At 43.0% G+C, this 121,896-nt stretch overlaps 2 protein-coding genes across 3 annotated transcripts; both read right to left on the bottom strand.

Moving 5' to 3' along the window:
* Positions 1-349: 349 nt before the first annotated feature.
* LOC147881833 (uncharacterized) lies at positions 350-60,640 on the bottom strand. 2 transcript variants are annotated; one of them, XM_087401401.1, is made up of 19 exons: positions 59,957-60,640; positions 59,538-59,760; positions 58,857-59,179; positions 54,544-54,621; positions 50,668-50,888; positions 50,404-50,439; positions 26,708-26,800; positions 12,767-12,850; positions 11,855-11,971; positions 10,663-10,768; positions 10,451-10,522; positions 10,270-10,323; positions 7,224-7,281; positions 6,381-6,457; positions 5,987-6,057; positions 4,140-4,197; positions 3,569-3,628; positions 1,252-1,314; positions 350-934 (listed from the first exon to the last, which is right to left on the bottom strand). In XM_087401401.1, the coding sequence occupies exons 3-19, from the start codon at positions 59,169-59,171 to the stop codon at positions 812-814; spliced, it is 1,686 nt and encodes a 561-aa protein (XP_087257527.1). In that variant the 5' UTR covers positions 59,172-59,179; positions 59,538-59,760; positions 59,957-60,640; the 3' UTR covers positions 350-811. The 2 variants fall into 2 exon arrangements, with proteins under 2 accessions (XP_087257527.1, XP_087257528.1); XM_087401402.1 differs by having other exon boundaries at positions 59,566-59,760.
* A 38,867-nt stretch (positions 60,641-99,507) lies between these two features.
* On the bottom strand, positions 99,508-100,656 carry LOC147881832 (uncharacterized). Its single transcript, XM_087401931.1, has one exon. It carries the CDS (start codon positions 100,569-100,571, stop codon positions 99,531-99,533), a length of 1,041 nt encoding a protein of 346 aa, XP_087258057.1. The 5' UTR covers positions 100,572-100,656; the 3' UTR covers positions 99,508-99,530.
* Positions 100,657-121,896: the final 21,240 nt, after the last annotated feature.

Raw genomic sequence — 121,896 nt, 5'->3', positions numbered from 1 at the left:
AGTTAGGGCTAGATGTTGTCACTTCTTATTAGTACTATATCCCAAACTGTTGATCCTTTTGACATACTCCATTACCATTTCGTACTACAGTTTTCCTCTGTTTAATAAAAAGTAATATGTATTGTACTGAGCTTACTTGATGCATTATGATTCCCTAAATTGGATGAAGTTTGATTTTTCAAACATTTTTTCTTCCTTTTGTTCTCCTTCTTAATATTTCAAATCACTCCGCCCTAGGGCAACCCAGGCATTGCTCGGGGGAAATTCTTGGATTCGATATGAGTTTTTAAGAAGGCTTTCCAGCAATTGAAAAGAAACCATAACAGTTTTCCATGTCAGAAGTAGTCTTGTAATGAGTTCCCTCTTTGATTTTGAGACAGAAGCATAGATGTGCGTGCATGCATATAGACATTCAATGTCCGTGTCAATCGAAGGCTTTCCCTGGCATAATAAGATTTACTGCGAAACACATGGTTATTAGATCTGCACATCGCAATCTTCCATTTTTGGCATTTATTAGAACACTATTAATATGCCAAAAATAAATGTCTAGAGATGTCTTATGCTCTGTGCATCATTTGTGATGCTGAAGAAAGGTATTGTATGACTTTACATGATATATCAGTACACACTGAGGCAACTAGGAATATTTCTGGAAGCATTTAGCATTGTAAAGGACAGAGACATACTTCAATTCGGCCGATACCTGCTATTTTATCCCATGAGAAAGTTATTCATGCCCTAGAATCACTTGCCCCAATATTTTGCTGTAGGCTAGTGCATCATTTACTACCTTCAACACTACCTAGAATTAGATGCCCAAGCTGTCCATCTCATGCGGCAAGAAATCTTCACTAGTTCGGTAACTTTTGTCAGGGGAATAATAGCATAAGTTTGTTACTTGACTAGTGTATAAGCAAGCAAAACGCTCCACCTGAAAGTTTAAAACAGATGTGAGTAAAGAATATATAGAGCACGCAAAGTCATGCAGTGGATCCAAAAAAATTTACGGCGCACCTGAAAAACCAAACAGATATGCATGAAGGGTAGTACTACTATATGCATCAATCATGCACTGGATCATTAAAAAAAGGCTAACACTCTTCCCAAATGCATTTCCTTTGTTCAAACCATGTTCTACAAGTCGGGTATATGCTATAGTGATCTTCTAATTCAAACAGAAGTTTGCTTCATATGCACAAAACCATTTTGACATCATTCGTATTTTGGTTCTTTTATATCAGGTCAAACCTGGTGTGCAAAACGAGAGTTTTGATAGCCTGTCTTCATAAGCTGCCCCCATGTCTTATGAAACTGCAGAATGTCCAAAATCCACTTCAGTTGTTACCGTATAACTACAGATAAAATAAAACAAAAGCAATTTCTCCATATTGAATGAGCCCCGATGAAAAGAAAGCATACAATCAAACATGCATGATTAGCTGTCAGCTCATCCCAAGAAGTGGAGAACATTCGCAATACGAGTGGCTGCTGCATACTATGTTCACTTAACATGGTATTGGTGAACTATTTCAGTTACGCTCCTGTGAGATCTAAGCAAACTAAACCTGAGAGAAAAATTTGACTAAGCTGGAAGAATGACTTCCAAGTCTCAAAAGGCCACCCACTCAAAAACTCCCCAAAAAAAGAAAATAATGCTCGTAGAGTCTACAGTTCCCTTTAATCTTCTTGACACCATCAGACTGGATTTGGGGGTGAGCCTTGATGTGTTGGGCACATGATGCTTGGCTTAATGAGGACAGACCAAGGTCACCTAGTCTTATTTAAATATGATGCAGATATGATCTTCAGAACCTGAAGTTCATGAGCATAATGATTTGCACCTTGATCACTTGCATACACATTAGATAGAGCACATCAAGTTCTAACAAATCGTTTCAGTGTGGGTCAATTCTGAGTTGTCTAAGTCAAGATACAAACCTAACAAGTTCAATGACGGTCAATCCTGAGTTGTCTAAGTCAAGATACGAACCTAGCAAGCCCTTGTTCTCGGCAGTGTGTAATTAATTGTGTGCATGCTAGAGGAGTTACGGGTCAATATCATTAGAAAGATAACTACAAATGATTAAAAAGATTCTAGGTTAAATAAATATTAACGCTAGGGTTTAATGTAATAATCAAAAGCCATCTTTTTACTTACATTTTCTTCTTTTAAAGATAGGGTTTAATGTAATAATAAAAGGCCATATTTTTACTTAGATTTTCTTTTTTTAGCTTTCCACCTTTCTTGCTTTATTTGGCTTTCCGCTGTTATATACATACACCTTCATAAGACGAGAATATATCCAATGCATTCGAGATCATAGAAAGTCTATACTCGCTTCATAGACTTTTTTGCCTTGAATAGAGCCAAATAGAAAATCCCATTGTGTAGGCTGCTGATGCCCAAAAGCAGAAGTATCAATATGCAACAAAAAAGAGCAGATCATGAAAGCCCAAGGCTGATCCCCTTGCATAAACTGCAACATCATTTTCCCCCTGTGAGCAAGTATATGCATTTGAATATTGAGTATGTTCAGACCCCCGTGCATCTTTGGAGAGCAGAGACGATTCATAGAGAGTAATCTGAGACTTTTCTTGCAATTTTTTGAGCACTCGAAAATCTCCATGATAGCAGACATAAAGGAAACTAGATCTGCCTTAGTGAACACGATGAGAGACACATAGAATTGTATGTATGCTATCAAAATGGATTGCGTTATTCGCAATAGAACATGTAATGGCCAAGTTGCAAGCTTCCAATATTCAAGTTTTACCCTAAACTTTGTGAGCACCCAATCAGTTTGTTGAGAACGAGTGAGCCTCCAACCTAGAGGATAGCCAAGATGTCGAATCAATTGAGAAGTTGAAACAATTTCCCCAGGCCACAAAAGACTATGCCAGTCTTTAGCATGCAACGACAGTAGCTTTGATTTTTGAAAATTGACATGAAGACCAGCAGCCAAACCATATGTAGAAAGAGCCCGCATAATCATGGAGAGATCGCTTTGAGTATTTTTTTGGGTAAAGAAAGAATTATCAGCATATGCTTGAGCGATCATGCTATGGTTGCTAGGAATTTCCAATCCGTGCAACATGCCAGTGTCCAAAAGGTGGTCCATATATTGAAGCATTGGATGAGTGGCTATGGCAAATAGTAAAGCCTCTCTCTCTCTCTCTCTCTCACATACATACACACACAACGCGCTCGCACTTCCAAAAAACTCAGTAACATAGAACTATATGCACGGCCATAATCTCTTTGATCTTAAATGCATCAACCTATGCATGGCCACCACCTCGACCAATGTTTGCCTACTCTCTAGATGGCATAAATGCTAGCTCACATAGCTCTTTCACCACTCTGAGGGCTAAGCCAAAAATGAAGAAGTATCCAAGTTATAATCAACGTTAATATTATCTCATCTTTCCATTCATCCTAAGCAATAGAAACCATGTCCATGCCATGGAGAAAACATCCACTAGATTCCAAAAAGCCGTATTTTCTTTGGAAAGGATGGCTTCCACCATTACATTTCTTCTCTAATTCATTATGAGAATAGCTTACCATCTCATGACACTCTTTTTGGGTGTGTCGATGCATCTCCCGAATCTTGTCTCTTTGCACCTAGACAAGCAAAAGGCTCCTTAATTATGTATTGAAACTCCTATTGAAATGCCTTAACAAAGCCTCATTACACACATACACAAAGCGATGGGAAACACTCGCAGAACTTGTAAATCCTTGAAACACAGCAAACATTGTACGAAAATATGCACAAACTTTCAAGACTCACAAACAGAAGAGACAGAACAAGTGTGCTGGGTGCAATCACCCCCCATAGGATTGGTGCTCTCCTTCCACCTCCTATGTATTTGAATTATGATTGAATAGCATCCGAGCAAAAATCATAGAAGCCTCATGTACATCTAGAATTGGAAAAAAGCCCCACAATTCACTTCCAAAATAGCTTGCTTTTTCTAAAAATAAAGCTGTCTTTTCCTACTATAGTTAATAAGCTTAGGCTAAGCCTCTAATGTTCAAAAATTGAAATATATACATGAGCATTTGATATAATCTCACTTCATAATACATTTGTTTCATGTACAACCTTCAGGATTTAAGTAGAGAACATTACTTGTAGACTCTCTCTCTCTAAATTTTCTTTTTCGTGCCCATTTGAATTCTTATCAAACCTGAAAAGCAACCAAAAAAACATGATATATGTTTTCCAAATTTTAGAATGTCTTGTACATTCATGGTATGTCAACAATAATGCAATCTAATGCTCTTATTTGAATAAAGGCCACAATCAACAAGAAAGGACTTGGATTAAATGAATCATAAACAATGAGGCAATATGCTATGAATACAAAGGACAAAAGCATTGGACCAGTGAAAGATATTATTTAGTTAACACAACTGTGAATCTAAAAATGTATAAAACACAAATACTTTATTGTTTAGTTAACACGATCATGGGTGTACTTATATGCTCCCAAAACAATACACATAAGCATTTATCTTGGTTGTAGTTGCGAGCTTCTTCTACTCCCCTGGTACTTCCTTGTTTGCTTGGATCAATACAAAGTCCCCTTCATGAATCGTTTAGAGAAGAAAGGACCCAAAAGGATGTAAGAAATCTTTTGTTCCTCTCAGCCTCATTGCTTTGTATTCTTATAATGGCATTCCAACAAAAACCTTCATAAGGTCCTTAATCTGAGCCTTCACAAGGGGAATAACACCCACAAGTATTGACAAAGAGCGGAAGAGGAGAATGCCACATGAATGCACCGTAATGAGAATCCCCACACAAGAGAAGAAGGTAAGGGTCAAAGAGCCTATTTGACATGCAGATGAGTTAATTCTCAAGATATCTAACTCCTCAACCATTGAACGTCTCTCAACTCTAGACGCTAACCTATTTGAGAGGGAAAGGGGAACGTGCAAACCAATGGAGAAGAGGATGATGTCATTTGGAGCAATTGAGAAAGTTTGCCTAGAAATGCAGTGATAATAAAACCCAATTAGGGGAAGGAGGAGACACCAATGTTGGGACAACATTGCAGTATAGCAGGGAGAGGAAAGCGCCTTGAGATTGAGTGTGACAAAGTGTGGAGAGAGTAGCATAGTGTAGCTTGTCTTGTTGTAACCTTACATTTTCAAAGTGTGCTCTTTCATGTGGAGCGATTCTCTTGTATGCTTTATAGATAAGTCTAAGTCATGAATTCCCCTTTCCAGTTTGCATATGTTGTAGTTTTGCATAACAACCCATCCTCAACGTGCTTTGTACAGATCCAGTTTCTAGTTCATCTTTGAGCAGACAGGTATTAGTCTTTGGGCATGTGAAGCACCTATTTGTGCAAGCAACCATAGGCCGCCAATAAAGCCTACCCTCTTAACATATTTTCAGAATCACAGTGGGACACCTCTTGTGCGAAAGACGAGAACCTGAATCCCATGTTCTTTGTTTCGATTTTCACTTTCATGTGTTTCTATTGTGGAATGCTTATGTGAGATTTCTAAATTATTTATTTGAGTTTAAGGTGATTTCATGGGATATGTGGGTACATCTGCGATGTGAGACATTCTGAAGTACTACAAGAGATTTAATTAATTAATCTCAAGTGGAATTTTTGTGAATTGATTCATTTACTGCACAACTCTTACACCACACATTGGGTTGTCATTTTATGCCAAATACATTCATTCTAAGTCCCCCTTTCATTTGAGAAAAAAACAAAACTAACTGATAAAGAAAGAGATGGTAATGGAAGGAGAGGAAGAATGAAAGAAGAGGGAAAGGGTTTGATGGCAATTTAGAAGTAGCATACCCCTAGGAATTGTGGAAGAAAAAAAACACAGAAAACAAAGTAGACACACGGGAAAGAAGAGGGAGGCCAATAGGGTATATGAAGTGCTATAACACGTTGAGTAACGTTGAGTGCGTAAAACATCTACATCCCCATACATAGTTAGAGATACCTGAGAGCCCAGTCAAGCTGTTGTATTGTGTCTTCAATCGTATCACGCTTTTGCCTCAGTAACCTCAATTCCTGTTCAAATTTTCCAATAGGCTTCTATTATCAAGTCATGTACTTAAGGGATATCCCAAAGCGGAATTATGTCATTGCCACATTATAATTTATTGATAAAATTAAATACAAAGCAAAAATGTTCTTGCACCTACAACCTCACAAAAAGCAACAGGAATGACCCGGCATGCCATGCCCATATTATAGTAAGAGTCAAAGTATATGAAACCAGGAATGCCTTTGCAGCCATTGTGTCAACTGCTCAAAATGAACATGTGAACGATTGTGCAATCAAATTCCAAGCATTCTATACCCATTTGCAAAGTTTCAAGCTGGCACAGTACCTTTCTAATATTGACTGTCTGCTGGAATAATTCCAGTTCATTTTCTAGTTCCGGCACCACCAGCATTGTCCTCCAACCTGCTCATACATTTGTCACATAGCGACACATAATTCTCTGCAGGTCACATTAGCAGATTGTGTGTACATTGGCAACAAATAAAAGCTTTGATTTTGTGACCTATTTATCTACTATAATGGTTACTCCAGAGTCCCAATTTCTGGGTTGCAACAGCGGGAAAACTACAGTGCTGGCCAACTCACATCCAAACACTAAACAGATCCAAACATTTAGAGCTTGCAAAGATAATGTGGCTCAGACTAACCAAAAGAGGTCCCAACAAGCGCCCCCCCCCCAACAAAAAGAATATTAAGTCTTTGCAAAACATAAGATCTGGGGCTCAGACTAAACCAAACGAGGTCCCAAAAAGGAACTCACTCCCCGCCTTCCCCAAAAAAAAAAGAAGTATGACACTGGAGTTAATTGACACTGTGCAATCAAGCAATGTGCAACGTACATTCATACATTGTGGCATGTGCATAGAACATTGACAATGTCAATGTCATTCATCATTCCAGAACACTATGTAGATTTAAAGGTCAATGTAGCATGCAAACGTTGGTCCAGCTGATTACAGCACCAAGCTCCTGGGAAAAATTGTGTTCCACATGTTTGCAAACCGCTGGATAGCTGGCCAAATGTGCTTTACTACAACTGTGTTGCTGACTGTACACATGAAAGGTGGGCCTCATTCTTTCATAAGAAGGATGGACAACATAGTATTTAAACCTTGCTATTGTATCGTAGATTAAATGGTACATTTGAGATACAAAGTGAGGATGATACCAGGCTGCTTCTTGCTGCGGAGTATATCTCCGTAAATATGATCTCCGACATAAAGAACCTGCAAACATACCAGAGAAATGTTGAGAATTTTGTATCAGATTGGAATAGCACAATTAAAGGGACAAGAAAGAAGAGAAATGCACAAGATGGCAAATGTCAATGAGTGTCACATGTATAGTGATGTAGTTAGTGCCATATAAAATCATGCCTACAACTATCTTTTACAGACTATCGAACTTTAATGGACAATTTTCTGTTTTGTGGGGGCCTTAAGCCAGCTCATTTGGTCAAGCTAGCTTCAGTGAGATGCTTCTTTAAGCATTTACAGATGTACGCTTGGTAGACTCATTTGTTCTTCCATTGTCTAAAGTGCTACAGTCACCTTCCATGTTTTGTAAGATATCTTGGCCCTGCTATCAGCATGGTCTGCTTCCTTAAATTTAGCAGACCCAGCACAAGAGGATTCACCTAATCCATTACAATTTACTTTTCTCACATTTCAAAGTATTTCATGTTAAACCTCACAGATTTTAATAAGCGCCATCCTGGATCCTGTCCTTGTCCCATGACTTAAAAACAGCCCGTTGGTTTACTTTGATTATTGGTAAATGCATATTCTCATGCACGGTATGTCATTTAGGGACAGTTTTCTATACACTATTTATTTACTGAACTTATGGGCTGTTGGAATACGAAGCCAAAGTGAGTCTAAAATGAGTGTTCTAGGTGTGTTTTATAGTCTAGTGAGTCCTAGACATGCCACGTGTCATATTGGGAGTTATCCCATATACACTATGGCTTTCTAGAGTCTAGTGTCACACTATATAGTTTTGTACTTGTCTATTCTCTATTATATCAGTCAACATCAAGCTTTATATCATGTGAGTATTTTGGTTATCATTGCCTAGCACTTGTTCTTTCATTTTTCTTTCCATTTTGCTTTTCATTATGCTTTCCACATTTCCATTCCGTTCCTAGCTAGCTACTAGATCTCTTCATGTGGTATCAGAGCCATGTTCCTAGCCCTGCTCTCTCTTTCCCTTTCCTTTCCAAGAGGTTGAGGTGAGGGAGGCCAATGAAGCTACTCTACCTCCTCTTCCTTGGAAGGCTGCCCTCTTCTCTCCTTCCTTGAGCTCTCTTCTCCACGCCATGATCTGCCACCTCTCTTCTCCTTCCTTCAGCTACATCTTTCTGTGACCTGCGGACAATGTGACGCTTCTATCCGGATCTAGAAGCAAAATCGCGGCTTTGTGTCTTCAGCAAAGTTGTAGAGGACCTTGAGTACTACAAATTTCGTTTTTACATCATTGCAATCTGAGTTTTCTCTAAAAAGTTACAGCCCTTGCAAAAAGTGACGAAATTTGTTTCTGCGCGCAAATTTTATTCTGGAGCTCAATGATTTGACAGCCCAAGCATGATGCGGCTAGCTCAACGTGGAGCTGTCCATTCTCTCCATTGTTGACCTCTGCTCCAGCCCGCCATTTGCTCCTTCTGTCCGACATTCTCTTGGAGCCACTGGCTCCAAGTAGGTGCCCGTATTCTGCCAGCCATTCTGCTCCACGTAGCTCTGCTGCCCACGTAGCTCTGCTGCCCACGCAGCTGTGAGCTCGACATTACATTGCAGTGACTCCTTCACGTGACTACTCTAAACTTTGGTGAAGGCTTCCCGAGCTAAATGTGAGTTCTCTGATACTACTCCGACACACTCCACTACAGTGATCTCTCTAATTAGTGCATTACATCGAGCTTGATGTAGACCACTCTACATCAACAAGTGACTTCTTCAACATTGCTTATTTGATCGGTGCCTGAGGTACTTCGCATTGATTGACTTTCCCATTGGTCGTGGTACCTGAGGCTTCTACTTCGACATTGGTGACTCTCCTTCCTACATTTTGAGAGTCATCATGTAATTGCTCCATGTAGCTACCCATGGACTTCACCGACACATATTTTGGGGCATTCCTGCCTAGTGCTTCATCGACTCGCAGAAATGTGCACACATGTGCATTAGCTACTTGGAGGACATCTCTTTCACAAAGAGATATTTTTATTTATTACTACACGCTTGATGTATTTTGGGGTCCTCTGCCCTGGGTAGTCCCCCTAAAATGATATGTATTGAATGTTTGGTTTTCATTGAGTCTAAAGGTCCTCTGCCTTAGATAGTCCTCCTAAAAAGATGTATTGGTTTTCCTATTTTGGTGTGTGGCTTTCTAACATGTCCTGTTATGAAGCCCAGAGGGGATGTACTGTGGGAGCCATGTATTGGCTTTGAGAGGTTTAAAGGGGGATGTATTGTGGGAGCCATGTATTGGCTTTGATAGTTCTCGTTATCAAGCATGGCCGAGTTCCAGGATGGTGGTGTATTTCTAGACCTATGAGCTGGTCATGTAGCCATGCTATAACGTGAGCCTCTGAGCATGTTGAGTCTCAAGCCATGAGAGTGCTTGGATCGACCTCTGAACATGCTCAGACTTTAGCCTCTGAGTTACATAGGGTGCACAATTTGATGACCGTCATTGTCATGTTCTATTCTCGGTTCCATTCCAATAGTCCCTCACCTTAGACCATCATTGTCATGTTTCTGTTCTTGGTTCCATTCCAGTAGTCTCTCACCTTGCCTTCATGGGGGGGTGTTGAAATATGAAGCCAAAGTGAGTCTAAAATGAGTGTTCTAGGTGTGTTTTATAGTCTAGTGAGTCCTAGACATGCCACGTGTCATATTGGGAGTTATCCCATATACACTATGGCTTTCTAGAGTCTAGTGTCACACTATATAGTGTTGTACTTGTCTATTGTCTATTATATCAGTCAACATCAAAGCTTTATATCATGTGAGTATTTTGGTTATCATTGCCTAGCACTTTGTTCTTTCATTTTCCTTTCCATTTTCCTTTTCATTATGCTTTCCACATTTCCATTCCGTTCCTAGCTAGCTACTAGATCTCTTCATGGGCATTCCTATAAAAGAACAGGTGCACATCAACCTGCTTTTTGAAATCATAATACCGCAAGTCACTGAAATTTGAAATTCAAAATCTACCTGTGAGCCAGAATTGATTCCTAACAACCGATGGAGGTGTGTTACATTTCCACCCTGCAAAAAAAGTTTGCTCAAACAAGTATTGCACAGAGCTTCAATTGAGAGCCTCAAGAATCTCTAGATCGATAAATTGCATATTACTTTCTATCAAGTCATAGACAAGTGTTCAGAACCTACGCACCTGAAATACTCGACAAGGCTGATTAATTCCGCTCTGTGAAACTGAAAGCTGACCGAAACCAATATCTCCCACCTAAACAGTCAAAGATGGTCCTATCAGAATTTCAAGCTCATTGAAGCTATGTAACAGTCCAGCACAAAGAAACCATGGATGTAGGACTTTAAAGGTCAAGTAACAAAAAGTTTGCAGTGATCAGTTTTGGCTCATTGCACCTGTGCTAAAGGTGTCCCGTTATCTGTATTCAGAAGCATTCCAGACTTTATGTCTACTTCAAATAGCCCAGCTCGATTCCCATCAGTGAAGAAGCTTGGCTTTGCACTGCACGACTGTCATAGCCAATGAGCTCATTTTGAAAAAAAGATGATTAAACACCATATGTTACAGTAAGAAGTGAAAGAATTAAGAGTGTGAAGGTTATGCTTGTAAGTTGTCTTTGTGCACACCAACTGCATATCATGAAATAAATGACAAACTCGTAAAAATCGAAGAGCTGTACAAAATGTACTAAATCAGAAAAACAAAGGTTTGCACTGTCTGGAGCTGTAAAATAATTGACTGAAATTACAGCTAGAACCTTTTCAGCTCTAATCATCACTCTACATGCAAAACATCTCCACCATACACAGATCTAGTGCCTTCTCTTTCTATCATATCACTTACTCTTCATACTTCAAGATATCTAACCATATATCTCCGCGTAACTCATATTGCACTCTGTCACCAGAAAACGTGTTTCTAGCAGTAGAAACATGAAGAAACGTTTCTGCCCGAAACGTTTCTAAGAGACGTGCAAAACGTGAAAGTTTTTTTGAATTTTTATAAATAAAAAATACACTATTTTTATTATTTATATAAAATAATTTATATAAAATACAATAACTTTACACGTTTCTTGACGAAACGTCTGTCAAAATCTCGAAACATTTCTAGAAATGTTTCTCAAAACGCGTTTCTAGAAACGTTTCTTGTGACTATGATATTGCATGACAAAATTGGTTAAGTCACATTGATAACAAGCAGCTACAAGCGTTTGAAAGTAGAATGCACAAAAAAGAACGAAACAATGGTGAAAAGGACGAAACAATTACTCCCAAGTAAAAGAAAAAGACCATCATTTTGGGACCTCTCGTCTACAGAATATGAACACACAAATAATGGGCTGCCAAAATTGGACAAAGAGTGAGTATCTGCAGACAATAATATATCGTATCTATAATTCATGTAATGCAGCAGCTTTCTGGGCAAGCTTTAATGTTGCTAACACCATAAAAAGTGTCTTCGATAAAAATGCAGGAGGAAATGCAAAGAAAACTATCATTGCATTATAAGAAGAAGCCATCTACGAAAGAACATGAGTAACAAAACAGAAAACCCATCAGTGGGCATTTAAGAAGTACTACGTACCTTCCAGTTATAACAAGGTCGAAATAATTAAGCCATTCATAATCCCTAGGTATACCATCATCAGTCCCCGATTTTCCACAAAGGTAGTTCATTGCCACATGGGTGTAATCCCAAAGACTAACAAGAACAAAATGAAGCCCATCAATGACCAGAAAAATCTCTCTGTATAAAAACTCTACACCCAAGCATGTATTTAATAATAATTAATCAAATAATATAACAATGCATATAATCTCAAGCAAGAACATGTATGATCCTTCCAATTCTCGAGTAATATTGTGAGTTTATATGTTGCAAAGAGAATGAGATGAAAAATCTATCCATGCTGTTATAACACAACCACTATTGTTATCCTAGTGCAAGGCTCTATCTCCAATATCACGCTTGATTGTGCATAAAGGGGAGGAACACTATGGCAGCTCAAACTTAAGCCACAATACGGTTGCTCAACTTGTATGGCTAAGACATTACGTGAAAAAATTTATTTGCATGCCCAAGCATCCTTTTTCTTGAAGTAATCCACTAAACTGACAACTACCATCGCAAGCTCAGTCATGTGAACCTAGCACCTTTTTCCTAGTACAAAGAATTAACCTAGTATTTTTTTCCCATGTTCATTTTAAAAACCACCCCTCAATTTCTTACCCTTTCTTCCCATAACAAACATAAGAATGAGCATGTGCAGATTTACAAAGCTAACATTCAAGGGAAAAAATCTAGCAAGTTTTTACAAACAATTTATGAGTCCGAGTATCATTAAAAAACAGCTACATTTAAGAAAAAACAACATTCTGGCATGAATATCCTTCTCTTTAGATAACTGTGAGATTATAGCAGTCTCCTAACAGGCTAGTAGAAGAAAAACATCCCAAAAACCAAGTAAGAGCCTATGAGAGCCTATGATTTCCTTGCCTATTAGTTACCAAAAATGTTATTCGACCAGAGTCTCTTAGCATCTTAAACATCGGAACGATTTGTGCATCAAAGTTGATGTACCTGCAACAAGACAATGATTCAAGCATATCATTTTTTATGCAAAACTATATGTACATGTTTGAAGACTTACACAAGCTCTTTCATACCTCTAGGCTTCTCAATTGTTAACATAGACATGGAAACACTATTGAGCGTAGCACTTGTATGAATCCAAAATTTCCTACCCACATCTTTTTGTAGCCATTGTAGATTGACATTTGAGAAAAGACACATCCTCACAGCCGGTCAACTGGAGGGGGGATTAGCTAAAGGCGAACCCATTCGCCAATCTTAACGTGGGAGGCCAACTTGAAACCAATGAAGAAAAACCACTGCTGCAAAAACTAAGGGGAGGGAAGACGATGGGGGTTTTAGGAAAGGGCTGAGAGCTGAGAAGGGAGGGAGATAGCAGACTGCAGAAACGGGGGGGCTGGGGGCAGAAACAGGGGGCTGGAGGGCAAAACCAGGGGGATTGAGAGGCAAAATGAGGAGCTGGGAGTAGAAACGAAAATGGGGGACTGGGAGGCAATGACAGGAGGCTGGGAGGTGAAACGGGGATTCGAAAACAAAAACAGGGGGCTGCAGAGCAAAAACAGGAAGCTGAGAGCAGAAACAAGGGTTAGGATGCAGAAACAAAGGCTTGGGAAGCAAAATGGGGGGCTGGGGAACAAAAATGGGGCGCTGGGAGAAAAAACAGGGGCTGGGAGCAGATGGGAGATTAGGGCCAAAATGGAGAATGGTATGAAGGAAAAAACAAGGGCTAGGAAGGCAGAAACAGGAGTGCATGTTGAGCAGCACGGGGAGGAGCAGCCGTTGCAGGTTATTTGAAGTCATACCTACAAACAAATGCTATTCACAAATACTACTGCTGCAGTAACTGAAAGTAACTATACTATAGGTGCAAGCTGTAAAAGGTGAAAACCCCAGATATAGGTTTGCTGAAATCACCAAGAGAGAGCTATTGCACTTTCCAAAACTTTAAATGTCACCTTGTATTGCAAGAGCCCTTTGCGTAGTTGTACATGAAATGTACAAGAGCCTTGTTTCTCACCACAAAATATCTACAAATGTGAAATTACAGCAAGAACCGCAGTCCTGAAGCTCAATTTTTTTTTTCCCCCAAAAAAGAGACTTCTATTAAGTAAGAAAGAAACCCGCTAGAGCAAGCTTTGTGCGGAAATACAATGCTAAGCATGCAATAAAAACACCTCAGAGGAATGAGGTAGAAAGAAACCAAGGCTGAGGCTGAAAATGCCATCTCAACCCTGTAGAAGTCTCAACAAAGAAGGGAGAGTCTCTCCAATCTCTGAGAAAAGTAACTCTCCTGGAGGAGGCTGCTCGAGATGATCCTTGCATGGTCACCCAAATGGCCATCCCTCTAAAGAGCACGACTCCACAAGGTGTCGTCGGATGTGAAGAGCCCAAGAGGAGTCGAGTCTCTCAAAAAATACCTAGGGCCCTGAAAGAGTAAGCCAAGCCATTGATCCCCAGGTCATATAGAAAGGTAGGCGAACAAAAGTGCTGAAAAGTCTTGCAATCCCCTTCCATATGATTCTCGCCTGTCTGCAATCCCATAGGCAGTGCTGTATTGTCTCCAAAGCAGAAAGGCAACGAGGCAAGAAGGGTCAGCTCCGAACTTGGATCTCCAATGGTTCACGGCTATCCCACCATGAATAAAAAGCCAAAAGAAGAGAGTGATTTTTCTATTCCGGTGGGATTTCCAGAGCCTCTGCCAAAAAATTCTCTGCAAGTCGGCAGAAATCTAAAAGTTCTCCCAATGAGGAGCTCTGGTAGGCTTCCAACCCCTAGAGCTGAGCTGGAATTTCCTAGCATTACTGACCGTGTAACGAAAGAAGGGGATGCCCTTCTCTCGGTGCCCTTCATCTATCCATTCCCATTTCCCAGGGTCCCACTGCAAAAACTTAATTGGGACACCTCCATAGAGCCACAGCCTACACAAGCCAAGGGCGAGGAGAAGCGGGTCAGGATCCAAGTACCACTGTGAAAGAGAGCCATGCTCCATGAAGCCCACTATCCTGACTGGCTGAAATGGTACCTCCAACAAGATATCGTCTGTGGATCTGGACAGCCTGCCCCTCGAAGAAACATCAAATACTAAGGCATCCTCATGTGGGTCAAGAAAAGCAATCACATGTAAAGGAACTCCCAATCTGGAAAATGCCCCCATCCAGGTGGAGCAAGTAATAGGCATGTCATCTGTGTCCACCCAATCCAAGGGCAAGGCTGCATCAATCTGTTGGACTCTCCCTGCACTCCCTCTGAGATTAAGAACCATCTGGGCCTGTTGGTCTGCAGGAAGCTTCCTGAAGGCTTTCCATGCTCCCATTATAGATGCAGGGCCCCTCTCCCATCTTGGCCATTGCATGTAAGAAGAAGCTCCAAGTGGTCTGTGAAGCTCATCCAAAATCCTGTCATTCCACATGATAGGCTACCTTTCAATCTCTTCACGGGTGGATTGGGGAATCCTGCGAAGAGTACTCCTGAAGCTGGCCCATGCTTTCAGGATAGCAACCATAAGAGGGGGAGAGGGAGACCTGAGGTGGGCTTGGTGAAAACCCATCTAGTACTGTGTGTCCAATCCTCTCCTGAAGTGGGCGTGCGAGACTGTATGCATCTGATAAAAAAATCCTTCCAAGGCTCTTGTCCTGGCATAAGCCCTCTCACAACGAACTTGCAGAGTAAAGCTCCGCACTGTAGATCTGGGTCGATGATATTCAAACCCCCTTCTCTTGTAGGAAGAATCAAGGTCTCCCAAGCCACCCTGGCTGTAACATTAGTTGTGCCATCTAGACCACTCCATAAAAAGTTTCGTACATGCCTCTTAAGCTGAGTGATACAATCCCTAGAGTGGCACCAACAAGAGCATACAAACCATGCTGTGGCTAGAAGAACCTGGTTAACCACCACCACCCTGGAGGCCAATCTGACGGAGAAGCCCCGTTGCCCAAGTGAAGCCAATATCATTACCCCAATCCGGGGTGTCATCCTCGCAAATCCAAAAACCACTAGATTTATGCCAATTAATGTGTGCACCTGCAGCCGTGCAAAACAAATCCAAGGCTGTCCGGAAGGAAGTGAGTGTCCTGGGGGAGGCATCCAAAAAAACAGCTGTGTCATCTGCCAACTCACTATCCAGGAGCTCTTCTTCCCGGCAGATAGGAAGCCTCAGCCCATAAATATCAGCTTGAGATCTAATGTAGATACTCATAGCTTCCGCCACAAACAGAAAAAGAAACGGGGCAAGAGGACATCCCTAGCGGACGGATCTAGAAATCTGAAACCTGTCCCCTCTTACCCCCCCAATGAGCAACTGGCTATGGGCTGATCTGTAGAGAGAGGATACTCCTCTAATCCATGCATCTGAAAAACCAAAGCGAGATAGAGTACCCTCTAAGAAATCCCACTCTACTCTGTCATAAGCTTTCTCAAAGTCCAAGAGTAGAATGGCCAATCTCTGGCGGCTCTGCATGGCCCATTCTGAGGCCTCCCAAAATGAGAAAATATTATCAAAAATACTTCTTCCATGCACAAACCCTTTCTGCGTGTCATGAATCAAATCTGGAAGAAAAACCTGTAGCCGCAGACTGATGGCTTTCGCCAAAATCTTGTAAAAAGTGCCCAAAAGAGTGATGGGTCTCCATTGAGACACAAGATTCCTATTACCCCCCTTTGGGATGAGATGAATGAGACCATCTGTGAGTGAGTCTGGCATCTCACCAGAGTCCCACACGCCCTGCAGGGCTGATGTAATGTGATCACCAATCTACTCCCAAAAAGGAGGGGGTAAGTCCATCTGAACCTGGGCACTTGCCCTTGTGAAGGGCAAGTAATGCAGTCTTGATTTCTGCATTGGTGAAAGGTGCATCCAGAGAAACATACATCTCATCCTTCACCAATACAGGGATACACTGCCAAATAACCTCTCTGGCATCATCAATGGCCTGTGTGCCTAGATCTGCAGTAAGAAGGGATGCAAAAAAATCTGAAGCTACATGCATGACAGCATTAGGATCTGACTGTAACACCCCGTCTGAGTCAACAAGCTGCGAAACACTATCTCTACTATGTCTGGGCCCATGAGTAGAGAAAAAGTGTTTGTTGATCCTGCCACCCATCTGAATCCAAAAGGATTCCCGTGCATGAAAAGCATACTCTGCTCTCTGGTCCAACAATGTCTGCAAATGAGCCCTTGCTGCAGCAAGGCGCTCCTGAATCCAAGCATCTATGGGCCTCTTCTGCTCTTCCCTCTGAAGGGACGCTAACTGCTGGCGTATACCAATCTCACATCTGAGAATCTCACGTCTCCTAGAATCAGCGACTAAATGATGATAGTCACTAATTCCGGATAAGGCTGCAGCTACCTGAGATGGATGGACAGCTCCACCCTGTATGTGAGAAACCCAAATCTGTAAAATATCCTCCGTGAGGCTCTCCTCTGCATAAAATGCATCCGGAATCCTGACACTGGCAGAGTGTCCTCTCCGATGAGGCTCAAGAATCTGCAACACCACTGGAAAATGATCTAAGGTGGAAACCCCAGTAGAAATGTATACAGATCCTCCTCTGTCAAGTGTCCAATCGTCTACATAAAATCTGTCAATCCATGCATGAATGGGCATGTGTATTCTCCTGTTTGACCAAGAGTATAGGAGTGACTGTGGCATAATATGAAAGGCATCATCCAACCAAGTGTCTCTACCACTGAATTGAAAGAGAAAGGCATCCCAGGCTACCCTCTCCAAAGAATGAATTCCACCCTCTCTGCCTCCCTTTTTGTCTGAAGGCAACTCAACCATGTTGAAGTCGCCACCAATGATCCAAGAATCTGCAATGGGGGCCCAAGAGAGTAACTCCTTCCAAAAGGAGATCCGCTCCCCTCTGTTGTTGGGAGCATAAAGATTGAGAAGACCAATCTTACGCCCTCCAATCAAAATAACGATCCATTGAGCTCTAGAAGGGGAGATAATACCATGACTAGCAACCAAGGGGAGAATAGAAAGAGAGACCGAAATGCAAGTACCTCCCCTTGTGCCCATAGCAGGCGACCAGAAGGTATGTCCTGAAAGCAGAAGGTATGTCCCTTTTTGTCTGAAGGCAACTCAACCATGTTGAAGTCGCCACCAATGATCCAAGAATCTGCAATGGGGGCCCAAGAGAGTAACTCCTTCCAAAAGGAGATCCGCTCCCCTCTGTTGTTGGAAGCATAAAGATTGAGAAGACCAATCTTACGCCCTCCAATCAAAATAACGATCCATTGAGCTCTAGAAGGGGAGATAATACCATGACCAACAACCAAGGGGAGAATAGAAAGAGAGACCGAAATGCAAGTACCTCCCCTTGTGCCCATAGCAGGCGACCAGAAGGTATGTCCTGAAAGCAGTTTGTCAAACTTAGAGCAATCATTGGCATCCAGCTTGTGTTCCTAGATAAAAAGGATATCAATAGCACCTCCAGTGACGCCTGGATGAAGCTGGTTCCAGATCAGCTGCCTACAGCGGCGGTGTGGAGCTCCGCCTAGGCCCTGTATGTTCCAGCTAACTATCCTCATCGACAGGAGGATGCTGGATGGAAAGGCTTACCCGACCTAGTAGAGGAGACCAGCTTCCCCTGGGCCAAAACACTCCTGCTGAGGGCAGGAAACTCAACAGGTCAAAGGATCCCCACACCTGCTGAAAGGGAGGCCCTATCAGAAGGAATCCCATGACCGGGACCCCTAAGGTGGAGGGCACAAACTCCTCATCATCCATGAAAGTCGCCGAATCTGCCAATGCCGAAAAAGAATTCCTGATAAGCAAGTCTGCTGAGGAGTGCGAAGAAGACCTGCACTCGTGGAAGATGGAGGAGAAGGACCTGCCAGGCCTCTATCAGCAAAACTGGAGCTGGGGGTTGAGGAGGCTTGTGGTTGGGGTGAAGAGGAATGAGGAGCCCTCATCTGCGCCTGCACTTTCTCAGTTGTCCTGACTGTGGCAGGAACAGTCTGCAGGGAAGAAGTACCTGTAGTCCCCTCGTGGTCAGAAACCAAGGGGTCGGAGACCAAAGTGACTGGGGCTGGTGGATCTAAAGGCCCCTCCTGATGTGGAACTATAGTGTCTGGGGCTGCAGCAACATCCACCTCTGGAGTCTGGAAGGCGTCTGTTTGAACAGGATCAAAAGTCTCCTCCTCAAGTAAGGGAGCCGCTCTGATAGCTCTCCATCGTGGTACTGGGTGTGCTGCGGGCATTGGGCGCCCTGTTGCCCCTGGTGGTCCTGGGGTGCGCGAAGCAGGGCGCCCTGTTGCTCTTGGTGGTCCTGGAGTGCGTGGTACAGAGTGCTGGGGAGGTGCAGTCGTGGTAGTACGTGAAGGAGCCGCACCAGAAGACCTCTTGGGTCTTTTTCTCTTCCTTGGGCAATCTCTAGCAAAGTGCCCAAGGGTCCTGCAAATCCTGCACTGGTCCTGTCTACCTGAAATCTCGACTCTCTGTCGAAAGAGAGAGCCGTCTCGACACTGAAGCATAATGTGGTCATCTGAGATGTTAGGGTTAGAGACAATGACCCTAACACGAGGCACCCCATCTGCACTGACTGCCTCTGCCAAGGAAGAAGGCATGCCAGGAAGGGAGGGGATCTCCGTGCCCACTCCGAATGTGGCTCCGATAGTGGCAAGCAGTCGATGGTAGACCTGAGAAAGACCAGGAAACCTAATGAACAGTGATGTGACCTGCCTATCCTCCTCGATCGGATCGAAGCCCAAGGTGTAGGGCAAAAGAAAGATCCTCCTCGAACCCAAAGCCAGGGGATTAGCTTTGAGAACAAGGGCTGTGGACTCATGGGAGTCGAAAACCACTTGGAAGAATCCACGTCCCAAAAGTCGAATATCCCTGAGGTGAGGGGCGAGGTCTCCTGGTAATGCCGCCAGCATCCAGTCTCTAGCCTGTGATTTGGAAGGGTGTGACCCAAAGATGCGGGCAAAAAGTGATGTGGAGCCCTCTAATTCCACATCTTTCTTGAGCTGCTGCAGCTCGTCTTCTGAAAAAATGACGGTTCTCGCAGCCGGTGGAGGTGGACGGAGATTGGCTGAATGGGGATCCATTCGCCAATCGATGTGAAAAGGCCAATTCCAACACTGAAAAAGCTCCGTCCGTGAAACTACTGCCCAGGACGCCCTGAACACGAGCGCAGGAAGAAGGAGAAAGAGAGGGTAGGAGAGAGGGGAAGGGAAGGGAAAGAGAGGGGCAGGAAGAAGGAGAAAGAGAGGGGCAGGAGAGAGGGGAGACCGAGGTAGGCTGAGGGGGAGGCGTGGGGAGCTGAGATAGGAAGAAAGGGGGCGGGGAGGGAGGGAGGAGGGTTTTTTTTTTTAAAACTCTCTTCCCCCCCCCCCTGGGGGGGGGGAGAGCGTGGGGGGCGGAGGGGGGCGGGGGAGGAGAAGGGGCGGGGGAGAGGGAGGGCAGAGGAGAAGGGGGCTGCGGGGAGGGGGAGAGCAGCGGGGGGGGAGAGGGAGGGCGAGGGAGGGGGGCGGGGGGGCTGGTGGGGGAGAGGGAGGGCGGAGGAGAAGGGGGCAGCGGGGAGGGGGGCAGCCAGGGAGGGGAGAGGAAAAAGGGGCAGCGGGGAGGGGGGCAGGGGGGGGGGGGGGGGCTGGCGAGGGAGAGGGATGACGGGGGAGGGGACGGGGGAGGAGAAGGGGGGCGGGGGTGCTGACAGGTGGGGGAGAGGTTGGGCGGGGAGGGAGAGGTAGGGGGTAGCGCGGGGGGGAGAGGGAGGGCGGGGAGGAGGAAGGGGAGAGGGAGGGTGAGGGAGGAGGGAGAGGGGGCTGGCGAGAGGGGAGGGAGAGGAGGAGCAGCGAGGGGGGGCAGCGAGGGAGAGGGAGAGGGAGAGGGGGCTGGCTGAGAGAGGGAGAGGGGGGGGCAGTAGCTCACGGGGAGGAGCAGCAGCTCATCACAAAACCAAACGCTGATTGTCCTGAAGCTCAATTAGATGTCAAAACTGTAACAAATGCATAGAACGACCTCAATGTGTGTCCTGAATTGCATCTAGTGTCACAAGAAAAGTTTCTAGAAACATTTCTAGATTTTGACAAGCCTTTCGCCTAGAAACGCGGTAGAAATTGCAGTTTTTCATAAATTATATATACTTCATAAATATTTACCTCCAGATTCTCTCTCTCTCTCTCTCTCTCTCTCTCTCTCTCTCTCTCTCGCTCTCAAATACACTGTTACAGCCTACAAGTGACAGGTGGCAGCCTTCAGTCTGCTCAGTGCTGCCTACAGCCTACAGGGCTCAGTGCTGCCTACAGCCTACAGGGCCATATTACAAAGGCAAAGAGAGTTTAAACTTTAAACAGCCTATGCATAATTTATATAATTTAAACTTTAAACTTTATAATTCAAGAATCAAAATCAAGATTCATCATTCAAGAATCTTCAATCAACTTGCCCATGAATGAGATGCAATGGCTCAAGACTCAAGGGTCAATCATCGATTCAAAAGAGAACAAAAAGAAATATATGTCATAATATCATAGTCACAATAAAACGCGTTTCATTGAATTTGAAACGTTTCGAAACGTGCACCACGTTTCGAAACATTTCATGTTCAATGAAACGTGGCTAGGGTAGTGTAGGTTTAGATAAAAATTTGTACTTTTTGACTTAGACTGTAGAGGCAGATCTCCCGTATGGCGGCGTGCATGTGCAGGTGACAGCCCTGCTCTTTGATTGCCTGCAAATCCAAGCCCACTAGCCTCGACTAGGCCATCCCTTGCGCACGACAACTAGCCATGCAGGGTCTTCATGCTTTTTGACGACACCTGTGCCGCTAGCTATCTCCAAGCGTCAGCAGATTGCAAGGCTCAAGCGCCCTAGCCCCTACGCAATACGTGCAAGCTAGCAAGCAAGTACCACGAGCAGCAATCGATTGCATGCATAGCTACTCCAACGCCAATTGAACGACGAACAGGAGCGCAAGTGCATCGTGGACGCAGGTTTGTTAGCGCATCATGCATGACGATAGTAGCCCCTTTTGTTCATGGATTCACTAGCCCCTTTGGTTCCTATACAGCTCGCTGGCCTCTTGTTCGTTGGCAGAATTTCTACGTGCTCCTTCTTGCCATGTGTCATTGCATTGGAGCCTAGCAAGTAGATTGCTGCATGCATGATGCTGCTAATTGCCAGCTAGCTAGCTATTAGCTAGCTGTTGTGGGCATTGGAAGCAGTTGGCTGGTCATGTTCATTAGTATACGTATTACTTACTACTACATTCACGATTCACAATAAAAAATTTATTGTGATTTGTCTTGCAAGCTTGAAGCAACAGATAATCAAAGGGATTATTGGTTGTCTCGCACGTCAAAGACTCGAAGTGTCAGAGGGCTACAGAGTAACCTGTAACCAGTTCCAACTTCCAAGGACTTAGGATAGTATAGCTTAGAGATGGGGCGAGCAAAGGACACTGTTTGGGAGCAAGTGCATGTGGAGCAACAGTATGGTGCTTCGGGTTCGAAACAATGGAAGTGTAAGCATTGTGGTGGCTCATTTTGTGGTAGTGCACCTCGTGTAAGGGCACATCTTCTTGGTATCACTGGAAAGGGTGTCAATCCATGTGTAGGAGAAGTTCCAGATGATGTAATTCTTTCCTTGGGAGGCACACCAAGTGGCCCGTCAAAGAGAGGCACGAGTTGAGGCCTCATCAACACTAGTAGGTCCTGGATCTCCTTCCAAGAGTCCCATTATATATGTGACATCTGGACCCCCTCCTCCACTTTCACCACCTACACAAGGGGCTTCTTTTTCTATTGGTAGTGCTTCCACTAGACGGGCATCAGTGCGAGTTGTGAAGCCTCCAAGGTTTCCAAATTCAACCAGGTTACCACCCAAGCCAAGGACTTTACGAGCCAGTTGGGTCACAACTTTGCTTGCATCTGCTTGTCGGGCAACTCGCAAGCTCTTTTATGAGTGTGACCTTTCCTTTAACCTTGCTCGTACTCCAGCTTTTCAGGAGTTTGTTCAGGCAGTGGCCGAGGCTGGCCCTTCATTTAGGGCTCCATCTTTAGAGACTTTACGCACTCGGGAGCTGAAAGCAGAGGTCTTGCAAGTTGAGAAGGAGCTGCAGCCTATTAAGGCATCATGGGATAGATACGGGTGCTCCATTTTGTGTGATGGGTGGTCAGATACCAAGAGGTGCCCGCTCATTAACATTCTTGTATCATCTTGTGTGGGTACTATGTTTTTGAGATCCATAGATGCATCAAATGAATCTCATACAGGTGAGTACATTTACAGCCACATTAAGAAGGCAGACTATCCGCATATCTTTTGGACTCCCTGTGCTGCACACAGTTTGGATCTTCTTATAAAGGACATAGGGAAGCTTCTTTGGATTTCCTCGGTGGTTGACAAGGCACGGAGCATGGTGACTTTCTTGACAAGGAAGCATAGAGCCCTTGCAATTTTTCGGCAACATAGCTCCCATGAGATTCTGAAGCCCTCAAAGACCCGCTTTGCCTATCTCTTTATAGTCCTGTCATGCTTGGTAAAGGTGAAGCCTAACTTAAGGCGCATGGTAGTCAGTGAGGAATGGTTGAGCTGGGATACGTCTAGCAAACCAAAGGCACGTGCCTTTGAGGACATTGTGTTTGATGGTGATTTTTGGCATGCAGCTGAGGAGATTGTGGGGATTGTGCAGCCCCTTTTCAGTACCCTTCGACTTGTTGATAGAGAAGGATGCACAATTGGACTCGTGTATGAGTTCATGGAGAAGGTTGGAGAGGCATTGAAAGGGTGCACATGGCTTGATGCAACAAGGTAAATGCAAATCAGGAATCTTGACTTTTCAATTCACTGTTGGCTGCAATTAATTTTCTTATTTGCAGCTTTAAGGCTTTGCATGTATGATGTATCATTTGTATTAGGTGTGCAACAACAAGGTAAATGCAAATCAGGAATCTTGACTTTTCAATTCACTGTTGGCTGCAATTAATTTTCTTATTTGCGGCTTTAAGGCTTTGCATGTATGATGTTTCATTTGTATTAGGTTTGCAGCAACCTAAATATATTTCATTTGCACCCTACAGAGAGCAAGAGATTATGGCCTTGTGGGAAAAAAGATGGACATGGTTCCATAGGCCTATTCATGCAGTAGCACACATTTTGCATCCTCTATGGAGGAGGGAGGACCACTCGGATGATGCTGAGTTGACTGCAGGGTGGACAGGTTTCCTTGAACGTGCATATCAAGATGCAATATTGCAAGATGCTTTGGAGGACCAACTCCTCTCATTTAGGAACTCCTTTGGGGAGTTTGGATCAGCTCGTGCATGTCTCCGTGATGCTCAGTTGAGGCCTATTACCTGGTGGGAGAAGTATGGTCGGGGCACGCCGGAGTTGAAGCGCATTGCCCTCCGAGTCCTTTCACAAGATTGCTCATCTAGCCCCTGTGAAAGGAATGGGAGTGTGTTCTCACTTATACACACTAAAAAAAGGAATAGACTAGGCACTGGACAACTTTACAGGTAATTCATATTCGCATTGATAATTTTGTGTGTGAGCACTCGGCATATCTATTTTCTTTTATATGCACTCAGCACACAGTTCATTATTACCATTTGAATTATAGTTATGCTACAACCTACATGTATTTACTGTTAATTCATTTGGTGTATGGTAGGCTTGTATATGTCCATGCCAATCTACGACTTATTCGACGAATGAAGACCATTGAAGGTCCACAGGAGGTGGATCCTGATAAGATACGTGTGCAAGTCCCTGAGGATGAAATGCTTCATCCTATGCATGAGGATGATGATGCATATGCATTCATTGCTGAGGAGCGGGCATCGTTGGCACGTGCCACACGATCTCAGGCACGCAAACGAGCAGGGAGAACAAAACCAACTTTAATAGCAGCTGCTCCAGAAGAACAGGAGACCTCCTCCTCATCAAAAGAGGATTCATCCACTTCTGCAGATTCTGATAGTGATGATGGGGAGGAGGAGGAGGAGGGGGCTGAGGGCCAGGGAGAAGATGCCCAAGCACCTACAGATCTTGATTCTTGCTGATTAACTTGCTACTTTCTTTCAGATTTCAGTAGAGTTTGAACTTTAGTTTTGTTTGAAATTTAAAGTCGATGCCTTCACTCTTGACTCTTGAGTTATGTAATCTAGGTTCTAGTCTATAGACTAGCAGACTATTTACAAGAGTGAAACTGAGAACTTGATTTATGTCCAGACTCCATGGTTGTGATTCCTGAACTTGTGAAAACTGAAATATGATAAAGTTTAAGGCTTGAGCTTGTAAATTGTAATCTGCGACCTATCTAGTATCTACTCAACTGAGATCTAATTTCTAAAATTTAAAGGCTTAATTGAGCTTTGTAATCTAGACTCTATTCTAATTTCTAGCATTGGCCATTATAGGCTTGTTGATAAAGTTGAAGGCTTGATTGAGCTTTCTAATCTGGAGTCTATAATCTATTCTACCATTGGCCATTACAGGCTTTCTGTCAAGTCTTTTTCTATGTTTTTAGCTAGTTTTGCACAGTTTTGGCATACCAAATGTATGCATGCATAAAATTTATATTTTTTAGACCAAAAAAATACAATCTGGTTTTTTGAAACTTCACCCATTTTTTTGAAACGTTTTGAAGCGTTTCACGTTTCAACGTTCTGAAACGTTTCATTGAACTATGCATAATATTGCACTGGTCAGTGACTCATTGCCAAGTCACAAGTGGTAACTGCATACATAATCCATCATCCATGAAACACTCTAGTCTCTAATGACTAGTCTCTAGAGCTAGGAGCCTAGGGCCCTGGCCCCTCTCCTAGACCTACTGCCTCGGTTTTGTACCAAGGCGGTTTTCCCAAGACACCCACGTTTGGGCATTTCGCCAGACAGTTCTGGGTGAAACGTTTCATCGCATTTTGGTGCCCTGAAACGTGTTTTTTTACTACACTAATTGCATCCAAAGGTAAATTTCACTGTTAAAGTGAAATAGACTAGCAAAACTCAAAAATTACAACCCGTAGTGCCAGATGCTATTTTTGCATATTTGAGCCCCTTTTGAATAATTTTTGCCCTTTTATGCTGTTGTCACCTGCCTAGATGGCAAGAATGCAATCTCAAAAATTACAACCCGCAGTGCCAGATGCTACTTTTGCAGACTTGAGCCCCTTTTGGAGTCATTTTTGCCCTTTTATGCTGTTGCCAATCAAAAAAGTTGCCGTGTGGAATCTCATGACACTTTTTGCTCCGTGATTATGCACACCTATCCTTGTAGACCCCCAACATATTGAAAAAAATGAGGCGCCTTGCTGCAAATCATATTGGAGTGTGTGCCAGGCTGTTCGGACTGCATGCTTGTTGCCCCAAGCTACGTGGAGTGCTCCCACATCATTGCAAGCTGTATGCCTCTAGTGCGGAGTAACTTCCGTGATGGAACTTTTCATAGTTGTTGTTCATGCCTCCGCATCACCTCTAGGGATACACACGTGTGTGTGCAAGACTACCCTGGGAAAGAGGGCCTAATACTGCTTGTAAAGTTCATGAGAGTGGGGAGAGAACACACAACGTTAAAGAAAGCTTGTGAGGCTGAAATAAATTGCACACAACTTTGAAATACAAAGAAACATTGGGTTTTGTCATGGCCACATTTACAATGCAAAACATTAGGATTGCACCATCCTCTCCGGGATTGATCATAGAGGGACAAGTTACACAAATGAAGAAAGAAATGAAAAAAACTTTACAAATGGCAACTCAATAAGCTAGAAGAAAATAATGGAGTTACTACAGTTGCTTACATTTGTACATTTTATCTCAGCTTCAATTTGTACGCCCAGAGCAAAAGGGGAAAACCCAAATGGTGACACGAATTTAGTGATCTTACTTGCTGGGATTTTTGGCAACAGCTTGTTTTAATGTTCCATCTCGATGACACAAATCAACTGCAGCTCGTATATCTCTATAGATTTGAGAATAGCTGTACAGACACAAATTAAGAAGAAGTTAATTTACATCCTGAATCATGTAAACACTCTCATAAAGCAGATCTAAAAACAAATGAGCTTTTACAAATTGCTGTTTAGCAACACAAAACTTGGCCATCCCCTTAACAAAAAGAGGATCTGATCAGATTGATAGGATCGCATATTAAAGAGGAAAGATAATGGGAACTGCGTAAGGCTTCAGATAGGCTCACTTTCCCATCCATAAAAACTCTTACATACTGAAAAAGGTTTCTTTCTGCCCCTGTCTACAGGCATTACAGCTCACAGCCGTTCCTTGCCACCATATGGCATCCCCTTCCTTTCAATATGTGATGTCTTGTCCTAGCCATAGTCAAGTCCCTATCCAAGGTGATAAGTTCCATGGCAGCCACTGCAATTTGGAACATATTTTGTATCATCAAACATGGGCTAGACGTCCTACTGGTCAAAGGCAAAAGCTGGGAGAGTACTCCTATTTAGGATCAGGCTACGATTTTCATTGGGATTGGGCTTCCTTGTAGGATAAACGGAACCTAAGAGTACTTCTATGAGGGGCTAGTCTACCTTGTTTAAAGGCCATTCTTAGAAGGCCAGCCTGATTGACCATTAATAAAGCCTCTCTTTTATCAAACCCCCCCCCCCCCTCCCCCCCTTCTCCCCCCATTTAAAAACACCACTTATGGTGGCCCCCCTCTCTCATGTATCACATTTATCTCTTTTTTCAACAACCAGACCCCCCCCCCCCCTCTCCTTATCTTCAAAAAAGCCCACTTATGATGGCCTCCCTCTCTAGTATGTAATCGGAATAGCCCCCACTCATTCAACAACTTCACAATGATAGAATCGTTGGAGAAGGTGGGAAGGAAAGGAGCAGCAGGCAGCCATCACAAGTGTTGAGAGATGTGGAGAAGGTGGCCAGAGAAGATGTCACCACAATACAATCACTGGAGAAGGTGGGAAGGAGAGGAGCAGGCAGCCACCACAAATGTTGAGAAAAGTGGAGAAGTGGCAATGCTTTAATTAAAAGACAGATTCTGCCATGACCTCGTTGGCAAAGCCTTAGCTAGTCACATAAAAATTTTATTTAGTCTTCAACTGTGGCAAGGCCACAATCTTTAAAATGGAGAGGAGCAAGCAAGAGGGGAGTTCCACATCAACACAAGGGTACCATAAGAACTTAGTCTTCAACTGCACGGCAAGGCCACAATCTTTAAAAATGGAGAGGAGCAAGCAAGAGGGGAGTTCCACATCAACACAAGGGTACCATAAGAACTTAGTATCCTGATTCATCATGACACTCAATGCAAGGTCCTAGAGAATCATGACACCATCTACTTTCCTTCTAGAAAAGGCCGGGGGATACAAATTTCTCCTCTAAATTCCTCCCAGCTATTTAAACCTCAGAACCTACTTATCTTTGGTTTATAGCACCAATCTAAAAGCTGAAAGCCTGCTTAGCTTTGGTCTCTAGCACCATTTTAAGCCTTGGATGCTTAGAAATGTGCATGCAACACTCGAAGCTCTTACCCCCACAAGCTGCCCGTCACACTTGGCAGCCCTCCTACTCTTTCCCATGCAGTCCCACACCATTTGGCCTCATTTTCTTCAACCCAACAGTATGTGGGCACTTGGGAAGCCTGTGCTGGGCCACACCACACCTGCCAGATTCTGGGGACAGTGGGCCCATTCCTTACCTAACAGGGAGCAACTTCATAGGGGACAATGGGCCCATTCTTACCTAATAGATTTCTGTAAAAGGGCAGGTATGCCATTTCATTTGTCTTTCTGCTCCAACCCTTGCTTCAGCTCAGCCTATCTTGCTCCCAAGGCGTCACACTTAGCTACTTTGCTCTCACATACTCTCTCATACTCAATTTGCTAAGCTGCCTATGCAATCTCAGCCTTGTTGCAGAAGTATCCAGCTCACAATCATCTCCTTTGAGAACGTGGTGTGTTGCTAATACAAAGCCTTCAAGCAAGGGTCCCCACCTTGATCCTTCGACCTTATATCGTGTAATTCATTTGCATTAAAGTGCAAACTAGTTAGAGTAGCCCTAGGGGTGGAAAACGAGTTGAGAGGGCTAAAAAGGAGGTAGTTGGGGCGGGCGGACTAGATAGGTCCTTTTTCCCTCTTAATGTGGGTAGGTTTTGATGTTGACCTCTCTTATCTATTCTCTTAGCTAGTCTACAACTCCAGTCTCCTTCCTACCTCCGTCCCATTCACATCTCTCAGAAGATGTTCATACAACTTCCTTTCTTTCTTTCTCTCTCTCTCCCTCTTCTCTTCCCCCTCTCTTTCTCCCCCTCTCTCCCCTCCCCCCTATCTATACTGCATCAGAGGTTACGGCGACTTCACGTCAAGGCAACGTAGACTGCCGTGGCTAGCACTATCCTCTTCTATGACCCTAGCAGCTAAGGGTTATCAAGGATGCTGGTATGCATACACATGCAGGTGGTTTGAGAGATTGGGGCTCCACATGGACAGATTACCCCCCCTTCCAGTATAGCATCGATGTGCCATTTCTCCCACTCAAGTATCATGAGGTCAACCACGCCATACGCAAGGACCTTCTACAACTACACACATTCAGGACCTAGTTGGCACCAAGTGAGCTCCCAATGAAGCTCAGCTTCTATAGAGATCATTGTTTGTGCATCTCCAATGAGGGCTTTATTGATCCTCCAACGTATACTCAGATTCACCTCCCCCATTCATTGAGGATCTCTATTGGGCAGTTTCAGGTTTCCTCACATTGACTCCGCATTGAGAGCGGGTGAGCTAAGGGAGTACCCACGGAGAAGAGGATATGTGCCTTGTGTGATATATAGGAGATCGAGTCAAAGCAGCATTTCATCTTCAGGTGCTGGGCGTACTATGAGATTTGAGGCCGCAATTATTGTCTCTTCAGAGATACCTTCCCAATTCTTCTCATTTCCAGATCAAGGATGCCTAGCCGCCTTCATCCTTGAGGCAGTTAGGCATCAAGAGCGCTTACTCAGATCACAAAAACAGGGATGGGACACACAAACAAACTCGTCTCAGAGCATGATTATAGAATTCTTCCAACCAGACCAACACAGACCACCATTCCACGAGTAGTTGACGAGGTAGAGATTCAAAGCCAGTGATAGAACACACTTGACAGAGCGTGGACACACAGATCATGCTTGGAGACATCCTTTCCATGTTCAGACCAAGGCACGATCGACAGGAGTTGTCGCGGCCCTTGTCAGACGCAGAGCCACTGCTAGGAGGCCACACCAGACCGTATCCCCAGATAGCCGCCAATATTTTATCTCTAACCTTATACCACCACAGCCCCACTAGCCAATGGGCCCATCATGACCTCCTTTCTCGAGGCCTCTAGCATATGTTGCTAGACCGGACCAGACTTGGCATTGGATTTGATGTGATATGATGACAATGATGTCGACGAGGATGTTGTTGCTATGGCGATGATGTCAACGAGGATGTTGTTGCTACTCAAGTCCTTCATCAAGACATTGGGAGGAGCAGATCCACCCTTAGTTGATTCACCATTAGTTGGTTCCCTGATCCCAATTCTACTATATGCAGATGATGTGGTCCTATTGTCCTCATCAGCTGAGGGTCTCCAGCGGCATTTGGACGCACTCCAATCTTTTTGTGAGACACATGATTTGAAGGCCAACTTGGGTAAAACCAAGGTTATGATCTTCAACACATTCCAAGAAGCCCCACCTCGAGAGCAATTTACCTAGGCACCAATGGAGATTGTTGCATCCTATACATACCTTGGGGTTCTCTCCTCGAGCCCGATGTTCACGATGCATCTAACCATGCAAGCTCATTTCAGAAAAGGGTATGCTGCACTAGCCAGACTCGAGCATCAGCGCTTTCAATCACATTTCCAAGACCATAGTAACAAGTCTCTTATCTTTGATTCACTTGTTCATCTAGCTGGGATGTACTATGGCAATTCCTTTTCGGAGACAGATTGGTCCCACATAAACAGACAACAAGTTCTACTTCTTGGTCGGATGATCCGCAACAAGGCATCGTTCCCACATCAACTCGTGTTTGGGCTATCCCTCCACAACTTGATGCAGTCTTCCACACGGTCACTTTGTCCATAGAGTCTAGGACTTTGGTACCACGACGTCTGAATGATGCAAGTTGCCATAGCTAGCCTTGACTTCATCTATGGCCCTAGAGGCAAAGGGGGGTCAAGGAGCTGGTATGCTCAGATACGCAGATGGTTTGCAGGCTTGGGACTACAAATGGACAAAGTACCACCGTCTCAATATTCCCTTGAGGCTCCATCCACTCAGCTCACCTACCATCAGATGATCCAAGTCATCATAGAGCATCTATTGCAGCTCCACACATACAGGACTTGTCTAGCCCCTACAGAGCTTTACGTTAAATCCAGCTTCTACAAAAATCATTCCTACGAATCTCAAACGAGGGGTTTACCGAACCACCAGGCTACACCAAGATTCATCTCCCACATGCACTCCCAGTACAGCATACCATCCTGAAAAAGTGGCCAGTCTAAGAGGTGGAAGAATAGCTTGGGCACGCTTGCCATGACACTTATAGGTCTTGGGATAAATGCCTTGAAGTTGGCGAATTTTGCTGCAATATTACCAAGCATTTACCATTGGGATAGCCCATTTAAAGCAATCTATGGATGCGAAGTAAGGATGCCTTCCACAATTTTGAACATGGCTATGGAAAATAAGCAAGCACAAGATGACCTAGTAAGGATGAAGGCTCTTTTGCAATTGGCTAAAAAGATCATGCAAAATGCCCAAGCCAAGAAAAAGAAGTATCTGGATGAGCATAGAAGGGAACTTGGTTTTCAAAGAAGGGGATTTCATGCCTCTATGTCTCCACAACAATCAAAATGCCTCTTTGAAGGATAGCACCAACACTAAGCTAGCTCACCGATATTATGGCCCTTACAAGATCATCTGCAAGGATGGGGAAGTAGTTTATCGAATGGAGGTACCATTCCCCTTTAGGACTCACAATGTAATTCCATGGATGAGGAAGGTCATATCCTCTACTCCCTAGAGCGCCTTGTGGGATTTAGACATAGAGTATTGCGTAGCAAGGTACGCATTGAGTATCTCATTAAATGGAAGGGATTACCAGAGGATGAGCAATCATGGTAGACAAAAAGCATGCCTGGGGGATCTTCGGCTAGGCTGATCAAGAATACTTTATTGTTTTGGCATCCCTTGAATGACAACCACAGCATGAAATTCCTAGGCCAAAATTCTCTAGGAGGGATGGTTATAATAAAGGGGGGGAAAGGTCTAGTTAGGGCAGCCCTACAGACCAAAAGGGAGTTCAAAGGGCTCAAAAGAGGTAATGGGGACACTATAAAAGTCATGTTTTCCTCTTCTGTGGGTACGTTTTAATGTTGACCTCTTTATCTAATCTACAGCTCCCTCTTGCTTCCTACCTCTCTCTCTCTCTCTCTTTGTGCCCCCACTCCAGCTCCGCCCCCTCCTCTCCTGCTCTGCCCCTCCTACCCTGCCTCCTCCCCGCCTGCTGCAGCTCCCTCTGCTGCGCAGCCTCCTCCCCTCCTGCTCCGCCTCTGCTACTCCACCTCCTCCCTTCCTGCTTCACCTCCTCCCCGCCTGCTGCAGCTCCCTCCTGCCTACTGCAGCTCCCTCTGCTGCGCCGCCTCCTCCCCTTCTACTCCGCCTCCTCCACTCCAGCCACCCGCCACCCCTCAGCTCCCTGCCATCCCTCATCCACCCCCTCGAGACTCCTCAGCTACTCCCTCTACCCCTCAGCCACCCCCGCCTGCTCTCCAACCACCCCCCCTTCCCTACTAGCCCCCCCGCCTGCTCTCAGCCTACCTACAGCCCCCCCGCCACCCCTCAGCCACTCCCTCGCCACACCTCTACTACTCCTGCTACCCCCTCAGCCACTCCCCCCCCCCTGTCACGACACCTCTCCTAGGCCCCCCCGCCTGCTCTCAGCCTATCTACAGCCCCTTACACTGTCACGCCTACCTACAAACCCTTACAACCCCTCTACAGCCCCGACTCGCTCAAACAGCAGCCTATTGGCTGCTCTCTCCTATGGCAACATCAACAGCAGCTGATTGGCTGCCTCTCTTGGCCAACAGCCCCCCCCACTGCATCTCGACATCTGTCCCACTCCCCACCTCTTTTCAGCCCCCCTGGGGGTACCTCCCATCATGGGGAGGGAGCTCATGCTCATGTTCATGCTCCCGCTCCTGCACTAAGACCTGAACCGAACACGGGTCAACCAAATGAAATGGGAAAAGGTGGCAAGGATACAAATAAAGCCGCCAAGAAAGATGACAACAAAGCCAAAAAACAGACACAGCTGAAACTCAAAGATGTGAACACACGCTACAACCGCAGTGGACTTGGAGTGAACAACAAAGCAAAGGCGGGGCCCACTTCTGCCTCAGCTTCAGCCTCAGCTTCGGTCTCAGCTACATCAGCTACATCCTCATACTCAGCCTCAGTGCCAGCCTCAGCGTCAACTCTAGTTCCAGTTCCAGCTCCACTTCCGCCCACAACCTCTACAATTACAGCTACTTGCTTTGATATACCCCTACCCATGACATCGATTGCCCCATCCTCCCCTAAGATAGAGGGGTTGTCACTGACACCATCTCTCCCTTCTTCTCCCGCTACACTTCTCTCTCTGATTATGACACCTACTTTGGAGAGGTCATACATGGTTCCGCACTACTCGACCTTTCTCTCCCCTCTACCTCTCAGTCAGCCCACACTGCCTCACCCTGCTGGGATCACCTCATCATCCCCCTACTGCACCCATCTTATCCAGTCATCACCCAGCCTCCAATCTCTTCCTCACACTTTCAAGCCACAGTCCTATCAGTTTCCGTTAGAGCACGGACGAGCTGACCCATCAGAGGCTTGGGAGTATTTGCTGATGGAGGTCCAGAGCATCCAAGAGCACGAGAGGGAGGTGTCACGCTTCGCACAGGAGCAGACACGCTTCACCCAAGAGCAGGCACAACTCATACAGGAGCAGTCTCAGGCTATCCAAGTCCAGGCTGATCTTATTCAGGGGCTCTGACAGGAGATCTCATAGCTCCGACAGGAGGTCACTACTGTACGTATAGTCCTAGGGAGCACCCCACATGTGGAGGCACATATTGCGAGCATGCAATCTGCCATCGAGGAGACGTCCAGATGGGTCGACGTAGCCAAACGAAAACCTGCAAGGGTAACCATTTCGGCTACCCTCCTGGAGCAGCAGCACAGAGCCAACAAGGCTCTCAACATTAGAGTACGTGGGATTCCCCGCTCTGAGGCTACCCCGATGGCAGATGCACAAGCCTTCGTGACCACTACCCTAGGGGCGATTGAGCACAAGATTGAGAGAGCATGGCGGGTTGGGAGGGACCCCAATCGAGAGCAGCCCCTTATCATCCGATTCCATGACATGACGCTCAGGCACGACTTTCGGCTTTACGTCGTAGGTCAACCTTACGAGACTAGCCAACGATCTCCATGGACAAGGACCTCACTCCACTACAGGCTGAGAGGCGTTTCTTGTTGCGGCAGCGGGATCAGGCCCGCAAAGAGGGAAAGTGGGCAGTAGTACGAGATGGACGACTCCTTACAGGCCCCCGTCGGGCACCCACCTCTCCTCCTGCATAGGGAGGCGGGGTCTATGAGACCCAGACATCCGAGATCCTATCCTGTACTAGCCAGATCTCATAGACCCCGACGAGGCGTGACCCGAAGCCTGTGACCCGACAGCTCAAACAGAGGGTTGACTCACAGATTATACTTGGGGACATCCCCTCCTTGTTTAGGGTCGGAGCCCGACCGACAGGGGTCAAAGTGGCCTTGGTTAGACGCAAAGCTATGACCAGGAGACGTACCAAGACTGCACCCTTGAGGGTGCAATAGTATTCTATTGCTGACCTCATGCCTCCACTTCCACAGCCTCATCCATCCTGATGTCTTACTGTTGACGACGATGATGATGATGGTTATGATGATGCCGACGATGTTGCGTAGATTGATATATATAGTCGAGGATACGACTATGTTGTACTTAGGACTTAGTACTGCCATTTTGCATTTTTTTGCATTTTGCATTGGTGTGGATGCTCGTTTAGTAGCTCCACTACCACAGCTCATTGTATCAGGTTTTTCACAGTCTCATAGACCCATCAGTCTTCCGAAGACTTAAATAAACTTTCTTTCTTTCTTTCTTTCTTTCTCTCTCTTTCTTTCTTTCTCTCTCTTTCTCTCCACCCCTTGCCTCCCTCGCCACCCCTCAGCCCCCCTCACCACCGCTCAACCCACCCCTACCATCCCTCAGCCCACCGCACCATCTCTCAGCTCCTCCATCCCTTCATCCATGCATCTCCAAGCCCGCGGGCTGGACCTGCGGGTCATTGGACCTGTCGTGATACCCACCATGTCCACAGGCTGGACCTACGGGTCATTGGACCTGTCGTGATACCCACCAGGGCACACAGGCCAGGGATTAAAGTTATGCTTTTTAATAAAATGCACACAAATTTTTTCAATCATAAGATTTTGTCATTTTAAAAGGAAATATTTTAGAATCTACACATGAAAACCCATCAAACATCCTCATTTCAAATGTAATTGTGTTTGTAGTAGTGAGGCTGCCCACCCACAGCTCTATATTTGCTTTGGTGCTAGAGTGCAAGAAATTTCTAAAAATGGTAATAAAACAAAAAATTACCTCAAATTCTCTTACCATCCAGGGAAGCCCAGCATCATGATATCGCAAGGAGAATACATTGGTTGGGGTGTTTATTTGCTAATCCTATATCCATCATCATGCCATTCTACGAGTGGAGGTAAGTGTGAAGTGTGAAAGCTCAAGTTTGTTGCATTTCCATGCTAGACTTGTCCTCCTCAACAATTTGCTCTGTACTTATGCATTGAAACTTGCTTAAAAGAAAATCCATGCAATTCTTATGAAAACTTGCTTGAAAGAAAATCCATGCAATTTTTATGAAAGCAAAATGTAACTCAACCTACACTTAACCCGGGGTTAACCATGGTTAAGAATAATGGTTTGGCCGTGAGGGACTAGCTGGAGGAAGTGAACACTTCCTAGAAGTTCCTAGGAACAAAGTCTAGGTACACCACTAGGTCCTAGAGGCAAGGCAAAGGCTTTAAGTAGGTGTCTGAAAGTTGGGCCCAAGGACAACCGACATTGTCCTTGATATGGTGGTTAGGACTTTAATAAAGGGCCAAGTGGCATGCATGCAAATGCATGTGCTCCCCTCCACCTACCATCTCTCCCCCTCACTCTCCTGAAAGCATCTTCCATGCTTGGGAAAGGAGGAGAGAACTGCGCTAGACGTTTTCAATTATTCTTGTGCAGTTTTTGAGCTGTTTCAAGTTTTTCAAGCTTGTTTTCAGCTATTTTAAGCCTGTTTCAGCTTTTCCAAGGCTGGTACGAACTTCTAGAAAGTGCCAGAAGTCATTTTTTGACTTCTTAACAAAAACCATACGGACTGTAAGAACATATATACTATTGTACGGAACCCGTATGGACGTGTATGGTTGCCTCCAACAGGTGCCCGAGGTTGTCTTTTACTATTCTGGATCTTTCTGCACGTGTTTCTGGCTGCGTGGCGGCTTCTGGAGCTGTTCTGAACCAATGCAAGCTGCAGGAGGAGCTTTCTTTGCTATTGTACGGACTGTGGGAGCACGGAGATTGAGGCATCAGATCGCAGGGTCGAGGCTTTGGGGCAGATCTGGTTACCTGTTGACCTCTACATCTCTTTCTTGCATTCTCTCCGCTCTCTTTCTTCATTTTTCTCATCTCCTATTAACTGGAAGCCTCCTGCACCCTGCGGGGAGCCTGGACAGAGGATCGGCACAAGGAAGGAGCTCACCCCTCTGCCATAGATAGCGAGAATTGGTTCTAGGTTCTGTTTTTCGTTGTTCTTTCTTGCTTTGCAGCCTTTTGCAGTGCATGCGTGTTGTGCATGCGTGTTGTTTGCAGTCCTTTCACGACTCCTACAGGTTCTAGCAAGCACCCAGAGGCAAGGGTGTTCCTGTGGTAGGCCTAAGGACATTGTGGATGCATGTGATAGCCTTGAGGCTGCCTTGAGCTCAGTTTGACAGTTGTTTGGATGCCTGAATGCTTTTCAGTTGGGTTGGATCAGAAGTGGATGCTTGAGTATGCCTTGCCAATTGGAATTCTAGTGGTGCCCTTGGATTAGATGCCTTGAAGATAGGTAGAGGATTTGTAGAGAGGAACGTGGATGGTTGAACCCCTGTTGTAAAGCATTTCCATACAGAAGCATTAAATAAATACCGTAAGGGGTGCCAAGGCTTTTGGGGCCAGTGGGTGCACTGTGTACTATTTTCATTAGCAGGGGCATTCTAGGCTCACCTTTTTTGTTGTTGAAGTTTGTTATTAAGTTGTGCTAAGTGGTTGAAGTGACTGAAGCTTGCATTGTGGTTATTTATAAAGTTTATGACTGAGTAGAAGAAGATCACTGCCCTTTTAGTTATTAAAGGCCGGTTTCAGATGATCTCTCCGCTGACCCAAGCCAGGGCCAGCAGGGGACTAGACGTTTAGAGACATAGTGCACGACACAATAGACATGATCTCGGTTGGACTCTGACACAAGGACCGCAAACATCTCCTCTTTGCCATTCGACGTTGGGATGGTAGCACTTGTCAAACGACAAGCTACCTCTCGAAGATTACAAAGGAAGAGGGAGGGACATAGATAGATTGATCAGGCTGAGCACCAAAAGTCTTCCATTACTCATTTTCTTCCTTCACGGTGCCAATCCTCACCAATTTCAGATCCCTTGACAGCCCATCTCATCTCGTCTATCCTCAACTGACCAATGGAGTTGGTCTCACAGCCCGCATACACATCTTCAAATCATCTTACACGTTGTAAGGCAATAGAAGTTATATGCTAGGAAACAAAATGCAGATTCGTTAAGAAAAAAGTTATTTCTACCTTGGACAATGTAATAAAATGTACTTGTGGATACTAAGTTGCTCATAGTCACATTGTACCAGAGTCTCCTCCAAAATTATCTAAAAGCTCTCCTAATGATGAGCTCTCGAAGGTCCCCAACCTTTGGCAACAATCTAAAACTTCCGGTCGTTATTTACTGTGAAGTCAAGAAGGGGAAGACGCTTTGCATGGTTGTCTACAACAATCCACTTTCATTCGCCTAGATCCATTAAAGAAACTCTATGGGGATGCCCCCAAAAATCCAAAGAGTCCAAGTATCAACAAGGGTATCCTCCAAACCAGCTAAAAGCAATATTACACTACCCAACAAAGCCCACAACTCTGACTAGCTCCAAATGTGCATCAATAACCACATCAAGGTACAGGGATCTGACCAACCTGCCTGCAGACTGCACACTATAGACCAAAGTGTCCTCTCCACTATCTGTCACCACAATGTAAATATCCTAAGTCAAAGTACAGTTGACCATTTATTTCATCATAATTAAAGAGTTTTATATGTGTTAATTATGGTCAAAGAGTTATTTTAATGGTCAAAGGATTGACTACGGTCAAAGATACTTGACTTTAGTCAAGTAAACCTGACTTCGGTCAAGGAGATTTGGTTTATTACCAAGAGGGTTAACTGCGGTTAACCAGAGAACCACAGAGCTGACTACGGTCAGAGAGTGTTGACTTCGGTCAACAAGACTTGGCATGCACCAAGAGGGTTAACTCCGGTTAACCAAGATGTGCCAACTCCGGTTGGAGAGACTTGGCTATAATTAAGGCGCCTCGACCCTTGGTCAAAGCTCCTTAATTATAATCAAGAGTGTTGACTCCGGTCAACCAGAGAATAAATATATATTTTTATATTTGTTAGGTGTGCACATGTGTTCAGTGGGGACGCCCACCGTGACTAGAATTAGTCCACAGTGTGTTATTTGCATGCAAAGCGCTAACAATTAATGGGTGCCATGGTGGTGCGCTTTAATTAATTGTTGCAGGTACTAGGAAGAATTATTTTTCCTAAGCGCTACGGGAGCCTGACAAGCATCTAGGAGGCGGTTCGTGTGACCAAGTGCTTTGAAGACTCCAGAGTGGCCCTTAGTGGCATGTAATAGGACTTAGTCTAGATTTTAGACAAGTGGCATGTTGCCAATTTGAAATGAGCTTGAAGCTCTTGTAATAAAGGGGATTTTTCACGTATTAAAAAAAGGAGGTTACCAGACAGCTCTACGCTGAACTTTTGTAACATATTCTCTCTCATGAATAAAAACCTTCGGGGGGGTCCAGCCCGACGTTTTGTCCTGGGCCCTAGTGCATCTACAGAGAGAGGGAGTGAGGGAGAGCTTATGAAAGTATAATTGCTGTCCTTTATGAGCGAGTCGCTTTTATTGGTATCAGAGCTAAGGCAAGGATTGCCTCCTATGGCGACCTCGATCAAAGAATTCGTGAGCAAATAGGCTAGCTCTAATGCCCAACGTAGGTGCGGGAGACGTGAAGTTTTTGACGTCCCTCAAATTGCTACAAGGGACTCTTTGGCTGTAAATGATTGACGAACGCGTGTGATAAAATCAAGCCGGCCTGAGAAGGGTGCACGGGTGAAGCTATGGAGAGGTCTTCATGCTTGAAGTAGCGCAAGGGCTCTGAGAGGGCTCTGAGAGTCGAACGCTAACGGAGCGCTTCCACGACAAACAGCTTGACGTGCAGGCAACCCAAGGCTTGGCCGTGGAGATCTTTGCAGGCGACATAGGCGTTGTAGCGTGGGTTGCAAAAAGAGGCGTGAAGGTTAATTGTGAAGCACCGCTCCTGTGCAGGCTCAGAGCGACGGTCACCGAGGCGCGGGCGGGGCACTCTGCATAGGTGTTGCTGAAGAAGAAGGGCACCGGCGTGACGTGCGATGTCAGTGAGCCAGCCAAGGTTTGAACCTTAGGCTTTGGCTGATGTGGCAGCCAGCGTGGCAGCCAAGGTGACGTGGCAGGCAAGGCACCAACTGACGTGGCACACGTGGCAGAGGCAAACTTGCCAGGTCAACAGACACGTGGCACACAAGTGACATGACGTCCGCACGTGCGAGCTGACGTGGCAGCCAGGTGGCATGCACATGCAGGTGCTGACGTGGCAGTACATGTGGCAGCCAGCTCAGCAGATGACGTGGCAAGACACGTGGCAGGCTGATGTGGCAAACGAGTGGTTAGTGTAACTTTGGTTAGTTAACCCTGGTCAGAGGTCTAATTAGCTTCACCCAACCAGACTAGTTTGGTCACTGTAACCAGACTGTGACTAGTCCAGTTAGTCTAGTTGCAGACTAACCAGACCAGAACCAGTCAGTCTGGTTAGAGTAACTAGCCAGTTACTCCATCTGGTTACTGTTCTTTCAAAAAAAAAAAAAAAAAAGACAGTTGCAGAGGCTGTTTCTGCTAGCAGATTTCACCTGCCTGTCAGACTTTTACTGTCAGAAAAGCAGCAGAAAAACAGAGAAATCAGAGATTTGCAGAAAAAGAGTATGCATGCCTTTGAGCAGTGAAAAGAGGGAAAAACAGATGCCTTTTGAAGCCATCTGCAGCAGCCAAAAAAGGGCAATATAGTTGTTGATGCTTTGGCAACTGTGTGGCTTTATGCTTTGAATTGATAGCCCAGTTACTGGCACAAGTTGTGAATGCAAAACACCTCTTGTTGAGGTATTTTTCTGTTGGAAAAGCAAAGGTAGTTGTGCATCAGTACCTACACGGTGTGTGAAATTTGCAGATCTCAGAATATGGATCAATCACCTATCCAATGGGATTCACAAGATAGGGATGTACATCCAAGACGGAGAAGTGTGCCGCAAACTCAACAAGAATTTGAACAGATGGTACGCACTCGTATACAAGAGATGGAAAATCTCAAAAGGGATCCAAGGGCTCAGCATTTGTTTCAGACAGAAGCTATGCCTAATGCAGTATATGACGTGCCAATGCCAGAGGCACACTCTCGTGTACAGCCTGAGAAAGAGAGATCTCATAGGGGACGGTCCCATAGCAGAAAGAGATCGAGGCATCATCACCGATCTCCTAGTCCATCACCGTCTACCTCGAGTTCGACTTCTGTGTCTTCTTCTTCCTTATCAAATAAACCATCCAGGAAAAGAAGGAAACACAGGAAGTCTAGGAAGAGAAAGTCTTCCAAAGAGACCAAGGAATTTAAAGAGGGAGGAAAATCTGTCAAGTTTATGACCTACAATGGACAGTATGGTCATACCGACAAAGCATTGCAGTTCATCAGACAGTTTGATGCTGCATTCGGTACAGAAAAATTTTCAGAATCCTCCAAGTTAAGAATGGTCAGTTTGCACTTGACAGCAACAGCTAGTGCATGGTGGAGTGCACAGACCACAGATGGGTCAGCCCCAAGGAAGTGGAAGGACTTCAAGAAAGCCTTCTACCAGCAGTTTATGCCTAAACAGTTTAGAGACCATGTTCTTCAAGATTGGGATAGCTTGCATATGGATGCAGGAGATACAGTGGATGTGTATAACCAAAAGTTTTGGGATGCTTATTTGCAGGTTGTACCTTTCAAAAAGATCTCCAAAGGCACCCAAATGAGAAAGTACAGAGCAGGTCTCACTCCAAGAATTCAGGCAGTAGTGAATGCTTTGGGGGCAAAGAATATTCAAGACCTTATGCATTCAGCTTCAGTAGCAAGTATTGTGCCGCTACAAGATCCATCTACAGTGCCATCCTTGCATGCAGGACGTGCTGATAAAAAGAAAACTGATTTTTCAAAATCAGAAAAAAAAGAGTACCCCAAGGCTGAAAAGAAAGGGTTTCAGCCTCAAAAGCCGAGGGGTACTCAGTTTTCAAAGACTTATAAGGGCAAATCTCTATTCACCCCTGAACAGATAGCGGAATTCCGTAGAGATGGGAAATGCTTCAGGTGTGGCAAAGAGGGGCATGTGGCTGCCCAGTGCCCAGAAAAGCCTTCAACTTCGAAGGGAAAAGAGGCAGAGAAGCCACGAGGACCGCAAAAGCCAATGGCAGGGGGAATTCCTGACGTATTGGGTCATGCTTCGAACCCAGAAGAACGAGAATTACTGCTATCATGGGGAAAAGTTAGAGACCAGCAAGCGCTAATTTTATTTGATCTAGGGGCTACTGATAATTTCATATCAGAGGATCTAGCCCTGAGGCTGGGAATAAAGACGGAGGAGTTAGGCAGGGCTTTGGATGCCGATCAGATGTTCTGTGGGAATCCTGTGCCAGTTACTCCCTTGATAGGGAAGCTCCGTCTTCATGTTCAGAGTTATGTGGATCAGGAAGACTTCTTCATTTCTCCACTGAAACATCATGATGTAGTCTTGGGAATGCCTTGGTTCCATCGCAAGGCAGTGAAGTTGACTCTTCCTGAAAGAGTACTGGAGTTTGTGCATAGGGGGAAAAATCAGCGTCTAATTGTCAGGAATAAAGGGGACACTATCCCCATTGTATCTGATGTTACATGTGGTAAAGCAATAAAGTCTGCAATTTCTGCATACATGGTTTTTGTAAAAGAAAAAGAGAATGATATGCATGCTGAAATGAATGATGCAGACAAAGATAAGTTTCAGTTTCTTGTAAACTTTAAAGATTGCTTTTCTGATACTTTGCCAGGGGAGTTACCCAGAGAGACCAGAAGATCATCAGATAGAGTTAATGCCTGGTAGTGAGCCACCAAACAGACCACCTTACAGAGTCAGTGCGACTCAGAGAGAGGAGATTATGGCTCAGGTACAAGATTTGCTGTCCAAAGGGTTGATTCAGCCCAGCTTGTCTCCTTTTTGTTCCCCTATACTGTTAGTACAAAAGAAAGATGGTTCATTCTGTATGTGCGTCGATTATCGTGCACTGAACAAAATGACCATCAAGAATAGATTCCCTATTCCGCGCATTGATGATGTCCTGGATCAGTTAAATGGAGCTTCAGTTTTCAGCAGGATAGACTTAAAGAGTGGCTATCACCAAGTGAGGATACAGCCTCAGGATGTGCACAAGACAGCATTCCGCACTACATTCGGGTTGTATGAATACTTAGTGATGTCTTTTGGGTTGACAAATGCTCCAGCCACATTCAATAGAATGATGGATCGCATCTTCCGAAAGTACAGGCATTTTACGGGTACTTTCTTTGATGATATCTTAGTCTTTTCTAAGACAGAAGGAGAGCACAGAGAACATCTTGCTATAGTGTTTCAAGAGCTGAGAAATCATCAGCTCTACGCAAACAGCAAGAAAAGTGAATTCTTCTTGGAAGAAATCCACTATCTGGGGCATATAATATCCAAGAATGGGATAAAAATGGACCCAGCAAAGATCCATGTCATTCAGGAATGGCCAGAGCTGAAAACTGTGCATGAAGTTCGAAGTTTCCTAGGCCTGTGTTCTTACTACAGAAGGTTTATCAGACATTTTGCTGATATCGCAGCTCCATTACATGACCTTACTAAGAAAAATGCAGCCTTCACATGGGGAATATCACAGAAGAAAGCATTCAATACACTCAAGGAGAAGTTGACTACAGAGCCTATTCTTGTAGTCCCGGATCTTTATCAATCTTTTGATGTTGATTGCGATGCTTGTGGAGAATGTGTTGGGGCTGCATTGCATCAGAATGGTATGCAGTGGCCTATGAAAGCAGGAGACTTCGGGATGCAGAAAGATATCTAGGAATCTATGAGAAAGAGTTATTGGCTGTAATTCATGCCATCCATACATGGAAGCACTATCTTTTGGGTGCAGATTTTACTGTTAAGACAGATCACCAAAGTCTGAGATACTTTTTGACTCAGACCAAGCTTTCCGAGAAGCATATGAAATGGGCAAACATGCTATCAATGTATCATTTTCAGATTGTCCATACTCCAGGAATTCGGAACAGAGTGGCAGATGCCTTATCCCAGAGACCCTAGGTCAATAACGTGACTATTGCTTATCACCAGGACTTGGAAGGCATGAGGGAGCAATATTCTAGTGATTTCAGATTTTGGTGAAATTTTACAGCAAATGCAAGAGGGGCAATCCACCAGTCACTATTCCCTGAAAGATGGGTATTTAATGAAAGATGATTGCCTATGCATCACCCAGGAGATGAGGAAAAAGATTTTGGGGGAATGCCATGCACCTCCCTATGCTGGACACAGGAATTACAGCAACAACTCTAGCACTAGAGAGGTATTTCTTTTGGCCAGGGATACGGAAAGATATACATCAGTTTGTTACTGAATGCCTTACATGTCAGAAAGTGAAATATGATAGACGGAAGGCACCTGGCCTACTTATGCCTCTTCCCATGCCTCAGGCACCATGGGAAAGTATTACAATGGACTTTATTTTTGATTTGCCAAGATCAAAGTCAGGGAATGATGGGATTTGGATGGGATTTGGACTATCATTGATAGATTCAGCAAGCAAGCTCATTTCATTCCAGTTCGCAAAACCATAAAGGCAGATCATATGGCTAAACTTTTCATGGCACAAATTTTTAAACATCATGGTATGCCTAAGTCCATTGTTAGTGACCGAGATCCCAGAATGACTAGTCTATTCTGGAGAGCTTTATTTGATAACATGGGGACGAATCTGAATTTTTCTTCTTCTTTCCATCCCCAGACAGATGGTCAAAGTGAAGTAGCAAATTCTACAGTTTTGGATATGCTAAAATGCTACGTGGGTGACCAAAGTTCAGACTGGGAAAAGTACCTACCGTTAGTAGAGTTTGCTTATATAGCTCTACAGGGAAAGCCCCTTTTGAGGTCATATATGGGAAGGTGATTTTGCCACCTATATTGAGGACCAAAGATGAAATATTTGCAGCTGATCAGTTTGTGAGAGACCTCCAAACAGCTTACAGGCAAGTCCGAACAGCAATTGAAAGGTCTCAAGAGAAACATAAAAGAGCTGCAGATAAGCATAGGAGACAGTTAGATCTCAAGGAAGGGGACTGGGTACTTTTGAGGTTTGAAAAAGCTAGGCTTCGCAAGTTTAAAGGCAAACAGAAAGTGTATGCAAAGTTATCTCCCAGATACTATGGCCCTTTCAGGATTACAGACAGAATAAATGAGGTTGCATACAGATTAGCATTGCCAGAGCATTGGAGGATTCACAATGCATTCCATGTGAGTCTTCTAAAGAAATTCCAGGGACCAGAGCCTACAGAACCACCAGTATCAGAGGATCCACCAGAAGTGGATGAGCTGGAGGAAGTCCTTCAGCCAGAGCAAATTGTGTACCATACTGTACGTAAAGGCCCTCAGGGTAAGGAGTTTTACAGGTATCTTGTAAAATTCAAAAATTATACGGCATTAGATGCCAAGTGGATGGACGAAGACATGCTATCCCATCATCCACAGCTTTTGGATGTTTACAAGGAAGCTTTTCAGTTGAGGTCAACTGAATAGAAGCCGAGGGGATGTCACCACAATGTAAATATCCTAAGTCAAAGTACAATTGACCATTTATTTGATCATAATTAAAGAGTTTTATATGTGTTAATTATGGTCAAAGAGTTATTTTAATGGTCAAAGGATTGACTACGGTCAAAGATACTTGACTCTAGTCAAGTAAACCTGACTTCGGTCAAGGAGATTTGGTTTATTACCAAGAGGGTTAACTGCGGTTAACCAGAGAACCACAGAGCTGACTACGGTCAGAGAGTGTTGACTTCGGTCAACAAGACTTGGCATGCGCCAAGAGGGTTAACTCCGGTTAACCAAGATGTGCCAACTCCGGTTGGAGAGACTTGGCTATAATTAAGGCGCCTCGACCCTTGGTCAAAGCTCCTTAATTATAATCAAGAGTGTTGACTCCGATCAACCAGAGAATAAATATATATTTTTATATTTGTTAGGTGTGCACATGTGTTCAGTGGGGACGCCCACCGTGACTAGAATTAGTCCACAGTGTGTTATTTGCATGCAAAGCGCTAACAATTAATGGGTGCCATGGTGGTGCGCTTTAATTAATTGTTGCAGGTACTAGGAAGAATTATTTTTCCTAAGCGCTACGGGAGCCTGACAAGCATCTAGGAGGCGGTTCGTGTGACCAAGTGCTTTGAAGACTCCAGAGTGGCCCTTAGTGGCATGTAATAGGACTTAGTCTAGATTTTAGACAAGTGGCATGTTGCCAATTTGAAATGAGCTTGAAGCTCTTGTAATAAAGGGGATTTTTCACGTTTTGAAAAAAGGAGGTTACCAGACAGCTCTACGCTGAACTTTTGTAACAGATTCTCTCTCATGAATAAAAACCTTGGGGGGGGTCCAGCCCGACGTTTTGTCATGGGCCCTAGTGCATCTACAGAGAGAGGGAGTGAGGGAGAGCTTATGAAAGTATAATTGCTGTCCTTTATGAGCGAGTCAGTTTTACTATCCCACAAGAGACCAATGACCTAAAGAGGGACGCATGTGCCTTAAAAATCACCATTCCATATGATAGTTGCATCTATCTGAGCAATCCTCCTACTATTGCCTTTAGTCAGCTAATGTTTGTGTTGTTTAGAAAGATAATTGAAAACCTTCCAAGAACCAAAGAAGAAGCAACACCTCTCTCCCACCTAGACCACTCCATATATCCCGAGGCATCAAGAGGTTTGCCACTCTCATCAGAAGAGTCGTTCGACATAACTGGCTACTTGTCAATCTCATCTTGCAAAACTCGAGAAACCCTCCATAATGAATTATTGAAACTCTCCCAAACTTCGACAATAGCAGCCATAAGAGGTGAAGAAGGCATCCTGATGTCTAGAGAAGAAAAAATCCGGCAAGTGTTGTCCATCCAATTGCAGCCAGAAAAAGGAATGCAAGACCGCATACATCAAAGAAAGAAATTTTTCCAAGGCTCCTTCCCTTAGATAAGTCCCCTAACTACAAGGTGGCAAAGCAAAGCTCTGCATTGAAAAACAGCAAAAATGCTCAGCCCTTTTTTCCGGGTCGGAAGAACCAAGGTCTCCCAAGCCAATTTGGCTCTCGTATCTGAGGATCCATCAAGTCCATTGCAAAGAAAGTTCCTTATAGGGTGTAACCAAATAGCACAAGTTATCCCAACAAGGTCCAATATCCAGATGGAAAATTTCCACAGACTTTGTGATACAAGTACCATGGACATAGAAAGAAAGGCCATGATAATATTGGGTTCAAAGTCGTAACCAAACTAGCATAGCTTATTCAAACTAGATCCAATAGCAAGAGTTCTTAGCTTGTACGAGTGTTTGTGGAGGAATTATGTAAGTATTATGGCTTCCCTAGAGATATTATGAGTGCCCATGATTCTAAATTAACTAAGCAGTTCTTGCAATCGATATCTTAAAACCTTGAAACCCCATTGAATATCAACTCATAGGGATCATCACGAATTGAATGGTCAAACAGAGCGTACTCATCTAACCTGTGGAGGTTATGCTTAGGGCACTTTTCCACAAGACAATCGAAGTGAGCATCTTCCACTCATTCAGTTCACATATAACAAAAATAGGCATTTAGCCACAAGGTTTTGTGCCTTTACGCTTATGTATGGTATCAGCTCAGCTGTTAGCCTAAAAGATCAAGGTGAAGGTAACTCTTGCAAGATATGCAAGAATGACAAAATAATAACAATAGTGCTCATGACAGAGCTAGATATTATGACAACCATTAGAAATCGCGTCAAACTCTAAAGGAGGACATGTGGGCATATCTAAGATTCCCAAGGCTCTAAGATTACGCACATTGGCAAGCAATATAGTTTAACTTCTGAACAATGTGGTCCTCCTCTTTACAAAGAGGATAAATGCTGCAGCTACTCTTCAAAATGGTCAAGGTCTATCCAACGCTTCACATAAGCGATTCAAAAGAATATTTGGTGAAGGGGACAGCCTGGTATATGATGAGAAGCTGGTCTGACTATAAGATTTGCCTCTCTATACTCCATTGGAGCCAAAAGTGGTTCTCAATCAAAGGTTCTCAATCAAAGGACAAGGCCACTTTGAAGCCATATCTAATATGCCTACTTAATACAACTAACAGGTAGATTCATGGAGTATGATACATGAGGCAAGTGACGTCTGGAGGATTGTACCCTCAGAGGGAGGCTGAGCTTCAGACAAGCGTACGACACTTTAACTTTACCCTTTTCAGTTCATTGTCATGGCCAACAGATATCAGATCCCTAATTTTAGTGAGATGGGCAAGCTCGATGGGACCAATTACCCATTGTGGAAAATGAAGGTTTGGAGCCACTGAGTGTTGAGGGAGTCTTAGGAGATAATGATGTGACAACTGCAGTGGAAATGAACAAAAATCGAGAGAGAGAGAGAGAGAGAGAGAGAGAGCAGCTCACACACACCACACTAAGAGGGAGAAAGAAAGAAAGAAAGAAAGTTTATTAAAGTCTTCGGAAGACCGATGGGTCTATGAGACTGTGAAAAACCTGGTAGAAACGAGCTGTGGTGGTGGAGCTACTAAACAAGCATCCACACCAATGCAAGTGATCTTTGGCAAAAGCCCCTCTACACCTGGGGGAAAACCTCTGCACAACAAGCTGCTTGAGAGCTGGGCACAACTGCTCAACAGCCTCCAAGATGAGATGGAAAACAAGGGCTGAGGGGGGACCTATAAATAGCCCCAGCCCCCCTCCCTTGTCGGTCAGCAAGAGAGGGTAGCCTGCTAGTGGGCTGACCCACCAGGCCTCCTAGCAGACCCCCCTCCTAGCACACAAGGGGCTGCACAAGCCCTATATGAAGGGCACCCCTCTCAGCCTAGGGAGCCAACTCAGCAGCAAGGGAACCGACCCCCTCTGCCCTGCTCCACGCCTCACAAAGGGCTGACATCCTGCCCCGACTGGGCTGCTCCACCTCGCCAACTCCACCTACCCTCCACAAGGGCTACACACGAGCCATGCAGGGGGCCTGTGAGCCTGAGCAACAAGCCTAGGTGGCCGACCAGCAGGTCGGCCCACCTCTGCCCCTAAAAAGGGCCCATAGGGCTTGGGCTACAGCACAAGAGGATGGCCACACAGGCCCTACACCTGTCCTACCCTGTGAGCCTCGTAATGGGGCCGGTACGTGACACTAGGCGAGCCGGGAAGGACCTCTCCTACTCTACCCTCACAGGGGCGGGTTCACCCACAACAAGGCCATCACTTATAGATGGCGAACACTTTCGAGGTCTGAACAACCTTGAGGGATATGTATGATCTCAATAGCAAGGTGGGATCTTGAACCTCAAGACGGAGCTATATGGCATGAGCATGGATGAAGGGGCAATAGTACAAAAACACATCACCAACATGAATGTTGTGCAGGATCAGCCGGCAGCAGCTGGGAGCTCAATCAGGATGGCAAGGCTGTTGCTCCCTCGGTGCTATAGTAGTTTTGTTACTACAATGATTGCAGGGAAAATTAGCTGTGCCAAGAAGGACAAATCTTACGAAGGACTGAACTCTTCAAATAAAGAGAACAAGAAGAAAGAGAAGAAATGCTTCTGTTGTGATGAGCCAGGGCATTTTGTGAAGGACTGCAGAAAGAAAAAGGCTGATCAGAAGAAGGAAGGGGTTCAGCTCAGAGTCAGAGGAGTCAGCTCAGTTGGTGGTCAGAGAATAACTTTTCTTGGTGGCATCTCCTAGTGCTGCTAAGATTAGGTACATGGACCCTGGTGTTATGTCACTATGTCCGACATTGAGAGAAGAGGACCCGCAATCACCAAAGTTCGCTTGTACCTATCCCGGATTATGTATTCAGCTAGACACAACATGTGTTGGCCAAATATATATCCCTATGACCCAAGGATTGTGAAGATTTGCATCAAGGGAAGGTCTAGGGCTAGCTTGCTAGTTCTTCTAAAAACAGCCACCTATAGGTACCGAGTACCTCATACCAAGGCATTCTGTATTGGATTAAGCTGGAATACTTGAGTCTTTGTAATGATTTCAGTGATTTCTAATGGCTCTCTATAATATAATGTCACTCAATAACAGGACCATTTTTCAGCAAGAAAAAGAAGCTTGGATCTCGCAAGCTTAATAACCTATTTGTGCAAAGGTCCAATCTCTTCATAGCTACCTCCTAAAGATGTAGGCAGTGGGCACACCATTCTTCACATTTAGATAGGAACCTCTTTCTGACAGCTTCAGCCAACATGATATACACACAAGCATGTGTCTTACAATTCCCTGATGCATACAGATTGAGCAATCTAAGCACACACTCTTGCATCCTCTTGTATCATTTTTTTGCTTATGGAAGCTCATTGGTTAGGCCTAGTATTTCTGAGACACAGTCTCACTTTCTCAGGCAATAACTAATTGATATTTTACCCATTCTACTGTACACCTTGATCACCCAAATCAGTCCGAGTCTGAACAACTCCGACTTGGGGTATTAGCCCGAGTATTACTTCTCCGATAACATGTGCAGGACATAAAAGCAAAGAAAACCTCTTGGCATGGGTGTCACTTTAAAAATAATTAGATGAGCAGACCAAGTGTAGCATATGACTTTATCACAGCCCCATCCACCTACCCAAAAGAGAGGCAAAAAAACAAGAAACAGCTGCTGCAAATGCACAGCTTATCCCAATGGACCCTATTGAGAGAAACATCAACTATATCAATATAATAACTTACTTGAAAGAAACTGGTGGCTCAACATCCGCTTTTATACTGTCAACCACATTCAAGTGTCAAAAATATTCTCCAATTTTGCAGCTGACTTTAAAGTGTGAAAGAAAATATGACTAGTTCAAAGGAAATTTGTAAATATATAAGTTATGGCTAGACCAATGAAGTGCATGTGCAAAAAAATAGAACCTCTCTCTGCAACATTATTCAGGCTGTTATCTTTGTAAGTGTCTACTTATCTGCCTTTAAAAGGAATCAAGAGATACATACATGGCAGAAGCAGGAATTTTGCCAGGGTAAAGATCCCTGAATTCAACAAGTTGTGCAAAAAGATAGGCTTCAGCCAAAGAGAAAAGTGTATCAATAAGGGCATAATCAGGTTCATCATAGGCTTGTTGAAAAGGACTGTTTCCATATATTGTCATTCGATCCTGCTTAGACATCTCAGCAAAACCATGATATGCAACCTTCACGTATTTGTGGCGGTCCATCTGTAAAGTTAATTCAAAAAATTTAAGTTAGCTTTCTAGATAGTCAAGTGTAGATGTACAGTGCCAAAAAAAAATTTAATACGTCCTCATCATTAGCATGAAGTGTTTTCAAAAAAGGAAAGCACCAAAAGATTAAAAAGGCCGAGTTCACTAACTAATAATAAGAAACACACTTTGCAAAAGCTCAACCATTTATTCGACTGGCATCCTCTTCCTCAAGGTCAATCAATATTTCATGGAACAGTATTGCGGACAGGACTTCCAAAGTTTCAAGGACAGAGGAACTCACACAGCCAAGGCAGTCCCACACCCCTCTCATTTCAGTTATGGCACAATCCATGGCAGTCATGCATGCCCTTCTTGTGCAGAAAACTCAAGAAAACTGTACGAAAGTGACACATCCTGAATCCTCAAGCTCCTTCATCTTCAATGATTGCACCCTGCATGTGCCCGCTTTTCCTTTTCTCTACGTATCTCTTTGTTGTAACCTTTCCCTCTGTGCTCCACCTTACTTGTCATGCAGGCTCTCATTGCACAGGCACTAACTGCCCTTACTGTTAGAAATCGACCAACAGAGGGTACACACAGCAGAAGACTGATAGAATAGCCCACCAGCTCTCACAGTGTGTGTGGGGAGTGGAATCACAAACTTCTTAAACTTATATGCATCAATTAGATGTGCAGACTCATCAATAGACAATGATCCAGCCAGACATAGAAGCTACCAAAACAATATATATTTCCGTCCAAATCTATGGACACAATACAAAGAGAGATAGATCCAAAGTCCCACCAGAGCGTGGTCCTTTGATCTTACCACATACTCCTACTATCTGCCGGATATCTCTAGAACTTGAGCCCGCGTGCTCCACCTCGAGCGTGTGTAGACTCTTTGTCCAGATCTCATCTTCTTGCTGCCCTAGAAGACAGCCAAATCCCAGCTCCAAGTAGAGCTCAGTCTGCAGCCTCTATTGCACTCTTCTGCCTCCTGGAAGTAAGCCAGAAGATGTGTGCACTACTGCTCCTGCTGCTCCCAAAACTGCTGGAGTGCTGGATGATTTATGCCCCTCTAAAGGGCTCTTTATAGAGGCCTCAAGGGCCCTTGAAAATACTGGTGCTGGTGGACTCAGTCTGCCAAAAAACCGACCTGATTGGCTGCCCCTACCAGCCCAACCAGGGCCTTATATAAAGGCTTTCACTTGCCCTTCCAGTGCATAAAGCCCTCGATATTATGTGGGGTCCAGCCCCCCTTGGCCCTGCCATCTTCTAGGCTTGGTAGGCTGGCCCTACCAGCCCCAATACTTGCTGACCAAGCCTGCTGGCTCCCTCTGCTTGCTGCGCCATCTCCAGGGCCTGTTGCAGCCTACCAGCCTGCCCACACCCCATGCTAGTCAGCTTGCCATCAAGGCGCCTATGAACTCTGGTATCCCCACAATCTGATGCCGCTCTAAATCTGCCTCTGACAGGCCAGATCCAGGCGATTGTCCATTGCCATTTCTCTGTCCACAGACTCCATTTATTGCAGCCACCATAGCTCCTCCAGGTACCTTCCTTTTCTTTCTCTGATCTCTGCCCCCATGGCAGCCATAGTGCTGCCCATGTGGCCTTCTCTCAGAACCTAGGTCCACCCCCCCATGCTCTCCTCATATGGGGGCTTACAGATGGGGAGGTGACCTTTCAAACACTTAATGTCGTTCATGATGCTCGAGGGGCTTCCTGGAGCAGCAGTACACTGCTGCAATTTGTAAGAAATGCGTCAAACTCGTCAGGTGGACTTAGGGTTGATGTGGCCGCCACATGGGCAGTACCTAGGCTGCCATTTGGGAAGCAATGAGCATACGAACTCAGAAAAGCAAGAAGAGGGGGCTGCCACATCTGCAGCACATTGGTTGCCATGAGACTGTAGAGGCTTGAAACTGTACGGAACAGGGGCAATGACATCAGCATCGATTCCGAGCAGATCTGTGCAGGTTTGGTGGTGTGGAATCTGACATCAGCATGGCAAGAGACTGCAGGATCATCCCAGGCAGGTGGCACCTGCTGTACAGGGCCGTACAGGATTATGGCAGGGCATCCAAGCGCTGGACAGGGCCTGAATAGAGGCAGAACTGCAGGGTGCAGACTGCGGGTGACTTACAGCCAGACTTGGGCCTGGTAAGACCCTGACTTGGGCAGAGGGAGCCTGGGGCAGTGGCTGTGGCCAGGCAGGCCCAGGTTGGGCTAGTCAAAGCGAGCCAACCTTGGGTCGTCTGGAGCCAACCAGTCGGCCCCACAGACCAGCAAAGTCGGCTGGTTTAGGGCATATTGAGGGCCTTTGGACCTATAAAAGGATCCCATTAGGGGCTCATAATCCATCCATTGCAGCAGTTCTTGAGGAGCAGTTTAGAGCAGCAGTTTGGAGCAGCCGAGGAGCAGGCATCTGGGCCATCATCTAGAGGGTCTAGTGAGAGCTGAGTGCTGCAGACATAGCTCAGAGAAGGACTCCACCCTTGGCTGTCTCAGGTAGCATTCACTGCCTCACATGTGGCTACACGGCAGGGATAGCTTGGAGGTGTGTTTGCAAGCGTGGTGACAAAGCCAACTTAAGCCCTATGGCAGCACGCAGGCTTAGGGATCTAAAAGTGCCACGGAAGTAGGACAGCATATTCTTGTAAGGACAGAGGATCACGCTCTGATGGGTCTCGGGTATTATGTCCATTGGACGGAAATGTATCTTGTTGGTTCTATATCTTTCCTATGAGCATGTCTAGTTTCTGGCTTGCACATGTATGTTGAGCACACTAAGTAAATAAGTTTTGGATTCCACCCCTAACGCCACTGTGTGAGTTTCTGGGCTATTCTATCTATCTTCCACTGCGTATACCATCTGTTGTGGTTATTTCTAACAGGCATGACAAAAACTAGAGACTCTTTTATGGCCATTTATGTCTCTTTATACCATGGACTCTGACCTTTGGAAGAAAAAATAAATTCCATTCCATTGCTTGATGCAACTTTCCATGTTGACACCCTGAGCTTGTTTCATCACAAGTGGATTATGTTGAAATCACTATCAACAAATTTACTTGCACAAAACATTAGATCACAGGATTTAAACGTGGGCAAAATCCTATCAATTGATTATTCTGAACCCAACGAGGGGATTGTTTGAACATAGTATTCTTTGTTTCCTTTGCCCCTACTGCAGCCAAGACGTGAAAGCTCTCCAAGATTATAACATGAAATCGCATGTGGCTTCAATAAAATTTCAAGAGATAGAGACCCACTCTTTTGGCATCTATAGGCTGCTTTGAAACAGGGACTAAGCACAAGAGTATGTCTCCAACATGTTTGCGAGATTAGGGCCCAACTCAAGGCACGTCACTAAGAGGAGTAGACCTTTCAAACAATTCATGCTTTCCGATTTCCAAGGGAATAACAACTTCTTCCTACCTTTTCATGCCTTTTTGGACTTTGTCAAAAGAATATTACTTCAGCAATTTAGTTAGGGGTGATATTGATTCCCTATTTGGATCGTATCTGCTTCCTAAAAGTGGCACAGGGTGCGAGGGGTTGGTTCTTTCTTTTTGAAGAAGGGAAGGAGGGACATGAAAATGTTAAGGTCTCCTTACAATGTGATGTAGCGCAATTTCTAAACCCACGACAGCATTCTCACCTTCAGGATGTTCCCACGTCTCTTATCAACAACTAATCCCCTCACCATGTACTGCCAATCAAATGTCCACTGGAGTAACTGCAAAGATCCACATGAATAAGAGGTAAGGCATTGAAAATTATCTCTAGACTCAGTTAAATATTATCTATGTCAAACTACAAAAGCAGGCACACAAGAGTTAAGGCATTGGATATTCTTTATACTAAACACAACCTTGCAGTAGTTTGTAATAATTTCATCAAATATATGGAAACCAAGTCCTTTAAACATCTGTTTCTACAAAAAAAGGAAAGGATTGTATATTCAATAAGAAGCCTACACGGAAAAAACAAAATCCCTAACAAGAATGTTGGCATTATATCTGCCAAGAAATCAAGGGTCATAGGAATTGGTAGGTCGTTCTGTCTCCAAGAAAGCATGCCTCTTCTTGTCAACCACCTCACATTTTTCCATCTCTTTCATTGCAAAACTCTTATGAAGGAGAGTCATAATGTAAAATTGCAAAAAGGCTAAGCTACTAGAAGTAGAGCTTGAGAGTGGACTACCTGAGCTTTACAAGGACTTCACCTCCCTAGCTATGATACCATGTTGGAAAACATACATACGCACATATCTCTAGCTCAAGGATCAAGCTTAGACACCACATAGATAGATCTTGCATCAAACACCAACCTTGACCACAGGTCATCTAATCCAAAACTTTGCCAGTATATTCTAACCCATAATCTACTTCTATGCATGTGCACACGAGCAATATAGAGAGCACTTCATATCTCCAACGATGACACACAATAGTACAACCAGAATTCATGTATAGATAGATGATATCAAGTGCAAAACTTGGAACACAATAAGCCACTACTTGCTGTCTGGTAGAGCCAACTGCTCCCTCCTATGCACTAACTTGTGCTCTCTTACAGGCTGTAAGTGTGCACCAAATATGCCCTAGAATGCTGAGGAAATGCTGCAGACTGACCTACAAGAATGAGCTCTGGCAGATTGAACTACCAAATGGCCCCCAAGGGGTCCTTTTATTAGGCACTAGGTCCTCAGATCTGGCTGGTCAGACTCTCAACCTGCCAACCCAGATCAGCCGACCCAGCTCTAAAATGGCTGACTAGGCCAGGCTGCCGGTCTCCCTGTGTATGAATAGGCCCAAGCTTGGTGCCCTGCTGCTAGTACTTTCCCAGCTCATCTTCCCATGGAAAGGGCTCATTGCTGGGCATATTCCAATCATACTGCTAATCCCAAACCAGGGCATGTCTGGCATAGGCCATGGAGTAGGGCACACTATGGGCTGGTGCAAGGTAGAACACTACGCCAGCATAAGGGCACTTATTGACACTAATAGAACGGATTGCCTATCGGCAGTCTGCAGAAGGACATGTCGTCTGTACAGTTTTGTCAAGTCAGCCGTACACTAGTCTACTGTCAGGTCAATATCAAGAGGCTGTCTCAAGTCGGTCTAGATAGGAGTTTGGTCGGCAGAGCACAGATCTTGTCGACCAGATCTAAGGGCTTCTATGCCCTATATAAAGGTCCCCATTGGGGGTCCTGGCATTCACTTTGTGCATAGGCCCTCAGCAGAGATGATTGCCAGTCAGCAGTCTGCAGCAGCACACAGGGGCAGTCAGCCCAGAAGGGCAAGTCATCCATACCAGTCTGTTAGGTTGGCCCTACAGACTTGTCACCTTCAGGTATTGGTCTGTGCAAGAGTCCAATTGCACGAGCACCAATCCAGTAGGCCAGATCTAGGGCTTCTATGCCCTACATAAAGGCCACCATGGGCAGTCTTGGCATTCACGTTGTGCCTGACCTTGGCTGCATAGAAGAGCAGCAGGGAGGCACAGGAATCCATTCAGTAGAGCATACTCTTGGCAGTATGCCTTCAGCAGAAAATGAGCTACAAGGAGAGGTGTTGGCGTAGCATCTTGGCAACCCACTGAAGCTCCATTGGCGCACACAGGTTGACAAGGTTGGAGGTGCTTTACGGAGGTAAAAGGCAGTGTTTCAGAGGTACCTATAGCCCACATCTAGGCAGGACACAATCTGCTAGATGGTGGGTACAATGAGTATGCCATTTTGTATCAGGTTTGCCTATTTTCTGCAATCTTTTTCTACGTGTTTTGGCTATTCTATGTCATAAGCATGCTCTAGTTGTTTTCTCTGATTTACTTCAGTTATACTTGTCTGCACAAGAGACTGAGTGAGATTTGTTTATGCATTTTCTGAGACACACCTTCCTTGCAGGAGTTGGCTAACATTGAATGCAATGATAAAGCCATTGCCTCTATACCCCCTCTTCATTAATCTAGTCAATGTCTCTGCATAAAACTTGTATAATGTCTTCTCTATGCCACAGGTGCCATATTTATTGCTAAAAATGGTGTCCTGCAATATGTCATGGCCATGATAGGAACTGCAAACTCGAGACAGAAATGAGATGGAGGGAAGGAGAGAGTAGAAAGAGAGAGAAAATAAGATGGGAGGGTTGAGATGGCTTAAAGAAAGAGGCTGTCCAAAGTTCAAATAGCCAACCCCAGCTCAAAAGAAGCAAAGGAAGTAAAAAAGATGGAAGGGTTGGGATGTGAAGCTTAAAGAGCTGTCCAAAATTCTAACAGCCAGGGTTCAAATGAAGTGAAGGGAGACAGATGTGAGCAATGAAAAAGCAAGGACTTTATGACTGATGAAAAGGTGCAGAATCTTTTTTTTTAAAACCCTTGCATGATCAAATTTATTAGATCAGGAACATATGTTTGTGTAAAAGGCAATGAAAAAATTCCAAATGTCTGCAAGCATTAGAAAAGGTAGTTGGATACGTACTCTCGTGACCACTTGGGGCAACATTCAGGGCTCCTTACATGCCGCAGTGGAAAGGATAGCTTTTTTCATGAGAGCTTCACATATACAACCACAAGGCCCTCTTGGCAATTCACTCTCCGGATTGGTCACGACAGCCTTATTTCTTTTCCGCATGATTTTGTACAAGGCTTTCACAGGCATTTATCCTGATTCTACAAAGTTTGGTCATACTTATAGAAGTCACTTTTTTGAAAAAAAAAAACCCCAAAAATATGTGGCAGCAGCAGCAGGTGGAAAAGCAAGTTTAAGATCTCACAAAAACAGGATGGCAAAAAAATTAGATGCATTAGGGAAGACAGAGATGAGCAACCAACATGGACTTGTGGAACTACCCATGGGGTGGGTGACAGAAAGAAAACAACAGAACGATACAGTTGGATTTTTTGTAAAAGCTTCGGTTGAAACTTTGCTAAGTTTGGTTCGAAGGAAAATCCAAACAATTTGACAATGTTCAGAAAGCACACAATGCTAGCAAATGTGCATGATGGCAAAGCAGCCATCAAAGCATACCACTACATCCAGCCCAATGAGACAGTTGAGGGGCAAAGGACAGAGACTTGTATTGTGTTTAGGAATAGCTCTCAGCCATAGATGATTTCAGTTATGTGTGGTTCACGTGATGTCTCATATTTAAACTTTTTGAGATGTATTAGCAATCCCTCTGGGCTTCTCTTGAAATATAATTATATCTGTTTGCTAGATAACAGAATTTTATAGCTGCAATAAGCACTCTGTGAAATGCATTTAAAGACGTAACTTCACCTCTGTCACATGGCCATTAAAGCAATGGGCTTCAAGCAGTGACCATATAGTGATCTCTCTCTCTCTCTCTCTCTCTCTCTCTCTCTCTCTCTCTCTCTCTCTCTCTCTCAGAGCAAGATCACAGAGTTCTTCCCATCGAGTGATATTGATCGTCCAGTCTCTAGCCGCAAACATGATAGAGACCCCGACCCGACGACTGCAACACGACACACGAGACACCGAGGGGACCCACAGATCACTCTGGGGGACCTCCTGTCATTGTTTAGACCCGGGACACGTCCGACGGGAGTCATGGTGGCTTTGGTCTTGCGTCCAACCTCCTCCAAGAGACCGAGACGCACGACACCCCTTGACAGACGCCAGCGTCCCATCACTGGCTATGCACCAGCCAGGGCGACATGACATACGGAGGATTCAGCTCCACTCCAGTCTTTTTCCTTTTCATTATCACACCCAGATGTATTTGACTATGTATGATCAGACTTAGGACTCAGCACAGGTGATGATGCTCTTTTAGTAGCTCCACCCTTACTGTGGTTTGTATCAAATTTTCTTTCAATCTCATAGACACACCATCGGTCTTCCGAAGACTCTAATAAAATTTCTCTCTCTCTCTCTCTCTCTCTCTCTCTCTCTCTCTCACTCTCATATAAATGAACAAGAAAAGACTCGATGTAGCACAAGAGAACCTCATGAGGATATCCCAAGTCAAAAATAAGCTTCTTGATAGTGCCATAATATGCCATAGTCTCAAATGTTTCAGGCTTGTACTGAGCAAGAGTATAATCCATGTCAAACCCAACAGCTATGATACTCTTCATGTTCAATGATCTGTTACAGAATATCTGCTTCTTCATGTCAATGTCCCCAACCCAATCGTTTGATGTCCAGATACTGGCACTCTGCTTGGAAGAGCATTCCCCATTTGCTGTTGAAGGTGCCAAGACTGGGCACGGCTCAAGGCCTTCCTGTTGCAGTTGTTCTGTGGCATCTTTCAGTTCCATCAAAATTCCTGGAGTGCAGAACTACAGTCGTTTAGTCAAAGAACTAGTTGTGACCTAGAATTGTAAAGACAGCAATCAAGGTAGATAAGTAAATCGAGATTTGGCAGCAGACTGCATCACCATTTATATTGTAAATATGGAGTGATTTTTCAAATTTTTTATTTTGTTCTGACTTAGGTTGGGACAGGCTATGGCCTTGATTCTGAGCAACGGAGGTTATTTCTGACTTAATAAAAGGATCTCGTTTGAGATATACCACAGCTCCAAGTGCAGAGCACAACAAATATTGGAAGGACAAGGCAAACATAACTCTAGAAGCTTTTGTTGTACATGCAACCGACATTAGCTTGAGACAATCAACCGTACCAGGAAATATTGTTGCCTTTCGATTTACCGTTTTGGGCAATTCATGAGAGGCAGGCTCCTCCTTTTTGGTAAATTGTTCACAAGTGGCTGGACCACGCACTACCGATTTTGATTGCCTACTTCGAGGATAACGTTTCGATCTTTTGAGCAAAAGAAGTCCCTGAGACCTTTTGTGTACAATTGTACAACAAGGTGCATGCAACCAATTCAAGGCTAAAGACCTCTGCAATTGATGCACATAAGTTACAGATGCCATCGTCAGTTTATAGCGCTTGGATCTGGAATCTCTTCGTCCGTAAAGAATAAAGCTAGGCTGAGCATTATCTTTCAGGTCTATATTAGAAATTTACTAGAATTCACAACTGATGAATAGCTATAGCTTCGATGTGCCAATGACGATGCACGGTCACTGGACTCACGTTGCTGAATCCGGCAATCAAACATATGCTGAAATTTTGCGCCAACAAGGTTACAGAGTCGTTGGACTCAAGCTGCTGAATCCGACAATCAAATATGTGCCCAACTTTTCGCTTTCAGCGAGCAAAGTGTGGTCTACGCAGAGAAGCAAAGCTCCAGGCTCACAAACTTTCGTCGGCGTTGCTGTGGGCACACAGTGTTAGGAAAGTCTGAATGAGTAATGACGACTGCAATTTGTGCAAACTCTACCGGAGGGACTGATCGTCGTCTGCGTTTATAGAAGCCATTTGCGCGTGGGGAAAAAGAAGTACTGTGAGGCAGGGTGGCGCAACCCAAATGCACTGTTTGCCAAGGCAAATGGAATAAAACTGTTGGGCAAGGTATATACATATATATATATATATATATATATATATGATATTAGTCAGCATCCATGAGGAAGAAAAGCCGGAAGGGATGAGACTGCGCGAGGGAATCAAAGCAGGGGAAAAGTGGCAAAAGGCGAGGAATTTGCGATGGGAGAAGGGCACGAAGGGGAGGGATGATTGGAGAAAGGGAAGGAGGAGATGGAGATGGCAGGCAAAGATGGAAGAGAAAAGTGATGGACGGGAAGATGATCCTCATCCCCATTGAAGAAGAAGAAGAAGAAGATGATGATGATGATTATGATGAAGGAAAAATGAAGCATCAGATTGTGGGTTTAACGCACAATTCCCTTTTGAGCTTTTTAAGCTTAGAAATGGCGCGTACCTTCCAACACTCTCTCTTTTTTTGGCCCACCTAACCCTCCCACTCACACCTCACTTTTTGGGAGAGGTGGCTTCTCTGTGGACCCGCCTCTTTCCACGCTTCCTGGTTGCCTGCACCGAGATGCATCATAGTGACAGCCGCACCACCAATGGTGGCCCGTCGCATCCTTGGAGCCACTTGTGGAGGCCTTGTCACTGTACACACGGACTCAATCCCCAGTGAATTCGATCCACATTTGAGAACTGCAGCTATGCGTCAGATAGGGCGACCTCTTGCTGCCGGACAATCTTTTTGCAAAACCCAGTCGCGGACCTCTGTTTTCATTCCTCTACCTGGGAGGACGCACCTTCCCATTGGACTCTAAGCATGTCTGGGCATATCGTGTGAACCCCCCCCGGTATGGGTGACCACACAATAGGCCGAACCACACAATTTCACTTGAAATCGGGTCCTCACCACACCCAATCTCACCTGCTTCCAACCTATTAACGGTGATCATTGTGGCATTTCCAGCCATCCATGGATAGGTGCCAAACATACTTTCCCAATAAATTTTGATGGCACCACCTGGTTTTTGGTAGCTATCACCGGTTGGATGAACGAAGTTATGGAAAGTTTGTGCAGACCAACCAATTGATGTGCACTATTGCCTTGATGATTACACAAGAGTTTTGATCTGTCAATCAGGATCAAAACTCTCACGATCTCTAGCAATTGACAGCGTGGCTGGTTCTTAGCCCTCAGTCACTTTGCAAGGCCCCTCGAAGAGCACATTGCTACGTGTATGCAGTTAAAGTAGCAAAGTGCTCAGTGATCTAGAAGTGTTTGCTCATGTCTCAATGACCACAAAGCACCTTTTCAGCCCACACATAAGAGTGTGGTAGACAATTGCAATAGTGCTAATGGTTGAAGGAGTTCAGCAAACTAGTGTTGATTTATCACCTTAACATCACACATTCTACAATTTTAACAGCTTCCCTAGCCCTAATGAACAAGATGAACTTGTGGGGAGAAGCTTAATTTCGCCCCTCGCAAATTTCAAGAGTACAAATCTCCTTCACAGGAATGTGCTAGAAGGCCATCCATCCATAGAAAATATAGCTCCTCCCACTGTGCACAAAAGAGATGCAATCACGTTGTGCTCCCAGCTCTCACTAGTACATCAATGTGAGGCTCCCTCAACCCTTTCCCTTCATACATGATGACTTCCTCTCCAAGGCCAATTTATACACTAACTGCATTGTAGATTTATCGACCCAAAATAGCTCACCATTACCTATGGTCTCAAGTTCATCTAGATTACGAATTATGGCTTAGTGGGATTTCTCATTTAGTGATACTTCCACGTCAATTGATATGTGCATGCAAGGCTTAGCCTAGACTTTTAGCTTCTCGGTGGTTACTTTCCAACCTTGTATGTCCCCCCTTATCTACAAAGTAGTTTGGCATGGACATTATGTATACTTGAAAGAAAGCTAGGAGTTTAATAAAATTTATTCAAACAACTAGCAGCGCAACCATGTTTAACATGCAGCAAGACCTATAGGGTTGTACTAACATGTCCAATACATCACTAGTGAGGCCTCTCACTAAAGTGCTTTAGTCTCATATCACTGTGTGAGAACAAATCAAAATTTTTTGTATTTCATTTTTCAAAAACACCAAAGAAATACCAAAGGAACAAATGACTAAGCAAAGGATCCCATTTTCCAAATACACCAAAAAAATAGTGGAGCACCATTATTAGTGTCAAAAGCACATCAATGTCGACAAGAGCACCTTTCAACAAGCACCATTTTTTGTCCCAAAAGTACATCAATGTCCACAAGAGCACCATTCAACAAGCACAACCCTTCTCATCAAGTGCATTGACCAAAGCACACCACCTTACACATTACTTACTATGCATGAATGGGCCTAGAGTTTGCTCCCCCTACCCACTAGGAAGAAAAAGAAGTGCCTTAGTGCTAGTTCCCCTTGGTCAATTATGTAGCCAAGTTAAAATGATGGTTATGATAAAAGAGATCCACTAAATCCCCTCACATCAAAATATACCAACCATATTCTTCCACATGAAAAGTTGTTGAATAGTGTGCTTACCCCATCAATAAGATTTTATGCAAGATGCTTTATCAACCACCATTTGTGAGTGCTCGATCCTTTGTTGATACAATGTAGATGTGACAGCATATACATTATATTTTACATTGAAGTGTTGTAAATAATCAATATATTAGATAGAATAAAAGCATACATAAAGGGAATCCATTATCAAGATTTAGAGGGGTAGTCATGGTACAATGTACAAAAGCTACAAATTTTCTTATGGCACTTACTTTGCTTTAAAGCCCAATACGCAAGCATTCCTTTTTTTAACATCACACTTTCTCAGCTTTTTCTATCATTCTCAAATCACAACTTCATGTTTTCAGCTCAATGTCTATTCGATATCATCCATATTATTTATTTCAATGTAGTTGGAGCTCTTACATATCAATAATTTAATCATTATATCCCTATCTTAACCAGTGCCATATGTCAAAAAAATTTTGTTTTTTATTTCTATCTCTTTGGTCTTCACTAAAATGCTAAGAAACTCCCTATTGCACCAAATTCATAACCAAGACATGCATTTTGCATCCTTGGTATACAATCTTGATTTTGAAAAAGGCATTGATGACAAGTGCATCTTCTATCTTGGTGCCATCATATCTTTGGGTCACATAAATGTAGATGCACTTAATGCACCACATCGAAGGCCATAATGTAATTGCTTTAACTTTAACATTGGGCATATTATCTATCCAAAATGGTGCATTTGTACCATCCTTCCACAAACACCTCTACCACTTGTAAGGATGCATATAAAAGCATAACATTTTGAATAACGAAAGAGAGAATGTTTGGACATTGAAAAAACCGTAGTGTAATTATGCTTCTATAGATGGTTTGGAGTCTTGGGAGCATGTGGCTTGCAATATTGGGGCATGAATTCAACATCATAAGGTGACATTGGGAGAAATAATAGATTTGTCTCTTGACACATGGGTCTTTACAATTGATCTAAAGTCATCTACGTTGCTAACTTATTTAAGACTTAGACAAAAAGCTGTAAGCATTGATTCTAAGACATGTTTTTTGGGCCCTGCAAGGGTCCTAAGGGATGTCTTAGTTAGTGAGTTGCTAATTAGGTCCATAGCTTTGAATTTAGTTCATTTGGTCAATTTGACCATGCAAATTGCGGTTACTATGAGCTTTAAGTGTGCGTTAGTAGTAGTTTAAGAGCTTCTAATGTGTTGAGGGTTTAATGTTTTTGTTTACTTGTGGAGGTCTTAAATGTTCTTTTCTTTTGTTGTGGAGATCCTAAATGGTTTTGTATTTTGTTAGATATTTCTCTCTAAAGATGGAGGCTCTCTTTGTACCTTGTATGACACCACCTTTATATTACTCTTGCCAAAATAGCCATGTCCCCACTTTTATTTAACGGTCCATCCACCACACACCTCTTTCACCTCTTTTCTCTCCTCTCTTTCACTCATCGACCTCTCCCTATGTTCCTTCACCTTCACTTGCTTTTTCTGTTTTCCTTTCCTTCCAATTTACACCTATCGTTTCCCTTTTACAAGTTATTTGAAATATTTATGGAGCTACTTTACAATTAGACTTATAATGGCATTCCAAAAGGCAAGGTCTTAGTGCGATCCCCACCTTGTTTTAAGTAACATGATTACAGTTGGTCAAACTCATTATGAGGGTTATCTACATGTCTTACTTACAAATGCCTTATAAAACACACAACCAAATAAAATATTGGCTCACATATTATCTATCTCTTGCTAAATAGATAACATAGGTTTTCAAGGGTGCCATAAATTGAGCTTTCACTGAGAACTTGATTATTTTGGATCTAATTTTTTTAATTACATTTGGAGAAAATAGTCACGGTATTCCTCACCTTTTTGGACTCGTACATTTCTCTCGTTGATAACCCGTTTAATCATTCCACTAGACTTGTAAATATAGAGCTAACTGTGGTACTATGTAAGCTAGGACATATATGAAGTAATGGCACCTGCCCCTTATGAGACAGGAAGGTGTGAACACTTGTGAATATGGTGGGTGGTATCCACTGCGAATGTCAATAGATAAGACTCTCTCTCTCTCTCTCTCTCTCTCTCTCTCTCTCTCTCTCTCTCTCTCTCTCTCTCTCTCTCTCTCTCTCTCACACACACACACACACACACACACACACACACACACACACACACACACACACGCACGCACGCACGCACGCACACACACACACACACAGAAAAAAGCACTTCCTAAAAGTCTAAATCAATAGAATAGCAAGGCTTGATCTAGAATAAGATACCTTGCAAGTTGCCTTTGTTCCCTTAATAACTTATCCCATTTGTAGTAGAGGTCCTCCAAGAAATAATGACAACTATTTTTTATAGCACAATTTGTTCATATTAATAGCACTATCTTAACAATGTCTACTGCAGTAGAGAGCATCCTTAGCAAAACTATCAACTCCCTTCTTGTAGCTAAGCAAGAATTGCTACATTGATAGTCAGGGTAGGAGAGGAAACTAAAGACAATTGTAGATCACGTGGATAGTAGTTGGCATTGGTGGCTATTGCAACACCACACATAATAATATGACTGCAACACAAATCAATGGGTTGATTAAAAAATATAATAAAGTCCATAAAACTTTATCGGCCCTTGGGTTTCTTGAAATAGTAGACTTTGATGGTGCTCGTTCAAGAATTACTTTTTAATAGTAGCACCTTAGATGAGGCTAAAAGTAGGCACGTCCTTGACTATCACAATAATAGATGCAATCCCTCTAGCAACATAGACAATTCTACAATAGTGGTGATGTAAAAAACAAACGGCTAGGCACTTCATAAGAAAAAATGTGATGGAGAGAGAGTCATGCACCGAGAGTGGGATATGATAGGATGGAGGAGATGACACTCAAAGATAGAGACATGGACACTTGTCCAAACAAAGGGCCACGGGATGAATTTAGGAACCAACATGCACCTCCACCATTTGGCATTAACATTTGGTGATACTCTTGGGGAATGCGAAGTTGTTTGCACTGAAGAAGCCAGTGTAAGCTTGTAAGAAGTCTTTTGATGTAATATAACAAAACCCCCTATCTCCAAAAAAAAAAAGGCTAGGGGAGAAGATCCTCATCACCATCATAAGGAATAAGACCAAATCGACTAGAAAAAGTAGAGATGGATAGAGACAAAGGCATTCACCAATAAAACCACACCAAGAATTTGATAGAGCAAGAGGACAAAAGATACAAGTGAAGGTTTGCAACTTCATGGGACATGAGGAAGAGAATCCAAGGTCTCATCTGTGAAACTTCCTGCGAATGGGTACAATCTTGCAAATCACCCATGAGGAAGAGTACCTTTTTTCCTTAGAGAAAAATAAGTTTCTATTAATGCTTGAAAATAAACCCCAGTGCTTTCAGCCCTCAAAAGGAGTTGAAAAACCGGCAATTACAAAGGCAAGGCTATTAGAAGAAAAACAACTAGCCTATCCCCAAGGCACCTACTCACTGCGTAGGCTACCTTTGGAACAGGGGCTAAAAGCCACGAAGGTGGTCTATACGTCCATTGGATATCTCCCACAGAAAGAGTGTAGAAAATCCATGTAGGCCAAACCTTGCAGAAATGGTCCCTCCTTTTGGCAGTCCCTCTCGAACCTAGCGTGTTGTGCTTCTAGGTAGCACGGAGCGTGAAAATGACATCCTACCAAATGGCCACTAGGGCAGCTGCCGGAGTCGTCAGCTGCCCCCCATCACTTTATTTGCAAAACGAGCAACCCAAATGTTCCAAGCAATGATGCTCGCCATCATCTCCCAGACACTATCCTCTGGTGAGAACGTCAATCATGAACATGTGGGTGTTGCATCAAAGGCCTCTATCTTGAAGACTTGTTGGCCATGGATCCTGTAAGCTAGTGACATTGGGTCCATGGAAAAGGAATGCATGCCATCTATGAGCCATGACACCATCCCCCAAGTGAATTCCCTCTACATCCATTGTTTGTTAGCCATAATCCAATATGTTGCCAACCATATTCTCTATGCAGCCTTGCAACCCCACAGGTAGTAGGAGGATTGTCTCCAGCACTCCCTCTGCACAACAAAGGCATCTACCATCAACTCGCATCTACTCTAGCCAAGGACTAATGGGCAGCCCTCCATGAGCCATCAAATAGAAGAAATAGGAGATCTTTCATGGCCTCAAGTTGGTCCAAGGCGAGGCCAAAGACGTGAGATGACCTTGCTGGGGACATCTTCCTCGACCAAGTGGCGCTCCCTCGACAAGGTCCAAGCTATAGCCTCTAATTGTATCCAATGGGCAATGCGAGTCATGTAAGAAAAAAATGGCACCTCCTCCACTCTATCTGACTCGTACAAAACCATTCCCATGGGTCCCAGTGCAAGTCACGAGAGGCCAATCATCCCAAAGCCAAAGGTGCCAAACTGCTTCCTTCTGATCCTACGATGAGAACTATGTCTGGGTCTATGTGCCAAGACTTGCCTAGATGGCCTGCCACTCTAGCTCCTCCAAATCTCCTACCTCCCTTCAGTCACTCTATGATGTAGCTTGCACAAGGCCATCTGGTCCCACCCTGTAGAAGTGGTGGCGGCAAGAGGAGAGTCTCTTGGAAGAATCGTATCTTGAGGAGCACCCCTATCAGTGAGAATTGATCGCCTAGTAGTGCGGGGTCCAAGGTGACCTAAGCCCCTCCATCAAGAGTCGGGGATCGCTGCCTCAATCCTCCTGCCCCACTGTGCCCAACCAATGTGTGTATGTTTTCCTAGCATACGCCCTTTTGAGTCTTGCACCTCTAGGTGCCACATAAGCCTAAATGAGTTCGTTGGAAAGGCGCTACCAAACTAGAAAGAGGAGCCCTTCCTAGTGAGGGGGGCCTCTAAAAAAATTCATTTATGTGCGTGTTGCCACTCCCCCCCCTGTATGGGGGGTGTTCCCTAGGAGCACATACTGCAAGAGGAGTTTCCAAGGTTCTACGTAAGGGGTGAGACCGTGGACAACCAACTTGCCCAAAGAAGGCTTTACTCTGCATCTAGGAACCAATTATACCCAAACCTCCTCGTGCTTGTGGTAGGATCATTGTCCGCTAGGCGACTTTGGCTCTGGTGTTCCTTGTGCCATCCGAACCTGCCCAAAGAAAGTTCCACACCAAGCGCCATAGCTACCTCATGCAGCCTCGGTGGAAGCACTAGCGTGAGGCAATGTACTAGACCGTGGCAAGGAGGACTTGATTAACTACCAGTACTCTACCTACGAGAGAGAGTTTAGTTGAGCTCCAATACAGGATCTTTCACCACACACTCTCTACACCGAGGCAATTTGATGCTCTGCTATAATTTCTCACCCAACTTAGTAGCCAAGGTACTGCCCTCGCAAAATCCACTGAAAGCCAAAGTCCGAATCCCAATCTCGAACCTCCTAGATTGCCCATGAAGAAGCGAACGGGTTTGGTCGAATTGATTCTAGCCCCGGATGCTTTGCAGTAAATGGCTAGAGCACCCCCAACCACCTCTAGGCTCGCTCCTTCTCTTGTCTAATGAGGAACCGCATTCCTATGAGGCTTGCTGTCATGGAGCACATGAAATATCCTAGGGCCTCAGCTACAAAGAGAAAGAGAAAGGGGGCAAGACGCTAGCCCTATCAAATAGAAGGTCTCCCCCATGTGATCGCAAATGATGACCTAGCTGGAGCTCCCCACATAAAGAGCCAATACCCCTTGAATCCACCTATTTGAGAAACCCAAGTGCTGCATTATGCCCTTCAAGAAAGACCACTCCACTCTGTCATAGGATTTCTCAAAATCCAAGAGGAGAACGGTGAGGTTATGACTCCTCCTTGGCCCAATCCACTACCTTTCAAAAAGTGGAAATGTTTTTTCAAGCTGCTCTACTCCTGCACAAAGCTTGTATGCATGACACGGATAATGTTTGGGTGGTGGGGCCACAACTGCAAGCTCAAGACCTTGGCTAAGATATTGTAAGAAGTATCCAACAATGTACACTAGTGACGGCATTTGCATGCATTGTTCTCAACCCAGAGTAGCTTGGAGGTGTACTCCATCATCGTGACACGTAGTCGCCACCAAACTACACAGCTTGGGAGGCAGTTTGGGACCAGGTGCCTTTAGTGGTCACACCGAGCTTGAGCAAACATCTGGAGTTCCCTTTCATAGACCATGAGCTCAAGGAGGCCCTCAAAGCCCTCCCCCCCAGAAGTGCTAAGGGGAGGATGGTTCTTGAGCTTCTAGGACCACATCAGCACCCCTTTCTCCTGGCTTTCCAGGAGGTCTTTGACTCCGCCAACTTGCTCTCACTCTAGTGACTCCTGGCTTGTTGCAATTATTTGAAGCAAGCTACCTTTAGATTTCTATTAGTCACTTTTTTGAAAACGTGCCTAACATGGCTTCCTCCAATCAGAGTCTCCACAACAAGTGTCAGTTGATATGTGAGCTTCAGAAGAAGAGGAAGAGAAGAGGGAAGTAGAGAAGGGAGAGGAGGAGAAGAAGAAGGGAAGAGGATAAGAGAACATGGCATTTACGAAAGGCATTATGAGGGAACAAGAGACAACTCTAAAGAGGAGAAGGAGATCTTGTATTCCAATGTGTGCAATCAGCAAAGTAGAGACCAAAATCAACCATTGGCCTTTTATACATGCCACCTTTTGAAGGGAGGCCAACCCTAATCTCTTTATACCACTCTCTTTTTGCATTTTTTACAATCAACTTGGGCCAATTTGGCTGCAAGGCACAATCCTAGCTCTATGGACTTGCCATTATGAGGGAACAAGAGACAACTCTAAAGAGGAGAAGGAGATCTTGTATTCCAATGTGTGCAATCAGCAAAGTAGAGACCAAAATCAACCATTGGCCTTTTATACATGCCCCCTTTTGAAGCGAGGCCAACCCTAATCTCTTTATACCACTCTCTTTTTGCATTTTTTACAATCAACTTGGGCCAATTTGGCTCCAAGGCACAATCCTAGCTCTATGGACTTGCCACTATCCATCAAATGGCATTGCTAACTATTGCAGTTAACATGCCCCCCTTTCTATTCTTGATCCAATCCCCTATATCATGCAAAGGTCATGGTTGGTGGAGGGTTTTCATTGAATATCATTCTCTTGTACCCCTGTGGAACCTTTCTTGGCTGCATTGCTTCATAGGGCTTCAATAGATCCTTTGTTGTGGAATTGTTGCTAGGAGGATGGATATTTTGTCGGGTGGCACTGAATTCCACAGTAATTGGCATGGCATGTCATGAGTGATTGCAAGGGCTAGATGTTGGGTGGATGGATCAGGACTAAGTAATTGTGGCCTTTTAAAGGAAGAAAAAGGAAAAGAAGATCTAAGGTGTGAGTTAGTAGGAAGAAGGTGTTAGTAGGGTTGATGTAAGATCCTAGTGGTGTTAGTGTTAGCAGAATAAGTACAGTGTATTCTCATGCTCCTCCTTAAGTCCCATATTTGATTTGAGTGGGACTTTTATTGGATTCTCATTAGACTATGTGTTGGAGATGCCATGTTGTAAGTCCGAAGTTTTGCATGACATTTTGTCTTGCTTCTCTGTATAAGGCTTCCTTGTAAATCCATTTGATGGATTACATTAGATTGAGAGATTTGCTTGGCAGTTTCTTTTATCCCAATAAGGTAGTGGCATTTTGGAGCTTTGTTTGTATGAGTCATCAAATTAAGGGGAGTGCGATAATACATCATACAAACTCCTAAAATGAGGACTATGGCTAAAGAGCTAGGAAAGTCCTCTAAATTAAAACTGAAATTACATTGGGAGGCTCACATGGTTAATTGGGTACTAGTGTTAAGCAAAAAAAAGAAAAGAGTAAGATAAAAAGGGCCAGCTAATGAAGGGTTAGTAAATGAAAGTGAGAAAGCCACTTTTAAGATCACAAGAAACTCATTTAGACCCCATATGTTGTCCACAAATTCACCCTGCAGTCAAATTCATCCGTTGGAGTTGTTATTGTAGGACCAATTATTGTTATGTATGTGGAGAAGTGCCTTGGGATACTGGGGGGGGTTGATGTGTCTTTGACTAGCCCTAGACCTTGATGAAATAATTAGGGTTGTGTACCCTTTGGTGGTGAGGATTTTCTTTCCATGGTAGAAACATTTCTCTAGTATCTTCCGTTGTAGTAGCTTCTTGTGGATCTACTCCATTTTTTGGAGTAGGTTCTTGTGAGTCGAGTGCTATGGAGTTGGACTGGGTGTCGCACTGAAAGATTTCTTTTGTATTTCTGTGTGGGAAAACCCACCAAGGCCTTGAACTATTGTTGCCTCACCCTTTGTGGACCTTGAAGTAGGTTTTTGTATTACTACTCCCTTTTTAGGAGTAGGTTCTTGTGTAGCTAGTGCTAGTGTATTTTTGGTTGTTGTTGTTGAAGCTTTAACCTTTAGGGTTTCCACTCTGATTGTTTTTGTCTAGAGGGGTGAAGTTGACCTTGATACAAACACGAGAAGGTCAGCTGCAATGTTGATGATGCTTACGGATCCACATTTGAATGTTGCCATCGTAATGTCTTCTCGATCCTAACCTTCTTGTGCCTCTATTGATTACAGCCTCTCACATGTTCAAACTTCATTGTATCACTGTAAGGCACTGTAAAAAGGTAATATATGTTCTTTGTAGCACATGTGAGTAGGACCGCAATGTCTTAGAGATCTTTTGTTTTTGTTGAGCCCAAGTTGCTTTTGAGAAAGTTGCCCATGAGGCTAATACCTCATTCACATTAGAAGGTTCTTGTGTGACTTCCATTGGTGTGTGGTGTGGTTGGTGTGATAGGTTCTTGTGTAGTTGCCATGAAGCTTGATGCCAAATTTCTCACTAAGGAAGGTTCTTATGTAGCTTCTAAAGTAGATTCCTTTCTTTTCATTGCAAGTTCGTGTTACTATCTCTTTTTTGGAGACAAGTTCTTGTGTAACTACAGTTCTCATTGAAGATGATGCAGTGAATTCAACGGCATTTTGAGAGACTGGTCGAGTAGATTGTTGTAGTATTGTCTCTCTTTTTGAGATAAGTTCTTGTGTGACTACCTGCTATGTTACGGAAATTATATTTCTGATATATCTTACTTTGGACATCATTGTTTTTAGTTGAGTGTGACTATGGCAAAGTACTTCATAGGAGTGCACCAGACGCGGCGGGGGTCCTAGTGGATACTTTGTGTGGTTAGTTGGGGATGTCTGACTAGCTTGTGTTTTGCCATGCTAGATGGTCGGTATTGTGGGTGATTCCATGTTAATACTGATGTCGCTAGTGTTATTGGTGTTGTGCTTGATTATTGTGCTTTGAGCGCGGTTATGTTGGGATCGGTTGATTCGGTGATTCGTTCAATCGATTATTAATAACTAATGTAATTGGCGACTTGAGTACAGGTGATGGAACTCATAGCGAGGATTGGAGTTAGTGCGAGGGTATCGATCGAGGTGTCGCACAGCACATTATATATGGCCATGGGCCAATTTTGTATTTGTTTTATTATTGCAAGTTTGAGCAATATATTTTGTTGTGGACATAATTCATTTTGGGTCCTAAGATGGCTATGTAAAGCGAAAACCCTCATTTTTGGATGAGAGGGATAATTTTGGCTCCTTGGTGCTTTTATGAAATATCATAAATACTCTAGATGAGGAAGCGTGAGCCACTCACCTAGGGGGGGAGATTGTACCTATTCTACTGTCACTTCCATGGTGTGATTGTGTTCTTCTCCAATTGATTAGGTGGTGAATTCATGTGAAAAGAATTACCTTTTGGTTTCAGTGGTATCGTGACGCTCTTGTGAAGAAAGAAAAGAAAAATATGAAGCTTCCTCTTGTGGATTCAAGAAGAAAAAGACACCTTGGAAAGAGAAGTTTTGTGGAGGAATTCAAGAGGACAGCCTGACTCGTGTGCAGAATCAGAGCTCATGGGGAGAGAAAGCCTGTACCGAGGAACGTACCCATGCATGTGTTATGGAACCCCGTTGGCTACGCCGTTCTCAAAGCTCTGCAGTTCTAAGGGACTCCAAAGATCCCTTGATTTATAAAAGACTAAAGGCTCACTTAGTCTTGGGCGAATACACTTCGAAGTCTGCACCAAGCAACGCATAGGCTACAATTGCCATATATATTTAATCTTCCTCGGCCGCATAAGTTCCTACTCGTTTGAGTTTGATGTGCGTAGACTCATCTACCGCCAGGACCTCAGTAGCCTCCTGTAGACTGCAACGAGGGTCATGAATTACCCTCCTCTCTGCCTCGGGCATTGAGAAACTTATGGTCCCATCACCTCCAGCCCTCCATAACTTGTGCAGCAGCTGCCTTTGGTAACCTCGAGACCCGGGAGTCTTCTCTTCGTTTGCGCACCCATCTGCAAAGTGCAGTCCCACAGTCAAAAATAGCCAGCTTATAAAGAAATCTCTGCGCACGCTCATGTACAGTCACCGCTGACTGGCAGCCAGACTCTGTTCGCGCACAATGCAACCGTCTGCATAGAGGCCACCTCTATAGCATCTGCCTACCTACAGTTGTCGGCAGCAACAGTCTCTGGCTCACGGGCCTCTGTCAACATAGATTGCTACAAACTCCACAGGGCCGCCTTTTTGAAAGTAATCTCTGCGAAGCTTCCGCCATCATATATGAAAGGTCCTACCATCGCACGACGCGCAGAGACTTGAAGGCTTGCAGAAGACAATCTATGAGTCAAAGGATGCTTTGACTATACATGAGGTTCAAAGGCCCGTGATGCCTTGATAGGATTGGAGGAATTCATGCAGAAATAATTTTCAATTATGGATATATCAAGCATGAATTCTTAATTTTCCCTTTTCCTATTTTTTCTAATTTCTTTTTCTTCTATCTCACAAACACTCCCTAATTTTTCCAGATTCCTCCTATTTTTTTTTTCAATTTCTTTCCTAAAGGTCTAAAATTTTCTCTCTCCACATCTTTAACCAATTTTCTCCTATTTTCTTCCCTGTTTTTTCCTCTTCCTTCCCATAATTCTCCCTAATTTCACTTGATTTCTCCCCAATTATTTGTATTAGTTTTTTAAAACTAAGTTTTTAATTCCTTTTTCCTTTTTTCCAAATTCTCTCTAGGTCCCCTTTTTTACACCTTTAAAGTCCACATCGAGTTGTTTTAAGTCTGTGTTAAAGCCACTATTTTATTATGACCCCAATAACAAGGGAGGGGTGTTTATGACACATGTCTTCCCAATTAAAGTTAAGTTGGTTCTTACCATGTTTTCTTGTTGGATGGTGGCAGGTATGCAGACTCTCCTCTTCAATAAAAGAGATGCTTATCAGGACTTCACCAAGCTCCAATTTTTTTTGCAAAAACATTATTGTCATTTCTTATCAAAGCTCTTCAAGTGAGGGTGACAAAGAGACGCTCACAAGAAAAAAGAGGGCGTGAGATGAATTACAGCATGAACGATGATTGCTATTTTTGAAAACCCACACCACATAAATTACAGTTAACGCAGTCTTGGAAAAAGTGTAGCAACCCGGTCATGATGAGCCAGCATCCGAGAGCAAATTACTTTCACATGTGTGGAGGTGAGAGCTATCACTTCTAGCTTCTCTTCAAGAAAAGGAAAGGGTAGCATGGGGCCAAAATAGGGCCTAAACCGATAGCCATTAAAAGGTGTTCTTGAATGTCTTATCCTATAATGTGCACAATAAAAATGTGTCATCATAGAACTGATTAAGAATCTAATACACTTCGGCCCAATGAAGCTTCAACTTGCTGGGGTGGAGGCCTTGCTAGGATCAAAAAAGTAATGTTGTATCTTTTTCTTTGAAGATCCATAGTTTGGTATGCCCATCCACCCACTTCTTTCAGCTGCATTGTACCACATCGGAGACATAGGAAGCCATGAACCAGTCGGTCTTCACCGCATGGTCCGTCCAGTGTTCAAGAGACTCTTGGAAGCTCAGCCATTCAAATACTTTAATATGGAGGCTTGGAACTAGGAACTCTACGGTCACCACTGCATTGATATCGTAGACCATTTTGAAGGTGAGGCCGAGGGTGACCTTGTACGCAATCCAAAAAGCTCACAGGCTGAAATACAACTTCTAGTCACAGTCAATTCAGTTCTCATTGACTACCTTTTTCATAATCTTCTGTAGGATCTTATTTGTTGGCTCTATTTGACCATTTTCTTGAGCATAGTAAATGGTGGATAGCTTGTGTATGATCATGTGCCTTTTGAAAAGCTTGGACATGATGCCATCAACAAAGTGGCCACCTTGGTTGTGGACAGTTTCCAACAATTATCCAAACAGGGTCTTGATCTATTAATAGAGAAACTTAGCCACAAAGGCCGTTGAGTTATCTTGCATTGCTCTTGCCTCAATGCATTTCATGTAGTAGTCGATGGCAACTAAAATGTACCAATTCACAGATAGATAGGTAGCCAGCTTGAACGGGTTGATGAAGCCTAAAACCCACTTCTAGAATGGTTCAAAGGGCGAGGACAAGGTCACACAGCATTTGATCTTGAATGGTTGGCTAGCCCAATCGTTGGCATGCATCATCTACGTGGCAAATGCAAAGGCAACATTGAGAATTGTGGGCCACCATAGGCCGACCTAGAGGATCATTTGACAACTAGTATCATCAGCGATGAAGATCACCTTATCAAGGTCAAGGTGATAAAGTGATCAAAAAATAATTCAAAAACTTTGACTCTAGAGAGTGAGTCACTTGTGCCTATCTCAAGAAAAGTGTCAACCGAGGATGCCAATTTCCATGAACTGGAACATGTCATCGTACCATGTTGGCACGAAGGCTGGAACCTCATCTAGCACCGGCTCCTCATCCTACACCATCATTGGTGTTCCCTTGAGCATTATGGCTGGCGCACCATCAGTGGCCACAAGGATAACTATGAACATGTCCATTTGGAAAGTCATCCACAAATCTATTCTTCCCCTACTCTCCCGCTAGGACAGTTAGTTTTGACAATTGCATGCAAGCTACCTAGAGTATGCACAATAGGAAAGTCAAACTCTTGCAACAACAACATTCAGCAAGCTAACTTATGTATTATGTTTGGCTTGTTGTTAAGGTACATGAGTGCTGAATGATCCACATGGATGTGAAGTGATTTCTCAGGAGGTAATGCCGACAGTGTAGTCATGTTGAGTGCTTCTTTCTCGATTATGCAATAAATCCTCTTGGTGTTAACGTAGGGGCTAATACTACCCTTGAGTCTTTTTCTACATCAAAGCCATGCCAATAGCTGTGTTGGAGACATCAACAAATACCTAAAATGGTAATTTCTAGTCTGGGGGTCGAACAATCAGGGCATTTGCATGCATGACACTAGATGCGAACACCCCCTATTTGATAATAAATAATGTTTTCTCCTAATCGTCCTCAACCATGTAGACATGGTTGTGGCCAATGAACCCATTGAAGAAAGAGTACATCTCATGGCCGGCTACAACATCCAACATTGAATCCAGAAAAGGAATCGGGAAGGCTTGGCCACAATCGTAGCATTGAGCCATTGATAGTCTATGCGGACTTGCAACTTCTTCTTCTTCTTCTCGGGCACGATGACTATCCGAGAGATTCACGTAGCCTGGCACTTGGGTAGATGAATCCCACCTGTAGCAGTTTGTAATTCTCTTCTTTTACATTTCGGGCATATTTTGGGTTCATCTGGTACCATTGCTGCCGAATTGGTGTTGCATCATCCTTGAGGTACCTCTAATGGATTGAATTTCAAGACCACAGACTTGAAGGAGTACCAGGCTGAGATGTTTTAATGTTTACCCCAGGAGATGAGGTTGTTGCTACTCGACCATCCGCCAAGGCCTGTATTCGAAATGTTGCACCTGCTGCTGATGTTAGCTCTACTCAAAGTAATATTTATCTCCTTAGTATCAATGCCATTATCAATCACATGTTCAATTTTATCAGGTGTAGTAACACACTTATGGAGTAAAAAGGTGTTATGGCGGTAGGTTTATCATTGTTAAGGTACATAAATTGAGTTCCTTTTGTTCTTGGCAGATCCATTGCGGCCAGTGTATGCATCCAATTTAGTGATTCTTCTAACTCAAGTAAAGGAGCACACTAGGAGTCTTTAGGACTCTTCTTGTTTTCCTCTTCCTTATAAGTTTTGAATACATTTACCGATGTTGACCTATTGGCGGTCTCAAATTTTGCTCGAATAATACATTCCCTGACATAGGATGAGCCTTTTGAGTTTGGAGATCCACCCTCATGACTTGATTTTCCTTACATAGATATACTCTTTTTGAGCTTAAGTCATGGACCAATCCTATAGTTTGCATGAAAGGTCTACCCAATATGATGTCATAGCCATCTGGTTGGTTGGGGAAGTCCATTACAACAAACCACACTTGCTAGGTTATAAACCAAAGGTCTTAATCTTGATCTCTCAGTACTCCTACCGGTTGGGTTGTTGCTCCATTAGCCAATTTGTCTACGAGGTTTGTACTATCCATTTTAGGTCATCCCCACTTGGACCAGTACTGCTTAATGGCTATGCTCACACCTGCTCCACCATCCAAGATTGCAGTCACACTTTTACCTTGGTAGGATATGGGAAGTACTGCGCTGGTGTCATAGCTAGTCCGGCTACATCTCGAGGTTGTGTAGTTGGTTCACTGCCAATTGATTGTGCCTCTACATACCCATAAAAAGACAAATTGTCCTCTTCTTTTGCTTGGTGCTGTGCAAGATTCTCCTCGAACATCTTATGCCATAGGAGTGAACATCCTACCAATGAACCTTGTGATTGTTCCTCGTCTACTCTTTCAAGTATGGGAGAGGCTTTAGGGGCTTATTGAAGGTATGGTAGTTAGGATGGATGGTTTCTAGCCCTTTGCTGGTGGCCTTGAACCATTGCTAAAATTTTTCTTGGCAGTCATGCACTAGCTGTTGTGCCTCGATGAGGCATTGCCTCTCAATGATAGGGTTTGGGTATTCACCTTGACCTTTGGCAGTGGTAGGTTTCCTATGATTCAACACTCGCCAAGTGTCATCCCCTCCTTTTGCTGGTTAATTGAATTGCCTACTGGCTGAGGGAGTATGACTAGAGGAGGATGACATGGAAAAGGTGGTTGTGTCCTCATTGGATCCATTTTGGATAATCACTTTTTCAAAGCCTTTTCCCACCTTAACAGCACCTTTGTTGTTTACCTCTCCAGGCTGGGATGTGTGGCCTTATCTCTTTTGGCCTGCTTATGAAGTTCCTTGTTGAGTGTAGCCTGGGCCCTTGGCCATGGCTGGTGCAGCTTGGGTGTCCCTATAAGTGTGGGGGTTAAAGGCCACTGTACATTAACCCCGATTATGTACAATACTCAAACACACACACATATATATATATGGATGACATAAGAGATTAGGGTGTTTCGCACCCACCAAAACTTGTGTGGCTCTCTCTCTGGCTCTTCCTCTTTCTCACCTTCTTCCATTCTGCTTCCGTTGTTGAGATCCCTCAACTGGTATCAGAGTGCGGGTGTTCTAGCTGAGCCTGAGTGTGTGCCTAGAGCCCGAAGTCTGTTGCTGCAGCTCTGTGGGAGGAAGAAGAAGTTCTATTGAGTGATTTTACGTACATCTTGATGTATGGAGACCTTGCAGAAACCTTTGGAAAGTTCTCTGAGTGGTTTTGGTGCAAAAAAGGCATTTTTTGATGATTCCCTTGTTCGTTTCAACGAGACTGAGAGTCTGAAATGACTTGCAGAGGCAATCATTGCTTGCTTTTGCTGTCCATTGCACTTTGGGAGTTCAAAATCTTCTTCATTCTTGAATTTGGGATCATTTCATTGGATTTTTGACTCAGTGTCTCTGCTAAAACGTTTTTCTGTTAGTGCGTTGGAACTCAAGTTTGAAGCAACCATTCGTAGATCTGTTAGTTTCGATGGATTCAGGAGGTCCTAAAACTTCTGTGTTGCTCATCATTTGCACTCTAGTGGTGTTTACAAATAGGTCTGTTTGCAAAAACATTTTTTGGTCCGTGTGTTGGACCCGGTGATTAGGACCACGGTTTCCAAAACCGTTTGTTCCATTGCATTCCGGAGGCCTAAAAACCCCTACCTGTTAGCTCTTGCATAATTCCATGGAGATTTGGAGAAGTTTCGCCTCTCTGAGATGCCGAATTGTTTGCTTCTCTGTCCAAAATCCATTCAAAGGTTCAAACCTTTGATTTCTTGATTATAGGTCAATTGTAAGGGGATTCCTCATTTCCCATTCATCGGTTGGGATTTTGGAGTTCTAGTAGAAGAGATATATTTGCAGATTGTCTTGCTGAGTCTGATTATGCAGTGACACCCATGTTTTGAGGCATCTCAGCTTCTATTTTCACTAGCGGTCATTATCGTGGGGCTATAATTTTTTGGATATACCTTATGCAGATCAATTTGGTTGCAGTCTGAGCCATGTGTGCTCATTTGTGGTTTGTATTAGGTTGTTGTGGATGCTTAACAACCCATTTGGATGCATTGCAATCCTTGTTGGATGCGTTGATAGGCCCAGATTTCCTTGTGGGATGCTTAATTGAAGGACATTTAGCACGCGGATGCTATTTTATGCTGAGGGAAAGCTTCGACACATTGCAATTGATGCATCATAGTGCACTCTCTTTGATGAGACATTATTGATGCTTATACCCATGGACGGCGTTTATGCTTGAGGCATTTGGCTCTTATTGGCAGTGGGTTTGCCATTGTTTTGTCATTGTAGGTTGAAATTTTCTTTTGGGCCAGATTTTCTCATATGGATGCATAATATATGCACATGAGTCTGATATATTTTGATGCTTTGAGCCTTGAGTTTGACAATATCCTTCATTAGGGTAGACATATTTGGGTGCATCTGCTGTTTGGTGTGATTTCTCTCTTGCAGGTACTAGCATTTGGGATTTTGTTTCATTTGCATCATGGCATCCTCTTCCATGTCTGAATAAGTTTTTTAGCATTAAAAAGTTTGACGAGACAAACTTTTCTTTGTGGAAAGAATAGATAAGGAACATGCTTATTCAAAAAAAGCAGATTAAACCCTTGGCAGGGATTGAAGTTCAGCTTGCAGATATGTTTCAGGATGATTGGAACGAGTTGGACGCATTAGCAAAGCATACTGTTAGACTTCATCTTTGCAGAGTCAATCTCTTTCATAGTAGTAAATGAGCAGACTATGGAAGATTTGTGGAAGAAATTATGTGCCACTTATGAGAAGGAAATTGCCTCTAATAAAGTTTACCTCATGAAGAGGTTGTTTGAACTACAGATGAAGGAAGGCGTCTCCACCATTGCTTCTCATATCACTTGAATAAATTCAATATTATTTTCAACCAACTTCAGGCTTAGAAGATGAATTTTGATGCAGAGCTAAGGCAATATTCCTCTTATGTTCATTGCCATGGCCTTTAGCAAGCACCTAGAGAATGGTATCAAAAGTTTGATGCTTTCATTCGGTACCATGTTTCAAAAGAAGTGAGATTAATAACTGAGTCTACACTAAAAGGGCTAAGGATAATAGCCTAATACTCTCAGCACTCTATGTGGATGATATGATATTGGCTAGCATGAACACTTATGAGCTAGATGCATTGAAGGCCAAGTTTCATGAGGCCTTTGACATGAAGGATTTACGACATGTAGGTTATATTCTTGGTATGCGCATCACGCGTGACCGGAGTAGGAAATTGCTTTGGCTTTCACAGAAGTATGTTACAAATGTGTTGCAGTGTTTCAATATGGAGAGGGAGAAGGCAACAAGTACTCCATTGCCTCCATATGTGAAACTGAGTCAGGTAGATAGTCCCAAATTAGATGAGGAGAGGGCCATGATGGCCAAGGTTCCTTATTCATCAGCAGTTGGGAGTCTTATATATGCTATGATAGCTTCTAGACCAGACATTGCATTTGTAGTGGGAGTTGTTAGCCAGCATATGGCTAATCTAGGAAAGAGGCATTGGGAGGCAGTTAAGTGCATCATGAGGTACATGAAGGATACCAAGGAGATGTATATCTCCTTTGGCAGAGGAGAGATGCATGTACCTAGGTATACAAATTCAGACTATGCAGGGCATGTGGATAGCAGGAGATCCACTTCTGGTTATGTGTTCACCTTTGCACGTGGTACAATGTCATGGAAGTCTCGTACAAAAAAGTGCATTTCTTTTTCTACCACAGAGGCCGAGTATGTTGCAGCCATAGAGACTTGTAAGGAGGCTACATGGCTTGATCAACTAGTGGGAGATTTGGGGATTCATACAGGTGGTGCCGACATTGCATAGTGATTCCATGAGTGCTATTCAGCTAGCATAGAATCCTATATTTCATGCAAAGACCAAACACATTAAGGTCAAGTACCATTCCATTAGGGAGATACTTGAGGACAAGCGCATAAAGCTTGTCAAGCTCCATACAGATGATAACCCTACAGATATGCTGACGAAGAGTCTACCTAGTTAGCGGTGGTTTGAGTATTATCATGTATTTATGGGCATTGGATAGTATGCTCACTAGTTGCTCTCTCTTAAGGGCACATTGGCCTTTAAGTTAGAGGTTATGGGGGTTAAAGGCCACTGTACCTTAACCCCGGTTATGTACAATACTCAAACACACACATATATATGGATGACATAGAAGATTAGGGTGTTCAGCACCCACCAAAACTTGTGTGGTTCTCTCTTTTGGCTCTCCCTCTTTCTTACCTTCTTCCATTCCACTTTCATTGTTGAGATCTCTTAGTAAGGACAATTATTCAAGAAATGAGGACCTTGACACGTATAGCATCAAATTGGTGGTCTCCTTGTCAAGGTGTACATATCTCTTTCATTTTGAGACACAGAAGGCATTTGGTAGATGGGGATATATTGGTTGTTCTGCATAGCATAATGACTTCTATAGTTGGACCGACTCATAGTATTACCAGGTTGAGAATGGGCACTCCCACTAAGGGCATGATCCAGTGCTTCCCCATTACAAGGTAGTTCCTCTACTAATTCTTGGTTCATAGGAGTGATTCACGGTGGAGGTGGTTGATGTCCCAGTATAGGTGGGGGTAATAGAAGATTTTGAGCCCTAAATTGCCCTAGGATGGTAGGAGTGTCTACTTGTATTGCTAATTGGGATGGATTTGTTGGTGTAGGTAAAGTAAGAGGTGGCCATTGCTAGTACATTGGCTAGGGAATGATCTTAGGATATTGACATTGTGATGTCTTATGATTCCTGCATCATGCACAATGGGCACAATAGAGTGTTGGCCTTGTCTCAAGGTGAGGGCACTCATTGGTGTGATGGTCCCTGATACAAATCCCATAGCATACATTATCATGTCTTGGGAATAGGTGGGAATTACTTGGGGCTTCCCTTATCCTTCCTCTTGTAAGTTGTTGGCTCACCCGATTTAGAAGGTCGGTGGCCACTTTGTACTTATGCCCTTGGTGATTGGAGTTGGCTCCTTGGCTTCACCTACACTAATTATTTTACCAGTGTGGGACATATCAAATGAAGCCACTTGTGAATTTTCCACTTGGGACTTTTCTTTCAAGTTGTCATCTAGGAGCACAATAGTCTTTTTGCAAAACTCAAATGACATGGGGTTCATGGTAAAAAGATGTTCAGGAAGCTTTGAATTCATAGTCCAACGAGGAAGCATGGTCCTCTCATGAGGCTCGCCATTGAAGTTTAAGTGTTTGATTCTTGCAATATAAGGACTTGGTGTCTTTCTACTTTACGTCATACAGTTGGCTAATGGGTCTCCACTTGGGTCTAGTGGGGGCAAACCCCACTATGAAGGACTTTTGCGATGTGTCCCAATTAACTTTCTCCTTCGAACTCAGTGCTCTAAACCATTGTTTAGGTTTGACATCAAGGCTTAAGCTAAAATGATTGACCTTGTCTATCCTCGATACCACCAAATGTCTCATAGATCTGTTTAAAATGCTCAACATGAGAGACTAGGTCTCCTTCCCCTAAGAACTTGGTGGTTAACTTAGAGATCATGATGGGTTTACTTCTAGAAGGATTTTGGACTTCGCTCGTAAATGTTCAAGGCATGGACCCCCTTCCTAGTGCTTCCACTAGGATACTCATTGCCTCATTGGTAATAAGTACCGTTTGTGGAGTATGTAGAGCTTGAGGATAGGGAGACCCTACTCTATACTTTGGTGGTCTTAGTGGAGGGTTTTATGTATTTGGTTGTTGTACAAAATGTATGATTTGGGGATCCTAACCCACTCGGCATCTGCATTGTAACTTGGGATTGGTTGGGCCTATCAGGCTGGGTTTGAGGTCTTTTAGGGAGTGGCATGTTCACCCTAGGCATAGGCTTATAAGTGTTGGTTGTTGTGTATGGCATACCTTCTATGTTCTGTGGCCAACTAGGAAATGAAGGGACTTCATATGTGGGGTATCTTATTTGTGGACCTTCTGGACCACTTCTTTTTCCACTTTGTTTTGGCAATTGAAACTCTTGGGGAAGCTTGGCACCAAATTCACCCCTATATGACTGGCTTTTGTTAAAGAATGGATGTGGTGGTGATTGATTGCCAAGTAGATACAATGGGACTTGGTTCCCTAATTGCTTCTGGAATCGATGGTTGGGCTGACACATAAGGTTCCACTGGCACTCCATTCTCCATCTAGCAAATGGGTTTAGCATGTCTGTTGGTTCCATTAGTCCATGCCTACCCATAAAATTGGAAAAGGTTTCCCTTAATCTAGCTGCTGTAGAAGGGGTGGGAGACTGGGGATCATTAAAACTGATGCTTGGAGCCATTGATGCACTGACATTTGAGGGTTCTCCCATATCTCTATCCAAGCTCATGGACTCTTTTGAGCTAGACAGGTCACCTTGGGGTGGTCTGTGTAAAGTGCAAGAATTGACTTTTGAGCTTGCTGTTTGATAGCACAATTGAGGCCCCAATTCTAAGTTAATTCCGCTGTGATACGGATTTTTGATGCAACGACTTGATTAACACAATGACTTGAGGACTCATACTGTTAAGCTTAATGCAACGATACACAAACACACGATTTTGCTGCAATTGATTTTTGGGCATTCCCTTGATTTCCAGAGTTTTTTGTTCAATATTAGTTGGGTGTGGGGGGTGCTATATTACTCGATCTACCTACTCAATGAAAAAAACAATAAGAACAAATAACTTTTGAAGGACAAATGGAGTGTTTTGTAAAAAGTGACATGTTCACCCTTTCAAACCACTTGAAAATCACTCCTATTAGTGTTTTTGTTGGGATTTGTGATCACACACACATTAGCAATCATGCAATCTACCTTTTTATAAACTTTGAACATTTAAAAACATCAAAATCACTTCAAAATCATCCAAATGACTTTAAACAACTCTTAGAGAAGGGAGAGGAGGAGAATAAGAAGGGAAGGGGAGAAGAGAGCATGTCATTCACAAAAGGCACTATGAGGGAACAAGAGACAACTCCAAAGAGGAGAAGGAGAGCTTGTATTCCAATGCATGCAATCAACAAGTGAAGACCAAAGTATACCATTTGGCATTTTATACATGCCACCTTTCGAAGAGCTCCAAGGCACAATCCTAACTTTATGGACTTGACACCATCCCATCAAATGACATTTCCAGCCAATATGGTTAACATCCCCCCTTCCTCTATTCTCGATCCAATCATGGTGGTTGCAGTGTTGTCGATGAAGATCATATGAAAAGTTTTCCTTTTGTGCACTTGTCTGAATCTTCCTTGGCTTGCGTAGACCTACTTGTAGTGGATCTTTTGTTGTTGTGAAATTATTACTAGTAGTATTGATAAGCAGTTCTATTGTAACTTGCACCTTAGAGCATGAGCAATTACAATGGCTAGACTTTTGGTGGAGTGATCTGAAAGTATGCTTAGATGTTTGGGTAGGCATCTCTTTCATGCTGCAATGGGCACGAAAGACAAGCATTGAGCCAATCGATCGTTGGTACGTTGGCAAACTAACATGGACTACTCACTCTCCAAACCCCCCTCAAAGTCATAGAAGGCAACTTTCCTGGAACAGGCTCCCAAGCACAAGAGGTCCTTGTTTTCTAACTCCCCCTCCCCATTAGTTGGACCATGGTGAGTTGGAATGTGCATAGGTTACATGATTATGCACAGAGCCAACCATAGTATCTGATACTCTGCCAAGAGTTACAGAGGGTAGTGGTAGGTTAGACAATGGATTTCCTTCTAATTTAGGAGCACATGTTTTCAGCAGTGGAAATTTGACACTGCTATCACCTCTTGCTAGGCAAAGGCCTAGAGGTTTGGTCCCCATCATAGGGTAGAAGTGGAGGGGTCTATATTTCAGCCTCTCAGGCAATGGCCTTAGAGGTTTTTGATCAAGCGGAGCTCATAGAAGGTTGGGTAGTCTAGATGGGCATTCGTTCAGGAGAGTTCAGGTTAGGGATCATAAACATTTATGCACTAGCTTGCAGATAGCACCATCTGCTTTTTAGATATGACTAGCAGAGTGTCTTGCAGAGGTTGACTCTTGGATTGTTGGAGGGATTTTAACAACCTAGAGCATGTGGAGGACAAGCAGGGTGGAGCCTCCTTCTTTGAGATGCTAGCAGCACAAAGGATCACTTGGGAGTAGTTCATCTTTGCGATCAGATGAAGGGACCCTTGGTGAGAGGCACAGTGTACAAGAGTCCTCAGCAGGCTGTAGTTCTCCTTTGGTCAGAGGAGATAGGATGTTTGTTAGAGCGCCTGAACAAATTTATGTAGGGGAAGAGAGGAGATGGAGAGATTACAGGGGCCACAATAAGAGGAAGTATTTGGCGGGCTCACAGATATAATGAACCTTGGCCCCAATCCTCCAACCAAGCAGATCGCATGAAAGAGCACCATCAACCCTCTGTGCCTCGATATTATCAGATATGAGGAGCCTCTAGTACGAGCTGAGCAAGAGCCTCAGCCTGCTGTCTCACAGCCTCATGAAAAGGAAAAGAGACCAAGGACTAAGCAAACCCCTAGGTGCGACAAGCCACCTCGAAGGACCCACTAGACACAGGAAGAGGAGGCTGAAGAGGTGGTTGCAAGGGAGGAGAGGCGAAAGAAGTTTAAAGCGGACAAGCAGCCATGGAGCCATGTCCAGAGGCCAGTGCAAGGTCCCCTAAAGATTAAGAGGCGCAAAAAATCAGGCGTGAAGGTACTTCAGGAGATCCACAAGTTCCAAACCACTGTGGACAATCTCATTCCCCATGCACCCTTCTAGCATGTTGTACGTGAAACAGCACAACATTACAAGGATGATGTGTGTTTCACTTTAGGCGCTATGGTAGCTATTCAGAAGGCAACGGAGCAGATGACAATTGGTCTTTTTAAAGACGCGAACTTATGTGCTATCCATGCCAAAAGAGTAACAGTGATGGACAAGGACCTTGCACTCACCAAGCGCATCCGCTCCGATCCCTCCCTTAGGCCCTAAATGTTGTTTAGGTTCATTTGATGTAACCTGAATCATTTTGTAAATCTTTGCCCTTTGAGCCCAATGAATAAAAGATATTTTTATGTTCTATTACCATTCCCATGTTATTATACATGTTATGTGATGCTTTCCATCAGTTTATGCAAGTTCAGTGTGAATTTGAGTGGTCAAATGATGTCTTTTCACCCAAGTCAAATAGGCCCCATATGCGCCATAGCGGGTTTTAGCATTTTTGGGCTCCCCGCACCATGTCGAACACATTTGCCTTTTGCCGTGCAGTGAGATTCTTATTGGATTGCTCAGAAATGACCATTATAGTGTAAACATTTATATGATAGCATGCTTTTGAACAGAATAGTGAATGAAAATATTAATGCCAATAACAATTAAAGTTACAAAATACAATGATAGTATAAAACAAGTTTTGTAAAAGAACACAAAATGGGGCACTGTATAAAAAGTATATCTGTATTCATATAAAATAAAATTTCTATACAATAAGGCTTTAGAGCCTTTCTCTCTTCTCTAAAACACTGAGAACATCGGTCTTTGAATTCCCAAATACACTCCTAGCTCTAAACCTAGTTGATAGAGAGTCAACGCTATTGTTTTTTGCTGGTGGACAAGGACATGGCTACTGCTGTCAATGCCATACCTTGAAAATTGGTTCTAAAGGCACTGAGGGCAGCCATGTGGTTCACCAAAATGACCTTGTCAGCATTGCAATTGATGTCAGCATGACCAATCACTCATGACAAGGCCTTGCACTTCAGGAGGTCATCAGTGCCATGTGGAGAAAACTTTTTGTGAATAACCACAAAGCATCCTTTTGCTTGGCCAAGGTAATGTGCCAGTCAGTGATCTCGGCCGAAGCTACTGCAAACAAGGCGTTGCCGAGATGAGAATAGGTCGACCTCAAATGCCTCCTGCAACAGTCCAACATTACATTAGAATTTTGTTAAAGCAAAAGTATACCAAGAGAGAAGAAATTCAAAGCTCATAGTTTCTTACCACTATGGAGTTGTCATGCTCAATCCCTTCCTCTTTGTTAATGAGGATGGCTCCAGAGGCCTCCTACTATCTGGAGTGAGATGTGGAGGCTTCTTCTGGAACATCAGGTAGGTCGGAGTAGATTGATGTCTCTGCATCTTTGATTTGGGCCAATGTTAAAGCAAGAACCTCTTCTATTGAATCATCTGCTCCCAAAAACCCAGGTTCTTGAATAGTCGTGTCCACCTCGTATCCACATAGGACACCAAGAGCTTCATCCTCCCAGAGACCAAACATAACCTCTATGTCATGGAGAAAGAGGTATTGTTCTCCATTGACAAGAAGGGGAGCAAGAAACCATATCATTGTTGCAGGGTCAACAGAGGTGGTGCCTGAGGTGGATGGAATTTGAGAAGCAGAATGGGGTTCAAGAGGTCACTGGAGCACTTCCAGGGCCAATGCAGCTTCTCGCTCCTCAGCTTCTTCATTTATGGGCTCTTCATTGTAGATGTTGGGCTCATCTATAGAAATAAGAGGATCGGAAAGGGCAGGGGCAGGGTTAGGGCTTGAGGTCGAGGCCTCCTCTTCCATTTGTCCCTCTTGGAGAAGGAAAATAAAGGTCATTTCCCAGGAGAGGAACCTATTTCCTATGTTTCTGATGACTCCACATGCTAGGAGGTCATCACTGTCCACCTCCCTAAACCCTAGGGGTGTGATCTGGGCTTGAAAGCGATCTAAACGCTTCACGAACTTGGGTTCTTGATTGAACAAGTACTTCAAATAATCAATTGGGACCCATCTTTTTGTACACTCATCAAGTTGATATGCAAAACTCACGATGTAGTCTTGCATGTACTTGATGAGGTCTTCAAAATCCTCTCGGGCTCCCAAGTAGGTGCCTAGGACATCTATGCGCTCTTATCAAAGACTGGAAATAACTCCTTCTCTCTATCAATTAATGGAGTATGGGAGATGAGATCATGGAAAGCAAACCTAGCAGAATCCATGGTAGTTTGGTAGCTAGGAGAACTATGGCTATGATAGTGAAACTTTGAAACTAAAGTAACTTTATAACCTATATATACCCAAATGTTCTAAATATAAAAAATAAAAAGTATTATAAATTTTTGGGGAAAAACTTGACATTGACATGAAACAAAACCATTCAAACATCAAAATTAATTGCACCATTATTAATTGGAAAATATCAAAATCGACAATTGTTCCACCCCACATTGTTTACAATCTTCAATATTGCAGGAGGGATAAAAGTGGCACTATGCACGAGCTTCTCTACACGCTTTCCTACCTTTTCACCATTTAAGGTAAAGTGAAAGGACTCAGACATGCCATCCTCCATGACCAATAGGTATTCCCGCATGTCCCTGAGAGTCCACTGTGATGTAACAGTCACATTCTTAACATCTCCTAAATGAGAACCAATACATAAACTTACCCTTGTATTATCATCGTCGTTAGAGTCAAAGGGGAGCCAATTGCCACTGTTTTCTTCTAGCACCTATATTGGAAAGCAAAATATAACATTTGGTGGGAGATGTGGTACTTGACAACCACATTGTCCTTACATACATCGCATTGAAACAGATCACCCTTTTGTTCACCTGACCTACTTCCCCAATTCACCCCAAGCAATTCCTCAAGGGTATTCTCATGTAGGCACTTGCATGGCCACATGGTTTTTGTTCTGTGCATCTGGATATTCTGAAAATAAGAAGCAAAAATGTGTAGAGGCATAAACCAAGACAACCTTACCCATTTAGAGCCGAATGTAAACTTCATGGCCATGCCCACATCCTTTGCAATCTTTTCCTTGTATGATTGCATTGTTCTTGTGTCGACCATGCTGCAATCCATGTCTTCAAGTTGTGGTGTTGCAATGCATTGAAGATGGCCATAGCTTGATGCCGTCCTTGGAGTAATGTACTTGGCATTATACCAATAGATATTTCTTTGTTTCAAAGCAGAGGAGTTCTCTCCAGCATGCATTTGCATTCCTAAATCCTCATGAATGGCAGTAAACTTACCTAAGAAGCACTCAACTGGTTCCCACTCCTCAAAGTCTAAAGGAAATACATCTGGTATGCACGAGTGCTATTTCAAAATACAATTTCAAACTGACTCATTACATTGGTTCTATTTCAAAATACAATTTCAAACTGACTCATTACACTTCAAAATCTTACACAAAATGTAGACTTACAATGTGATGGTATTGTCGATTGATTGCTTGATGGAGGAAGGCGCATGTCCTTCCCCATGTAGATGTGTTGCACCTTTGCAAGCCATCCTTTCTTCCCAAGCTTGAACTTCATGAGGCGGCCCTTCCATTCATGCAAAAGATCACCTCTTTTGCTCTTGGGAAGCTTATGTGGACCCTTGGCAGATCCTCTCATGACTATCCAATCATTCAAGCTGCAGGTGCAAGGCACCCATTCAACCAGTGCATTTTTGCTCCTGTGGGACATAGAGTACATGTATGGTCTCCTCACCATGCTTGTACAGAAAGTGCAGCTTGGAGGGAGAGGGCAGCTCCGATAGAGGGAGAGAGAGGGAGAAGGTATAGAGGGTGCAACTGAAGGTTGAGAGAAGCTCCAAGAGGTGCTGTAGCTAAGAATGGAGGGAGAAAGAGCAGCTGCTCCAGGAGGTGTTGTAGCTAGGAATGGAGGGAGAAAGAGCAGAGGGGGATGAGCAGCCTGTTGCTGTAGGAGCTGCTATAGCTAGGAATGGAGAGAGAATGAGCAGTTGCTACAAGAGGTGCTAGAGAGAGAGAAACACAGTGGACCAGAGTAGGAGGGGGCAGAGAAGATGCCAAATGAGTTCCCACGTTTGAAAAATGGAGGGAGAATGGCAGAGAAGAGGAGGGGGCAGGCCTATAACAAGCTAAGAGGGGGGAAAATTTCGCCCAGAAGGGCCCACCACCTCTTGAATGACTTGTGGGTTTGTTTGGGGGAGGTGCATATGGGAGAAGGGTCAAGCATGGGTTGAGGGGGAAGGGGGGATGGATTGAGTGGTCCTTGGTGTAAGAGGAATAGCCAATAGGGGCTGTTTGCAGGTCTATCCACCCTCCACCTCAACATGGCATTGCCCCATAAAAAGGAGCACTCCCATTGGTACAACTCAAATACCTCACTAATCCCTTGAAATTAGGAAACACTAATTGGGGGCCCTTTGGAGACCCCAATTCTCCCCTAATGAACAAACAATTTGAGAGGCAAAAATTTTCAAACCAAAGTAGTGTGAAATGATTCCATCATAGAATTTGGAAATGGTGAAATAAAGCCATGGGAAAGCCACCACCCAAAACTCATCAAAACTTAGCCTTGGAAAGAATCATAAGTTTACATTAATTTTACTCTTAAAGAGCCCATTAGCATGAGAAAAAGGCCATGAAGAATTGCTAAAATAATGTTAAAGTAGCTGATAAGGACCTATTAAGTCATAGGATGGAATTAAAACGAAATACTTAGGTCTTTTCAACAACCCTCATAAGTGTTCTACTTAAGAAATAAATGGTAAAGAAATGGATTGGAACCAAAGAAAGTTGAAACAAAATCCATGTTCATGAAAAACTCAACTTTAGCCCTCAGAACATAAAAGACTTTTCATTTTCAACGGAGAAAAAGATGTGTGGAGTTTGTGAACTCATCCTTTGAAAACAAAAGAAGAGGACCCTTTAATTGATAAATAAGATGAATAATATTCATTAGGCCTGCCTCGGAGGAGGACCATCATTTTTTAGTTGCCACAACTGTGCTTGCTACTGCAAAATTGCAAATTAAATGCATTATAATTTAATTGGTGGTTTATTCAATCTTATCACTATGCAACACATCCACACCTCCAATAGTTTTGTATCATTTTGCAGCAGGTTGACGTTTTTGTGTTTTCAATAAATCAAGGAGGAATTTAGCATATATTAGCTAATTCATAATGAAACAAGTTTGAGTTATATCATTAAAAAAAAGAGTAAACAGTGCATGAAATGCAATTATTCATATATGTTGAAAAGTCAAATCTTAATTAATGACAAACAAAATATCAATAAAACAATTCATTACTCAACAAAAGGTGGCTAGCAACAAATCATCTTGGCTGCTACTATACTCCTTGCCAAAAGGTGTATATATTCTCAACATAGTAATTGAATTTAAATGCGGTTTCTCTTAGCAATTTTTTAAGAATATGTGCTGCACTTCTAAGTTGAGGTGCACTTTGAAAAATAAGCAATCTATGAAGTGGTTTTGATTTAAATAGGTGGTAAGGTATTCAACTCAACTGGTGGTATAACATACAATGATCCAACCCCATAACACACAATGCCATCTTTCAAAATAGTGCAGCAAAAACTCAACGTGCATTGGGTTTCTAGATGCACATTTAAAGTCCAACACCAGCTTTCAAGAATCAAAATATTACAACAAAAACTCAATGTGCATTGGGCTTCTCAACGCACATATAAAGTCCAAGAAATTAATAGGCTACAACCATATATTGCATTTACTCCCTATTATTTGCACACAGCTAAAGCTCTGAGAGATTTTTGACAACAGTTTTAATCATCTAGTTTATAAAGCAATTTGGCTAGGTCAATCATAATCAGTGAAGGTTTTGATGCAAAAGCTACTTTAGTTCAGACAACCAATATTCTCCTATAAAAACTTGATGCAACCAACAAAATGCACGTACTAGCACATTTGAACTGTAGAAAATATGAATCATTCACATGCACAAGTAAAATTGAGATAGAACAGTTCATTATAATAAATTGTACAGTAGCATAGTTTCATGGACACGACCAAACTGGTAGGAACTCGATGTCAAACTTATCCCCTTCTATTGGAATGGATAAGACCAAGAGTCTTTCCACACACACCTACGAACACAAGAAGAGAGAAGGAGAAGGAGAAGGAGAAGAGAAAGAAGAGAGAAGGAGAAGGAGAAGAGAAAGATGAGAGGAAAAAAGAAGAGAAAGAAGAGAGAAGGAGAAGGAGAAGGACATGCATAGGCATATGCTTATGAAAAGAAGAGAAAAAGAAGAGAAAGAAAGGAGAAGGATATGCATATGCATAGGCATAGGTATAGGCATATGCTTATGAAAAGAAGAGAAAGAGTGAGGAAAAAAGAAGAGAAGGGAAGGATATCGAAAGAGGGGGAAGAGGGGGAGAAAGAGAGAGGAAGAGAGGAAAATGAGACATGCTCATGCATAAGCATAAGCATAAGAGAAGGAAGAGGGAAAAATAGCATAAGCATAAGAGAAAGAAGAGAGAAAGGATATGCTTATTCTTATGCATGAGCATATGAGCATAAAAGAAAAAGAGAGAAAGATTAAGCATAGGCAAATACATATGCTTATGAAAAGAGATCGAAAGAGGGGGAAGAGGGGGAGAAAGAGAGAGGAAAAGAGGAAAATGAGACATGCTCATGCATAAGCATAAGCATAAGAGAAGGAAGAGGGAAAAAGAGCATAAGCATAAGAGAAAGAAGAGAGAAAGGATATGCTTATTCTTATGCATGAGCATATGAGCATTAAAGAAAAAGAGAGAAAGATTAAGCATAGGCAAATACATATGCTTATGAAAAGAGATCGAAAGAGGGGGAAGAGGGGGAGAAAGAGAGAGGAAAAGAGGAAAATGAGACATGCTCATGCATAAGCATAAGCATAAGAGAAGGAAGAGGGAAAAAGAGCATAAGCATAAGAGAAAAGGAAGGAAAGGATATGCTTATTCTTATGCATGAGCATATGAGCATAAAAGAAAAAGAGAGAAAGCTTAAGCATAGGCAAATACATATGCTTATGAAAAGAGATCGAAAGAGGGGGAAGAGGGGGAGAAAGAGAGGAAAAGAGATTGAAAGAGGGGATGAAAGAGGGAAAAAAGAAGAGGAAAAAGAGCATAAACATAAGAGACGGAAGAGGGGGGCAGGCCATTGAAAGAGTGAAAAAAGAAGAGAAGGAAAGGAGGAAGAGGGAAAAAAGAGATTGAAAGAGGGGATAAAGAAGAGGGAAAAGGAAGAGAGGAAGAGAGGGAAAGAAGAGGGAATAGGGGAAGAGAGGGGAAAAAGAGAGGGAAAGAAGAGGAAATAGGGGAAGAGAGGGAAAGAGGGTTCCTACGCCCATCACTGCAGCTAGCGCCTAGCTACAGGCCAATGCAAATAAAAAAAATAACAAAAGGAAAAAAGAGGAAGCACTTTCTTACCTGGAATAGTCCCGCTCGGTGTTTTGTGGACTAGCCCTACAAAAGAGAGGAAACATACCATTTTTCAAATAACTAGTTAGAGGAAGAAGGAGTTTAAAGAAGCAACTTCTCAAAGGGATTGGATTGAAGAGACAAGCATAAGCCTACAAACAAGGAGAAAGAGGAGGAAGAGAAATACCAAAAAGACTAGAAGAGGTGAGTCTTCTTTCTTTCACAAAATCTCGGTTTTTGTCTTTAACCCTTGAAAATCAAGCATGAAAACTAGCACATAGCCTTAGCAATACAAGGAGAAACATATTTCAACACTCACAAAATGAAATCTCATAAAAAACGAACCTACATTGCTTAAAGAGACTCACCTTCTTAAAAACACAAGCAAAGAGGGAGAAGGGTGGAGAGGGAGCACAAGTGTTAGGAGAGGGGTTGAGTAGTGGTGAGGAGTGGAGAATAGAGAGGAGAAAAGCGATGTCATCGGATATAAGGTGGGAGGAGAGATTGCTTTTCTCACAATAGAGATGCTAAAGAAAGCGCCGCACTGCGGGGTTTCGGGTTTATGACCACAGCATTGCTATATAGCGACGCTGGTCAGTCACTATATAGCGACGCTTATATTTAAAAGCGTCACTATATAGTGATAGAATAGAGCAAAACGTCGCTATATAGTGACGTTTTAGGGCACTTATTGTTAAAAGCTAAAAAAGAAGCTCATATATGGCTATTTTATTACTGTTAATAGAGTCAAAGCTATTTGAGTTCGTGGTTAATATTGGATACCATTATGATACAAAACCTTGAGACAAGATCTTATATTTACACGAAATCTTAAAACAGGATGAGGAGGCTGACGAGGGTACGCATATACCTTCACACTTTGAGCAAGACTATAGTCTCCCGGATGATGACGAGGGTATGGTCAACATGATGGATTCTATTTTTAGGGGCACTACATCCCATGTACACGTGATGTCAGAGTCTGAGGTCAAAATGCGAGAGTTGCAATCAACACAGTTGTACGAGGGTGCTAGGATGTCTAAACTACGTGCTTGTCTCTCAATCTTGAATCTGCAAGCAAAGTATGGGTGGTCGGATACAAGTGTCTCGGCCTTAATGAGGTTAGCTCCTACATTAATTTGACTCATTATTTGGATATTGTTTGTTTTGAGAATCATCATGTATGTTTGAGAATCATCATTATTCTCCTCTCTTTTTCTGTCTTATCTCCTCTCTTTTGTCCTTTTTCTCATCTCTTTTCCCCTCTCTTTCCTCCTCTCTTTCCTCCCACGTGAAGCTTCAATAGCCTACTATTGAGCAAACAAATACATACTTTTGTCACTCTAATTCAAAGAATGCAGGAGTCTGTAAATGTTTGCTCAATGTCAGGTTGTAAGATTCTAAGCTTGCTCAATATATTTCAGGGATTCCAAGCCATAGGATTAGTGTACCAAATCATCATTATTCGAAGCCTATGTATGTTTGAATTGTGATAGGTTGCTCTAGAAGATGTTGCCTGTACCAAATACCATGCCCGCATCAAGAGATGAAGCGAAGAAGATGCTAACAATGGTGGGTATGGATTATGATACCATCCATGCTTGTTGTAATGACTGTATTCTCTTTCGTCGTGAGCATGGAGATTTGGCTAGTTGTCCGAAATGTGGGGAGCAACGATATAGAGATGACTTGCAAGGTGAGCAGATACCGGTAAAGGTCTTGAGACCCTTTCCCATCATTGCAAGAATACAGCACATGTTCCGATGCAAATCCATAGCGGAGTTGATGACAGCACACTTGGTTGGTTCCAAAGACTTGAGAGGAGTGCAAGAAGACTTGTGTGCTATGAATAGGATGTCTCGTTTGTGGCCCCAAGTGCATGCTTCGGGAAAAATTATCCTCCCGAAAGCAACATGGATCCTCTCTACGAGGGAGAAGGCAGTGGTCAAGGCAGACATTGCCTCTTTTCAAACACCCACAGGGTACATGCGTTGCTTGAAAGGAGCATTTTCAAAGGACAATAAGCTTAGTGGGCTCAAGTCCCATGATTGGCACAAGATCTTACAGGTATTCTAAGCTGTAGGATTAGTGTACCGATAATCGTGATGCGTTAGCATAATTATGATTATGTTATATTGTTGACATGACTTCTTTGTTGCTTTGATAGTTTATCCTCCCAATTACAATAAAAGGGTGCTTACAAGAAGATGTTAGAAATGCTATATGCAAATATCTGGCATCAAAGATTTGCACACAGCAATATTCAAGCCATTAAGTACATGTACAACCATTGTTTGGTAGAGGGACTTGACCTTGATAATCATCCCCGACTTGGTAATTGTGAAGCATGTGTCCTAGGAAAGCATTCTTGGATATCCTTCTATCGACAAGCACCTTGTGCCAATCATCCACTGGAACTTGTTCATATAGATATATGTGGTCCAATGTCAATACCATCCAAGGGAGGAAGTCTTTATTACATGACCTTCATTGATGATTTTAGCAGATGGATGGATGTGTACTTTCTACAACACTTAGAAGCATTGAAAAATTTTGTTGATTATCAACGTATGGTGGAGCTCCAAACCGGATACAAAATCAAGGCACTCACGTCAGATAATGGAGGAGAATATCTCAGCAATCAATTTCAAGAACATTGTCATTTGCAAGGCAAGTGACTGGATTCAAGTGACTGGATTCAAGCTTGGAGGGCAAATGGAGAGGAACCTCCTCCTGGTATGAAGAGGCTATCGATCTTTCATGAGCTTCCTTATTGGGGTTAGTTACAAATCAATCATCTCTTGGATCCCATGCATATCTTCAAGAATATGGGGGCTACTATTTGGGGCTGAGGCTATCCATACATCTATTTACATTCAAAATTGTCTTCCAAGTGCAGCTCTACCAGGTGCTACTCCTTAGGAGCGATGGTATGGACGAAAACCAAATGTTTAATCTCTCAAGTTATTTGGTTGTCTTGCATTTGCTAAGAAACCATCTCGCCAGTGTTCTAAATTTGATCCTCGTAGTATGCATATTTGTTGGTTATCTGTTGCATTGCACCGGTTATAAGCTTTGGGATTTGGATCGGAATCAAATGGTCCTCAGCACCGATGTCATTTTCTATGAAGATACTTTTCCAGGTACCCATCATAATGTTTCTTTAGATTTTCCTCCAGTTAGTCAAGCTCTTCCTTCCACGGATGCTCTCCATGATATTCATCTTGTAGATCTCTCTTCATATCCTCTTCTTGCTCTCCCTGACATGGATATCCCTAGTTCTGAAAATATTGAACCTCTTGAGTCAGATTCTAGCACTCACGATTCTGCCCCAGAAGTTCCTTCCTTGCCCAATATCTATGTTGATCCACCCTTGCCATTGATACCCCTAGAGTTTCATCTCCTTCCTCTACTTCTCCCACCGATGGTCATTCTCTTAACACTGATTATTCCATTGATTTTAGTGATCTTTTTCGAGAATTAGATGTTCCTGAAGTTTCCCCTATTTCCTCATCCACTCTTCCTCCTCGCTCTTGAAAGCCTTCTGCCAAGATCATTGAAAATGCCCAATTTTATTATGTTGCTGAGTGCCCATGGTTCCCAGCTCAGGCTTACTATCATCATGATGATAATGTTGATCCAACTTCATACGAGGAAGCCATACATGGACCAGATGCTGATCACTCACTGGAAAAAAGCTATGGACGACGAATATGCATCGCTCTTGCATAATTCAATGTGGACACTTACTAAACTTCCTCATGGGCGTGCATCTATTCCATGTAAGTGGATATTTAAGCATAAGTACCATACTGATGGTAGTCTGTCCAAGTTAAGGCATGACTTGTTGCCAAGGGAGATTCTCAAGTGGCCGGAATCGACTTCTTTGAAACTTTTTCACTGGTTGTTAAACTTACCACCATCCGTGTGCTTCTTGCAAATGCTGTGTTTCTTGATTTGGAAATCCAACAAAAGGATGTAAAGACAACATTCCTCCATGGAGAAATTACTGAGGAATTGTACATGTCACAACCATGAGAAATTCCTCCTTTCCTTATCGCAGTTTAATTGGAAGCTTTCTCAGATGCTAACTGGGGGTCTGACTGATTCAGTGGACGACCAGTCTCACTGGCTTAGCAAATCTCAAAAAGTAGTTGCTCTCTCATCCACCGAGGTTGAGAATATAGCAGCCTCTCTAGCTTCTCACGAGAGGTGGTTTGGCTATGTCGTCTGCTCGTTGATCTTCAGTTGCTGCTTCCTGGCACTCCGACTCCTCTCTGGTGTGACAATCAAAGTGCTATGGCACTCACCAAAAATCCCATGTTACATGCTCGGACCAAGCATTTCTCTTTGTACTATCATTATATCCATGACCTTGTGAAGAATGGCGAGCTTACTGTTCATCATCTTCCCACTGAAGATATTTTAGCTGATCTTCTGACCAAGTCGTTGCCTCGAACTTGATTTCAACACCTCCGATCCCTTCTTGGTGTACAACCTCTTCATATGCAAGGTGTCACATAAATGAATTTTTCTACTACACCCGATCACAAGGTGGTCGTGTTTGAGGGGGGAATGATTAGTCAACCACGTCCACGTAACATGGAATCTCATCCACGTGTTACTACATGCATGCACAAGTGCCACTTAGTCTTCACGTGATCTTCACCTACACGTAGTATACACAATGTGGAGATCATTTGTATTGCACATGCATGCATTGCTTGCATTGCTATAGCACCACTACACATTGAATCACTCACCTCGTGATGATCCAGGATTATAGGCAGCATCTTTGCACAAAGATGGAGATGTATTAGAGCTATAAAGCTCTCGGTTGTCTATGGAATAAACAGTGTGTGGAGTTTCAATTTCATGCACTTCTATTATCAAGTTGTTTGCATTTTTTGATTGTATTGCATCTGATTTCATCATACCTCGCATCTTGACCAACGATGAAATCAGACGTAATACAATAAGAAAATGCAAACAACTTGATAATAGAAGTGCGTGAAACTCAAACTCCACACAGTGTTTATTCCATAGACAACTGAGAGCTTTATAGCTCTGATACATCTCCATCTTCGTGCGAAGATGCTGCCTATAATCTTGGATCATCACAAGGTGAGTGATTCAATGCGTAGTGGTGCTATAGCAATGCAAGCGGTGCTTGCATGTGCAATACAAATGATCTGCATGTGTATACTACGTGTAGGTGAAGATCACGTGAAGTAGTAGGTGGCACTTGTGCATGCATGAAGTAACACGTGGATGAGATTCCATGTTATGCGAACGTGGTTAACCTAACACAACAGAACTAACAAACATCCATAAATTATGCCATGAAAGGTACTGAGCGGACACGTGTAGTATTGTATGCCGCCAATTTTGATGCAATAAATCCACCACAAGCCCAAAAACATTTTTTGAAAATGGAAAAGTGATTTTCACTTCTCAAACCGAAAATCTCCAATATGGCTTTCTACCATGGCAGGCCAATAAGAAAACATAGGTACCCAAGGAGTCTCCCATTGGCAATCAATCATAGATGGAAGCTTAGGTAGGCATGTGCCTTGCCTCCCTGAGCTCCTACATCCAAATTCTGGCCATCCCAAAGAATTGTGACAAAACCTGGCAAATTGATGTCACTTTATGGTTGAAAGACTACAAACTTGCTCTTCATATATCCGGTTCTTAGACGTTTGAATGTGCAATATGTAATTTTCAAAAGTAACATGCGTAGATTTTAGTCCGTTAAATAAAGGCCAAGCAAAAGTCTCACCGAGCTTTCAGCCATTACAACCGATAGAAAATACAAAGGCACTCGTAGGGTTGGTTTTTCTAAGCCATTACAACCTCGAGAAGATACAATGTAAGCAATAATATTAAGGTTTGGTTTTTGTAAGCGAGTAGGTGCCACCTCACGTCCACTAGAAAATACAAAAGGCATTGTTTTCTAAGCCAATTACAACCATGAGAAGGTACAATGTCGGCAGTAATATTAAGTGTGGTTTTTGTAAGCGCGTCTCCATTAGAAAATACAAAAGCACTATGTTCGAAGCCAGAGAAGTAAGATTAAGTTTGGTTTTTGTAAGAGAGTATGCATCTCCACTATGAAGGTTCGGTTCTGTAAGAAGGTATGAGGACCTTCTTCCTGCTCCAACCGTCGTCTCCGAAGCCGAAAACAGAGAAAGCACAATCGGAAGCTTTCTCCAGAAAATCGCGTGACACATGCGAATCAATGCGAACTACCTTCAGTCCGTCGAGCTCTCTAGCGCCCTCCAGTACGTCCAAATTTAGTTCGGAGGGATTAGCATACAGACAACAGATGATTCCCAACACAGCTCCCCTAGACACCTTCACAAACCCCTGTATATCGTAGCATCTCGTGGCATAATCGATACCCAAGAACGTCCATGAATCATTATAAGGACGATGTTCGCCGGTTTCCACGATCCTCATCTGTTCGTTGCACCCCTTCAGCCACCCGTCGCGAATCACCCCCGAGAACACTTGATGGTTGCGCCCAAATTGCTCCGCGAAAGCAACCACATCGCAGGTGCAGCTCACCTTGTAGTCGTGGTAGTAAGACTTCTGGTTCGTGTGGTTCCCCGACTGCACAAACATGTCTATCGTTCTCTTGGTCCAGTTTAGCACCGCTACGGCCCCTCTGGACCCTCTGTAGCTTCCTGACGACTGAAACAACCTCCAGTGAGCTTGCGCATTTATCTCGGTATAGTGCAGTTCCTTTCCCATGCTGATACCGACGGCCTGGTCCTCGTATGTATTCGGAGCCTGCTGCTCCGGTATCAACTCTATTGTCCCTCCATAACCTCCGTGTTGGTGCTGTGTTGTCCGTGATGAGGGTGCTGGTAATGGCCGGACAGGGCTTCCGTGAGGCACAGGCTGTAATAAGTCAGAGCTGTGAGATTGATATTCTGGGAAGAGATTGCAGTAGCTGTTAGGATTGACCCGCAGGCTGTCCGTGATCAGCTGGCCCTCATCGTTGGGCTCGTTACCAGCTGGTTTCTGCTGCTGCTGGAGACGCCGCTGCTGCCTTCGAGCTCTGCGCTGTTCGAGATAGGCAGCGAGGGCTAATATTACCTGCAGGCCTCCTGTGACCGCTCCAAAGATTGATACTGGATCGGCCATTGTGAGCCTTCAATTGCAATATTGCGAGTCAAGATGGCTCCTAAGGAACGGAGGAGGTCGGTCGACCACAGACTGTCAAAGACTGGGGTCGCTCTTAACGAGAGTTTGTGTCTAAATAGGGGCCCCCAATTTGGGACGCTATTAATTAATTTGTTTCGGCCCGGGGGAGGGCGCAATCAGTGATTAAGGTAAACTTGACGCGATTGCTTCAGGTAAGCCGATTAATGTCGCGCGAGGGGGGTAGACTGGTCCAAACTCTTCCAGAAGCTTCAGGCATCTAGCAGCTTCAGACAGAGATATAAAACGAGGAGGGTGTCGATAGATTGCATTTTACCCTTCCGAGAGTGAGACAAAAATTCACCTTTCCATAAAAAGGTGAATGATATATCTATCATTCATCCCCAACCTGAGTGAAATGCTCAGAGCAAGCATAAAATCGAGGTCCCACATTCAAGAAGGGACTATGAATTCAAGAAGGGACTATGAAGGTGTAAAATGGAGGTCCCACATTCAAGAAGGGACTCTGAAGGTGGAGGAGATGAGGGTGCAGAGATGTGAATGGCCCAAAAGTCATAAAACGTAGGTCCCACATTCAAGAAGTCCCACATTCAAGAAGGGACTATGAAGGTGAATAGCGAGAACAAGATGAGTGTGCAGAGACTCATAAATGCGAATGGCCCAAAAATCATAAAAGGGAATGCCAAATCAAGTAGTAAATGCGAATGGCCCAAAAGTGATAAAAGGAGACCCAAAACCATCAATACTCTTTGCTAAGGTTGGGAGCAACCAATGGGGATTTTGAACAACCCAAAAACAAAAAACAAGGTGAATGATATTCAATCATTCAGAAGGCCTATCCAAGATTAAAGAAGCAAACAAAAAAGAATCCATTGGAGATGGTGTGGAGGAAGATACACAGAGAGAGAGAGGGGGGGGGGGGGGACGAGAAAAGGTGGAGATGGTGTGTAGGAAGACTTCACTAATTAAGAGAGAGAGAGAGAGAGTCAAGCATTCAAGTCCATACCGGAGCTAATGAAGAGAAGCCAAGTATCAACATATTGTCCAATAGGAAAATTGCACTTCTAAAAATTCTAAAAATGCCTAGTTTCTGCTTTGCCCAATTTGAAACGTTGCTAAGCCTACCCAAAGGGCAGGCCCTTTCTACGACATATCTCCACTAAGGCCTTCGAAGCCATGAGTCAGGTCTAAAAGACACTCCTTTCTAAGAAGACAAAAGAAACGCCTTTTCAAGGGGCCCTCTCAATACTTGCAACACTCATGGAGCATTGGGGTGTGCAACGGCTCTTAATACTAGAGAGATGGGGACTCCTCACTTATCCCCTATGGAGTCCATACCTCTCTAACGTGTCCCTGATGGCTCTTGATACTAAAGAGATATGGACTCCTCACCTATTCCCTAAGGAGTTGTGATGACTTGTGCTATTAAGTCTAATTTGTTTCACTAGTCATCCATAGAGGCCCTGCACTACTCCCACTAGCATAAGGTCAATGGCGGATTAATCCTAGTCGCGGTCCAATTAAGCCATCCTCAAAACAAGAATTTGTCCTCATTCAAAATCCAATGCAATAAGTACGACTTGGATAAACCATCATTACTCTAGCCACAAGTAAAAATCTCTTTCAGTAACTCCGTATCTCACATGATTCAATACCCCATCCAAAAAGTAGGCACTTCTCGTGGAGGAATGAACTGGAGTCAATTTTCTTAGTTGAAAAGACTTTGGAAAATGGCTCACTACCTCCCTACCACTCACCATTTTCTCGTTTCTTTCCTCCCAAGAAAGTTCTCTTGTGGTCCATTCCCCTCTACATTGTCACCTTTCCCCTTATTTATCTTCTAGTGCCCATCAATTTTTGGCTGACATGGAGGACGGTGATGGTGATGGAGGTGATCTTGATGGAAGTTCCTATCTACATCATACCTTCTCACATCTTGAACCTGAACTACCGTACAAAACTGGTATGGGATATGGGTCTTAAAGGACAGCTACCAAGCTTGGGAAATCTACTTGCTAATGATGCATAGTTCCCTCCCCTGATGACCAAGACAGACTCACAAACTCTTTTCGTTGGTGGTTTGCAAACATCACTTGTAAGCTTCATTTTTTAGCATGGCAAAGAACTTCATTTCGACAACTCAGGATGCTCTCTTGCCATCAGTAGAGGTGGATACAACTCCCATGTGAGAGAGTAGAGGTGGATACAACTCCCATGTGAGAGGACGTGGAGGCGGTAGTGGTGCGCGAGCTGAAAGGTACACATAATACTCTAGAGATGAACAAAACTCCTCCGTCGACAGAGGCTGGCAAGCAAGCAGAGGTGGAAGAGGTGGTGCCAAAGCCTCGTACTCGGTAGCAGCACAGACAACAGCTAGAAGAGGGTTCTTCTCCCTTCCTGCAAATTGTGATTTGCTCCTCGCACTCCCTCTCCAGAAGAGAACTCTGTCCTCGCCCGCTCAGGAAGAGAAGTTGAAGTAGAAGGGACATCCCTCCCCCATGGCGCAGAAGGTAGCCCAAGTGAGTCCAGTAACAATGCCATCGACAAAGGTACCAAACAAGAAGCCCTTTGCAAGAACTAGAGAAGTCTTTTAGAGAATGGATGAACGACAGACTATCGAAGCAGCTGAAGTCCAAGAGGAAACGCAAAGCGCACAGGCCCCACAGACTCTCTTCTCAGGAATTGGAGTGGGAGGAAGCTATCAGAAAAGCCCATGCACACTTTCGAAAGAGAACTCTAAACCTGATCAAGCAATGTCGCCTTCTGATACAGGTACGCATGTCACTGCTACACTCTATGATAAACTCCTCTTTGAGTCTATGGAGTGGCTTAGCACACATGTGTTGGTTGGGTTCCTGTCAGGAGTTAGACCCCCCTTGATAGTGATAGAAACAAGGATTTGAACCAATTGGTTGAGGAAGGGTCTAATCATCACCAATGTTAGATTCTTTAGAAAGGGTTATTTTGATTTCCTATTTGAACAGGGCCCAGTCTCTCTTGCACTTGCATGTTCATTACATCCCCAAGATCCACAAAAACCTTTTCACCTCCATGTCTTCTTCATTTTATAGTTTGGTGTCCTCCTAGACATTTGCCTATTTTACCTTTGCAATATCATTTTTAAAGTGTGGCTGTTTGTGAAGTGTGACTACATTTTAGCTTCTCATCCGTGTATCCTACTTATTATCACAATGTCCATGACTCGGAGTCTTTCTATGATTTGTAATTTTTTTTAAATTGGCTTATTGAGCTACAGTCGAAGATTTGCACGTGGAGCTAGATTTCTTTTGGCTCTCTTTCTTGGAATAGATATGCCAAGTCGAACTTGCCCTAGGACGACCCCTTCGCATTCCTGTAGTTATAACCGTAGTAGATGGTGTAACTACAGCTGTAGATGGTGTAATTACACCCATAGATGATGTAGTTACACATGTAGATCATGTAACTATAGCCGTAGATGGTGTAGTTACAACCATAGATATTGTAGTTACAACCAAAGATGCTATTAGGGATACAACCTCAGGGCCAGATGGTATTGGTGGCACTCTATCCCATATTTTTCTTAGTGATTCCAAGGCATCAAGTAATTCTAGAGATCCTTGAATTGAATCTAGTATAGCCTTCAGAAAGTACTTCTTATTGTTATCCCATACCTTATATACCAGATCTTCATCCTTTCTGCAATTGCACACAACTTCCATCAAACCATTGTCTTTGATAGTTATTTGTGAGCATTTCGTATTGTCTCCATAGTATATGTAGAGCTTGACACGTTCTTTGCGGTGATCACCATGTAGCACTTTGAATTTCTCTCCAAAAAATACCAAACATGATTGGGAAATTTGGGATTGACCTTTAAAGCATCAGACTTTGCCATGATTTCCTGAAAAAATAAATAATATATATTAAAATTTAGACTTCAAACTAACCACATGGAGTCTTACTTTTGCACTACTTTACTAACTTTAAACTAAATTTTAATTATACACTTTGTCTAAATTCTATACTTAAGTCAAAATTTTCTAAGCTTTATTTTAAACTAAGCTGATTTTTATTTAATTTTTAAATAAAAAGTATGTCCCCCCATACATTGAAAAATGGGAAATTCCCATTAATTAGTTGTTGGGAAGAGAAGAGGGGTGAAAAGAAAGAGGGAAAGGGCATGATTAAACTAAGGGATAAAGGCGGAAAGGAGAAGTTTCAATTAAGAGGGACTACTTAAAAAGGGGGCATTAAAGAAGAAGGCAAGTACTAAAGGGGGAGGGGGCAAGTACTAAAGGGGGAGGGGGAATGGGGACCATTTGAAGGGGGCATTAAAGAACAAGGCAAGTACTAAAGGGGAAGGGGGAAGAGGGACCATTTATAATATTTTAGTTAGTCCTAGGTATGCTCTTCCACTCTATAGCTTAGTGGTAGGGCTCACATGTGGGAAAGACAAGATTGTGGGTTCTAATCCTACCGTCTTAAATAATGTGCACTCTTCTTAGGCATAGCTTAAAATAATTTAATTAACCCAAATAAATTAATCAATCCATGGACAAACATAGGTTAATTAACCTCTATGGTCCAAAACAAATAGGAATATAATAAAGTTGAACTAGTATGTCTGTATATTGTTTTAAAATATAAAATCAAAATTTTTAGAAAACATATTTATTTTAATTTTTGAAAGTAAATTTTAATATAAACTAAATTTTTTACAGTAAAATTTAATCAATTTGTTCTTTAATTTTTAAAGAAAAATATAATAAAGATATATTATGTAAAAAATAAAGTAATTTCATTAAGCATATATTTATTTTAAAATTTTAAAGTAAAATTTCAAATAAATTATTTAAAAATTTAATTAATTAACCCCCTACCCCTCCCCTTATCCCCCTAACCCCCCTACCCCTCCCCTTAACCCCCCTTTGCGACTCCCCTCTAGCCCTGCCTAACCTTACCCATCCCCCTCTAACCCCCTTTACCCCTACCCGCCCCCTTCTAACCCCCCTACCCTTACTCGCCATGCTAAACCCTACCGCTACCCCCCTCTAACCCCCCTACCTGGTCTACTATCCCCTCGAACCCCCTCCCCTAGCTTGCCTACTAACCACCCCTACCCGACCCTACCTACTAGTCCCCCTACTTGACCCGCTAACTCCACTACCCGACCCTATCCCACCCGCTTGCTAAAACCCCCTACCCAGCCCGCTAACCCCCCCTAACTTGTTGCGTACGCAACAGGTTGCCCCCCCCCTCCCCAACCTGTTGCGCTCACAATAGGTTTTGGGGGAGGTCCTTCCCCTTTCTCACACTCCCATCCCACCTCACCCCACCCCACCCCCTCCCACCCCACCGCACCCCACCCCACCCGAAGTGACCCAGAGAGAGAGAGAGAGAGAGAGAGAGAGAGGAGGGGGAGCGGGGTGGGGGGGGGAGTCGGCGAGGAGAGGGGAGGGATTACTAGGAGCGGTAAGGGGGAGGGGGTCGAAGGGAGCAGCGAGGGGGAGGGGAGAGCGAGGGAGTGACGAGGGGGAGCAGAGCGAGTGAAGGCGAGGGGAGGGCAGAGCGAGAAGAGGGGAGGGGAGAGCGGCAAGAGGGAGGGGAGGTAGAAAGCGGCAAGGGGGAGGGGAGGGGAGGGAGCGGTAGAGTGAGGTAGGGGAGGGGGGAGAGCCACGAGTGGGAGGGGAGGGGAGAGCAACCAGGGAGCGGAGGGAGTAGAGGGGGAGGGGAGGGAGGAGCAACGATGGCAGAGGGGGAGGGGAGCAGCAGAGGGGGAGGGGAAAGGAGTCGGGAGGGGGAGAGATGAGGGATGAGGGAGGAGGGGGAGGGGAGGGTGGAAGAGGAGAGTGGGAGGAGGAGGAGCAGGAGGAGGGGGTTACAGAAAGGAGAGGGGGAGGCAAGTGGGAGGAAGAGAGGAGGGAGGGGGTGGGTTGGAGAGGGGAAGGGGAGAGGGGGGAGGGAGGTGACAGGAGAGAAGGAAGGGAAAGAGAGGGGGGAGCGAGGTGACGGGAGAGGAAGAAGAGACGGGGAGGAGGATGACGAGCAACCCACAAGAGAATTTGAAAATTGAGGAAATGAAAATGAGGGAATTTGGATTTTAAGAGGGGAATTATATAGTTAGGTTTAGGGTAGCTTTTTAATTTAGTATAAGTAGCATTACCTTGACTCCCTTTTTCATTCTAAACTTCATTCTTCAAAAGTTGTGTTTCTCTCCTCATCTCATCCTGTTGCTCGAATTGGTAAAATTTTCCAAATGTTGCAACAAGTGACTTTCTTTCCAACCTATTGTGTACGAAACAACATTAAATTATAAACTTTTTTGAAATTATTTTGAATTTCGTCTCCCAACCTATTGCATACTCAAATACTTCTATTTTTAAAGGTTTCACAAAAAACTCTCACAAACCTATTGTACTTCAAAGAACTTGTTTTTTTGAGGTTTTTGGACATTTTCAATATTCTCAAACCTATTGCATTCTAGTATACTACTGGCTCCTCCGATTTCATAAATTCATAGCTATCAAACCACTGCTTAAAATCAATTGAAATTCGATCCTAATTTCACAGACAAAATTCATATGACCCTTCGGGTGGCTGCTGCATCTTGAATGACAGCAGCCAGAGAGGGACACGGAGCGGGACATTTACCTAACGATACATTTGCAAGAAATGACTAGAGAGAAAGCGGAAGGGGTTGAGCAGAGAGAAGAGTGGTTGAACGAAGAGAGAGAGAGAGAGAGAGAGAGAGAGAGAGAGAGAGAAGAAGGGAAAGAAAGAGGAAAGGAGATTTATAGAGGAGAAGGAAGTGAAGGAGGAAGCAGCTAGAAGCTTCACGACAGACTCATATTTCTATATTGCAATAGGTTAATCGTGCCTTGCACTCCACGAGACTAATAAATACACTGAATAAATCTCATCATGGGGACCTACTGCGTACGCAACAACTTCAAAAAAAACTTATTTTGCTTTAAGCTTTTTGAAAATTTTCAATACCTTTTAAACCTATTACGTGGATAACAACTTCAAATGAAAAATTTTGAGACTTTTAAATAGTTTTCAAACCTATTACTTAAAATTTCTCAGAACTATTGCACTTGAAATAAGTTTTGGGCTTCCCAAACCTATTGCGTACACAAGAGGTTGGAGATAAATCTCTCTCAAACTCAGCTATTCCATAACATTAGCACATTACCTCTTTATTAATATGGATTATGATATATTTATTAAAAAAAATAAAAAATCATTACTCTGATTTATATATTGTAAAAAATATAAATATGAATCTCTCTCTCTCTCTCTCTCTCTTATTGCTAGTTAGAAATTATATAGTTATTGCTATAAAATAAATAATACAATTATTGTATTCATTAAAAATATATACTTGCATTTATTTTTAAAATGATAAAATTATTGATATAAAATAAGAACCATAGTCCATGGACCCTTCAATGGTGTTTTATCCCTAGTGCTTGACTTAAATGGGAGGCCTTAAACTATGTAATTTCAAGGCCTCTGCAAAGTATCATACCAATCGGGTATCATTTGCATGGTTTGAAATGAGTATGATTGAATCTTTGTATCTTACCATGCATCATCCTTGGGTGTTTAAAAATATTTTTTGTTGTGCTTCTAACATAGATGCATATCTCCGATGGGTATGATACTTTGTATAAGCCTTAAACTCACTTAGTTTAAGGCCTCTGTAAGTATCATACCCATCAAATATCATTTACATGTTTTGAAAAGAACATTTTCTTTTTTCTTATCATGCAGCATGCATGAGTATTAAAAATTATGCATTGTGTGTGCTCTTGTCCATCATGTTGTTCAACCCTTAAACTTACTTAGTTTAAAGCTCGTGCAAAGTATCGTATCTATCGAATATCAATTGCATAGTTTGAAATGCATTTTTACATATTTTTTACGAAACCTTAAATCCTAAACCCTAGACCCTAAACCCCAAGTCCTAAATCATAGATGCTAGCCTCTTAAAACCTAAACCCTAGACCCTAGACTCTAAACTCTTAACCTCATACACTAACCTATAGGCCCTAAAACCTACACCTTGGGACCTAAACCCTAAATCCTAGACTTTAGACCTTAAATGCTAGACCTTACACCCTAGATTCTAGGCTCTAAACTCTTAACCTTATACACTAACCAATAATTCCTAAACCCTAAACCCTAGATGCTATACCCTAAATCGTAAACCGTAGATTCTAAACCCTGGGCCCTAAACCCTAGAGCTTAGAGCCTAGAGCTTAGACCCTAAAACCTAAATTTAAAACCCTATACCCTAAACCTTAAACACTAAACCCTAGACCCTATACCCTAGACCCTAAACCCTAAACTCTAAATCCTATACCCTAGACCCTAGAACCTAAACCCTAAATCTAAAACCCTAGACCCTAGACCTAGGACCCTAGAACCTAAACCCTAAATCCAAAACCCTAGACCCAAAACCCTAGACCCTAGACCTAGGACCCTAAACCCTGTTTCAAACCCTAGACCCTAGACCTTAAACTCTTAACCTTATACACTAACCTACAAGCTCTAAATTATAAACCCTAAACCCTAAATCCTAAACCTTAAACCCGAAACCCTAGACTATTGACCCTAGACCCTTGTGTCTACATCCTAGACCCTAAAACCTAGATCTTAGACTTTCGGACCTAGACCCTAGACCCTAGACCCTAGATCCTAAATTCTAGCTAAAGCCTACATTGCAATTAACAATTTATAAAAAAATTTCATTTGTGCAACAGGTTGGGTGCACACAAAACCTGTTACACAAATCATGAAAATTTGATGATTTGTGCAACAGGTTGGGTGCAGCCCAACCTATTGGTTTATGCAACAGATTGGGGGTGCACCCAACCTGTCGCATAAATTAAGAAAATTTATTGATTCGTGTTGCACCCAACCTATTGCACAAATCAAGACATTTTCTTGATTTGTGCAACAGGTTGGGTGCACCCCCAACAAATTAAGATATTTTGAAAATTATTGATTGTAATTAAGGGTTTAGGATTTATGATCCTTGGTTTAGGGTTTAAGGTCTAAGGCTTAAGATCTGGGTCCTAAGATCTGAGATCTAGGTTTTAGGGTCTTACATGTAGCAGTAAGGGTCTAAGGTCAAGGGTCTAAGGTATAGGGTTTAGGATTTAGGGCTAGAATTTGGGTCTAAGATTTAAGATATACAATTTAAGCTCCAAGGTTTAGGGTCTATAGTTTAGGATTTAATTTGGGGATGTTTTATTTACTCAATTTGTTATAAAAATTAATTGTTTCTAATGTTAATTATTACAAGTGTGAGATTTTTGGGACCTTTTTTAAAGTTTACTAATCTATTTTTTGTAAAGCAGATATTCATCTTTACAAAGGGCATAGATGTGGTGTTACATGAGAAGAATGAAGTGGTCACCTTTGGATGAATTCATAGTCTTGGTCCTATGCACGTGTGTCATTTCCATCCTTGTGGTGAGAGAAGATGTGTAGTGATAATCACCAATGCGATCAGTCATGAACATATAAGGCTTGTGATGTTGGTCCTAATGTTCTTAGTAGTGTGAAGCATCTAGATGGCATAATATCTAATTGTGAAGGAGAAATATCTCAACCACACAATTCAAGCGGCATTGGCAACAGATTGATAGATTCAATGAACTTGTCTACCAGATTACCATTTCTAAGATATCATAAAGCATCAAATAATTTGAAAAACCACTCAGCATTTGAGTTTAGAGATGAAAAATCAGGAGAAATGGATTCAATGGGTAATGGTCTTACAATTGGGAAATGTAAGACAACTAGTCACACAAAAAGAAAGCATGTGAGTGTGAAGAGGTGACGAATCACGGCACCAATTCTAGAACCCAAGAGACATGTAATGTTAGCTAAGGAAAATATGGGAAGGACTCTTATGCAAGTTTTTTGTAAGAAACTTTGCATTAGAAAAATTACAAAAGATGATTGTATAGACATACGTCTCGGTATTTGGAGTAAGACAGGGCCTAATAGACATGGTGATGTAGACATTCAACATCATGCTGCATCACATAGCACGGGAACTACATCCACAAGAGTGATTTTCTTTGGTATCCATGTAGTCAAATATGTCAAACCGATGAGGTGCTGGTAGAAGGTTGGCACAAGATTCAGCAATTGCTAACCTGACACCAGTTGATCTTTTCATCCTTCAACACTTCCCATAGTTTGAAACATGTACTTGAGGTTGAATCATCACTCGTACTAGGTTCACTACCACATTATTCGGCACACTCAACTTGCCCTGGGGAGTATTTTTGTCTCTATGAGTAATGAATTCTCTCTCTCATAATTTTTGATAGTCAAGAAGCACACCCTTCAGAGGCTATATATCTTTGACCCACTCCAATATTGTGGTGCAAAGTTTTGCTTGTTCCTTAAAACTTTTGCTTGTTCCTTTTTGTATTTCTTGACAAAATGCCCGTTTGGTAATATAGGACCTGGCAACAGAATGTTCATCGTCCTTGTTGTGACATTAAACTTGGCTGCATCGTTGGTAGACCTTGTATCCGCGGCTCATCCAGAGCCATCATAAGAACCACATCCACTTATGGAGCAGCTTTAACAGTTTTCTTGCTTTCTTCATCAAGGTGATCATGATTTGAGGTCACGTCTCTATAAACCTACGTTGAAACCCATGGTTAATGGGAAATACATTTGCAATTGAAGATATCAATGGTTGACTAGATTATCACATGGCACATGCTAGACCATTTGGGCAGAGGTGAAAGATAAAGTGATTCATACAATTCATGGAAATACCTACAAGGTTAAATGCCATGGAAGCACTATAAATGGAGCTATAACATTAAAGCAAGTCCTTCTAGACCATGAATTGCCATAGCCTCATTTGAACCAAAGAATGATGGATGGAAGTGTGGAATCCCAATACCATATTCCTTTGGGAATGACAAAGAAGGTTGTCCTCAAAACTATTAATAAAGCTTTACAAGACAAAGATGAGAGCATAATTTCAAGCTCAACCTTATATAAAATTTGTCGGCACTAATCTTTTTGTTGAAATCATTCATAAAGATGTCCTTCAGCTCACACTTTAGGAATAACGTTGGATTTGATATTGAAGCCCTTAATGATAGATGTATGTTTGTATGTCTATTTGCAGAGTGTCCAACCACTGTGGGAACTTAACGTCCTCTATTGTTTCGATTCTTTGAATCCCTTGCCGAATCTGAATACAGGTTTCCTTGAATTTATCCCTATCTCCACATTCAAGTGGAGCTAGTATCATTGTTGCATGTAGTGGGGGCTTGTGAGAGTGGAATCTGCAAACTTTGCACTAACCCTTTGTACATGTCTTTGTATGCTTGTGAGTTTGTATTTCAGTCATTTTTTCACTTAGGAGCTTCTAGTCACATGTCACATGCTCATTTATGAAGGCTATCACTTCAGCATCCCTATTGACATTGTATTGTGGTGCTTGTTCAACCCATAAAATCCCATGCTCATGTTGGCTACCTCTACTTTGGAACTCTGTGACAAAGAAGTAATCAGCTACCCCGCCTATTATTGAGGTGTCCTTGCGCAATAGGTGGATCATATTTTGTAATTTGTGCGTGTAGTATCGGGCACATAGAGAGGGGTTTTGTCTGATGAGCTGCATGATGTTTGGCTCTTGGAGTTGTATTTTGTGGTGGAGTCCGTACGTTATATTTTGTTTTGAGAGTGCCCACTAAAGGTTCCCACATTCATTCGGCACAAGAGAAAGTGACAAAGAAACATGGTGGCCCCAATTGATGCATCATTGCAAACTCTCCTTTGCATAGTTTTTCTTTGTGGTCAGGCGAGGTTCGAAGGTTTTCAAAGTCTCTATATCATACTCCTAATTTCATTAATTGTTCAATGTTCATGTTATTCTTCACATCTTTTGCACATAGTAATTTATTTTTTAGCATTCCTTTTCTTAAGTGCACCCATATGGATTGCGTCACTTGATGGATCAAAACCTTTATAGCTTTAAAAAAAAGATTTGTAATGTTATGAACAAATTTCAATGACTTGTGCATTATTTCCCATTTCACTATGTCCAAATACGTTAGCTTGTGATTGCAAACCGTTATAAGGAAGCCAAAATATAGGGATGGGAAATTCAACTCTTCGCCATGCTCATCTTTGAAAACACCCAATGGTTTTTGATTCTCTGAAGACGCCACATAAATCTCCTGTGTTTCAAAATCTATGACTTCCTCTGCACTAACTAAGTTGTGTATCAATGTGTCAGTTTCTATCTCACCTTCTTCCATGGGGCTCTCATTATTTGTGTGGTCCTCTTTAGAGGAATGTAGTGGGGATTGACTCAAGGAGAGCATGGCTTTGTACCGATCGTTGTTCACAACAACGTTGTTAGCTCTATATAATGGTGTCGCGACAAGTGTTTTCAATGCTTTCATGAGAGTGTATGGCCTAACCTTGCCTATTGCAAATGTTGATTTGTATTGCAATCTCCTTTTAACCCCCAACAATTACAGCATGATCATCATCCACAAAGCGTGGTAGAACTTTCTGTATCTTATTTGTATATGTGAGTACGTTGACAATACTCCACTAATTGCCATTTTCCCATTAAAAGTCATCTCTCTAATTTGTGCGAAGGCAAGCCTCGGCGCCACCAAACGCTTCTTCATATCATTTAGGATGCACACGTCAGACAATGGTGTATTCAGCGATATATTCAACGGAGTAAAAAATTTAAAGACAACATTCTTTTTTATTGCTTTGTTTCATTCAAGACAAATTCTATGGAATTTCTCTATAAATACGACACTCACATCTTTTCTTTTTTCTTTTACCCACTCAAATGTTGCATTGTTAATGTACATGCTTTGTTTCCTGACAAACATTCTTTGGCACAAAAAACAATCATGTGATGGTGTGTCTTTGATGTTGTTTATATATTTATAAACTAGAGGCATATAAAAGCTCTCAAAGTAACAATGGATAAACATTCTGATAGCTGCTTGCCACATAGGCTCAAAAACCAAATATTCTCGTTCAAAACCTAGCAACATCATGCACTATGAACTACTCCACTATTGCATGTCTATCTCTGTTTGAGGAAGAATCGGCTCCTCCTAGCATCACTAACATCTACTAGTGAGCTTCTCCAATCACATGAGAGAGAGAGAGAGAGAGAGAGAGAGAGAGAGAGTAAAAAACTTTCACATGCTAGGCTACGTCAATGCATGCATGTTGTCACACCAAGTGGCATGACTTCTCCACCTCCTTCAAAATTAGGGACAAAATTCCCACATAAAAATCCAGGTAAGAAGAACTCAACACAAAATGATGAAAGCCAAAACTATTCATCACCCATCCTATATTAATCAATAACAGGAAAATAAAAAAAGCATAGTTGTCATACTTTTCAAGATTAATGATAGCATCATCGTTCTGAGTGCATCCTATGAATTCAACTTCTTGGATGTGTGCTCCCAAGAAGCAAGCCATCTTTCTATTTCTCTCCACAACTTCCTTATTCTTGAGTCATTATAACAGAACTTTTATGCATGGCCCTCTCATCCATAGTACTCACATATCAGGTCCTTTTTGTTTCCATGTCCTGTACTCTTTATTTTACCTTTCTCCTTGGCAACATAAGCAGGCTCACTACCTCATGCATTCATTTTTGCTCATCTTTCCTCACTTAGTAGCATAGCCACAACATCATAAAATTCAACGATCAAAATTTAGGCTTAAAATTGTTACAATCTCTGAGTACCTTGGTGGAAGAATCATGAGTGATATAGCCATGAAATTGTCATCTTCAACCCACTTTTCAAGGGCTTGAAGTTATTTTACAATTGATTTCATTTGTTGAGATGTGTTGCCAAAGAATCTCCATCACCCAGCTGCAGTGCAAACATTTCCTGCTTGAGCATGATCTTTGAATTTCTCACCCTCAAGTTGAACAAGGTTTCCAAAATGAGCTGCTATTTTTAAAATTCCTACATGATGAAAGAAGTCCACTTCTAGGTCCCTTCCTGGAAGACCAATAGCCTTTCATTTTCTAAATCCCACACATTCATATTCTTTAGTCCTTGATTGTTTGTAGGTCATTATCCATCCCTAAGACATCTGATGCTCTTTCATAGATAGTCACTGAAAAGCTTGACAAGAACAACTTCCAAGCATGGAAGTTTAGAATGATGAATTTCCTTAAGGGAAAAGGCTATTGGGAGTTCATTACTAGAGCTGAACAAGAACCAGTTATTCCTAATGTTCCCAATCAACAGGAGTTGCAGGCATTTAAAGGCTGGCATGAGAGAGCCAGAAAAGTTATGTACTGGCTGTCTATCAGTATTTCAGATTCTATGATTGTGCATATTCAAGATGCAAGCATGCCGAAGGAGGCGTAAATATTAGGATTTCAACTTATGGCATATCCTCTAATACCACTTTGAAACAATTCAAATAGCTAATTGGAAACCTATTTTAGTTGATAATCACAAGGCCAAACATTAGGAGTACACAGATACCTCAATAGGTAGATAATAAATGTACCTATTGAAAGTACTAGGATATATTAAGAGTACTAAGATGGCACAATAGATAGATGACAAATCTTTGTAACTTATGATAAATATTTTTCACTCTCTAAGATATTCGTATCTTATGACAAAGAAAAAATTAAGAGTACTCAAGCCCCACTAGTAGCTTATGGCACATCTTCTTTAATCTTTGAGGTACTTACAAACAAATTTGTGATATGCATCTGAACTTTAAAGGCCTCATCATCTTTCAAAAATCTCACACAAGGGTAGATATGTGCAAAAGTTTTTGTTGTAGTTTAGCTTGCATGACTGCAACCATTACAAACTACCATGGAATCAAATATTAAGCTTTTAGCTTAGGATGAATCCTTTGATACCAATCTATAGCAATACAAGCATCTCATTAGTAGCCTAATTTATTTGACAAACACAAAGCTAGACATTAAGAGTACTCAAACACCTCAAAGACACATAGGATTATGATCTGAAATATGATAGCTTATTAGACCTTCATTTCTTCAATTATAACAAGGTTGATTATACTGATAGTGTTGATGGAGAATGGAGTACAAGTGGTTAGCTTTTTAGTATTAAGTCCATAGCCCTATTAATGGAAAAGAAAAAAGCAACCATCTAGGGCCTTATCTTCTACATAATTATAATATCAAGGATCAACAATTATTACATGTATTTAGAAGACTACTTTTAAATATTGAGATTTTGTCAAGAGATTAGGGTACAATTGGCAAAAATCTAGCGTTTCATGCCAAAACAAAGCGTACGAAAGTCCACGATCCCTTCATCTTAGAAAAAACGCTCAACAAAGAGATACACCTTCTTCATTTTCCAACAAAAAAGTAGGTTGTAGAATCATTGCCCAAGCATTTTTCCCTTAACAAATTCTCTTATTTTTTGCAACAAATTGGTGTTTTCCAAAATAGACTATTTCTTAAGAGGGGGAAGTAATGTACATACATATACATACATACATACAAAACGCATACATGTGTGTGCGTATGTGCATGTGTACACACACACACACACACAAGTACGTACATATGTATGCATGTACATACTACATATTTACTTATTTATTTATCTATTTATTCACACATATATACATACACACACACATGCACGCACATCCACATGCACGCGCACAAACACTTTTTTGTGTGAAACTACACACACAACATAGACTATAGCTTAAGAGGACAAAGTGATGTTAAGTTATACTTTATGTACATTTCTTTTGCTACATAGTCTCTATGCATATTGCACATACTACATTGATATTTTCTTTTTCATTTTTCAAAATTTAGAAAATAAAATGAAAATGATTTCTAAATCTCACCCTCTACTTATCCACTTAATGTGAAGGGGGTGTTGAGATGTTTAAATAGGATTTCATGTGCATATGTTGTTTGAAGGCTATAGTGGAGCTAATGAGACATAACCCTAAATGCTTATGTATATATCCAACCTTCTCACCCTAATCACCCTCTACTTATCCACTTAATGTGAAGGGGGTGTTGAGATGTTTAAATAGGATTTCATGTGCATATGTTGTTTGAAGGCTATAGTGGAGCTAATGAGACATAACCCTAAATGCTTATGTATATATCCAACCTTCTCACCCTAATGTAGTGCTATATAGCTGATTTGTTTTGGTTCTCTCTGTGCCTTCACCTCTACTCCCAGACTCTCCCTACTCCATTAAGATAATTCTCTCCATGTTTTAAGCTCTTTTGTTTTGACATAATGAATTTCCATTGTAAATGGAAAATTTAAGTTGGTAATGTACTTTTTTATAAGATGAAGTGTGTATCGGATTAATTCTTCTTAACCAATAGTGTGGCTCCTTGGATATTAATACTCCGTACAATACTTTAGACATCGATAATAAGTCCAGCTATGCTATGAAGTTTGTCTTGTTAATAAGTGATAGGTAGTAGGTCTGGGCATAGATGACATGTCGGGATAGCGAGCATGCATAGGTGTGCCACACTCCCGGATCAGCGATGGGGATGGGTGGCTTCCCTTCTAAGAGAATTCCCCATCTAGTAGTCAGGTTCCCGCCTCGAAATGATCTGATTGATGATCTAATCCATCCTGTGTGTGAGGAAGGCCTGTGTCTTGCGGTGTGTCAACCATTGGAAAGATTTGGTGAGCCTTAAATGACCCAAGGCTCGCACACATGCGAGATGGGCTCGCGCCTCTCTGCACTCATCATCAAACGAAGCATCTTCCCCTCTTGAACCCGTGTGGATTGGGATGTAGGGAAGGATCTAGTGGCAACGTCCTATACTACTGAAGCAAGGGTGTTCGAGGCGTGGGCCAGGTCTATATCATCTCCAAGTAGAGAGAGATAGAGAGAGAGAGAGAGAGAGAGACAGAGGACCATGCAATATTTTTTGGAATAATCGTTATCTGCAGTCCATCCCTCCATCTCGAGCATTAGTTACCAGAAGGAGACTTGTAGAGCTGGTTGTGTGCTACTAGTTCATAACATTAACATGGTCATGAACGTCCTAAGGTCACCCTAAGAGAATAGCTCGCCACTTGAAAAAAAGCAATTAGAGTGTACTTGTGAACTTCTCCGAACGATTATTGTCAATCGTGTGTTACTAGTGCTCCCTAAGTCCCTTGATGAAACAAAATTGCTAAGGTAGTTGCTTTCTTGAAAAGTCACTCATTGAATGTCCCTTTTCAAAAAATCAACTCCCTTCAATGCGTTCCCTATTAGTATAGAATGATTATCAAGTACCTTTCATTTATTATCCATTCACTATTTGAGTAGCAATACACCTTTGGAATATCACCACCTTGTCAAGGGAACAAATCGGCTAGCGTTCAATGTTGGCCATCTAATTATTGCCCATGCACTAACGAGTGTCACCAAAGGCAGGGACATCTGACATGCCATACAAAAATCCTCCAATTCAACATTGTTAAGTATAAAAAATGATGTGGGGCTTGGTTGTTGTTGTCCTCCTAGCCACCATACATTGTTAAAGGCCTCACAACATGGTTCACGAAAAGACGACAATTTATGTACAAAGAAATTTCAAATTATCAATTTACTTGAGAGAATTTATTTTGCAAATTAAATTTTTTCATGTTTAGTTACATTTTGGTTTTGAAACTAACTTGGTAAAATCTATGAGGTGGAAAGGTCTATCTACAAAGCGCTTTAAACTTATTTCCCTTTGGTGATTGATGTCACTTGTACTTGATCTCACTGCATCACTCCAAAGAGGCGGGGCAAGTTGTAAGCATATGTGTTAACAAGAGTGCCCGAGGATTATGTAGGACCCAACCCGTGGGCACTTTTTACTCCAATTAGAGGAGGTATTTTCCTCCCATTCAATTTTGTGCTTAGCTAGCACTCCATGTGACCATGGGTGTTCTATGTACCTGATTAGTGTATCTTGTGATGTGACTAGTAGTCACTCCACTCTATCTCATCTAATCTACTACGTATCCTACTTCACGACTCTCTATATCCTTGCTTCCACACTCCAACAAATACATGATACCTTTGCTTCTATGCAAATCTCACATTTCTCCACTTCATTGGCAAGGTAATTCGCAACTATCGATCTTTCTATATCTTTTGCTCCATTCAACATGCCTACTTGTGGGTCCATCAACTTTGGCTCATTCACGGTCGCTCGTGAAATGGGCATCCTCCTGCTGACCAATACGAGTTGTTTTAAGTTGAGAAACATTGCAAGGCCTACACATCACACTGTCGTATGGGCTTACATTGTGACAAATTTTGTCAATAATGCAAGCTTTTGTTTGTTAACTCTAGTTCACGACTACTAGCATTTGCTCACTGCAAGCAGAGATCCCTCTTGCAAAAAGCCACAAGCCGCTGAATACCTACAATAGAAAAAGAAACAAAGAAAAACAAATCATTGTCCCACATGGCATGCTCCCCCTCTTCCCCAAGACATGAGTGTCTAATTTTACTGCTGAGAGCCTGCCCCTTTAGATAGAGTAGTGCTCCTAGAAGCACCAAAATACTACAGAGCCCAGCCTAACAGAACAAGAACTACTTTTGCAACATGAAAGATAAAAACCTTCATGGCTAAATCTAAGCCTATCTGACAAAGTTCCACATCAATTCTTATCGACTGGCCAAAGCAGCTTGGTTGTCTGAATTCAAGTTTTGGTCTAAAAGCACATCAATCCTTACTGCAAAAGACGCAAACAAAAAACAAAAAGTACACACAACGATGAAAGATCATTGCCTTTCCCATGGCCCATAGGTTTTATGTTCTGTTCTTGTAGATGCAGATAGTGGAAGAGTGATCCGTACTATAATGCAGGATTCCTTTAACAGAGAAAGACAGTATAAGGAGCAGTTCCCTTTAGAAGTCATGGCTATTTAAAGGGCATTATCCTTCAAGAACTCACATTCATAGGGTAAAGAGGCATTACAAGTCATGCAGGACATTTCTTGTAGAGCAATTTCATTTGAAGCACAAAGTGTAAACAGGCCTTGCCAATCATGCAGGACGTACCTAGAACATGTCCCTTTGAGCGATAATGATCAGTCCAGAGGTGAAACAGATCTCAATCATGGCATTCTATCATGACCTTGCTGAAAAGAAAAGCCACTATATCAAAAGCCGTGCTGTACAGATGCATATTGCCTTCAAGACTGCCCTAGGTCCTTCCACTGTAAACATTTTCTTTTGGCAGCATTTATTGAAGCATGATAGGGGAAGGGGGGAGGGAGAAGAGAGGAAATCAGAAAGAAAGAAAATTTATTAGCCTTTGAAAGACCGAAGGGCTTAAAATTTGGACCATTTCTTGATTTGTGTGTGTGATGTCATCGTGCAGCAGCCATGCTAACTTCTCTGCAACGTTCCAATTTTGTCAGAGAGATGGAAAGGGTTTGATAATGGTGTAGTTGCCTTCTGAGACAATGTCTCAGCAGCAGACTTGTACTTAATCTGATAATAGAGCTGAGCTAGCATAATCATCTTTCCATAAGGAATGAGCAGTTAGTGCTTCAAACGTGGCACGCTGCTAAATGGCATGTCTGCAAGTGGGATATAGCTACTCATTTACATGTGGCAGCTTGTTGAAGCACCACACCAAATGCCCTACGTTACACCCTGAGTGCAGAAGTATACAAATGAGCAGTTCAACTCTTCCAGCCCTACCTAACCAGCCTAATGCTCTGACTGCTGATGTTACAAGCCTTCTCTGCACGAGAGTATATTTTGAGCAAGAGAATATGACAAACCACATATAGCAGCCTATAGATAACAAAAAATCCATAAACAGATAGCCACCAATAAGGAAACCTGGTACAGAACATTCTGTAAACAGCTCCCCATGAAAGCCTTTGCGCTAAACCAGTAAAAAATAGCCTCATGAAGACAATAACATTAAATAGTATTCCACAATTAAAGATGACTTTGATGTAGCATCATCCTCAGTTGCTCCCTCCTATTGAATGTTTGGATACTAATGTACATGCTGATGCTGAGCTATCTCCTATAAACTATGAAGCTATATAAATTTATTCCAGTGAAGATTTTGGGATGACTATAAAGAAACCTTGATGAGGGAGCGGACTCATAATACACAAGGCATGCGATAAATGGCTCTATTACTGTTGTAAACGCCTTCCCTAAATCAAGCAGGCTCGGACTCGTTTGCAACAAGCAAAAGTGAAAGCGGATGAGATCCGCGTGAATGGACTCACGCAAATGGAGGGGGAGAAGCGGGATCTCGTTGATGAGTTTTTCTGTGATACTTCAATCCATACTTCCAGTGGTGTAAGCTCTTTTAAGCTGCAGAATGAAAATGCCTTCTAGCATTCAATAAGAACAAGGAAATCAGACTCCCGAAGTTCGCCAGCAATTAAACTAAAATGGATGCACTTCAATTGGCTAAGTAGAATATGATGAGGGCTCGCTCAACAAAGGATGGAGGAGTATGCCGATGATAGAAGCTGGCAAGTGGAGTTGGAAGAAGGAGATATAGTATATTAGAAGCTGCATAAGCATTTGTATGGGGAGCACTAATCCTAAGTTAGCTCACAGGTAGTGTGTGGTAAGAAGGGCTGGACCTCTTGCTTATGACAAAAGATACCAAAACTACTTTGTATTCCTAAACACTAAAATATTTAAAACCATAAATCCCAAATTCTATACCCTAAACCCTAGGCGAGATACTAGCTCCCTTCGGCTCTCTGACAACTGAACCTCTTGGCCCCTTATATAGACTCGGGCCCAATGCGCCAAAAATAGCGAAGACCCCTAACTGGTTCATACCCTTGCCACTCAACCCGATAATCAAGCCTGCTAGCCCTAAGCCTCCCCAAGCTACCTGAGCTAGTCTTGTGTACCCTATTACACGTTAGATACCAATCCGTGCACATGACATACTTCCCCTCTAAAAACTCACTCGAGTTCGCTACAAAACCCGGGAATGCCCTCTGGAGGAATCTGTCTTTCACAAAATTCAAGAATACTCTCAAATTCGTGTGGCATAAAAGTCAACTCTGTAACTTCTATTATTTCTTGATGAGAAACAAGTTGATTATCCATGCCCAATAACTCTTTCAATCTACTGGCATGAAACATTGGATGTACTTTAACATCAAGAGGCAATTCTAGTTTATATGCAACTGGTCCAATTCTTGTAAGGGACCATAGCATTTGGGAGATAATTTCGGAACCAAACCAATACTTAGGCTCTTGGATTCCTTGGGAATACATAAATATACCATCGTTCCTTCA

This window comes from Dipteris shenzhenensis, chromosome 30 (assembly GCF_047967505.1).
Source record: "Dipteris shenzhenensis isolate YYH24624 ecotype China chromosome 30, Dip_SZ_1.0, whole genome shotgun sequence".
NCBI lineage: Eukaryota > Viridiplantae > Streptophyta > Polypodiopsida > Gleicheniales > Dipteridaceae > Dipteris > Dipteris shenzhenensis.
The sequence above is the reverse complement of the archived record's forward strand: the minus strand, read 5'-3'. Positions and strand labels throughout refer to the sequence as shown.

Excerpts from the sequence above, each read along its gene's own strand:
- LOC147881832 (XM_087401931.1), bottom strand. The coding sequence starts at position 100,571 with ATGGCCGATCCAGTATCAATCTTTGGAGCGGTCACAGGAGGCCTGCAG.
- LOC147881833 (XM_087401401.1), bottom strand. The coding sequence starts at position 59,171 with ATGGAACTGAAAGATGCCACAGAACAACTGCAACAGGAAGGCCTTGAG. Across the intron at positions 3,629-4,139 it reads TAGAGAGAGAGAGTCTACAA|GTGCAAAGAGACAAGATTCG; the intron begins GTAATGTTCTCT and ends TTGCTTGTCTAG. Across the intron at positions 935-1,251 it reads ACTCTCGTTTTGCACACCAG|GTGGAGCGTTTTGCTTGCTT; the intron begins GTTTGACCTGAT and ends TTAAACTTTCAG.